This window comes from Dasypus novemcinctus, chromosome 1 (genome assembly GCF_030445035.2).
Source record: "Dasypus novemcinctus isolate mDasNov1 chromosome 1, mDasNov1.1.hap2, whole genome shotgun sequence".
Taxonomy (NCBI): Eukaryota; Metazoa; Chordata; class Mammalia; order Cingulata; family Dasypodidae; genus Dasypus; species Dasypus novemcinctus.
In genome coordinates this window covers 121,123,397-121,248,655 of record NC_080673.1, presented here as the reverse complement: position 1 = coordinate 121,248,655, position 125,259 = coordinate 121,123,397, and the positions used below count along the sequence as shown (strand labels likewise).

The following is a 125,259-nucleotide window of genomic DNA, read 5'->3' as shown; positions in this document are numbered from 1 at the left end:
GGGTTTTTCCTATATGCCCTTATATTAAGGAGTATTTCTTCTATTCCTATCTTTTGAGGTATTTTTATAAAGAAAAGATACTGGATTTTGTAGATTGCCTTTTCTATATCAACTGAGATGATTATGTGGCTTTTCCCTTTCAATTGGTTAATGTGATTTTTTTTAAAGATTATTTATTTATTTCTCTCCTCTTCCCCCACACACCCCCGCCCCAGTTGTCTGTTCTCTGTGTCTATTTGATGCGTCTTCCTCTTTGTCTGCTTCTGTTGTTGTCAGCGGCACAGGAATCTGTATTTCTTTTTGTTGCGTCATCTTGTTGAGTCAGCTCTCCGTGTGGGTGGTACCATTCTTAGAAAGGCTGCACTTTCTTTCGCGCTGGGCGGCTCTCCTTATGGGGCGTACTCCTTGCGTGTGGGGCTCCCCTATGCGGGGGACACCCCTGCGTGGCATGGCACTCCTTGCACGCATCAGCACTGTGCATGGGCCAGCTCCACATGGGTCAATATATTATGTTGACTTATTTTCTTATATTGACTCACCCTTGCACACCGGGAATAAATCCCACTTGGTCATGATGTGTAAGTCTTTTGATACGCTCTTGGATTCTATTTGCAGGTATTTTGTTTAGGATTTTTGCATCTATGTTCATTAGAGAGATTTGTCTGTAATTTTCTTTTCTAGAAGGATCTTTACCTTGCTTTGGTATTAAGATGATGTTGGATTCATAAAATGTCTTTGGTTATTTTCCCTCCTCTTTAATTTGTTGGAAGAGTTTAAACAGAATTGGTGTTAATTCTCAAAATGCTTTGTAGAATTCACCTGTGAAGCCATCTGGTCCTGGACTTTTCTTTATTGGGAGATTTTTTTTATGACTGATTCAATCTCTTTAAATATGCTTGGTATGTAAGTACTTATATTTCTTGCAGCATCAGTGTAGGTTGTTCGTGCATTTCTAGGAATTTGACATTTGACATTCTGAGTAGTATGTGTCTTCAGATAGGATTATTCACATTTATTCTGGTTAGGGTATGCTGCATTTCTTGGACATGTAACTCATGTGAGTTGGGACATTTTCAGTTATTATTTCCTCAAATACTCTTTCTGCCCCTTTTCTCTTTTCTTCTTCTGGAACTTCTATGACACCTATACTGTCGCATTTTATGTTATCTTTCAACTACCTGAGCCTCTGCTATATTTTTTCTATTGTGTTCTCTGTTTGTTCTTTTCTCTCTTCAATTTCAGCTTCTGTATCACTTACTCTTTCTTCTGTTATTTTGAGTCAGCTGTTGTATGCCTCTAATGTGTACGTGTGTTTTAAGATTATGTTTTTTGTTTTTTTATTTTGAGGTACTCAGGACCAGGGATTGAACCTGGGACCCAGACAGCACTCAACCACTGAGCCACATTGGCACCCCTGAGTTGGTTTTATCATTGTTTTACTTGTTATTTGTTTTTGTTTTTTCAGGAGGTACCTGGAACTGAACCTGGTCCCTGGTGGGCACTCAACTGCTTGATCCACATCTGTTCCTCTCTAATGTGTTTTTTTCCTTTTTTCCCCTCATTTCTAATGTGTATGTTGTGGTTTTTAAAAAATATTTATTTTATTTATTTCTCTCCCCTTCCCCTTCCTGCTGTTGTATGCTCTCTGTGTCCATTCATTGTGTGTTCTTCTGCGTCCACTTATACTGTCAGGTGGCACTGGGAAACTGTGTCTCTTTTTTGTTGTGTCATCTTGCTACATCAGCTCTCCGTGTCTGCAGTGCCACTCCTTGGCGGGCTGTGATTTTTTTGAGTGGAGCAATTCTCCTTGTGGGGCACACTCCTTGCACATGGGGCTTCCCTATGCGGGGACATCCCTGCCTGGCACGGCACTCCTTGTGCATGGCAGCACTGTGTGTGGGCTAGCTCACCACACAGGTCAGGAGGACCTGGGTATCAAACCTTGGGCCCTCCATATGGTAGGCAGATGCTCTATCAGTTGAGCCACATCCGCTTCCCTCTAGTTTTTGATCTCCCCTATTGTGTCTTTTATTCCCACGAGCTCTGTTACTTTTCTGTTCAGTCTTTCAAATTCTTCTTTGTGTTCACTCAGTGTCTTCCTAATGTCCTTTATCTCTTTAGCTAGATTGCTTTCAACTCATTAATTTGATTTTGGAAATTTGTGTCCATTTCATTGATTAGTTTTCTCAAATCCTGTGTCTCTTCTGGGGCTTTGATATATTCCTTTTATTGGGCCATTATTTCCAATTTCTTAGTGTGGCTTGTAATTTTTTTCTGATGTCTAGGCATCTCATTAGGGTGGCAAGTTTACTCATATGTTTGATATCTCTCTTTCATAGGGTTTTAGGGCAGGAGGCTGTGTGCTACTGCTGTTCTTCGATTCTTGGTTCAACCTGTCTAAGTCTTTATGACTGCCACTATTAGTTGCTCAAACTGGGTTCTGGACCCAGTATTGGATTGCAGACCCTCTTCCTAGGGCCTTGGGGACAAAGGCTGTAAAGGCTGGGGGAAAAAAACCCTCTTATTTGCTTTAATTTCCTCATGTGCACTTCTTTGGTCTGCCAGCAGATGGTGCTCTTTGCCAGCCCTCTCAGTTGAATGCCTAGTAGGTGTGTGTTGACTGCCCCACAGACCGGATCATCAGTGTGTCAGCCTGGAAGCATAGAGCCTTGTAATTCAAACTTTCTCAGAGGCAGTTCTCCAACCTTTCCTGGCAGCCCCTTCCCTCTTCCCCAGTATGAAGTAACTGAGAGGGTAGGGTCTCTTTAGTACCTTGCTGGCTCCCCAGGTAAACAAGAGTGCAGAGCCCCCTGGCCTGGAAGGACTCATGGGACATGACTGACCGAATTTGTGGGTCAAAAGCTGAGTCAGCCTTAGGCTGTGTCCTTCTTTCTCCCCTTTTCTGGGGAGGTGGATCCCTGGGGTCCTCTTTGTTGCTGCCAGCCCTGAGGCCCGAGAATTCAAAAGTGTCTATAGTTTGGGGGAGGATGTTGGTATTTGCAACTGAGGCTTTTCTAAATTTTTTAATTTTTTTAAATTTATTTCTCTCCCCTTCCCTGCCCTCCCCCACTTGTCTGCTCTCTGTGTCCATTTGCTGCGTGTTCTTCTGTGTCTGCTTGTATTCTTGTCAGTGGCACCTAGAATCTGTGTCTCTTTTTGTTGCGTCATCTTGTTGTGTCAGCTCTCCATGTGTGCAGCACCATTTCTCGGCAGGCTGCACTTTCTTTCACGCTGGGCGGCCCTCCTTATGGGGCACACTCCTTGCTCGTGGGGCTCCCCTACATGGGGGACACCCCTGCATGGCACGGCCCACCTTGCACGCATCAGCACTATGCACATGGGCCAGCTGCACAAGGGTCAAGCAGGCCCGGGGTTTGAACCGCAGACCTCCCATGTGGTAGACGGATGCCCTAACCACTGGGCCAAGTCTGCTTCCCAGCAACTGCAGCTTTTAACTCACAGCTCTGCCATTGCAATTCTTTTCCTTTGCTCCTCTTTTCTCTGGGCCATGGCCAGCCTTCTTCTGGTGTCCTAAACCCTAGAAGATTTTTTTCCCCAGGCTGTTTATGCCTGACCTCTAGCCTGTTTTCTCCTCTAATGTATTTTTTAATAATTTTATTGATACATATTAATAAGGCATACAATCCTCTAAGGTGTATGATCAATGGTATTTGCTATAATCTCATAGTGGTGCATTCATCACTTCAATCATTATTAGAGCATTTTCATGATTTCAATATTAATAATAATAAACAAAAAAACAAAGAAACAAACCAGAAACTTCCTCACCTCTCAATCTCTCTATGCTTCTCCCACTGTATATAGCTGCTGTCTGGTTATTCTATGTAAAGTATATCAACAGTGGTTTTTAGAATAATCACAATGTTGTATAGTCATTATCCTAAAAATTCTGGAACAATTTCATTACTCCAAAAAGGAAGACTCCAAACCCCTCAGCATTCCTTCTTCAGACCTACATGACAACTAATCTTTCACCATTACGAATTGATTTATATTTACATTTTATATAAATAAAATCATACAATATGTAGTACTCTGTATCTGGTCTCCTTCACTTAGTATAATGTGTTGTTGTTTTTTCTGTCTGACATTAACATTCTGTAGTATTAACTTACTTTTGTTCACCTTCAAGGAAAAATGATCTATACATACAATTCTACCCATATTCATATTTCACATAATATATTTATATTTCACATAATATATTTAGTTCACAATAGGGCAATCATTCAGTATTTTTCCTTTTGTGTCTGGCTTCTTTCACGCAACATAATGTCCTCCAGGTTCATCCATGTTGTCATATTCCATGTGTGTGTACTCCACAATTTATTTATCCATTCATCAGTTGATGGATACCTGGGTTGTTTCCAAATTTTTGCTATCATGAATAATGCTGCTATGAACATCGGCATGCAGATATCTATTTGTGTCACTGCTCTCAGTCTAATATATTTTTTATCTCATTCAGTGTGTCTTTCATTCCCATAAACTGTTACTTTTATTTGCAAACTTTCAAGTTCTTTATGTTCACCCAGGGTCTTCTTAATATCCTTTATCTCTTTAGCCATAGTTTCTTGAACTCCTTGAATTGATTTAGGAGATTTGTGTGAACAGCATTGATTTGTTGTTGTTGTTGTTTTTAAAATTTCTATTTATTTATTCCCTCCTTGTGGCTTGTTCCTTTTTTTTTTTTTTCTCTTTTGCTCTCTCTTCACTGTGTCCATTCACTGCATGTTTTTCTGTGTCTGCTTGTCTCTCTTTCGTTGCGTCAACTTGCTGCATTAGCTCTCCACAGCGCACGGGCCATGAGCCCTCTGTGACACACGGGCCAGCTTTTGCCTTCACAAGGAGGCCCTGGGACGTGAACCCAGGGCCTCCCATATGGTAGACGAAGCCCAACTGATTGAGCCACAGCTGCTTCCCAATTAGTTGTTTTAAATCCCATATCTCTTTGGGTTTTTAAATTTGTTCCTTTGGCTGGGCCATGTCTTCATGTTTCTTAATATTTCTTGCCATTTTTTACTTTTACTGATATCTATGCATCTAATTATGTTGGTGAGTTTACTCTGATGGTCAGTTTCTGTCTCTTGCCTAGGATTTACTGTTGTGTGATTTTATTCTTTTTTGATTTTTATTTCATATATTCTAAATCTTAAAATTGCCCTATTTAAGCTATTAAAACAAAACCATGGAACCAATAATGGGGCACAGACATGATCCAAGGTAGCCTGGGGATAGGGACAGGAGATACTCTAAATAGCCTTTTCTTCTTTCCCATTCCTGACTTGCCAACAAATGGTACTCTGGCAAATTTTTCCACAGAGGTTTCTTTTCCAAACTCCTCCAGCTGGTCTTTCTGGGTTAGAGCTTGAATTCAAAGCCCAGCCTTGGTCTTTAAACTCACCAAAGTGAAACAAGACTCAGTCCTCTGACTCACCCTCCTTCTTCCCAGGGAGGAAAACATATGCTCCCCCTTATTCAGTCACAATCACTTATGAATTTTTCCTAGGCTGTTTGCCTTGAGGGTGGGGAATGGGCACTCTTTTCTGTCATGGGAGTGAATAACTCTTCCATGGGAGTGAATAACTCTCTATTCCACTTCCTGCTGGATGATATGTGTGGTTTTCACTAGTCTGCAGACCCCAAAGCAGCTGCTTCGGACAGCTTCTGTCCTTCCATGGTTTTTTTAAGAGAGGTGAACCCTGTTGACCTTTTCTGATACAATCTTCCTGGAACTCCTGGAATGGATGCTGTATACGCTCTAAATCAGCATCCACTCTATGGCGCTGTCTCCCATGAGAAAGCTCACTAGAGGGTAACTTCAGCAAAGGAAGATTTTAATAATCAAGTAGATAGGATGACCTGTTCTGTGGATGGCAGTTAGCCTCTTTCCCCAGCCACTACTGTTATTGTTTAGTGGGCTCATGAACAAAGTGGCCATTGTAATAGGAATGGAGTTTTGCATGTGCTCAGCAACAAGGACTTTCACTCACCAAGGCAAACCTGGCTATAACCACTGCTGAGTGCCCAATCTGCCAGCAGCAGAGACCCACAATCAGCCCATATGGCACCATTCCCAGAGGTGATCAGTGTGCTACCTGGTGGCAGTTGATTACATTGGAACACTTCTATCATGGAAGGAGCAATGATATGTTCTAAATGGAATAGATGCATACTCCAGATATGGGTTTACCTTCCCTGTACTTGATGTTTTTTTCAAAAACTACCATCTGTGGACTTACTGAATATTGTATCCACTGCCATGGTATTCTACATGGCATTGGTTCTGATCAAGAAACCCACTTCACAGCAAATGATACGTGGGAATGGGCACATGCCTATGGAATTCACTGGTCTTACCATATTCCCCATCATCCTGAAGCTGCTGGACTGATGCAATGGTGGAATGGCCTTTTGAAGACTCAGCTATGGCATCAACTAGGTGGCAATACCTTTCAGGGCTGGGACAGTGTTCTTCAGGAGGGTGTGTGTGCTGTATATTAACATCCACTCTATGGTACTGTTTGTATCATAGCCAGGATTCACATCCAGGAATCAAGGGGTGTAATTGGGAGTGGCACCAATCAGTATTACCTCTAGTGATACACTAGGAAAATTTTCACTTCCTGTACCTGCAGCCTTAAGCTCTACTGGTCTACAGGTCTTAGTTCCAAAAGGAGGAATACTCCCACCAGGAAACACAACAACGGTTCCTTTGAACTGGAAATTAAGACTGCCTCCTGGCCACTTTGGACTCCTCATGCCTCTGAATCAACAGGCAAAGAAGGAAATTACTGTACTGGCTGGGGTGATTGATCCTGCCTGACTCTCATGGGGAAATAGGACTGCATCTATACAACGGAGATAAAAGAGTTTACCTGGACTATAGAAGACTTGCTTAGGGCATCTCTTAGTACTATCACACCCTGTGATGGTTAAAGTCAATAGAAAACTTCAACAGTCCAACTTAATCCAGGCATGACTAACAATGACCCAGAACTTCAGGAATGAAAGTTTAGGTCACCCTACCAGGCAAGGTACATGGCCAGTTGAGATGCTTGCTGAGGGTAAAGGGAATATGGAATGGGTAGTGGAAGAAGGTAGTTACAAATATGAACTTCAACCACATGACCAGTTACAGAAATAAGGATTTTAATAGTTATGCTTATTTCTTCCTTGTTTTGAGTATGTTTATATATATACATAATCAAATATATTTGTTTTCTTCACCATCTTTTCCTCTTATTATATGATATCATAAGGTATAAGTTGTGCTTGTCATAGTATTTAAGTTATAGGATATTGAGTTCAAGAGTTAATATTACCTATGGATTTGTACCTTATTGTGGGGACCCAGGTGCCCCCCTCCCAAGTCCTCAGCTTATAGCCACCTGTGTGACCTAGACATAAGCTAAAATTTAACAACCCTCCCCAGAGGTAATAGGAATGGAGTTTTGCAGTAAACATCCTTGGTAAATGTCTTTCCTATGAGCATAGTGAAAGCATCACCACACTCCATGTGTATGCTTCATGTGACTCTAGCAAGAACTGTTTTCATACCTTATGGAATGTCCTTGTTCTGGAACTCCTTACATATCATCCCTCATTTTCTCATCTCTTTGTGGAGCACTAACTTCATTAATTCTTTGACCAGCCATCATCAAAGAATCTCTCTTGTTCGTAGGTCCCTATAAAGCTTATGCTGGACTATGTGCCAGGTGTGTTCTTTGGTCTCATGTCTTCATCAACTCGTGCCCTTCAGGAGTTGGGTTGTAACAACTGGCAAGCCGCGACCCAAGAGATCGAAGGGCCACTGTCAGTAGCACCCATGAGCTTAGGGAAAGGAGAATCCGTGGGGGAAATTCCAGGTTGGCCTATAACATCCATTTGGGGAGGGGTGGCTGCCCTCCAGGATCAGTGGGGACTACCAAGAGCATAGGAGGACACCCCAAAATCTCCAGGAAGTATGTTGGCTGTGCTACAGCAGATAGAAGAGCAGCTACACTTAAATAAAGAAAAGGGAGACTGCCAGCTAGTGGCAGCTATAATATGGTCCCTGTTAGGAGACTTGTGGGTGGCTACTGAGGCAGAAGAAGCTATAGCTAAAGTTAAAGTTAGAAAGGGATAAGTCCTAGCACAGGCAGAGATGAAAGATTCCTTATCTGATCTCCTTTGACGAGTTGGTGATCAGGTACAAGGCAAAATTGTGTAAACCAGAAGAGTTTAATGGGATGTTTTTTTGACAATGTTTTAAGTTTTATTCACATATTTTTTTATCAGAATTTTTATCAAGGTGTTAAAAAGAACTTTCAGTTTTGAATCAGTAGCTTACTCCTGACAGAACACAAGTCTGTCTAAGTGTGCTTCTAAAGAGTAATCCAGAATATATAAGTGTTAAAAGTCTGTCTGTCTAAACTGCTAAATTAGTACTTAACTGAATTTATACTGCTTAAGTATTCCTAACTGGTTGCTAGGCACTAATAAAAGTGTTTTCAAGAATGAACTGCATATTATAGGCAACACTAATTCCAGAGAAGATCTTAAAAGCAATAAAAATCAAAGATATGAAATGATGGAGAGCTTGGACATAGCCATATCATAGGAGTGAGAATTATGAGTCAAATTAGTGAGTTTTATGTTTCTGCTGCTGTTTCTTAACCATTTGTGTTTGTCTGTTAGTTCATTGTTTATTTTCATATCTCCAGATGGTAATATTAAATTAACAAATGAAAATTCTTAAAAGAGCTCTATTCAAATGGCCAAAAATTATGTAAGGGCTTATAAAGTTAAATGAGTATTCCTGAGGCCCAAATTAGAGAAACCAAACAGGATGAAAAGTCACATAAAATCTGAATAAAGGAGAAGATATGGCTCAAGCAGTTGGGTGCCTGCCTCCCACATGGGAGGTCCCAGATTCAGTTCCTGGTGCCTCCTAAAGAAAACGAGCAAGAAGCGAGCTGATGAGACAGGCTGTCATGGCAAGCTGATGCAACAAGATGACACAATGAGGAGATACAACGAGAGACACAACAAACCCAGAGCAGATGTGGCTCAAGCAATTGGGCACCTCCCTCCCACATGAGAGGTCCTGGGTTCAGTTCCTGGTGCTTCCTAAAAGATGAACAGACACAGACAGCACACAACGAACAGACACAAAGAGCAGATAGCAAGCGCAAAACAATAAGTGGGGAGAAAAATAAATAAATCTTAAAAAGAAAAGAAACAATTTAAAGGAAAGAAACAAAAAAGTTTATTCTGAATTATCCTATAATCTTTCGATAGCCCATTGTGTCTCCAGGGTCTTCTCCTAAACTTCACTGAATTCCAGTGACTCATTAAAACCAGTTGAGGGAAGCAGATTTGGCTCAACTGATAGAGTGTCTGTCTACCATATGGGAGGACAAGGGTTCAAACTCAGGGCCTCCTGATCCATGTGGTGAGCTGGCCCATGCGCAGAGCTGATTCGTGCAAGGAGTGCCATGCCACACAGGGGTGCCCCATGTAGGGGAACCCCACGCACAAGAAGTGTGCCCTGCAAGGACAGCCGCCCTGCACAAAAAAGTGCAGCTTGCCCAGGAGTGTCACCACACACACACAGAGCTGGTGCAGCAAGGTGATACAACAAAAAAAAGAGACATGGATTCCCAGTGCTGCTGACAAGAATCCAAGCAGACACAGAAGAACACACAATGAATGGACACTGAGAGCAGACAATGGGGGGTGGAAGGTGGGGAGGGGAAAGGGAAAGAAATTTTTAAAAAAATCTTTAAACAAAATAACAGTTGAGGAAACTAAGAGGATGATCTAGGTGTGGAAAGATAGAATTCTGTCTACTGGGCCTGGAAATTAAAATGATAGGGACAGAGGAGATATTTCAGAATAAACCTTTCTTTGTATAGTCTGTCCTGTAATTCCACAATTAAATTTTAAGAGCTTTTGAGATGACAGCAATTAATCCAATGGTCAAATTTCAGTAAGTAAAGAAAAAGTCCTTGAACACTATGGAAAGATTTTTCTAAATTATGATTAAACAAATTAAACAAATATATTCCAGAACTTACTAGTCAGTATGCTGTTAAGGTTATTCACAAAAGAGATTTTAGCCTTCTGTGGAGGAAGAAAAAAAAAGAATATCTCTTGCATAAACTATAATGGTTCCAATTTTATTTAGCTTGGGTGTAATCTCCCTAGGTTTATATGGATACTAATAAAGTAAGGTAGAATTAAGTCTTTTAAATATTTAAGATCATGAAAAATGTAAGTTTTTGGCTAATGAAATTATTATAAACCTCGTCTTAAAAAATTGTTTTTGCCTAAATTGAATTGAATATTTTTTTCTTCACAGAACAGAATAAGGGATATGAAACTTAAATGGATATAGAAAGAAGTACAAGTTTTGTGGAAGTGAATTCATAGTCAATGCTGACTAAAATTTGATGTTTGTTTAAGGGAATGTGTTTTGTCCTAAGATAAGGTAGCTGGTTTTCATAAAATCAGAGTAGAAATATATAAGACAAGGCTCGAATGAATATAGACTGTTGTAGAACATATTGTAGAAGGTAGCATTAAGGAATGTGTTTTGCAAAGGTTAAATTTGTTTTGAGATGAAGTAAGTATAGTCTTTGTAGTTATGGGAAGTTTGTAAAAGCATTTTTCTAAACTAAAAGTTCATACTGTAGGTGGCTGATTCTGGAAAATCATTATTAAGTAGAAATCTAGGAGTTAATATTAACAACAAAATGTAACTTTATAGCAGAAAAAAAAGTCTGTTGGACAACTTCAATTTATTATGACCTATGCTAAGATTTGTTTATTGAAGCAAAACTAAAACTTGACTTTCTCTCTCTGTTAAAGTAAAAAAATTAGTTTCCTTCCAGGACTGCTGAAGTTTCTTTGTGGTAAATAGGATCTTTCTAAAGGAGAAAACAGGGAAGTAGATATGGCTCAAGCAGTTGAAATCCCATCTATCACATGGGAGGTCCTGGGTTCAGTTCCCATGCCTCCTAAAAAAAGATGAGTACACAACAAACAGACACAGCAAGTGCAAACAGCAAGGAGGTGGGGTGAAATAAATAAATAAAATAAATCTTAAACAAAATAAAAGAGAAACATAAGAAAGAAATTAAATGTATAATTTACTTATATATTTGGGGATTGTATAAAAAATTCTTAAAGACTTTTAAAGTCTTCACTGTCTATTTTATCTTAATACTGGTCTGTATAGTGATATTGTTGGTTATAGTTTTAGCTATTCTTAGAAAAATGTGATGCTATGAAAACAATCAAAATCTCTTAGTTATATTGTTTGCTCTGATGATTCTCTAAAAGAGTATGCAGTCATCGCATTGTAAACAAAAAGGACTTTGAAGGAAAAGCAAAGCAAATGTTTGTTTTTGACCATTGATTAACATAATCTTTGTAAAGGTGCAAAAGTAAAAAGTAGAGTACTAAAAATAGTTAAGTCCACTTAATATGTTATAAATGGCATTGAAAGTATTTAGAAAGTGTATGGAAATTAAGAGATAGACTTCAGGATTGTCAGACTCTCTTGTGCATTCAAACCAAATCTCCAGTATCCTGCATGGTGCCTCTTCATTTGAGTTATTGGTTAGGTAAATCAGAACAAATCCCTAAAGCAATAAAAGTATCTACCACATCTCTGGATATGGCTCATGGAGTAGATGGAAGGTACATTGCGGCTTCAGACTTCTGCAGCAGTCAGAGATGGTGTGATATGACCAGATTTACAATGGACATTGTCCCCAGATGGGCTCAGTTTCATAGTGGTAAAGTGAAACACTGGAGCTTCCCTCCAAGGGCCAATGGTGCTGCAGCATGCTGGTTGTGTGAAGGATATACCAAGTGGAGCAACAATTACCAGAGTAATGTGTGTAGAACCTAAACAACCACAATTGGCATTCTGGCCTGCTCCCATGGAGAGACAACATGTATGGTATTGTGAACCTGGGACTTAGATCTATTAACTGAAGCTCATAGAGGAACTTGTGCATTGATTAGTATTAAGGGCTGTACCTATATACCTAATGAATATGATAATATCTCTCCTATTCTAGATTATATCCAGAAGGATATTAAAAAGTTGAAAGTCTTGGTAAGCTTAATTTATTTTCAAAGTAATTAATGAAAGTGCCTATAAGATAAAAGAATGGCTCTCTTAAGTTGCCTATATTGTCTTTGTGAGTTTATGTCTAGAGTAGTGCCTCTCATATTTCTAGCTGTCCTAGACATAACCACTGCTGTTTTCCATATGGCATTTGAAACTTACAAGATCAAGCCCATCAGCTTTGGGAGGATGCAGCATCTGGAGCACCTGGCCTTTTTCATTCCCATGGTCCAGTATGTTATGACTGGCTCCTTTTTTGGGATCCTTACCATCATTTTCTTTATCCATTTAGTAGGACCATGTATCTTCAAAATTCTAACGAAGTTTTTTTCTTCCAGAATCATTAACTTCCAGAATAAGGCATTAGTCATGCAGGGATTTCACCCAGTTAATCACATGTTGAACTTGCCTTCCCTCAACCTCAATATAATAGCCAGAGTTTCACACCTCATCAGGCAGGGTCTTCTTTCCCTAACCAGCAGGAAGCAGCTACAGAAGAATGATCATCACTCTTCACGTTACCTTAAGAATAAAGGTATAAACTCTCTGAGGGGGTCGTTGAGGCAGTTTAGTATAGAAAACAAGGAATGTGGCTGTTCAGAATAAAGCCTGCCAAAGACCCTCGTCACAAGGTCCAGTTTGAAAGTCCAGGACTCAAAAGAAGTCCTGGATAACTCCAAACAGAAAGGCTTCCCCATTGGTTCCCTGAAAGCTGACAGGCGAAAGTAGAAATGCAACTGATCAGGGCAGCAAATAGCGGGGGCGCTATGTGTATCTATGTGGACTCTCTACTAACGGAAATGTTGCTTGTATAATGTTAGACCAGCACGATCTGCCCCTTATTGTTCCCCATAAACATCTTTCTTTTCACCCATAGTGCCCTAGTCAATACCTTTCTGCAGTGGGCTTCAGCAGGAATTTGTGCTCATAATCAAACCCAATGTTGGGTTTACACAGACTTACCACCCTCAGGTGCTACTGGCCTTCTTCCTTGGACCATAACTCCTGTAAATTGGACAGCATAGAACAACTTGCTGGCATGGCAGAATAAGACCCGTCGACAAAATTGGGAGAAGACCTTCTCATTTAAGACTGAGATTCAGGGAAACGGTCTTGGCCCAGTGGTTAGGGCGTCTGTCTACCACATGGGAGGTCTGCGGTTCAAACCCTGGACCTCCTTGATCCGTGTGGAGCTGGCCCATGCACAGTCCTGATGCATGCAAGGAGTGCCCTGCCACGTAGGGGTGTACCCCGTGTAGGGGAGCCCCACGCGCAAGGAGTGGCCTGTAAGGAGAGCCGCCCAGCGCGAAAGAAAGTGCAGCCTGCCCAGGAATGGCGCCGCCCACACTTCCCATGCCACTGACGACAACAGAAGCAGACAAAGAAACAAGATGCAGCAAATAGACACAGAGAACAGACAATGGGGGGGAGGGGGGTGGGGGCGAATTAAATAAATAAATAAATCTTAAAAAAAAAAAAAGACTGAGATTCAGCTGCTGTCTTTCAATGAGACTTGCAACTATATTTGTTCCCTTATAAGGGAACAGGTGAATAAGTCCAGGCTTTTATTAGGATATGCTTTATATAGTGGTGATGTGGGGTGGTTACTCCCTGGGTCGTGTACTTTTACTATCAAGGTTAGATGTAAAGTAAAGCGTGTTCCCTGGTGGCTCTACCCATTGGCCATTTTTGTGCCAGATGAAACTGCAGTTGTCACTGAAAAACACATAACTGCTTTAGCTATTGTCTTTTATATTGTTGCTGTGGAATGTGGGTGCAATTCTTGTCCTATGGTCACCATAGGCCACTATTGAGGGTGGATTGTGGGAACACAGCCCCCCGAAGTTGCTTGTGTGACCTAGACATAGGTTAAAGGTTAACAAACCTGCCCAGAGGGGAGAGAATGCATGGATGGCATCGTAAACTATAATCTTCCCAAAGCAGTAAACATCCTTGGTAAACGTCCTTCCTAAGAGAGTAGTGAAAACATCACTACACCCATGTGTGTGCTTCACGTGATCCTAGCAGGAACTCTGTTCTCATACCCTATGGAATGTCCTTGTTCTGAAATTTTCTCACCTTTCGAGGAGCACTAACTTCATTCCTTCTTTGACTGTCCGCCATCAAAAAGTCTCTCTTGTTTTTAAGTCCCAATGAAGCTTATTCCTGACTAAATGCCAGGTATGTTCTTTGGTCTCATGGCCTCACCAACTTGTGCCTTTCAGGAGTTGGGTTGTAACACCTATTCTGGGGAGAGTTAGCATGCTTCCAGTTGTGTGCAGGACAGTTGAGTATTGTTAGGCAAAAATGACTCTTGTTTTTTTTTATTTAGAGATTAAGTATGGTTTAAGGACATGTGTATGCCTGCCAAGTTGACAAGGAGTGGATAGTGATGGTTAAATTCACGTGTCAATTTGGCCATGTTATGGTGTTCAGTTGTTTCATTAAGCAAGCACTGGCCTCTTTGTTACTGGGAGGATATTTTGTAGACTTAAATCATCAGTAAGTTGAATGGCTGTATGGCTGATTACATCTACAATCAACAGAGGAGATTGCCTTCAACAATGAGAGAAGTCTCATCCAATCAATTGAAGACTTTAAATTGAAAAGTGATGATTTCAGCAGTCTGAAGGGAGAATTTCCACCTTTACTTCAGCTAGCCAGCTTCTCCTGGGGAATTCATGGAAAACCTTCAATTGGAGTTCCAGCTAGCAGCCTGCCCAATGGAATTTTGACTTGCCTATCCCATAGTCGTGTGAGCCAATTCCTATGAAAAAAAAAAATCATAATATTTACATAACACAAACATATTTTTTGTCAGTTTTTTTCTTTAGAGAACCCAGACTAATACACTACCCATGAGATTGCTGCTACTTAAGGTACTCATGCAGCCATATCTGAACTCTAACAAATAGACAAAGGAAATGAAAATGCATTTTATAAAATCCAGCAGCCACAGAAAAGAATATCTAGAACATGAGAACAAGTACCTCTTAGTAATAAAAAGCTGCAAGAATAGACAGAAGACATTTATACAATAAATAAATATAAGTACATAAATTAACTTAATAAGACTGATGTGTAACTTCCTTTCAGTGAAATGCACAGATCTTAAGTGTGTATTTTAATACATGTAACCCACACCCCTATCAATATGTAGACTATTCCCATCATCTCCTGCCCCTTCCCAGTAAATTACTGTCTTCCTATTGCCCACTCCCCAGGCAACTTGTGATCTGATTTGTATCACCATAGATTAGTTTTGTTTACTGTAGATTTTACGTAGATGGAATCATATATGTTTGTTTCTGGTTTCTTTCACTCAGGATACTGTTTTTGAGTTTATGTTCTTGCATGTATCGGTAGTTTTTTTTTTTTTTTCCATTTTAATGCTGAGTAGTATTCTATTGAATGAATATGCCATACTTTATTTATACATTTTCCTTTTTTTTTTTTAAAGATTTTATTTATTACTCTCCCCTTCCCCCCCATTGTCTACTCTGTGTCCATTCACCGTGTGTTCTTCTGTGTCTGCTTGCACTCTTGTCATGCGGCACTGGGAAACTGTCACATTTTTTGTTGCATCATCTTGCTGTGTCAGCTCTCCATGTGTGCAGTGCCACTCCTAGTTGGGTGCACTTTTTTTGTGCGGGGCACACTCCTTGTGCGTGGGGTACCCCTACATGGGGGACACTCCTGCATGTCATGGCACTCCTTGCATGCAGCAGCACTGAGCATGGGCCAGCTCACCACACAGGTCTGGAGGCCCTGGGTATCAAGTCCTGGGCCCTCCATATGGTAGGTGGATGCTCTTACCAGTTGAGCCACAAGCGCTTCCTGCTACATTTTCCTTATGATGGCCATTTTGGTTGTTTCGATTTGGGGTTTCATAAATCAAGCAGGTATAATATTTTTATGTGAGTATACATATAAAATAATTTAAAAAACCCACATAGCAGATATAGTGAAGAATTATTAAATCTTGCTAAATGGTTTGAAAAGAAAAGCAGAAAAGATATTGCAAAATACAGAGATAGAAATTATGATAAACAAGACAAGAAGATAAAACTAAAAGACCTAATGTATGAGTATTTGGAGTACCAAAAGGAGAAAGGAGAACAGAAAAAAAGGTAAGAAACAAAAGAGATAACAACAGAAAAGTTCCCTGACCAAAACACAGAGTTGAATCTGAAGAGAAAGGCATCACTGAGTTCCAGATAGGATCAATGAGAAATGATACAACTAGGCATATCTTTAAGAAAATTTCTATGAAGAGATGATCTTAAAAATTCCCAGGTGGAAAGAAGAAGCAATGAAAGAAGGAGGGAGAGGAGAAGGAGGGTGAGGAGAAGGTGGGGAAACAGAAGGAGGAAGAGAAGAAGAAAAGAAAATTCAAAACAAACAGCATAGGTTGTTGACATCTTAGAAATGGTTTGTTGGTGATAGCATATGGAGCCTGGGACTCTGAAATGTGGACCAGTTTGCTTTCTGGTTCATCTGAACCCGTGACTCTTGTGTTTTGTTTTTATGATTCTGAAATGCTTTGAGGGAAAGATTTTTATTTTCTTTTCTTTTTTTTTTTTTCCCCCTCTCTTTTTAAGATCTTTTTTTCTTTTTTCTTTTTGGGAAAGATATTTTAATATTTTATTTTCATTCTGATTTCTATTTTTGTTGAAGACTACATTGCAAAATGAAACCATTTAATCTAAAATAAATCTTCAATAAAAAATATAGATAAGGGAAGAGAAGAAAAAGAAAGAAGTGAGGGCAGGAGGGAAGGAGAGAGCAAGAGGAAGAAATCACTGACATTGGACTTCTCATCTGAAATCCTGGAAGCTAGAAAACTGTGGCGTACAGCATTCACTGAGGGAAAAGAATACAAGCTCAATTCAAATCCTATTAAGGAAAACGGACTTTGGCCCAGTGGTTAGGGCGTTCGTCTACCACATGGGAGGTCCGTGGTTCAAGCCCCGGGCCTCCTTGACCCGTGTGGAGCTGGCCCATGCGCAGTGCTGATGCCCGCAAGGAGTGCCTGTGCCACACAGGGGTGTCACCCACGCGCAAGGAGTGCACACATAAGGAGAGCAGCCCAGCTCGAAGGAGGGAGGAATGGCGCCGCCCACACTTCCCGCACCGCTGACGACAACAGAAGCGGACAAAGAAACAAGACGCAGCAAAAAGACACAGAAAACAGACAACTGGGGGAGGGGAATTAAATAAATAAAAAGAAATCTTAAAAAAAGAAATCCTATTAAAATGTCAGGGTGATAGAAATATATTTGTTGATATGTGTAGATTAAAAAGATATCTTACCCATGTATAGCATCTGGGAGATCACTTAAGAGGGAATGCTACTAAACAATAAACCAATCATAACAGAGGCTGCATATCAGGACAAGATGAAGAGAAATTTGTGGTAAGGAACCTTGAATTTATATAGTAATGAGATTAAAAATAATGTAACTGTGAATGTCTAACACAAGTGGTAAATTAAGGATTCTTAAAATAAAAGAGACATACTGCAAAGGAATACCAAATGCTGGAATGGAACAAAAAGTATCAACCTTTCTCAGTGAAACCTAGGAATTAGGGTGAGGTAAGCAAGTAAATATGTTCTAAAAGTCTCAACTGGGAGTGGAGGGTGTGGAATATTCTAAGTTTTCTTTGTTGAGGTGGAATAAAGAAGCAGTGAGGGACTAGAGCATTCTCATATGATATTAGAAAGAGGGTGTTTGATAATGAAATGTAGGGAAAGAGAAAGGTAATCACTAGTTAAACAATACAGGACATGAAGAGCAACATGATAAGAATTAGAAAAATTCAGAACTTAGGAAAGGCTTAGAAGTAAAAATATCATTTTAGAAATGAAGACTAAACTAGAAGGAAACAGGAGTGAATAAATACAACAGATGGTGCCTGAAGAGAAATAGAAAGTGAAGAGGAGGAATTTTTTTTTTAATTAAAAAGAAGGTAAAAAAGCAAAAAGGTTTGATGAGAGGTGATAATATTAAACATAGGCAAAGGACTTTTAACATGTAGATAATAGTAGTTTATGAAAGGAAACCAAAAGAATAGAACAAATATGAAATAATTTAAGAAAATTTTTAAAAAATTGAAACTTCATATTGAAAGAGCACACTGCATATCTGAGAATATTGACCCAGAATGACTAACATAAATACATTTTCTAGTAAAATTACCTACCTTAGAGAAAAAAAAGAAAAAAATCTTTTGGGCCTCTAGGCAAACTAGGTAAAAAGTGATTTAGAACGAAAAAAAAAAAAACAGACAATCATCAGATACTTTTTAGCAATGCTTTATGCTACAAGAAAATGGATTAACATACTTTGAATTCTCAAGAGAAGTCAGTCAAGGATTATTATATCTAACTGAACTGATTTTCAAACATAAAAGGCAAAAGCTGTTACCAACCTGTAGGAACACAGACAACAAAAATAGGGAGGTAACAATATAAGAACAAATGGTGAACATTAAGTAGGTATTATTTGCAGAACTAAGGTTACATGAGAATTAAAAAGGAGAAAGTACAGTTTGTAATGGCTCTATGTGTTCACAATGTAGATGTGGTAAAATTATTTAAAAGTGAGGGGAAGTAGGTAGAAGAAATGCAGAAAAACTTTCAATCGTTTTCAGTAATAATATTGGGAGTGGTAGTATTATAACTGTTGTTCTCAGGCTGTTGTGTGCATAATGTGGGATAATTGACGTAATTGTGGGATATTGTGATTCTATCATCCACTATATACTTGTGAACCAGAAATCCGCGTGAAGGAATAAGGAGATACAGACGTATCTCGATTTCTATTTGAATTTACTCTTACAGGTGACTATGTAATTTTTCTTCCAAATATAGAAAGTTTCTAGAGTGAAAGGGGGTATTATAATTACTTCAGGACAACAGATGTAATTATCACTGCCCTAGACAAACTGGGATGTATATATACATATATGCGTGTGTGTACATATATATATATATATATAACTTATAAAAAGGTTACAGAGTGGGAGGGGGAATGGGAACAATTTTACAAAAGTACTGGCCTGTAATGAACTGGAAATAAAAACAACTCGCTCTTTACCACAAGCAGTTTGAGAAGCGCTGCTTTAAATAGGAGGAAACCAGACATGAAACACGGAACTTAGAAAAAAGTGGCAGTTTTGAGTACCCGGCACTTTCTAGAGTTGCACAAGTAACACAGTCCTTTGGAATAAATCGGCCAACCCCAAGTCAGAGCCGGTGAGACTGATCCTGTGAGAGAGGCCTGGGCGAACCCCTGGCGTGAGGTGTGGAAGCGCGTAACTCAACCCTAGGGGAGGAGCTAGGTCAGCCTCCTACACCCATTCATCTTTGGCGCTCTGGCCGCCACAGGCGCTACTCTGTGGCATCTCGGGTTCCATCTAGCTGCAGTCTGGAGGACCACACTCATTTTCTTTTCGGCGGCGAAAGCGCTACAGAGCTGCAGCTGAGCTGGAAGAAAGATGGCGGCAGCCGTGCGGCAGGATTTGGCCCAGCTCATGAATTCGAGCGGCTCTCATAAAGATCTGGCGGGCAAGTGAGTGTTTCCCGGGAGCACGGGAGTAGAGAGGTGAGGGAGGGAAGTCACAAGACAAGTTCTCCTTGAACTGACGGCGACTCTCGGCTATGAGACTAGACGCGGGCCTGACGACCAAGGGGGCGGGCCTAAGGTCGGTTGGAGAAGGAAAGGTTGGGAGCAGTAGAAAGCTGGAAGGGACCCTGTGCAGGGGCCCTCGGGGCCGTAGATCTGGGATGACTGTCAACTTGTTCCATCCTTGATAGTATCTTTACTGGCGTCTTGGATCCTAGAAGCGCGGTCTGCGGGATGTCTGCTCCCAAGGCCTCGGCCTCCCCTGGTGTCTTTTCCTATCTGGCCGGCCTCACGCCGAATTCTGGCTTTTCGGAGACTTTTTTTTTTTTTTTTAATTGAAAGAAATTTGCGTTCCGAGACTCTGATACAGGGTTTTCTGGGGAGATGGCTTCTCGGCCTGACAGGCTAAGGAGGTATGGCCGCTATCATGTCGTCCAGAATCACTAGAACCGTCTTCTCTGGGTCCTTGTGTTTTTGGTACTCTTCTCCAAAACCGCTTCAACTCTGAAGACGGGAGTGTGGGATATGTTTCTGGCATATAGGCGGAATGCCCTCATAACGTGCGCCAAAATGTCTAGATTGGTAATTGTCAGAATTTGGATTGTTTAGGAATTTTATTAGCATTTATGTAAAGGCTTAGGCGCACTACAAGTTAAAGTCTGTGACATGTGTCTCTCCCTCACGGGCCTACAAACAGTTGTTTAACAGTGTTAAACATAAATGTATGCATGTATGTATATATAAAACATGCATATATATAAAACATATGAGTCATGTGTCATTCCATTTTTCCCTTTGTAGATTTCTCAGCACTGCTTTTCTGTAATAAACATGCGTCTTATTAAAAATATGCCTCTCAAGTTGACCCTAATATTTAGGTCCTGACAGTGCAGATCACTGTGATCCTTGTTAATGGGATGCACCTGCTTTAACCTGGACATTGAATTTTGACTTTTTAAAAAATATAGGCTGTATTGCCTTTTCTCTGGTGGCAAATATAATCTACTTTCTTTTCATTAAAAATTTTTTATTGAAGTATATCATTCATACATGAACATACATAAACAATAAGTGTATAGTAAAAGTTGTGATCTTAGAAAACAGACATGCATATCATTATACAGGTCTCCCATACATCACCCCACCACCAACACCTTGCATTGTTGTGAAACATTTGTTACAAACTATGAAAGAGCATCAAAATATTAGTACTATCTATAGCCAATATCTTACATTTGGTGTGTTTCCCCCCAATCCACCTGATTATTAACCCTCTGTATTAATATTATATGTGTTATAGAATGAGAGAATGTTCTCATATTCTGTTAACCACAGTCCATCTTCCACCCCAGGATTCCCTGTGTTATACATCCCACACCATGTACAATAATCTGTTTCTCTTGGGAAATTTAACTGTGAATCATGGGCTTAATTATTTTGTGTGGCACTATCCCCATCAGGAAAATGGAAATAATTGTAGAACTTATTCACAGGGTTTGAGGATAAAATGAGTGTGTGTGTGCGTGTGTGCATACACTCAAATCACATTTATATCACAGAGAACAATACCTGATACATAGCAAGGGCCATCAGGTAGTTGTTGCTGTTATTATTCTTAAGCAGTAAGTAAATACATATTGACTTATTTCACAGGTGAAAATAAGTTAACTATGTTTTCCTGTTTCATGGGTTCAATCCTTTATTGCATATAATTTTTATAGATTTGGATGGAAGTAAAACTAGGTTATATTTTTTCCATGCTTGCTTAGCTTTTTACTTTCTTGAGGAAAAATAAGAAATACTGCTTTTCAAGTATTTGCAAAATTCTGAAATCTGGTAAAGCATATACTTCCTTAACTCTGAAATGGAAATAAATAATACTGATCTTATAGATGCTTCAGGTATCTGCTCCTTAACAAACCAAAAATTCAGTGGTGTAACAATTAGTATTTTTCAGGGAGTTGATAAGGCTATTTTGCTTGTCTCATTTGGGCTACTCATGCAGATGCAGTCAGCTTGCAGCTCAGCTGGAGGTATAGGGTCTAAAACGGACTCACATATCTGGCTATGTCTCTGTTTCACATGGTCTCTCATTTAGTAATTTAGTTGGAGCTTCCTTAAAAAAAAACCATGGGAATGTTCCCAGATAATGAGAATGGAAGCTGCAAGATCTCCTAAGGTTAGTGTGGCAGTTTGAAATTATTTTATGACTCCCTAAAGGAGAATGATTATTTTTTTAAACTAATCTATTCCTGTGGGTGTGATACCATTTGGTTGCGTTAAATTTCATTGAGGGTCCTTTGATTAGATTCATGTTGAGTCTCCGCCCTCTTGCTGGGTCTGATAAAAACGGAGACACAGGGAGAGACCTGATAGACAAAGAGAATACAGAAGCCGCCATATTTGATCCTGCCATGTGAGAGAGGACTAGAGGATCACTTAAGAACCCCCAAGAGGCTAGGCCAAACTGAGCAGCTCAAGAAGAGACAAGCCCTCTCTGATTGCTGACAGCCGAGCTCTTTTAGATTCTAGAGGGGAAGGCAGAGATCTTGGCAGAGATCAGTGGCCATCTTCACCATGTGGCAGCTGCCTTTGGTGAGAACACACCTCTGATGGTGCCTTGGTTTGGACTTTTCATGTTCTTGGAATTGTGAGCCTTAATTCCAGATAAATCCCCTTTAGAAAAGCCAACCCTTTCCTGGTCCTTTGGCAAACTAAAACAGCCAGCTTTGGAAGTCTCACAACATCAGTTCTCCAATACTGGTCAAAGGAAGTCACAAGAGTCTACTTCCTAGGGAATTTGCCTTGCAAAGGGCCATGGTCTGAGAGGCAGGATTTATTGAAGACCATTACTGTAACAATCTAGCACATGGAGTTACTGTGAAGAGTAAATGAAATAAGGCATGTAGAGTATTTGACTAGTGCTGGGCACAGAGTAAGTTCTTGCTTTCTGAGAAAAGTCTTGGCCTTGCCTGCAGGCTTATATTTTGCCTGTTTCCACCAGTGATGGAATGCCCTATGTGAGCAAGAATGTGTCAGGATATTTATTCCTATAACAAAACAGTTCTGCAGCTACATGCTTCAAGGGAAAAAACTGAAATATATAAGTGGTTTTAGAGTTTATGTTAGGAGCTGGGTAGCAAAAGATTCCCTATTAAGGAATGCTAGAGTAAATTGATTTTCAAAAATATTGATATTTTGTGTTCCTAGCAATTAGTACGATATCTATAACAGTAGCCATTCAATAAATAATTGGTCCAGTCAATGAATAGCTAGCTTTGTCTACTCTAAAAGCTCATACTTTAAATCCACCAGATTGTTGTACTCTACTTTCCTTGTTGAAAACTTAATTAGAAATGCTTTCATATAACCATGAGTTAACGTGACTCTCTAGAGTTGATATAAGAAATTGACCATATGAAAGCGCTTTTGCAAATTTTAGAGACTGCTTTTATACATATTGTACATTGTATTCATTATCTCATATAAAGGCACAGGGCATAGAATTTAATGCTAGGAAAATTTCTCTTCAAAGAGTTTATAATCTTCTGAGGAAACTTGATAACTCTCTGTTTTCCTTTTCTCCTTAGCTAATGACTGAATTGTGTCTTCAATGTCCTGTTTTAGGTTTGCCATCTTACTTAGTGTGTTTTAACACATTTGAAATTTTTATCTGTATGTTTTATTCCAACATATTTTCAGATTTTTCAAACATACCATAAAGTTGAAATATATTTACAGTGAATTCCTATATTTTACCATTAACAATTTATTATATTTGCCTTTTCTTTTTTTTTTTTCAAAGATTTATTTATTTATTTAATTCCCCACCCCCCACCCCCACCCCCCCGGTTGTCGGTTGTCTGTCTCTGTGTCTATTTGCTGCGTCTTGTTTCTTTGTCCGCTTCTGTTGTCATCAAGGCCGCACTGGGAAGTGTGGGCGGCGCCATTCCTGGGCAGGCTGCACTTTCTTTCACGCTGGGCGGCTCTCCTTATGGGGTGCACTCCTTGCGTGTGGGGCTCCCCTACGCGGGGGACACCCCTGCGTGGCAGGGCACTCCTTGCGCGCATCAGCACTGCGCATGGGCCAGCTCCACACGGGTCAGGGAGGCCCGGGGTTTGAACCGCAGACCTCCCATGTGGTAGACGGAAGCCCTAACCACTGGGCCAAGTCCGCTTCCCATGCCTTTTCAATATCTATCCATCTCATATGTATCTTTTATTGCAGACTGCATCAAATTATCTTTTATAAAGGCATTTGAATATTTTAAGAGGGATGTTATATTTACACTAGGCTGAACCATGAGAACGTTAGCAATTTTACATGGCTCAACATAATAGAATATTGAAAATTTATCTAAGGTAGTGTATTAGTCAGCCAAAGGGGTGCTGATGCAAAATACCAGAACTCTGTTGACTTTTTTAAAAAATTTTGTTTTGTACATTTAATAATTGAAAATATAAACAATTAAAAGCTAAAAAGAAAACAGTTGAATAAAAACATACATTTATCAATTAGATGTACTGGATACATTAAAAATTTTTTTTGAATCATACAATATGTTACACAATATATTTGGTTCATAGTAATGCAGTTATACGGTATTTGTCCTTTTATCTTTGGCTTGCTTCGTTCAACATAATGTCCTCCAGGTTCCTCCATGAAGTGATATGCTTCATGACTTCATTTCTTCTTACAACTGCATAATATTCCATCATGCGAATACACTACAGTTTGTTTATCTGTTCATCTGTTGATGGACACCTGGGTTGTTTCCAGCTTTCGGCAATCATGAATAATGTGGCTATGAACATCGGTTTGCAGATGTCTGTTTGTATCACTGCTCTCAGTTCTTCTGGGTATATACCTAGTAACTATTCTACATTCCCACCAACAGTGAATAAGCATTCCTGTCTTCCTACATCCTCTCCAACATTTACAGTTTTCCACCTTTTAATAGTGGCCATCTAATAGGTATAAAATGATATCTCTTTTTAGTTTTGATTTGTATCCTAACCACTAGTGATGTTGAACATTTTTTCACCATTTATATTTATTCTTTGGACAATTATTTTTTCAAGTGTTTTGCCCATTTTTAAATTGGGTAGTTTGTCTTTTGTTGTTGAGTTATGTGATGTCTTTGTACATCATAGATTTTAAACTCTTATTGGATATGTGATTTCCAAATATTTTCTTTCATTGAGTTAGCTCCCCTTTCACCCTTTTGACAGAGTCCTTTGAGGTGAAAAAGTATTTAATTTTGAGGTGATCCCATTTATCTATTTTTTTGTTACTCTTGGTTTGGGTGTAATATTCAAGAAACTACCGACCACCATAAGATCTTGAAGATGTTTTCCTACATTTTCTTCTAGGAGTTTTATGGTGGTTGCTTAAAAGATTTATTTCCCTTCCTTCCCCTCCTCCCACCCTGCTGTTTTTTGTTTGTTTGTTTGTTTGCTTGTTTTTTTGCTGTCTGCGTTGTCTTCTCCTTATTTTCTCTCCTCTAGGATTCACCGGGATTCCATCCTGGAGACTCTGATGGGGAGAGAGGTTACCTCTCAATTGTACCATCTCAGTTCCTGGTTTCTACTGTTTCACCTTGATTCTCCCCTTGTCTCTCTTTTGATGCGTCATCATCTTGCTGCATCACTCACATAGGTGGGGCACTGGCTAACCATTCTGGTACTCACGCGGGCACTGGCTCACCACATGGGCACTCACACGGAAAATGGCTTGCTGTGCGGGCATGCTTTCTCTTCTTTTTCACCAGGAGGCTCCAGGGATCGAAACCAGGTTCTCCCATATGGTGGGCGGAAGCTCTGTCACTTGAGCCACATCCGCTTCCTATCGTGGTTGCTTTTATATTTATATTTTATATTTAGGTCCTTGATCCATTTTGAGTTAATTTTTGTATAAGTTACTCAACAATTTTAGTAGTTCCCTTTGCTGGAGTAAAGGTGGGTAACATTCGAGGAGTGCCTAGTATCACATTATGTTTTTTAATCCTTAACAGGTGGGTGATATTATTTCCATTATTTATAGAGAAAACTGAAGAACAGAGGTGATATACTTTGCCTTGAGGTCATTTTGCTAGTGGCAAAGCCAGAATTCAGCTTATTCAGAGCTCTTAAATTCTAAATAAGTCTACCTTTTTGGCCTTATATTATTTTCACTAAACTGGTCTACATTTCCGATAGTAATTTTTTTGGTATAGAATGCCTGAGTTCCCCCATTGTTTCCCCCCCACTTGCACTAAATTGAAATATTTAGCATGTTTTAAGGCCCAACTCAATTGGAAATTATTTCTCTCCTGAAAATTTTATTAGTACTTACTTGCTTAAAAAAAAATTGTGCAATAATTTCAAACTTACAGGAAAGTACATAAATAATAGAGAAATAATTTATGGAACTCCAGCATACCCATCTACATACCCAGATTTTCAAATTTACCAACTATTAACATTTTGCCACATTTCTTGTATCATTCTGTTTGTCTCCCTCTCTTTCTTTCACTCTTTCTCTCTGTCATCTTTCTATCCTTATCAGCAGCACTTACCTGCTTTTAAGGTTTTCTCTTTAATTTTCTGTAGCTTCTTTGTGATGCCTGTGCAGATTAGTTTTTACTTATCTTTATCAGTTAGCTTTTGCTGGGAAACAAACCACCCTAAAATTTAGGGGTATAAAACAAGACTCATTTATTTAACTCACAGTTGTGTTTGTTAGTTTGAGTTGGGCCCAGATGAATGATTCTTCTGTACTCTGCATGTTCTTGGCTCCATGTGGGCTCCTACATGCATCAGGTAGGGTCAGCTGCAGGTCAAGTAGATAGCTCTGCTCTGCTCTGTGGGTTGGCTGACTGTTGGCTGGGAGTGTCATCTGGTACTTTAGACTGGGTTTGTTCGTGTGGCAGCAGCAGAGTTCCAAGAGAGGAGAAGCATATATAGCCTCTTGACATGTAAGCTCAAAACTGGCACCTCACTTCTGCCATATTCTATTGGCCAAATAAGCTCAGAATCAAGGGTTGGGGAAATTTTACTACCTTTTTAAAAAAAAATTTTTTTTTTTAATGTACCAGGGCCACAGATTGAACTTAGAATCTCTTAGGTGGGAAGCTGACATTCAACCACTGAGCCACATTGGCTCCCCTGAGTTAGTTTTTTCATTTTATTTTTATTTTTTTTAGGAGGCACTGGGATGGATCCCAGGACCTCCCATGTGGGAAGCAGGTGCTCAGTCGCTTGAGCCACATCTGCTACCAAACTTTACCTCTTGATTTGAAGAGCAACAAATCACATTTCAAAGTGATGGGGATATAGGGAGTGTATATATACTCTACCATATTATATCCATTTCATTGCTTTATTCTGGTTAGGTTCTTTTGACTTCTCTTCTAGTTGATCAACTCTTCTTCTTATCTGTTTGTTAAGAATGCCATTGAGTTTTTAAGTTTGGTTATAGTATTTTTAATTCTGTAATTCCTGGTGGTCCTTTTTTCAAATGACACTTTTTATGGTTCCCAGTTCATTGCTGAAACTTTAAAGCTTGTCTGTCTCCATGAATATGGTAAGCATAATTTTATCACAGTCTATTTCTGATAGCACCAATATGTGGAATTTCTCTGCATTTCTTTTGACTTGTTGCATTTATTGATTCTCTCTCATATTGTAATGTCTTGCAGTCTTCATTGAACAAATACTTTGAAAATGTATTTTCAGAAACGGATCTAAAATGTTACCTTTCAGAGAGAATTTCATTTTCTTCTGCATGATACCTGAGAGTGCTATCAATCTAGGTAGGGCAAGGCTTCAGAATTTTTTGATTGACCTAGATGATCTTTAGAATAGAATTTGTACATTACTTCTAAAGTACTAGTGTTTTCTTCTTTCATAGGCTAGGAACTCAGATCCTCATTCTTCCAGGGCTATTAGTCTGCCAGAATTGCAATTTGCCTTTCAGTGTTTTCAGCAGATTGGCAGAATGCCCCAGAGCAGAGTCCACGCCCTCCTTTCCACAGGAAGTGCCACTCTACCTTTCAGCTGTCACTCTCCCTTTCAGCTGTCTTTTCACACTCTGGCAGAAATTCTCGCTCACCTTTTTGTGCTCTTATTCTCTCCTTGTTTTCTTTTATGCTATTAGGTTTTTTTAATTTCCATTTCTTTCAGCTTTTTATGTAGTTTTTTGAGGAATGATTCGTTTGTTCATCTAGTTCACCACTATTGTAAGTAGAAGATCTCTTAATACATGGCACTCATTTTGATCCTGAATCACGACTGTGGTACATTTTCTTGTGGATATGTTTTATTTACCTTCAAATTCCATTCAAGTGCTGAGAGGTCAGGAACTGACATGCTGAATTTTGGTTCTTACATGTTGTAGATGCTTAAAAATTTGTTGATGATACAAGGATGGGACAGATGCAAAGTACTTAATTTTAATATTTATTTTCCTCTGAAATAAGCAAAAATATATTTGATACTTTTCATATTCTCTGTTTAAATATAAATAATTTTTCCATTGAATACATACTGAGTGCATAATAAAAAGCTATTATTATCCATGAATTCTTCTCAAACTGATTGAACCCATTTTTGTTTTACTCTGCTCTGAATTTTTAATACATTGTCTCCTCATATGTGATATTTCTTATATTGAGTTTTTAAAAAATATTTATTTATTTTTTTCTACCCGCCCCCATTGTTTTGTGCTCGCTGTCTGCTTTCTGTGTACATTCGCTGTGTGTTCTTCTATGTTTTCTTGTCTTTTCTATAGGCGGCACTGGGAACTGATCCTGGGACCTTCCGGAGTGGGAGAGAGGCGCTCAATCTCTTGCGCCACTTCGGCTCCCTAGTTTGCTGTGTCTCTTATTGTCTCTCCTCTGTGTCTCTTTTTGTTGCGTCATCTTGCTGTGCCAGCTCTCCATGTAGGCCAGCACTCTGCGTGGGCCAGCACTCCTGCATAGGCCAGCATGCCACATGATTCAGCACTCCACAAGGGCCAGCACTCTGCATGGGTCAGCGCTCTGTGTGGGCCAGCTCTCCACTTGAACTAGCTTGCTGCACGGGCCAGGTTGCCTTCGACAGGAGTCCCAGGAATCAAAACCTGGACCTCCTACATGGTGACGACAGCCCAATTGCTTGAGCCACATCCGCTTCCCTGTATTGAGTTTTATTGCAATTTTTGTTTTTTTAAAGTGTAATTTAATAATTGTTATGTTAATTAAAAATATTTTTTCTTTCCATTTATGTTATAATACCTTCAAAGGTTAGGAACATTTAAACATTTTTCAGTGTCATACACAGAACCTTGTATAGTATCTTATAAAGCCCAAGCGCTCAGTTAACATTTTTGGATGTTTTTACTTGGCATTTTTAAATTTATTAGTCATTCCAAATTATTATTGTGATAAAATAAGTACTTATTCTCAGATACTAGAATTTATGTATTAGAGACAGCTCAAGGCAGCATCCAGCCCCAGTGCTGCACCTCACTTTCTTCATCTATAAAACTTGGAGTTTGAGTAGGCAATTTCAAAGGCCCCTGCAAGTTATATAATTTGGTTAGTATAAAAATTTTTATTGCTTTTTAGATTTTTTGCAAGTGTTCCCAGAATAGATTAGTTGATGGGTAGGTTTTGAAAAAACAAGCTAATCAGCAAACTTACATACATGAGAAACTGTCATCTTTGAATATAATATTGTTTGTATAAAATAATCTATTGGAACAAAAGAGGGTTTAGCCATAAGCTTTGATTTACTTGAATATGAAAAATAAGGCAATAAACAAGAAGTAATAAACCAGTGGTTTTATTATTAATAACTTATCCAGAAGCCCCTAGGGCAATAAAGTAAATATTCCCTCCTCCCACATACATACATAATATGTATGTGGGGAGGGGGAGAGAGAGGGGGAATGAGCCAGTCCATGTAAATAAATTTTCAAATAATTGAATTTTACTCCTTAAGGTCCTGCAAAATAACATTATCTTTAAAAATAAGAATTTTATTTAAAAACTGTTGAAAGTATTTTCTTGCTTTCTTAGAATAGTTAATTTCATCTCTTCTTTTGGAGTCTACTGTCTTTTCTACCAATGTACCTGTCTTCTTAAAATCAGTTTGATTCACTAAGGTTTTGAGAAATCATATAATGAAGGTCATAAGAATTTTGTGAGTTAAAATTAAGTACTAAGGTGGTAGTTTGAAGATGTGCCCTACAAAATATAAGTCACAAATTTGAATGATTTTGAAACATATTTTTATATATCTATTTCTTTACTATATTCTGTATGACTTTTTGAATAATTGCAGTGCTGTTAGATTTGTAAACTGCATTTAAATAATGCATTTAAAAATATTATGAATAAGACAAACAGGGATAGAAAGTAGTATAACATACACTCATGTACCCGCCACTCAATTTAAGGAATAAAATTGTAGCTATGCTATTGAATATTTGAGTGCTTGTGATTCCAGGCATTGTGTATGTAGGAGTGGACAAAAATCTCTGTCCTCATGGAGCTTATATTTTAGAAGAGACTGTCATTGTCTAACAATTGTCCTCATTCCTCTTTTTAGATTACTGATTTGAATATGATGTGGTCATGGATTTTAGGTAGTATAGTTTTATTAGAATTGAATGTAAATAAAGAATATTAGGTTCTGACTCACAGCATGAAGGATATTCTATCAGTGTATTTGGTTTGGTAGTCTTTATTTTGTACAACCTGAGACATTCAATCTCTAATGTTTGACTTCATTTTCTAGTCAGTATTATTCTGTTGTTGGTGATCCTAGATACATCAGGTCCATGAGAAGAACAGGTCCTGGCTCATTTAAAATGATGTTCTTTTGTGTCTGTGTAATACAGACATGAAGGAAATATAGCTTATCTTTTATTTTATTTTAATTTTTTTCTTTATTTTTAAAGGAGCTTTAGATTACATAAATGCTACATGGAAAATATAGGGGATTCTCATATATCCTACCCCCCCGCCCCACCACCACTTTCCCCATTAACAGCATTTTTCAATAGTGTGGTGCATTTGTTACATTTGATGAACACATGTTGAAGCATTGCTAAATATGGGCTATAATTTATGGTTTTCACTTCGTATCACACAATTTTATAGGTTTTGTCAAAATGTATAATGGCCCGTATCCGTTTTTGCAGTATCATGCAGAACAATTCCAATATTTCAAAAATGCCCCATGTTACACCTGTTCTTCCCTTTCCCCCTCTCAGAACCTCTGGTGACCACTATCTTTATATCAGTGTTAGAAGTTCTTTCATTACTAGAATACTCTTAAGTCTACTTTAGTCCATTTTTGCATTCCTCCATTATTTTTGTTTGTTCCTCTATCTTGAGGATTTTGGGATGGTGATTCCCACTCTGCTTCATATTGAGAGGGGACTTATATCCCATGGGGCAGATGGATGGAACTGTCTTGCTTGCAGTTATAGGTACTCTCTGCTTATTGGGATGGGTGTTATCTATCATCATCCTTTTGTTAACTGGTTTGGGTGAGTTCAGTGAACTGGAGAGTAGGTGTTGGTGGTTTATCTTTTCAAGCATTTGAAAAGAAATTGACTTTTTAAATTTAAATTCAAAACTAAAACTTTTAAGAAAAAATAAAAACAAAACAAAACAAAAAAGAAAATAGCATGTTAGATTTGGTAACTGAAGAGTTATAGACTTAGTGTTTCTTGTGATGGTCTAAAAGCCTTAAAAAATTGTGGTACACTGTAAAGAAAACTATAAATTAGAAGGAAAACTGGTACCTTAGATTCAGTAACTTAGAATTACAGATTTAGTGTTTCTTATGATAGACTGGAAACTGAAAAAACAAACTGAGGACTATAAAGGAAAACCACAAAGTGGAGTACTGTGAAAGAAATGATGGTAAATAGAAATGAGTAAATAAATAGGAATTAAAAAAATGTAATAGCCCTGTAAACATTATTTTTATTTGGTATTGTTTTAGGTATCGTCAGATCCTGGAAAAAGCCATTCAGTTATCGGGGGCAGAACAACTTGAAGCTTTGAAAGCCTTCGTGGAAGCAAGTAAATGGAATGGAAATCCTGTGTTTGTTTTATATCACTGAGCTCAGACTTTAACGCTTACTCAAGTCTCGTTTTTATATCAGATTATCAATGTTTAATATGCATTGAGATTTATTTATTAATTTTAGAATAAAACAAACTTTGTTTTAAACTATTTACAACTTGATTATTTTTTAATGAATTGTCTTCAAAGTGACATTTCCAGTAAAGATCTTATATAGTTATTAATACAATAGCCGATGAGTGGCCAATATTGCATAATGGTGAAGAGAATAGTCTCTCTGGATTCACATCCTGGTCTGCTGTTTTATTAGTTGTGTGATGTTGGATAAGTTATTTAACATCTCTGTGCCTCCTTTTCCTCATCTATAAAGTGAAAGTAATGGTACCTACCTACCTGTGGAATTTTTGGAAAATTAAATGATTAATATATATATTAATAAAGTGCTTAGACTAGTACTTGTCCTACAGTAAGCACTTTATGAATATTAGCTACTACTAATGTTAAGAACATTCTTTTTTGAATTGGGAACTTAGATATTTGCATTCTTCAAGACATCTTCTCTTTCTTCTTATCCCAACTTCAAACTTACCCAGTTATATTGAAAATTACTAAAGTTTCAGGCTGGAATTAATACTGCGTTAACAATATTAATGATATTTGATGGTGCTTTACAATTTATATAGTGCCCCCACACACATACATCACATTGGCTCTTTTTAATAATCCTCTGACTTGACAATACAGGTATAGGTATCCCTGTAATATATTATGAAATGAGTCTCAGAGTATTAAGTGCCTTTGAGGACACTGAGCTAGTCAATGGCAAGCCCAGACTAGAAACTAGATTTTCTAATTTACAGTTCCTATGTACTTGTGTTTCCCTGAAAACTACTAGTTCGTAGTAGTTTCTTTCCAACATTTGCAAGTATCTAATGGTACCTGTAATGAAATGGTTTTCTTAGTTGCATCTGGTATTATATAGTAATGAATTCTAATTAATAAATTTTATAAAGCTAGTTAGTTACAAGAACTGTGTGTTATTTCCTAAAAAATTGAGGCCTGCAGTATACAAGGAACTGGCAATGGTTTCAGAAAAACTATTAGGAATGACTGTATTAAGAACATTGCAACCTCATAGTAAAAGAATAGTGCCTTTTTATAATCTTTGAGCTAAATTTATATAAACTTGAATCTAGGGAACCATCAAGAAAGCAGTCTGCTCTGAAGATCACTTACATCCACTGAACAGTTTTAGAACTGTTGTTTATTTTGACTGTAACTGCTGATTTAAAGACTGACATAATTTATTTAAGTAGTGGTTCACAAGCATGATGTATTTTTAAAAATGCAATAATAGTAATAATAATAGCTAACATTTGATGAGTGCTATGTGCCAGGTACCATTTACAGTGCTTTATATATACTATTGCTACAACTATCTTAGGAGATGGATGATGATATCCACATTTTATACATGAGGGAACAGAAGCACAGAGAAATCAAGCTTCTTTTTCTAGATCATATAATTGGAAGTGGTGGGAGCAGTGTGGCTCCAGAGCCTGCATCAGCTGCTATACACTAATACCTTGTATATACATACACGTAATGTCAATACATATAATGTAAACTTGAATTATTATTTGTTGTTTTCATTAGGAAAGTGAAAGTGGTAGTAACTACTTAATTTATTTAAATTCCATGAAAATTATTTTAATGTTTTGTTATTTAACCCACTTTTGGAGCTAGCTAGGAGATAGGTACATAAATAAAAACAGAAGTGCCCCCAATTAGTAGAAAAATAATGATAAGAAAGGAAGAATATAAAATTTTAAACTCTTTAAACCTAACCTTTTTTTCAGCTGTTTCTGTTTCATAGAAAAATTATGATATTTTTACGTTTTGGCATATTCATCAGTTCAGCATAAGGAAAAATTGATTCTGTAATGTATAAGATAAGGGTGTGAAAATTCAAGGTTCCATTAAAATAGATTGTTTTTAGTATTAATTTTAGATAAAGATGGACTGCTTAATGAAAATATATAAATTACTCATGTTTTCTTATCTCTTACTTTTTTTAATCAAGTGGTAAATGAGAATGTCAGCCTCGTGATCTCTAGACAGTTGCTGACGGATTTCTGCACACATCTCCCTAACCTCCCTGACAGCACAGCCAAAGAAATATATCATTTCACCTTGGAAAAGATTCAACCTAGAGTCATTTCATTTGAGGAGCAGGTAAAAAGAAGGGAGTAAGCTCAGTGTTATAAAATCTAGAGAACTGATTTTAAACTTTATACAGCAGCAGTTATTTTGAGCGATCTTACTAATTTTGAAAGAAATAATCATTCATTTTCTACAAAATGGTGTGCCAAACAGCATTTACAATATAAAAATCATGTAAATATTAGGATGTTGCAACTCTGATTGACAGTTGTTCATATATTACAGTTTTATTTTATACACCAAATAGTAATCTTGAGACAATTTTAAAAAAATCAGTGGGAAGTGGACGTGGCTCTACTGATGAGTGTCTGCCTAGCATAAGGAGGGTCAAGGGTTCGATACCCAGGGCCTCCTGACGCGTGTAGTAAGCTGGCCCATGTGCAGTGCTGCCACACGCATGGAGTGTTGTGCCACATAGGGGCGCCCCGGTGTAGTGATGGCCCATGCGCAAGGAGTCCACCCCGCAAGGAGAGCCGCCCTGTGTGAAAAAGTGCAGTGTGCCCAGGAGTGCCGCTGCACATGTGGAGAGCTGACCAGTAAGATGACGCAACAGAAAGAGACGCAGTTTCCCAGTGCTGCCTGATAATGCAAGCAGACACGGAAGAACACACAGTAATTGGACACAGAGAGCAGACAACAAGGGGGGAAAGGGAGAGGAAAAAAAAAATCAGTAAAATTGTTAATCAGACTGAAATATAGGAAAACTTATGTATGCAGTAACATAAAAGCAAAATTTAATATTTAAAATATTGCCATAATGTGGTCATCATTTTGGTGTTCTGTAAATATAAAACTCATAGAAAAATTTAGGTAGTCACAATAAAATTTTTCTGTTTAATTGCCAGCCTAATTTGTTGAATGAGACATTGTCATAATAGATTAACTTACCTGTTTATTTTAATTATTTACTAATATCAGTTGAAGTAATTTAACATGTATACCTACTATTCCAGGTTGCTTCAATAAGGCAGCATCTTGCATCCATATATGAGAAAGAAGAAGATTGGAGAAATGCAGCCCAAGTGTTGGTGGGAATTCCTTTGGAAACAGGACAAAAGTATAGTAAATAATGGATATTGGATGCATGTATATAATTGTTATATATTTTTTTCTATTCTGGTAGGGAAAAACATAATAAATAATTTAATTTTGTAGTATGTTAGAAGGTGATAAGCGCTATGGAGAAGAGAAAAGTAATGGGGCAGGTTGTATTATTATACAGGGTGGTTGGGGTGGTCCTCATTGCTCTAATGTTACCTTCTCAAGGATTTGAAGGAGGTAACGGAGTGGTTATGCAACTATATGAGGAAAGAATATAGAGTTAAGGCAACAGCTAGTTCAAAGGCCCTAAGATGGGAACATGCCTAGTATGGTTTAAGAAGAGCAAGATAGCCACTATAGGTAGAGTGGTGTGACCAAAGAGGATGGAGCTAAGGGATAAGATCAGAGATTATGGGGACCAGAGCCTGTAGGCCTTGTAAGCCATTGTAAGGATTTTGAACAGTAGTGTGATATGATCTGATTTATATTTTAAAGAATCACTCTGACCACCGGGTTGAGAATAAACTGTAGGTAAGCAATGATAGAAATAGGGACATTAGTTAAAAAGAGGTTAATGCACTACTGTCAATGAGAATGTTAACAGTGGAGATTGTGAGAACTCTCCACTAGATAATGTAAAGGTGGAGCTAAGGATTTGTTGGTGGTTTGGATGTGAAGTGTGTGAAAAGAGCATAGATAAGACTTGAATATTTGAATCTGAACAACTGGAAAGATGGAATTGTCATCTGCTGAGTGGGGAAGATTAGGTTTTTAGAGAAAGATTGAGTTCCATGTTGGACATGTGATAACCACGAGGTGATAGCCAGTAGGGAGTTAAATATATTAGTTTGGAGTTTAAGAGAGAGTTCTGGGCTACTATATACATTTAGGAGTCACTTACGTGTAGTTGGAATTTCAAGCATTAGAGTAGATGAGATCACCAAGGGAGGAAATGTATATAGAAAAGGCAACTGAGGAATGAGGCCTTAGAGCATGCCAGCATTAAGATGTCAGGGGCAAGAGACAGATCTAACAGGAGAGTGAGAAGGATTGTTCATTGAGGCAAATAGGAAAAGTAGAAGTGTGATGTCCAGAAGCCATATGAGTAAAGTGTAACAAGGAGTGAATGGTAGCTATTAGGTTATTATGTCAAGTGATCTGAGGAATGAAAATTAACCATCAGAATTAGTAATGTGGAGGTCAGTAGTGACCTTGACAATACTACTTTGGTAAATCGAAGTGAAAGCCTGATTAAAGCGGAGGAGTTTTTAAAAATGGGAGCAAAGAAATAGGGTGGAAGATGACAGGAGAGGTTAGGTTAACAGATTATTTTTTCTTTTATAATCCAGTAGAAAGCAAAAAACTGATATAAAGGAGTAGTGGAGAGGATTCTTACAGGAGTGAACAATAGGAATCTAGTGAAAAGATAGGCTTTGGAAAGGGCAGCAGAGCTCATCTACAGCAGAGTTTCTCAACTTTGGCACTATTGACACTTTCAACTGTATAATTATTTGTTGTGGGGCCTCTCCTGTGCATTATAGGATGTTTAGCAGCATTTCTGATCCATTAAATTCTATAACACTTGGTCCCCCCCAGTCATGACAATCAAAAATGTCTCTAGATATTGCCAAATATCCTCTGAGGGGAAAAACTAACCCCAAGTGATCCATGGTAACAGCCAAGAACACAGAGTATGTGGGTACAGATGTTCGTGAGTGAGTTGTTGTAGTGTGGAGTCTGTGCAAATACTCTCTGATTGCTTCAGTATTCTTAGTGAAGTCAAAAGCAGAGTCATCAGCAGGAAGTATGGATGGTGTTGGGAAGATGAGGAGAAACAAGAATGTGAAAAGTAATTCTCTAGGAGAATGGAACAATGAATGGACTAGGTATGTGATAGTATGATTGCTTGGCAACATTAAGGTCCCATTTGAAGGTTGTGGTTTAAATGAGACCAGTTAGATTAGGGGTTCTTAACCTTTTTTGTTCCACAGACCCCTTTGCCAGTCAGGTGAAAACCATGGACCCCTTCTCAGAATGTAGCAGCAGATAGTCTTATGACAGTCAACATTGGCATGTCTTTAAATGGAATTTTAGGATTATTCAAAATTAATTCAAGCTCATAGGCTTGAGTTAGATTGGATGTTTTTCTCCAGGAGAGTTCAACTACATGTATACAGTAAAGGAGTGGGTTAACAGTTAGGTTGAACCAGAGATATGATTTTGCCTAAGTATGCTTGCAAAGGAGAGACAAAGGAGTTGAGTATGTATTCAAGGCAATGATGATATGATTGATCATGGGAGTTAAGCTAGATAAGACGAGAGAGGAGATCTTTAAGGGGGAAAATACATTGACAATGGGATATAATCTATGGTTTGGAGGTCACAAAGGGTTGAAAGGATTTTTGGTTTGGGATCCTAGGTAAAGTGAGGTGGAGACACAGACTAAGGTGAAGTTTTGTAACTCTTATTCAGTAATCTTTCCTTTTGAGATGTATTTTTAAAAACATTTATAGTTCTTTGTGAAATATTCCTTAAATATATTGTACAAGAGGGATAGAAGGGTGTAAGACTCAATTATTTTAGGCACACTTCCCTTTCAGTTGGCAAGTACAAAAATACCAACTGCGAATGACTTAAATATATATCCAACTGTTTCTCTACTTGCTTACCAGGTGAATAGGAGTTCTTTTTTTTTTTTTAAATCTTCATTAATACTGTGTTTTGAGGCAGACACCACTTCAAACATCTTGACTTTCAGCCATATGTAACTATGGAATTTTGCTTTCCAAGGCTCCTTGATAGTTTGTTTTTTTCCCTTTGGGAATTTGAAAAGCTAGTCTTTCTTAATTCTGATGGTTAACTTTCATTCCTCAGATCACTTGACATAACAACCAAAACTGTGTGTGGAGCAGTTTTTCACTAGCAGAGAGGAATTGATTTATTTTCACTGATAATCGAAGTAAATATAAAATTAGATATTGCTTATTTAGTGATGGTAATTCTTGTTTTGATAATACTCTAGCATTATCCTTACTTGTGAGGAAACTCAAGAATTGAAAATGTTAGTGTTTTTCTAAGTTAAGTTAAAGAAAAAGTGATTAAAAGTAGGGTTTAGATAAAAAGACAGCTTTTTTTAAAATAAAATGATTTATTCTGATTATGCACTTGGCAGAAAATTGGAGAATACAAAAAAAATAGTGCTACTGCAATTCAAAAACATTTAAATTGTGAATGGAAATAATATTGTGCAAAATATGAATGATATATAACATACAAAAAATTTGAATTAAATTCCTCCTCACTTCTCCCCCACCAAAAAAAAAATTTTTTTTTTTTTAGAGTAAAGAAATAATATCAAAGCTGGGCCAAGTAAGGTATAAGCTGTTAATGCTCTTGTTACATGATGGCACTTATTTTACTAGGAAGTAGAAAGGAATCATTTTTCTCTTAGTATTGAACTTGAATGATATGAATTTTGAATTATATGAGGTCTTCAGTTATGTATTACATAAAATGACCATTGAGATAAAAAATAAAAATCACCTATCATCTCACCACCCAGAGATAATTGCCATTATTGCCTTGATTTATGGGTGTAGAAATATACTTTAATGGTGTTTTAACCAGTTTTTCACTTAGCAAAAATATGACTGTTATAGTCATAGTTATAAATAACTATATAGTATCCTACTATCTTTATGTACTGTAACTTAATTGATAAGCTAAATATCCATAATAGAGGTATTAACTGTAGATATTTATAAATAACTTTACAAATGAATATCCTTATACATGCATATGAGTGCACGTACCTGATTAATTTCTTAGGATTAATTTCTAGAAGTAAAGTGTAATGGTTTAAGGACATATACATTTTAAAGGACTCAAAGGATGGTTGGAGAACTTACTGTCAAACTACTTTCCAGGAAACTTTTACCAGTTTATAGTCCCACCAATAATATATGATATGTACCTTAACTGAGTGTTTTTTCATTTTAGATCTTTGATTTGTGAGATTATATGAGGATTAGAAGATGTTAAGATATAATATAAACAATGATAAAAAATAAAAATTATTACAGCTTGTTTTGGAAATAATTTTTCATTTTTCTATAATATAATACAGTATAAAGTTTAAATCCTTTATATTATTATAACAAAATATACAAGAAAAAATAGCTTATTTTCTACCATTCCTAGAAATTTTCTTGATAAAATATTTAGACATTCTGTGTTTTTCTGTTTCATCCTAGACAGTACAATGTAGATTATAAACTGGAGACTTACCTGAAGATTGCTAGGCTATATCTGGAGGATGATGATCCAGTCCAGGCAGAGGCTTACATAAATCGAGCATCATTGCTTCAGAATGAGTCAACCAATGAACAGTTACAGATACATTATAAGGTAACAGATGAGCTGATTTGGAATTAATTTTGTATTGGTGAATTGAACTATACTAAAGTGATCCAGAACATATGATGAATGCTGTTACATATTAGAGATTCTCTTTTTTTTTCCTTTGCCTTTTTATTTTTCCCCTAATTGAAACGCATTATCTCTGTAGGTGTGCTATGCTCGTGTTCTTGATTATAGAAGAAAATTCATTGAAGCTGCACAAAGATACAATGAGCTCTCTTACAAGACAATAGTCCATGAAAGTGAAAGACTAGAGGCCTTAAAACATGCTTTGCACTGTACCATCTTAGCATCAGCAGGTAAACATGTAGTTTAAGTTTTAATGAACAGTTATCTTTGTTTAATAATCAGATTGGTTACTGTTGGAAAATTTAGCAAGGAACTGTTCTTCAAGTGGATATCTTAGTAATACTAAGTTTAAACATTTGTACAGTTAAAAACAAAATTTGGATTGTTAACTTAAAAAAATTTAAATTTGCATTTATCAGTCTATTAACCTCATTAGGTTTAGGGATAGTTAAGAGAGAATAGAAATTTAATTCTCCTAAAATTAAGTGAGAATTACCAAAGGGAAGCTAAAATTAAAATCTAGAGATTGATGATAATATACCTAATAATATACTCCTTTTGGAATTTTTTTAATCTTCACCCTTAGTTTTAGACCTGGAATTCTTTCTTTTCTTCAATAAATGTTAAAAAATTTTTCACCAGTTCTTCTTAATAAATTATAGCATACAAATCACCTAACATATAAAGCAGAAAGGGCATTGAGAGGAGGTGCATACAATTCTAAATTTTGTTACTCAAAAAGCATATGTAAACATGGTACTGCCTTCTGTTTTAGAGGACTACTGGTTTCTCATATTTCCTTCAATGTAAAGTATATGTATATATCCCCCCTTTTCTATGCACAAGTGGCAATATTATATACATACTTCTGCACCTTGCTTTTTTCATGTAACTATAGGTCAGTTACCCTTTCATATCTGTACGTATAGCTCATCCTTTTTCATTTTCTGTTACCTGGCTTCATCATACTTTATTCAGTCAATTATAAATAATCCTGTAGTGATTTTGCACATGTATGAGTGTGTGTATAGTTTAAATTCCTGGGTCCAAAAGTACATGCATTTAGAATTTTGATAGGAATTGTAATTTGTCCTTAGTGTCAAACTCTCAACAAGAATGTCCATATGAGTATCTGATTCCTCACATAGGTATTAATCAAAATTTTTTGATCTTTGCTAATCTCATAAATGAAAAATGGTATCTCTCTAGTTTTATTTTTCATTTCATTTATTGTGAATGCCCTTGAGCATTCATGTATTTAAAGTCATTGTTGAAAAGCCTGTATTTCTTTCTCGAGTAAAGTATCTGTTTTTGTTCACTGAATTTTTTTTTTTATTTTTAAAGATTTATTTTATTTCTCTCCCCTTCCCACGCCCCCGCCTGCTCTCTGTGTCCATTTGCTGCACGTTGTTTTTGTCCACTTCTGTTGTTGTCAGCAGGACGGGAATCTGTGTTTCCTTTTGTTGCATCATCTTGCCGCGTCAGCTCTCCATGTGTGTGCAGCACCATTCTTGGGCAGGCTGCACTTCCTTTCACACTGGGCGACTCTCCTTATGGGGCGCAATCCTTACGCGGGGGACACTCCTGCGTGGCACAGCACTCCTCGCGGGCATCAGCACTGCACATGGGCCAGCTCCAGCTCCACACGGGTCAAGGAGGCCCGGGGTTTGAACCGCGGACCTCCCACGTGGTAGATGGACGCCCTATTCACTGGGCCAAGTCCGCTTACCACTGACCATTTTTAAATTGTTTATTCCTTCCTTAGTGACTTGTAAAAGCTCTTTTTATATGAGAAAATTAAAACAAAAATTTCCCCTGTAATTTATTTCTTTTTTTGTCTTACTTATTACATTTGTGCCATATAGAATCTTTAAAAATTTATATAGTTAAATTTATAAATCTTTTCTTTTGTGATTTCTAGATTTTATTGACTTGCTTAGAAAGGTCTGTCCTACTGTGGAGTTATATATATATTTTAAACATTCCTGCGTGTTTTCTTCCAGTAAAGTTAAGATTTTCAAGCTCTTTGGTCTCAGGGCCACTTTACACTCTGAAGAAGTATTAAGAGCCCCAGAGAGCTTTTGTTTATGTGAGTTACAGCTATAGATATTTACTGTATTAGAAATTTAAATGAAAAATTTAAAAAATATTCATTAAAGAGTAATAATTGGCTCATTATTATTAACATAAAGAGATTAAAAAAAAAAACCCTATAATTTCCAAATTGAAAAAAGTTGTGAGGAAAGTAGAATTGTTTAACATTTTTTCAAATCTCTTCAATACCTAGCTTAATATAACCATACCTGGCTCGGCTAGAAGTCCAATGCGCTATCTGTTGCGCCACAGAGCCAGCCCTAGCTTAATATGAAAACAGCTGAATTATTGTAGCTCTTTCTGCATACAGATTGTTGTGATATGTTGTTTTAGTTGGGGTCTATGAGGAAAGTCCAGCCTCACACAGATGAGTAGTTGGAGAAGTAGGGAGAATTTTAATGGCCTTTTCATATAATTGTGGGTATTATTTGATAATACACTTAACAAATGGTAAAGATTCATATAGGTTAGTTGTGATATGGAATCTAAAGCCATATCAATAAGCTTTTTGCACTCTGTTAAGATCCTTTGGTCTTCTGGCACTTTGACTGGATCTTTCACCCATGCAGGATTTTGTACCATTGCTTACTGATTGTTTGGAAAACAGTGGTTCGCTGAGTTATGCAGTGTTCCCAATTATTTACATTTTTTATTATTCAGTATTTAAAAATTATATTTGGGGTGAGAGGGTGGGGGGTATATGTGGACTTCATATTTTTTGAATGTAACATTAAAAAAATAAAGACAAAAGCTAACAAAAAATTATATTTGAATGTAATTACCACAGATTCTGTCAGAGAAGCCTTTATTTATTTATTTTTTATTTTCTCCCCCCCCATTGTCTGCCCTCTGTGTCCATTCGCCCATTCGCTGTGTGTTCTTCTGTGTCCAGTTGTATTCTTGTTAGCGGCCCTGGGAATCTGTGTCTCTTTTTGTTGTGTCATCTCTCTGTGTATGCGGTGCCATTCTTGGGCAGGCTCCACTTTCTTTTGCGCAGGGTGGCTCTCCTTACAGGGAGTACTCCTTGGCGCGTGGGGCTCCCCTACCTGGGGGACACCCCTGCATGGCAGGGCACTCCTTGTGTGCATCAGCACCGCGCATGGGCCAGCTCCACAAGGGTCAAGGAGGCCTGGGGTTTGAACCACAGACCTCCCATGTGGTAGGCGGATGCCCTATCCACTGGGCCAAGTCAGCTTCCTAGGGAAGCCTTTAAATATTAGGAAGCTGTCTAGTTCATGGTGGCAGATTAAAGTTTTCCAAAATTCTAACTTTTGCTTGAAAACTTGAACTTTATTAGGGGTAACAAATAGTGCTAGTTGTTTTTCTTGTAGTGACAGGCTTACTTTGTTCATTTTTGAGAAAATGTCTACCAAATACCCAATTCTAAATAATCATAGTTTGTCATTCTTTCAAGTAAATGGTGTTTCAGGAAAAGGTTCAGCTTGCAGTATTTACTCAGGGCAGCCATAGTACTTTTGTTCGCTTGTGGCACAAGTTCTTTATGTGCTCTTCCTTTGCCACACAAAATATTAAAAAGATGTCTTCTTAAAGTGTCTATTAAAAATAATTTTTTACTGCCTCTTCAAGGACATTCATAAGTGAAACTAACTTTTTACTTGTTTGTTTTTTGCTTGTGAGTGTGTTGCTGAGTACAGTTTGGTGACACTGCCTTGGTTTGTGTTATGGTACCAGTAGTTTTACCCACTATTGCTTTTGCACCATCAGTACAAATATCAATGCAGTGAATTGACAAATAATGTCTTTATTATAAAAATAATGTTGACCTTTGATCTCTTCTAAAGGTTTTGGGGGATGCCCTTTGAGAATTTTTGTTTTAGGTTTTCATTTTTACCTGTAAATCTTTTCCATTTGGATTTATTTTAATTTGAGGAAAGAGATAGGGATTTAATTTCATTTTCTTTGTGGCTACTCAGTTGACCCAACATCCTGTATCAAATAATCTTATTATAATGATTTCTGGACACAGTATTCTGTCTATCAATTAGTCTGCCTCTTTATGAATATACTAGTACTAAACTCTTTGAATTATTATAGTTTATAATATATTTTAATATGTAGTAGGGCTGCCTCCCTCCTCATTTTTCTTTTTCTTAAATTTCCTGACATTTTGTTACGTTTTCTTTCTCCCTGCTGCCTCTGCCTCTCTTTCTCTCTCTCTCTCTCATGTATATTTTCTTATACATTATTTGAAAGTAAGTTATATTTTATTTACTTTATTATATTAATATATCATCTTAATACTTTATTATATTAATATATCATCATGCATTTCCCAAGAATACAGATATTTTCCTATGTAACTGTGACACCATTATCACCCATAAGAAAATCAACAGTGATTCCCTTGTAGAATCTCGTCTCTAGTCCGGGAGTTCTTAACCAGGGTTTAGGGGATCTGTGGAAAGATTTCAGGGTGTCCGTGAGCTTGAATTAATTTTGAATAATCCTGAAATTTAAAGCCATGCCAGTGTTTGGTATCATAAAACTATAGTATATGCCACTACATTCTGAGAAGGGGTTTGTGGTTTTCACCTGACTGGCAAAGGGATCTGTGGAACAAAAAAGGTTAACCCCTGCTCTAGTCCATATTTTCTTTGCGCCAGTTGTCTCAAGAATGTCTTTTACAGCTGCTTTTTACCCCCTTAACCAGGAACAAGGCATTTGATGATTGTGTCTCATTAGATTCTTTTAGTCTAGAATAGTCTCCCCACCCATTTAAAAAAAATACTTTTTGAAGAGTTCAAGAAAGCTATGTATTATTTACTTACTTTATTCTATGTATTTCCTGTAAACTGAAAGTTATCCAAAGGCTAGATTTGTTTTATGATAACATTTTTCTACCAAGAGTACCTCGTAATGATGCTGTGTATTTGCTCTTGCATCAAACCAGAGAACAAACGATGTTAGGTTGTCTATTGTGAAGCTGAATTTGGTCATTTGCTTAAGGTAGAGGCTCCCATTGTAAAGGTACATTTTCCTCTTTGTGTTTAGTAATTTGTGGGATGCTCTGTAGGCACTGAACAAAAGTCCCTTTCTCCAACATCCTTTCACATAGTAATTTGATACCCATTAATGATCTTTGGATCATTCATTACTTTGTTGCAACCTAGTAATTTACTAATTCTGTTCTGCATTTATTAGTTGCTATTCTTCTCTAAGAGCTTTTTATTTTACTTTTCTCTGTTTTGAAGTATTTTTTATACACACAGAAAAGTGCATATATCAAAGTGTACAGCTTGATGAATTTTCACAAACTGAACACCGCCATGTAATCAACATCCAGAACAAAAAACTAAATGTTACCAGGACCCCTAAAGCCTTTAGACTTTTAGACTTCTTCAGAACACAGAGCTAGAAATAAAATGTTTTAAAAAATCTTGTTTATTTTATTTCTTTTACTTGATTCTTTAATGTCATCAATTGTCATGGATTTTGTCACCATCTAAAGGTCCTTTAAAGTATATGTTGAAACCATGAATAATGTTTCCCATCTGAGAAATATTTATCTTTTATTACTTTTTTTTATTATTAACAAAGTAATATATATTCGTAGTAGAGAATACAAATAAGCAACAAGGAAAAAAAATCTATAGTTCCAACCACTCATAACATTTTTGTGTTTATGCTAATCATCACATATGAATACATTAGTAGGCAAAAGTAAGGTCATAAGATAGTTTTTCATTTAAGAAATAGGTTGTGATGAGTATTTGATGCTTATTTGTTTTCCTTAGGACAGCAACGTTCTCGAATGTTAGCTACTCTTTTTAAGGATGAAAGGTGTCAGCAACTTGCTGCTTATGGGATCCTAGAGAAAATGTACCTAGATAGAATCATCAGAGGAAATCAACTTCAGGAATTTGCTGCCATGCTGATGCCCCACCAAAAAGCAACTACAGCTGATGGTAATGATCATGTCTTATAAGTAGGTAGTACAGACTAGGGGAAAGTATGTTACATTTGAAGCATATTGCTGTCCTTCTATGATATTTCTATGTAACAATTGCTGATATCTATTTTAAAAACAAGAGGAATACCATATTGATGTGTATTGCTGCATATCATATATACATGGGTTTTGAGGGTGAAGTATAAAAGTATAAAAAATATATATAAATAGCCCTGTTGGAGAGCTTTTTGTGGGATAATGCATTTGTTTGAAACTGTTTGTAAGGGCAGAAAAAGTATAGGCTTAAAATACTTTTATATTACCAGTTGATAAGTACCTTACTTAATCTTAAACATTGGTTTGTAACTGAGCATGATTATCTAGTCCTATTTTAGATAGAACAAAATTTGGCGTAGTAGCTTGCCCAGGGTTACTCAGGGTGACAGTGTTGTCAATAAGAATAGAACTTAGTGTTGTGTTTCCTAGTTAAGGGACACATTTGCTTTTGTCAGACTGCTTTTGCCAAGAAAGTTTTTAATAGTTGCTTGTGCATGTCATCAGAAATTGTGCTTTTTGTGTGTTAGTAGTCTAAGAAGGTTTTAAAGTGGTTTATAACAATAACATGATAAAAATATAAACATAGACAATCAGAAACATGGAAAATATTAAGATAAACTTGTAGATATATATTAGACTTGCTGCCTTGGAGTTACTGCCATTATATGAGAATTTGGCCGTGAAGAGTCATTTTATGTAGGGGTAGTTCCTACTGCCTACTGCCCTGAATTAAACCAGATCAGTGAGGGAATTATATTTACCCCTTAATGAGTTTCTTTTATTTAATTGCACTTTAAGAAGCAAACCAGTTCTCATCTTTCTGTCTAGAGGTGTTCCCCTCCATAGGATATTCTTGATGCAGATCCTCTGAAAAAATTCTTTTATTTGTTAGTGTTAGGATTATTTGTGGTTCTTCTGGACAATTGGTTTTAATCTTATTTAAGCACACTGAGTTGATAAATTGTTTGGTTTTTTCATTTGGATTGACTGCTAGAAAGCTTTGTACTAAATTTGTAGTCTACCTGTAAAAAGTGTGTAAGACTTTGGAATGTATTTTGGTTGTTGCTATCCTTGTTTATCTTCTTACTTTTAAATTTTCATCTTTTGTTCTGTGTATTCTCTTTTTAGCAACAGATAGTCTGACAAGTTCTAAGAAAATGATTCTAGAGTTGATATAGTTGAAATTCAGATTTGATTCAACCTTCCTGGTCATGAAAGGTAAATGAAAAGATGTAGTCAGTTAGGTAATTCTTTTCTGAAAAGCAGGACGCTCACTATAGTTTCAGAGGAAGCTAAGGATTTTCTCACTTGGGATTGTAAAAGATAGATGTTTTGTTTTCTTCCTCTTTCATTTTAGATTTTATTAATAGCTTTCCTTATTGTATCTTTCTTGGATATTTTTGTCTATTGGTATTATGACCCCAGGCTTGCAATCTTGATATTTTAGGTTTTGTTTTGTTTCTCACAATTCTTTGGTTTTTAGTATATTCCTAGAGATCAGCAGCCATCATCACTGATCTACTTTCTGTCTCTATAGATTTGCCTATTCTGGACATTTCATATCAGTGGAATCATACAACATGTGGCCTTTTGTAACTGGCATCTTTCACTTACCTTAATGTTTTCAAGGCTCATCCATGTTATAACATGCATTAGTACTTAAATTTTTTTTATTGCTGTATACAGTATTCCATTGTAAGTATATACCACATTTGTTTATCCATTAATCAGTTGTTTGCACTGTTTGACTATTATGAATAATGCTGTTATGAACATTCATGCAAAAGTTTTTGTGTAGAAATGTTTTCATTTCTCTTGGATATATTTCTAGGAATGGAATTGCTGGATCAAATGGAAACTCCCATTTCAGGAACTACCAGACTGTTTTCCAAAGCAACTGCACCATTTTGCATTCCCAGCAGCATTGTATGAATGCAATTTCTCTACATCTATATCTTCACTTACATTTGTTATTATCTAATTTTTGATTATAGCCTTCCTAGTGGGTATGAAGTGGTATCTTGTTATGGTTTTGATTCATATTTCTGAGATGGCTAATGATGAAGAGCATCTTTTCATATGCTTATTGGCCGTTTTGTTTATCTTCTTTGGAGAAATGTCTATTCATATCTGTATTAGTTAGCCAAAGGGATGCTGATGCATAGTACCAGAAATCTGTTGGATTTTATAAAGGTACTTTGTATGGGGTAAAATGTTACAGTTACATGGTCCTAAAGAGTCCAATTCAAAGTTGATTTCTCATCCAAAGTCATTTGCCACATTAACGTTGAAGCAAGACGGTAGACAGTGTTTATGAAGGTTCAGCCTTCCTCTTTTCTCTTAAGCCTCTGTGGGCCCAGCTTCTTTTGTTCTCAGCTGTAGGCTGGAGGGCTCATTTCTTTCCAGACCCTCTCATCTGCTCGGGGTTCTCGTCTCTTCAGCTGCAAACTGTCAGGCAAATGGCTCAGCTCTCCCCGGGACTCCAGCATCAAAACTTAAGTTCTGTCCTCTGCCACATCTTCTTTGTTCTCCTGTGTCAGTGTCTCCTTATATAGCTCACAAGGGGACAGGGACTCAACCCTGAGTCACTCTAATGATGTGGTTGAATCAAAACCCTAATCTTGATTTAATCAAGTAAATGGGAAATCTTTGAATTTAAATCAGTCAAACTGTATCATATCCAGAGGAATAGACCAGTTTACAAACATAATCTCTTTTTTTTTAAAAAGACATTTATTTACTTACTTGCCGCCTACCCCTCGTTGTTTGTGCTCGCTGTCTGCTCTCTGTGTCTGCTTGTCTTCTTTTTAGAAGGTACTGGGAACTGAACCTGGGACCTCCCGTGTGGGAGGGAGGCACCCAATCACTTGAGCAACCTCCACTCCCCACTTGTGTTATTTCCTCGTTGTGTCTCCCCATTGTGTCAGCTTGCCATGCCAGCTTGTTGCATCAGCTCGCTGTCATGCTTATCTTCTTTAGGAGGCCCTGGGAACTGAACCCAGGACCTCCCATGTGGTAGGTGGGTGCCCAACTGCTTGCACCACATCCACTTCTCTATATCTCTTTTTGGAGTTCATAAATAATATCAAGTTTCCACAATATCCTTTGCCAGTTTGTAAATAGGATTATTTGTCTTGTTATTGAGTTACAAGATTTTTTATAGAGGCGTACCTCCTTTTATTGTGCTTTCCTTTATGGTGCTTTGCAGATACTGCATTTCAGACTTTTTCATTATTATTATATCTGGTAATCTGTGATCAGTTATCTTTGATGTTACTATTCTAATTGTTTTAGAGTGCTATGAACCATGCCCAATTACGACAGGGTGCTTAATTGATAAAGGCTGTGTGTGTCTGACTGCTCCATTCACCTGCTGTTTCTGGTCTCTCTTCTTCTCAGGTATCCCTCTTCCCTGAGGCACAACAATATTGAAATTAGGCCCCTTAGCAACCCTGCAATGGCCACATCTGCTCCCAAGTTTGATATATTGTGTTCTCATTTTTATCCTTCTCACATACAATACTGTCTATCTAAAGTGTGTAATCACAGTGTTGTGCGTTCATCTCAGCAAGTTATTTCATTGCTACAAAGAGAAAAACTCCACAACCCTTATATAACCTTCTAGCCCTATATAACCGTTAATCAGATTTCATCTTTATAAATTGATTTATATTTGCATTTTATATAAATGGAATCATACGATATGTTACACAGTCTATCAGTTCATAGTAATGCAGTCATACAGTGTTTGTCCTTTTGTGTCTGGCTTGCTTTGCTCAACATAGTGTTCTCCAGGTTCATCCATGTTGTCATATGCTTCATGACTTCATTTCTTTTTACAGCTGCATAATATTCCATTATGTGAATACACTACAGTTTGTTTATCCATTCATCTATTGATGGACACCTGGGTTGTTTCCAACTTTTGGCAATCTGGAATAATGCCTTGCATACCAGGAATAAATTCCTCTTGTCATCTTTTGATATGCTCTTGGATTCTATTTGCAAGTATTTTGTTGAGAATTTTTGCATCTATGTTCATTAGAGAGATTGGTCTGTGATTTTCTTTGTGTCTTTATCTGGCTTTGGTGTTAGGGTAATGTTGGCTTTGTAAAATGTGTTGGGTAACTTTCCCTCCTTTCAGTTTTTTGGAAGTGTTTAAACAGGATTGGTGTTAACACTTCTTTAAATGGTTGGTAGAATTCACCTGTGAAGCCATCTGGTCCTGGACTTTCTTTGTTGGGAGATTTTTTTTTTTCAAGATTTATTTTTATTTATTTATTTCTCTTCCCTTCTCCACCCCCCCCCCCCAGTTGTCTGCTCTCTGTGTCCATTTGCTGTGTGTTCTTCTGTAACCGCTTCTATCCTTATCAGTGGCATCAGGAATCCGTGTTTCTTTTTGTTGCATCATCTTGTTGTGTCAGCTCTCCATGTGTGCAGTGCCATTCCTGGATAGGTTGCACTTTCTTTCATGCTGGGCGGCTCTCCTTACGGGGCGCACTCCTTGCGTGTGGGGCTCCCCTATGCAGGGTCACCCCTGCGTGGCAGGGCACTCCTTGAGCGCATCAGCACTGCGCATGGGCCAGCTCCACACGGGTCAAGGCGGCCCAGGGTTTGAACCACAGACCTCCCATGTGGTAGGCAGATGCTCTATCCATTGGGCCAAGTCCGCTTCCCTGTTGGGAGATTTTTGATGTCAGATTCAATCTCCTTAAATGTGATTGTTGTGTTAAATTCTTGTATTTCTTGTAGCATTAAGTGTAGGTTGTGCATTTCTAGGAATTTGTCCATTTCATCAAGGTTGTCTAGTTTGTTGGCATACAGTTTCTCATAATATACTCTTATGATCCTTTTTCTATCTGTGAGATCAGTCCTAACAACCCCCCTTTCATTTCTTATTGTATTTATTTGCAGGTTCTCTCTTTTTTTCTGTTAGTTTAGCTAGTGGTTTGCCATCTCGAAGAACCAGGTTTTGGTTTTGTTGATTTTCTGTTTGTTTTTTTTGGTTGTTGTCGTTACTGTTCCCAATTTCATTTATTTCTGCTCTAATCTTTAGTATTTCTTTCCTTCTGCTTGCTTTGGGATTGGTTTGCTGTTTTTCTAGTTTCTCTAGTTGTTCAGTTAAATCTTTGAGTTAACTCTTTCTTCTTTTTTAATATAGGTGTTTAGGGCTATAAATTTCCCCGTCAAGACTTCCTTTGCTGTACCCCTAAATTTTGATAAGTTGTGGTGTTTGTATTTGTCTCAGTATATTTACTGATTTCACTTGCAATTTCTTCTTTGACCCACTGATTATTTAGGAATGTGTTGTTTAGCATCCACCCCTTGCAGATTTACCTTTTTCCTATCTGTTATTGATTTTCAGTTATGTTGCATTATGATCTGAGAAGGTGCTTTGTATAATTTTAATCTTTTGATATTTATTGAGAGATGCATTGTACCCTAAAATGTGTCTGTCCTGGAGAAAGATCTGGGAGCATTTGAGAAGAATGTATAACCCCCTGAGTTTGGATGCAATGTTCTGTATATGTTTGTTAGGTCTAACTTGTTCATCATATTGTTCTGTCTGTTAGGTCTAACTTGTTTATCATATTGTTCAAGTTCTCTGACTCCTTGTTGATCATCTATCTAGGTTTTCTATGTAGTGATGTGAGTGGTGTGTTGAAGTCTCCAGTGATTATTGTAGAGATGCCTGTTTCTCCCTTCAGTTTTTCAGAGTTTGCCTCATGTATTTTGGGGCACCCTGGTTAGGTGCATAGATATTTATGACTGTTATATTTTCCTGGGGGCTTATCCCTTTTGTTGATTTATAATGGCCTTCTATATCTCTTATAACTTTTGCATTTAATGTCTTTTTGTCTGATATTAGTATAGCTACCCCTGCTCTTTTTTGTTCACTATTCGCGTGGAGTATCTTTTTCCAACTTTTCACTTTCAGCCAGTTTGTATCCCATGGTCTAAGGTGAGTCTCTTGTAAGCAGCATATGGATGGCTTATATTTTTTAATCCATTCTGTCAGCCTATATCTTTTGATTGGGGAGTTTAATCCATTCAGATTCAATGATATTACTGTAAATGTATTATTTACTTCTACCATTTTATTCTTTGGTTTTCATATGTCATATCTTTTTTTTTTTTGGCAAAAAAGAATAACCATTTATTAAAGTAGATACAGAATACTTGTTTGCTCAGATTTTAATACTGTTTTACATGTTTTCTGTTTGTGAAACAATTCCTATTATACTATTTTTATAACCAAAATTTCAACTGATTACAGAATTATTTACCTATTCACTTGTCAAACATAGTTGATAATCTTGAGGGAAAAATACATCAAAGGCATATATATATGCACACAAAATTAATGGAAGTTCTTATACTTGTAGTATGGAAAATGTATTTTGTTTATTACTTTTTACATATTCTAAAAGACATTCAAATGAAGATAAATATATTCAAACTGAGTGATAAGTGGATCTGGTGGTTGAGGTCCTTCATTTTAATTTTTGTGGTAAAATTTAAAATTATTAATGTTGAATTTCTCATTTTTTTCTTTTTAAAACTTCATTATTCATATATATTTATTTTTAAAATTTTATTTTCATTGTCTTTTTTTTTTAAGATACATAGATCACACAAAATATTCATATCAGTTTCTGTCTTTTTACTCTTTTGGATTATCCTTTCTGCTTTTCTTTCTTCTGTGCTTTCCTCTAGGCCTCTCTTTCCTGTCTCTTTCTTTGAGGCTGTAAGGTTTATTTTAATATTTCCTGCAAAGGTGGATTCTTTTTTACAAACTCTCTTAGTTTCTGCTTGTGAATATTTTATACTAAACTTCATATTTGAAGGACAATTTTGCTGGATTAAGAATTCTTGAGTGGCAGCTTTTCTCTTGCAGTATCCTAATATATTATACCGCTGTCTTTTTACCTCCATGGTATCTGATGAGAAATCCTCACTAAGTCTTACTTGGTGACCCTTGTGTAGGATGGTTTGCTTCTCCCTTGCTGCTCTCAGAATTTTTTCTTTATTTTTGACATTTGACATTCTGAGTGGTATGTATCTAGGAGTAGGTCTATTAAAATTTATTCTGATTGGGGTATGGTGCACTTCTTCAACATTTAAGTTCATTTCTTTCATGAAAGTTGGGAAATTTGCTGCTGTTATTTCCTCAAATACTCTTTCTGCCCCTTTTCCTTTCTCTTCTGGAACTCCCATGACTCATATGTTGTGGCATTTCATGTTGTCATTCAATTCTCTGAGCCCCTGCTCAATTTTTCCCATTCTTTCCTCGCTTCAATTTCAGCTGTTGCGTCTTCGGTATCACTTATTATTTCTTCTATCGTTTTGAGTGCTGCTGTATGTCTCTAATTTTTTTTTTTTTTTTCTTTTACAAAGGGTATTTATTTGGGGTAGAAGCTTACATTACCAGGCCATATAGCATAAATTACTTCCCTCACCAAAGTCTTTTGCTACATGTTGGAGCAAGATAGCTGCTGATGTCTGTCAGGGTTCAGGCTTCCTGGATTCCTCTCTTCCTGGGGATTGCTTCTCTCTGGGCTGAGTGTTTCTCTCTGGGCTCAGCTGCTGTGCTCACTCTACAAGGCCGGCTGTAGACTTAACAGGTAAAGGGCTCTGTCTCTCTCCCTGGGGTTTTTGCCATGTGTAAGGAGCCTTCTTTATTCCTCTGTGGTCATCTCCTGTGTATTCACTTCCTTGGCAACAGCTCCTCTAATGTGTTTTTGATATCACCTATTGTGTCTTTCATTCCCATGATCTCTGTTACTTTTCTGTTCAGGATTTCAAATTCTTTGCGCTCATTCAATGTCTTCTAGAAGTCATTTATCTCTTTAGGCATATTGTATTTCAACTCATTAATTTGATGTTGGAAATTTTTGTACATCTCGTTCTCAAATTCTCATCTCATTTGGGGCTTTTGTATATTCCTTTTCTTGGGCATGTCTTCCACTTTCTTAATATGACTTAATTTTTTACTCATGTGTAGGCATCTGATTAAGATGTAGTTTACTGAGATGCTCAATTTCTTTCTCTTTCATACAGATTTAGTGGTGGAAGGCTGTGTGTTACTGCTGTTCATTGATTATTGGTTCGACCTGGATTGTTAGGATTACTCCTGCTAGTCACTCAAAACTGTGCTCTGGGGAAGCAGATGTGGCTCAACTGATAGAGCATCCGCCTACCATATGGAGGGTCCAGGGTTCGAGACTCAGGGCCTCCTGACCTGTGTGGTGAGCTGGCCCAAGCACAGTGCTGCTACGCACAAGAAGTGCCGTGCTGTACAGGGTGTCCCCTGCATAGGGGTGCCCCATGTGCAAGAAGTGAGCCTGCAAGGAGAGCTGCCCCACGTGAAAAAAAGCACAGCTCACCCAGGAGTTGTGCCACACACACAGAGAGGTGATGCAGCAAGATGACGCAACAGCAACAACCAAAAAAGTGACAGTTTCCCGGTGCCAAATGACAAGAATGCAAATGGACACAGAAGAACACACAGCGAATGGACACAGAGCAGATAATGGGTGGGGGGAAGGGGAGAGAAATAAATAAAATAAATCTTAAAAAAAAACAACAAAAACCACTGTGCTCTGGACCCAGTAATTGGTTGCAGACTGGTTTCCTAAGGCCTTGGGGAGGAAGGCTATAAAGGCCAGTAAAAGCCTCGTTTATTTTTTAATTTTCTCATGCACTTCCTTGATCTGCCAGCAGATGGCTTTCTTTGAAAGCCCTCTCAGTTCAATGCCTGGTTGTAGTGAGTTTGTTGTAACACAGACCGGATCACTGTGGTAGAGGTTCCTACCTGGAAGGTAAGAGCCTTATAATTCAGACTTTCTGAGAGACAGTTCTCTAGCCTTCTCTGGCAGCCCCAACCCTTTTCCCAGGTAGGAAATATTTCCAGTTCCCTCTGTGTCCTCAACGATCAGTCCAGGTTAGTAGAGAAGGAGATTGGGAGGGTCGTATTTCTTTAGCCCCTTGTGGGATCCCAAGGCAAACAGTGGTGTGGTCCCACCAGGCCTGAAAAGGCTCCTGGGACAGAGCCAAACAAATTTGTGGGTCAGAAGCTGAGGCAGCCTTAGGCTGTGTCCCTCTCTCTTCCCTTTCCTGGGGTAGTGGATCCCTGGGGCCCTTCGTTTCTAGCCACAGGCCCAGAGGCCTGAGTATTCTAAAGTGTCTTTACTGTGGGGGAGGGTGTTGGCAGCAGCAGCTGCTGGTTTCATCTCACAGTTCTGCTGTCGTGATACCCCTCCTTTGTCTCTCTCTCCTCTGGGTGGTTTCCAACCTTCTCCTGGTGTCCTAAACCATAGATCTTTTTTTAGGCTGTGTCAGCCTGTCTGCTCACTATTTTTCTGGAGGAAAAGAGAGTTGTGTCTTTCTAGTCTGCCATCTTCCTGAAAGTCCTTCAACTTTATTCTTTTCCATGTGGCTATCCAGTTGTCCAAGCACTGTTGTTTTCCCATTGGTTTATCTTGATGCCCTTGTCAAAAGTCAATTCACCATAGATGTATGGCTTTATATGAAATCTCAGTTTTATTCTATTACCTATAATTCTATCCTTGTGTCAGTACCACATTCTTTTGATTACTGTAGTTTTGAAATCAGGAAGTGTGAATTCTTTAAATTTGTTTTTTTCCCAAGATTGATTTGGCTATTCCATGTCCCTTGAATTTCCACATGAATTTAGAATTAGCTTGTCATTTTTTGCAGGGAAGCCAGCTGGGATTTTGATAGACATTGGGGAGTATTGCCATCTTAACACTGAGCTTTTCAGTGTTTTTTTTCACTTTATGTTCTTTAATTTCTTTCATCAGTATTTTGTAGTTTTCAGAATAAAAGTTTTCACATCTTTTATTAAATTTATTCCTAAATATTTTATTTCTTTTTTTTAAGATTTATTTTTATTTATCGCCCCACCCCCCCTTGTGGCTTGTTTGCTGTCTGCTCTTTGTGTCCATTCACTGCGCATTCTTCTGTGTCTCCTTGTCTCCCTTTGTTGTGTCATCTTGCTCATCTTGCTGCACGAGCTCTCTGCAGGCATGGGCCGTCAGCTCTCTGCGGGCGCAGGCCAGCTTACCTTCACGAGGAGGCCCTGGGACGTGAACCCAGGGCCTCCCATGTGATAGATGGGAGCCCAATCGATTGAGCCACAGCTGCTTCCCTATATATTATTTCTTTTGTGCTGTTATAAATGGAATTGTTAATCATTTTTGGCTTGTTCAGTGATAATATATAGATTAAAACTGATTTTTGTAGAATCATGTGTTTTTATAACTTCCATATTAGGGAATTTCAGCTTTCCTCTGCTGAGCATTGTTCCTATTTCTGGACTGTTAAATTATCTTCCACTGTGCCCACTGTCCCACACATCCTCATCTAAAGGCTTTAGCCTGGGTCTGTTGCTCTACTCCTTGTTGAGATGAAGTAGACTGGGAGAAGAACAGGTTTGAGGAGGGAACTCAAGAATTCCTTTCCTAAACATGCTAAATTTGAGATGTTCATGAAACTTCCAAGTGATGTTATTTAGATAGTTGAATGTATGAGTCTTGCTCAAAAGAGAGATTTGGATTAGAGTTCTACGTAAGACATACATATGGCTATGTTCAACATGACCAAAACATTGATTGTGTTGAGATAATCTCAGGAGAAAGAACAGAGGAAGGTACATAATTTTGCCCTTTAACATTTAGAGATAAGGGAGAGGAGGAAGCAGTAAAGAAGACCAAGTATAAGAGGTCCGAGTAAAACTAGAAGAGTATGAGTGGAAGTCAAGAAAAGGGGAAGGGATTTGTTATAAGAGAGGTTCTCAGCTTTGTTGACTAGACAGTGCTGCCCTTGAAGGCTCTAAGTCAAAATAATCTCCAGCACCTATCTTAATAATTATCCTATAGTAAGTGCTCAACAGAAATATCAAATGAGCATTGAGTGAGCCCAAAGTCTTAACACTTTGAGGGTGGAGATTTAGGTCCAGAACTCAGTTCCTTTATTTCCCCACTTACAGGAGGGAGGATTCTATGCCTGATTTTTTCAGGAAAGTTAACTGATCCTGCCTTCAGATCATCTCTCACATTTACCTCAGCGTAAGGTGCTTGTGGAGTGCCCAAAAGAACAAAGATCAAGGTTATATAAAACGGATTGCATGATTGTATTACTGCTGGCTTGTTAATAAAATTTATGCTTATAGCAGGAAAATAAAGGTTAATGAATCTGATAGCTTGCCTAAGAAAACAAAACCCAAACCCAGAGAGTTTACTCCATTCACATAATAACTAATTTTCTAAATCTGTTATTTTTATTTAATATAAACTGTATCAAATAATTCATTTTGGTTACTTTTAGCAGTTTGGTAAGAGGAATAAAGATCATGATTATGAGTATTACTTGCTTATTTTCAGAAAACAAAGATGCATCTTTTTAGAGTGTAAAACTAATTTCAAACTTACAACTGTCTTATTTGTGTTTATTTAAGGTTCCAGCATCTTGGACAGAGCTGTTATTGAACACAATTTGTTGTCTGCAAGCAAATTATATAATAATATTACTTTTGAAGAACTTGGAGCTCTTTTAGAGATACCCGCAGCTAAGGTATTTTCTTGTTTATAATATGTAAAAATGAAGTTAAAGAGACAAAACTTTCAAAGTAATAAGAAAATATGATAGGTATATGTTGACAACTACAGTAAAAGATATACATATGCCTCAGATAAATGGGAATAGATTATTTAAATGTTAAAATATCACAGTGATAGAATTTCCTTAGTTTTTGGGGGTTTCAGAATTGTGTTTTATGATAAAGTGACCTAGAAGGGAATTCTACAGGAGTTCCGGGTTATGATGTGCATTTTGTGAGGATATCTTTTGTTTAGTGTCCGTGTAAATCCACTTCATAGTCATTGTTGATTACTGCCTAATTTAAGATTTTTTTAAGGTGCTGGGGACTGAACCCAGGATTGAGCCACATCAGCTTCCCTGGGTTGGTTTTTTTTGGTTTTTGTTTTTTTGCTTGTTGTTTGTTTTATTTCTTCAGGAGGCCCTGGGAACTGAACCCGGGACCTCCCATGTGGGAGGCAGGTGCCTAACCACTTGAGCCACATCCACTCCCCAACTGAAGATTTTGACACAAAATAAGATTTACCTTACTTATTTTTTCTGCTCTGACTCAAAGGTTAAACATTTCATCTCTTTGAGAAAATGACTATGGTAATACATTAGGCTATTTCTCTTGTAACTTTTGAGCTTGATTTAATTTAATATATTGACTGACTTATTAGAAAATTTTATTCTTAGTTGTGATAAGGGTTTGGCTATCCATGTAGAAATTCTAACAAAGTAACCATTTATTTGGAGAGCATCTCAGATAGTATTTATAAAATATTCTCTTAATTTTAAATAATATTAAAAGTAAGCAGTAAATCTTATTTGTGCATATTTTATACAGACATTAAACATTAAAGTGATATAGTTATTGTAAACATTAATATAATAAGGGTCATATCCCCTTTTAGTGAACTTTTAATTTAGGATTTCTTAACAGAATTCCTTTAATTGTATACTTTCAGTACACAGTAAAGTGAGTAGAGCACTTTGGGAGCAAAGGCTTAAGTTATCATTAAAAGATGCTTTTTTCTTAGGCTTTGAGATATGGTTCTCTTGCTGAGACTAAGGAAAGTGAATGTACTTTTAACAGTAAATGCTAGTTACAGTCTGTTCAGTAGTATTTATTATTGACTGTAAAGATACTCAGAATTAATAAAATGATCAAGACACAACTCAGTTTGTTTACACATAATAAACATGAATGGTGATTAGGAGATAGGTAGAGGAGCTTTTGTTCCCTTATAAGTATCTCTTCCCATCCTCCCAGGGAGTTGGCTCCCTTGTCTGTTTGCTTTGCTCATTGTCTGCTTGTTGTTTTTTGCTTGTCTGCTCATTGTTTTTGTTTGTTGTCTGTCTGTTTTAGGAGCATTGGAAACCAAACCTGGGACCTCCCATGTGGGAGGTATGCATGCAGCTGGTTGAACCACATCTGCTCCCTGCTTGTTTGTTTTTGTTGATGTCTGCTTATTGTTTACTCATTGTCTGCTCGCTGTTTGTTTGTTCTTTCTTTAGGAGGCACTGGGAACCAAACCCAGGACCTCCCTTGTGGGAGGCGGGCACTCAACTGCTTGAGCCACATCAGCTCCCTATAAGTATCTCTTAAACCCTTTGACTTCCTTTCTTAAATGTGAACATCAATGCCTTCTTTTACAATTTTCTGCAAAAATATTATTTCCGTAAAGAGTTTTTGGGGTAATGAACACTGTGAAAATTGAAATGCAATAAAGTTTGTTTGTTTTTTTTGCAGATAGAGATGTAGATCCCCATGAGAGAAAGAATTGTTAAGTTGATTTTTAGCAGAGAGGAGAAAATTGGTATAAGGTCTAGATTCTTATCCAGAATCTCACAATATGAAAAGCAGATCCCAAATAACTTAAAATGGTGGGTTGTACCCAGAAAGTATTGGGGAAACACAATAGGCAGATTTACAAGATTTACTCTTAAAAAACTGGCAGATGAGCACAAATGTAATGCTCAGTGATCGGTAGCTAAACTAAGAGCTTTCAGTTTTCTTTTATGTGAATAACTGTTAGATACGATAATTTAATGTTAAAGTTTCTGAGAGTTCTTTGGCTTTTTTTTTTTTTTTAACAGGCAGAAAAGATAGCATCTCAAATGATAACAGAAGGACGTATGAATGGATTTATTGATCAGATTGATGGAATAGTTCATTTTGAAAGTAAGAGGTTTTGTTTATTTCTGTCATAAAGAAATGGCAGTGAACTGTTGTATATTTATCATGAAAACATGCTGAACATTCCTTTGAACCAGAACCTTGGTGCTAGAATGAGCCTATTTCTGAAAGAAGTAATTTAAAATAATTTTTGTTAAAAATATATAGACATAACCTTAAAAAGGGGGAGGGGGACAGATGTAGCTCAGTGGGTGAGTGCCTGCTTTTACCATGTATGAGGTCTGGGTTCAATCCCTGGTACCTTCTTAAAAAAAAATATATATATATATATATATATATACACATATATATATATGTATATGTATATGTATCAGTCTACTTATTGCAGCATTTTCTGTGTTGAGGAAAAATTTGAAACTGTAACTGTTATATAAATTCATTGATTTACTCATCAAATATTTACTGACCACATACTGTGTATTGGGTGTATAGAAATAACAGTTGCAGTTCTCGTTCTTCAGCAGCTCATTAAGCTAATGGAAGCAACAGGTAAATAGATACCTGACTTCCTTATTGACTCACATTTCCTGAGCCCCGTATGCTATCTCAGTTACATCCTGGACCTTGCTGTACCCAGAACTATTTCACTTGTAAAATTTTAATTTGAAATATCCCACTCTGACCACAGCTTTCTTCCTGTCCTTTCTAGTGTTCTATCCTACTTCAATATTTTAACCACAGTGGAACCTCTGGTCCATTGACTCTTCTATTTCCTTTCCATCATTCCATCCCTTTTTTGTCTTCTCTTCCTGTCTAGCTTGGATTTATGATTCATTATTTCAGTTACTCTTTTACAGGAATCCTATAACACTTGACTTTTGACTTTTTGTTCTGGCTGTCCAATGAAACTCCCACTTTGAATAAACCCAGGCTCCATCTTTTCCATGCCTGTACTACTTGGTAACTAGCTATTGTTGCTGGAGAATAGTCAGAGCACTAGATGGATTCAGGTCATGGTTCCTCAGCACTTCCTGGGATTCTTGATATATTTTCTAGTGCATTCTTTTTCATACTTTGTAATGACTGTTTCATTTTTTTCTCCCTTAAATATTTGGTATTCCTCTGCCTTCATTCTCAGTAGAAAGCTGTATTTCCTATTTCACAGAGAAAAAAAAGAGCCATCAGTCTGAAACAATCTTAATTTCTTACCAGATTTCTAAACTTCTAAATTCTTCCTTCTGGTTATAATACAGATGGTGTTCATCTCCCTATCCAGTCCTTTCACATGTTTTTGGATCCCTTCTCTGACCCAGTCTATCTTTCCCCCATCCCCCAAAAAGACACAAAAAACAACTAGTTTATGAACCTTAGCTTAGTAGTTATTTTCTTTGTTTTTATTCTTTCTTTCTCTATTGACTTCTTTCCTTTAAAACATACTCAGGTCTCTCCCATTTTAACAAAAAATTTTCCTGGTTCTTACATCCCTTTTAGATAACTACTACATTTCTACTAGAAATCTATTGCTCAACTAAGATAGTTTTTGCTAAGGTTCCCAGTGACTTATTTGCTGCCAAATTGAGTAGACTTCTTTTAGTCCTCCTCTTGACTTTTCAACATGTTGAATAGGGTTAATCATTCTCTCCCTTTTGAATGTCCCACCCACCTTAACTTCTATGATCTTCTCCATCATTCTTCTCCTCATTCTCCTGTTTTCTCTCCTGCTTTCCTTCCTACTTCTCCACTTATTCTTCCCAGTTGTTTTTGTAGGTTCTTCCTTTTCTGTAGTGCCTTTAATCTTTAATAGTGGAGTTAGTTGGGACTTAATGCTAGACCTTTTTTTTCTCACTGTACTGAGTTTTCCTAGGTAATCTTATCTACTCCTATTGTTTCAGTTATCACCTCTGTGTAGACAGTGCCCAGATTTACCTTTCCAGGGCACATTTCTCTTCTGTATCTCAGACCAATGGCTCTAATTGACTACTTTAAATGTTTACCTGATTGTGATTGCTTTGTACCTATTTCAGAATGAATATATCCAAAACTGAATTCATTATCTCCATTCTCTTAACTTCTCCCCACAACCAACCAACCAACCAAAGTGCATTGTTTACTTTCTCCAGCATTTCTTATCATTAAAATTCTCACGGTCCAGAATTCTGTAAATTTTACCTCCTAAGTGTATCTGGAATCCACCTACTTTTCTTCATTTCTTACTGTCACCAGTCTGTTCTAAGCTCCCATAACCTCTTCTGGGCTTTAGAAACAGTTTCTTAACTTTTTTTCTCATATCTATAATCGCCTTTTTCTAGTCTAATTTCCCTAGTACAGTCAGAGTAATTGCAATCTTCTAAAACTGCAAACATAAAAAAAGAAATATAAAGCCAAATGATTAAATCATGTTACTCTTATTATTTGATACTCTTTAATGAATGGCTTTCACATTGTTTGTAGAAGAAAGTTCAAAATCTTAAAGGTGGTCTCCAAAGCACCCTGCATAAGCCTTTGTAGGTTTCTCTTGCCACCACAATCATGTCTTCTTTTTCTTTTTCCAATATTGTAAATTCCTTTCCATATCAAACATTCTGAAATACCTACCCTTCCCCAGCTATCTTCTATTTGTCCCCCAGTCTCAATTGAATAATGCTTAATTGGTAATGATTTTCATGACTCCAGATTCAATTATATGTTTTCTGGTCACCCTCAATTTCTTCCTAGAATTAATCATAATTATTTCCAACTGTGTAGATGCTTGTCTAAAAGTTTTCTGTTGCTAAGCTAAGCTTCCTGACAGCATGTACTACATATGTGTTGTACTCTACTGTATGTCCAGCGTTGTTAAGTGCACAATAAATAAGTACTGAGTGAGCCAACACAATGTATGATGAATAGTACGGCAGAGGTATCACCGAAGGAAAGTTCAACTTGTATAACAACTTGATAGAATATGAAATACTTTTCTTTCTAATTTTCTTAGATTTAAAAAATTACAGAGGTAAATATGCTTATAATAACAAGTAAAGTATTACAGAGATAATCAAGAATAAGTTTCTAATGTCTTTCCTCTTCCACCTCCATTGCTCTAATCCAGGGGTTCTTAACTTTTTTTGTTCCTTGGACCCCTTTGCCAGTCAGGTGAAAACCACGGGCCTTTTCTCAGAATAGTAGTGGCAGGTAGTTTTATAACACTCAACATCGGCAGGTCTTTAAATTAAATTTTAGGATTATTCAAAATTAATTCAGGCTCATGGACCCCCTGAAATCTTTGTCCATCGACCCTGGTTAAGAACCCCTGCTCTAATCTCAGCCATCTGATGTAACTAATATTAGCCTGGCAGACTGGTCTTTCTCCATACTCATGAAGATATGTGAAAACAGAGAAAGAGTTTTGGAAAAAATGGGACTTACTTTTAAAGTACTTGGTATTCTGCAAATTGCTTTTAAAATTTAATGTACCATGGACATATTTTCGAATCAGTAGATATAAATCTTGTGTCTTTTTTTAAAAATTTTATTTATTTATTTATTTTTAATTGACTTTGTAATAATATTACATTAAAAATATATATATATGAGGTCCCATTCAACCCCACCACCCCCACCCCACCTCTCCCCCCTAAATCTTGTATCTTATATCAACTTTACACCTACTGTAGGAGTAGTTGGTTTGCTTGTATTTATCTTTTAGGTGGTTTTCTTATATTTATCTTTATATACTGGTACACTTATTTCTATAGAGCCCAGTCTTAAAAATGATAGATATGGTTGCATCAAAGTGAGTATATATTTTGATTCTTAATAGATACTACCATTTTGCTTTCCAGAGTATAGATATTTATACTTCCACCAATACCAGAAAAGGCATCTTCAACAGCTGGATATTATTGCTCTTTTTATCTTTTTCAGTTGAGTAAAAAATATTGCATTGTGTTTAACATTTTAAAAAATGTGCTTTTGACACTAGTGAAGTTTAACATCTTTCCATATATGGGCTATTAGTATTTCCTCAAAAGTTCCTTTGTTAACTTTTTAAAAAATTAAAAAGTATTTTTAATCTACTTTTCTTGTCTTCTCCGTGGTATCAGTTTTCAGTAGCTTTTGGTATGGTGATAATTTTAATGCTTGTAACTACTACATGTATTATAAATATTTTTCCCTTTCTATCAGTTGTACTTATGTAAGGCAACACAAACCATAAATGCATTTTTTATTTTTATGCAGCCAAATGTGTCAGTTTTAAATTTTTTGACTTTTGAGTTTGCTGTATAATAACAGTCTCCTCTTAGGGTAAAATTAGTATTTTCCTAAAATTTCATCTAATATTTTATTTAGTTTCATATTTAGAAATTTTAATCCATCTACAGTTTATTCATTTTTGTGTATAGTTTTAGAGTAAGTCCTAGTTAAAGCAGGAAAAGTAGACTTGTCTTAGAAATTTCTTTAAATTTAATAAGTAGGGAAAGATTTTTTTTTCATTAATTTTTAAATTAATGTATTTTTATTACAGAAATTGTGAGCTTATAAAACAATCATGCACATGTATGGAATTCCCATACAATACCCCTTCACCAACACATCACACCGTGGTGGAACATTTGCTACAGATTATGAGATAATATCATCAGACTATTACCATCAACCATGGTCAATAGCGTACATTTGGCACACTTTTCCCACCCCCTTCCCATTATCAACACAGTACATCTTTGGCATCGATGCAAGAATATTACAGTATTGCTGTTAGCCACAGTCCATAGGTTGCACCAATTGTATTCTTCCCTGTGTTTCTCTGCATTCCCACCACCCTGCAATAATAATGAATATCCCTTCTAGCTCACAGAAGGACACACTTGCATCTGGACCATCAACCACAATTCTCATTGACCTCTGGGTTCACTGTGTTATACAGTCCCTAGATTATTCTCTAGCTTTCTTTCAGTTGACATTTACATCTTTACACTACCTTTTTTTGGCCTTAATCCCATTTATAAACCAGCTGTTACTCACTTTAATGTGTTGCCATCAACTCTATCCATTTCCACACTTTTACAGTCAAATTAATTAAAATTTCTCTTACATACATTAAGTGGGAAAGATAATTTTTTATGTTATAAATTTCCAGCTGAGAATATGAGTTGTATCTACTCAAGTTATTTTATGCCCTGTATTAAGATTTTACAGTTTTTTTCCATTGGTTCTATACCTTTTTGTGTGAATTTTGGTACTGGGATCCCACCGTGTCCTCCCACTCTCCCCCCATTTTTTGGTTTGTTTTTTAATTTCTAACTAGATATTGTATATTGCTAAGATAGAGAAAAATCTGATGAATTCAAAGGGGTGTGTGTATGTGTGTGTTTTCTGGTTAAGTTTTAGAATACCTATCCTAAGGAGTTAGTAGAGATAGCATTGACTATATAATTTGAATTACTTTTCCCAGTAGGTGGCAGCATCTTGTAAATCAATAAGCATTAGCAACACAACTGCCAGCTGTTGGGAGCCTATCTTTTTTACTGTTGTGGTTGTAGTTGAAGTTGATTGATTGGTTTTATTTTGTTTTCACAAATAATAATGTGTTTTTATGTAAAGGTTTGTTGTGTTTTATACTTTGTGCCAGTGATTTGTGTACTTTTCTTAAACATTGCTTAATTAGCTAAATTTTGTTAGCCAAGATTTTTGGAGTAAACTTAAAAATCAGTACTGTATTTATGTTTTAACTCAAATTTGCTATGAATACAAAGGAATAATTCCAATTTTGTACATTATTCCTTTTTTCTTTAGCACGAGAAGCCCTGCCAACTTGGGATAAACAGATCCAATCTCTTTGTTTCCAAGTGAATAACCTTTTGGAGAAAATCAGTCAGACAGCACCAGAATGGACAGCACAAGCCATGGAAGCTCAGATGGCTCAGTGAATCCTCACAAAACTTCTGTGCACATTACATCTTTTTTTTTCGTATTGTACAGATTAATTTCACTATGTCTCCAAAGCATTTGCATCATGACCATAACTTTTCAATCCCTTTTATGCTGGATTCCATTGAAAGAAAACATTAGGGCAGGAAATACAAACATTAAAAAATATGTAGTTCCCATATATTCAGGGTCTCTGTGTATCAAGCTAGCTCAGATGTTTTGAAGGCTTTTTCTTTAAATGGAGTAAGTGAAATATCTGTGGCTAAAAAGTTTGGGATTTGTGAAAACTTTGTAGTCATGTAAAACTTAAGTGCTTTGTTCCTCTTCAAATGTGGGTTATTCTAATAAATGGAGAAATGAGCCAAGTAAAAGTAGTATTTGTTTTTAATTAGTGGACAGTGTTTTGTTTTTTTGGACTTTCATTTCAGCAGCCTCTGATTTATACCATATGCTAGAAATACAAAAGTAAGCCATAATCCATGTTCTCTGGGAATTCACAGAGTCACAGAAACAATAGAAAATAAGTGTAAAACTTGGAGTTGCACAACATGTGAGTGATTTCTGGTTTTAGCTTTGACTTGTAAAGAGCTTGGAAGTCATCACTCCTATCCTCATGATAAGAAAACAGCTGAACAAACTGAAAACCAGAAACTTTGCTTATGTCTTACAGGACTTCAGTATTCTAATGGTAGATTATAACTGAGAGCACTACGAGATACACTCTTATTTAAGGAGTTTTTAGGAAAACCCAAAGACAACAGGGAAGAAGACAAACAAGGAAACCAGAGGAACTGAACCCTCTGGCACTTACAACTACAGCAAACATTAAATAGCCCAGCTTCTAGCCAGATTAACATAAAACCTCATACTAAAAGTATAATTAGGAAACGGACTTGGCCCAGTGGTTAGGGCGTCCGTCTACCACATGGGAGGTCCGCGGTTCAAACCCCGCTCCTCCTTGACCCGTTTGGAGCTGGCCCATGCGCAGTGCTGATGCATGCAAGGAGTGCCCTGCCACGCAGGGGTGTCCCTGCGTAGGGGAACCCCACACGCAAGGAGTGCACCCGTAAGGAGAGCCGCCCAGCACGAAAGAAAGTGCAGCCTGCCCAGGAATGACGCCGCCCACACTTCCCGTGCCACTGATGACAACAGAAGCGGACAAAGAAACAAGACGCAGCAAGTGGACACAGAGAACAGACAACCGGGGGGTGGAGGGGGAATTAAATAAATAAATCTTAAAAAAAAAAATTATAATTATCTCAGTTCTTATTACTGGATGCCTCATGTATGGCTTTCAGGAAAAAATTACAAAGCATGCTAAAAGGATAAGAAAAAGACAGTCTGAAAAGACAAAGCAAGCACCAGCACCAGACCAAGATATATCACAGATTTTGGAATTATCAGGAAATATAAAATAGCTATGATTAATGTTTTAAGGGCTCTAATGGATGAAGTAGGCAGCATGCAGGAACAGACTGGTAATTAAGCACAGGGATGAAAACTAAAAATCAAAGGAAATGCTAGAAATAAAAAACACTGTAGCAGAAATGAATGCCTTTGATGGGTTCATCAATAGACTGGACATGTCTGAGGAAAGAATGAGTGAGCTTGATAAGTCATTAGGAATTTCCCAAACTGAAATGCAAGGAAAAAGAACAATAGAATGTTGAAGAACTCTTGGACAACTATGAAAGGTTTGATATGTTATGAGAATACCAGGAGGAAAGATGAGGTAGAAGCAGAAGAAATATTTTGAAGTATAGTAAGGGCTGAGAATTTTCCAAAAGTAATGACAAATACCAAACCACCGTTTCAGGAAGCTCAGAGAACACCAAGCAGGATAAATACCCAAAAATATGTTTTGAGCCACATTATATTCAAACTGCAGAAAACTAAAGACAAAATCTTGAAAGCAAGAGGTAAAAAATCCCTTACCTGTAGTGGAATAATTACATTGGACATATGTTCAGTAACATGCGAGCAAGACGAGAATGGAGTGAAAAAAAGTGTTGAAAGAAAAAAACTAACCAACCTAGAATTTTGTATCCCATGAAAATATCCTTCAAAAGTGAAAATGAAATAGACTTTCTTAGGGAAACAAAACCGGAGGAAATTTGTTGCCAGTAGACCTGCCTTGCAAGAAATGTTAAGTTCTTCAGACAGAAGGGAAATAATATAGGTTAGAAACTTAGATCTACATAAAGAAAGGAGAAGCATCAGAGAAAGAATAGATGAAGGTAAAATAAAATATTTTGTTTTTCTTATTCTTAATCTGATAACTTTGGTCAAAGTAATAATAGCAACAGTGTGTTGGGTGATAGTTTATGAAAAATTGAAATGAATGACAGCATGTTAAAAGGAAATGGAGGGAAGAATTGGGAATACTCTTAAAATTATCTGTACTATCCATGAAGTGGTGTAGTGCAATTTGAAAATAGATTTGTTGTAACTATATTGCAAACTCTAGGGCAGCCACTGAAAAAATTTTAAAAGGAGTATAGGAATCGAAATGCTCAATTAAAACCAGAGAAGGTAGAAAAAGAGAAGATTAAAAAAGAAAGAACAAGGACAGTGTATAGAAAAATAGATATAAACATGGTAGATATCCAACTGTATCAATAAATCACTTTAAATGTAAATCATCTCCATACCAATTAAAAGATATCAGAGTGGATTAAAAAAAAACACATAAATATATATTGTCCTTAATCTGTATGAATCTAGATTACAGCAGCATCAAATTACATGAGGCAAAAACTGATGGAACCGCAGGGAGAAATTATTCGTTATATATGGAGACTTCAATACTCCTCTAAAAGTTATTGATAGGTCCTGAAGGCAGAAAATCAGTAAGGATACAGTTGAGCTGAGCAGCACCTTAAATCAATCTTTTTTTTTAACAAATTAATTTTATTGACATATAATAAAGAATACAGTCCACCCAAAGTGTACAATTAATGGTATTTGGTATAATCACATAGTTGTACAGTCATCCTTTCAATCATTAGAACATTTTCATTATTCCAATAATAATAAAACCAGACCAAAAAAAACCTCATCTCTTAATCTCTATGCTTCCCCTCCCATATTCTGTTTCTGTCTCTCTAGTTTATTTGTATTAATATTTTGTATAGATGGAGTCGAGCAATATGTAGTACCTTGTGTCTAGCTTTTCCTTAGTATATTTCCTTTTTTTTCCCACACTTAATGGAAGATTATTAATATATTACTATATACTATTGTCCATAGTTTGCTTTGGTTGTATTTTTGCCTGCTGTTAGTATCTTGTAACATTAACATACATTTGTTCAGTTTCAAAGAAAAACATTGTTATATATGCAATATTGCCCATATTCATATTTCACGAGTTTTCACTGTACTATGTTACATTTTTTAGCTTTCCTTCTAGTAATATACATGTCCTTAGACTTTCCCTTTCGACCATGCACTGCTAGTTACAAACACTATGATACTCTTTTACCTTTTCTATTTATTCCAAAGATTAGCAAAACTTTTTTTACCAATTCTGCACAGATTAACACTCAGCTTTCCATTCTCTAATCTCATTCTATTTTCTGGTGACCCATATTCAGGTTATTAACTCCATTAGATTACCCAGTGTATTTAGTCCATACTAGTGCAATCATACCGTATTTGTCCTTTTGTGCCTGGTTTGCTTCACTCAACATAATGTCCTCCAGGGTCATCCATGTTATCATATGCTTCACAACGTCATTTCTTCTTACTGCTATTCCATTATGAGTTACAACACAGTTTTGTTTTGTTTTTTCATCAGTTGATGGACATCTGGGTTGTTTCCATCTTTGGGCAACCGTGAATAATGCTACTTTGAACATTGGTATGCAGATGTCTGTTCATGTTACTCTTCTCAGTTCTGGGTTTGTATCTAGTAGCAATATTGCTGGGTCACGTCGCAAATCTATATTCAACTTAGCAACTGCCAAACCTCCACTGGGGCTGTACCATTCTACGTTCCCACCAACAGTGAATAAGTGTTTGTTGCTGTCTCTCCACATCCTTTCTAACACTTGTAGTTCTCTGTGGCCATTCTAGAAGGCATGAAATCATATATCATTGTAACTTTGATTTGCATTTCCCTGTTAATGATGTTGAACATTTTTCCCTGTGTTTGTTTTTTTTCCCATTTGTATTTCTTCTTTGGACAAATGTCTATTCAACTCTTTCGCCCATTTTTTAATCAGGTCATTTGTCTTTTTATTGCTGAGTAGTAGCATCACTTTATATATCATGGATATTAAACACTTCTCAGATACATGATTCCAGAATATTTTCTCTCATTGTGTCAGCTGCCTTTCACCCTTTTTAAAAAACATTTTAAAAAATTATTTTCCCCTCCCCTTCCCTCTGCCCTGCTGTTTTTGCTGTGTGATCTGTATCTATTTCTCTTTTTGTCTTCTCATTTTTTCTCCACTAGGATTCACCAGGATTCTATCCTGGGGACCTCTGATGTGGAGAGGGGTTCCCTGTCACCTGTGCCACCTCAGTTCCTGGTTCCTGCTGTGCTTCACCTTGACTCTCCCCTTCATTTCTTTGTTGCATTGTCATCTTGCTGTGTGACTCACTTGAGCAGGCACTGGCTCACCATGTGGGCACACTTTCTCTTTTTCTGTTTTACTAGGATGCCCCAGGGATCAAACCCAGGTCCTCCCATATGGTAGGCAGAAACCCTGTCACTTGAGCCATATCCACTTCCCACTTTTCACCTTTTTGACCAAGTCTTCTGAGGTGCAGATGTGTTTAATTTTCACGAGGTTCCATTTATCTATTTTTTCTTCTGTTGCTTATGGTTTGGGTGTAAGGTTCAAGAAACCACCACCTACCACAAGATCTTTAAGATGCTTCCCTACATTTTCTTCTAGTAGTTTTATGATCCTGGCTTCCCCCTTCCCCTGCCCCAGCTTTTATATTAGGTCTTCAGTCCATTTTGAGTTGAATTTTGTAAAAGGAGTAAGATAGTAGTCTTTCACTCTTTTGGTTATAGATATCCAGTTCTCCCAGCACTGTTTATTGAAGAGATTGTTCTGTCCCATTAACATGGGCTTGGTAGGTTTGTTGAAAACCAGTTGGCTGTAGAGGTGAAGGTTTATTTCTGAAGCCTTAATTCTATCCCACTGATTTATGTGTCTATTTTTATGCCACTACCATGATGTTTTGACCACCGTAGCTTTGTAATATGTTTCATGGTCAGGTGGTGAAATTCCTCCCATATCACTCTTCTTCTTTAGAATGCTTTTCGCTATTTGGGTGCACTTTCCCTTCCAAATAAATTTGGTAATTGTCTTTCTATTTCTGTAAAGTAGGCTGTTGGAATTTTGATTGGTAGTGTGTTGAATCTATAAATCAGTTTGGGTAGGATTGACATCTTCACAATATTTTAGTCTTCCAATCCATGAACATGGAATGTCTACCATTTGTTTAGGTTTTCATTGATTTATTTTAGCATCATTTTGTAGTTTTCTGCATATAGGTCCTGTACTTCTTTGGTTAAGTTGATTCCTAAGAGTCTTTTTGTTGGTACTGTAAATGGAATTTTCCCCCTGGTTTCCTCCTCAGATTTTTCAGTACTAGTGTACAGAAACATTATTGATTTTTGCTGGTTGATCTTGTATCCTTCCACTTTCCTGAACTCTCTTATTAGCTCAAGTAGCTTGGTTGTAGACATATCAGGATTTTCTACACACTTGATCATGTCATCTGTGAATTGTGAGCTTTTTATTTCCTCTTTTCCTAATTGGTTACCTTTAAATTTTTTTCTTGCCTAATTGCTCTAGCTAGAACTTCTCACACAATTTTAAATAACAATGGTGACAGTGGGCATCCTTTCTTATTCCTAATCTTAGAGGGAACACTTTCAACCTTTCCCCATTGAGTACGATGTTGGCTATCGGTTTTTCATATATTTCCGTTATCGTATTGAGGAATTCTCCTTCCATTCCTATCTTTGTTTTTATCAAGAAAGGATGGCTAGATTTTGTCAAATGCCTTTTCTGCATTGATCAAGATGACCATATTTTTTTCCCCTCCAATTTGTTAATGTGGTATATTATGTTAGTTGATTTTCTTACGTTGAATCACCCTTCCATTCCAGGAATAAATCCTACTTGGTTGTGAAGTATAAGTCTTTTGGTATGCTATTGGATTCTATTTGCAGGTTTTTTGTTTAGAATTTTTGCATCTATATTCATTAGAGAGATTAGTCTGTAATATTTTTTCTTGAAGTGTCTTTATCCGGCTTTGGTCTTAGGATGATGTTGGCTTCATAAAATGTGTTGGGTAATTTTCCCTCTTCTCAATTTCTTTGAAGAGTTTCAACAGGATTGGTGTTAATTCTTTTTGAAATGCTTGGTAGAATTCACCTGTGAAGACATTCGGTCCTGGGCTTTTTTTGTTGGGAGATTTTTGATGACTTTGCATCTCTTCAAATGTGATTGGTTTGTTAAGTTCTTGTATTACTTGTAGAGTCAATGTAGGTTGTTTGTGCATTTCTAGGAATTTGTCCGTTTTAGCTCTAATTTATTGGCATACAGTTTTTCAAAATACCTTCTTACGATCCTTTTTATTTCTGTGGGGTAAGTCATAATGTTCCCTCTTTCATTCCTGATTTTATGTATTTACATCTCTCTCTCTTTTTCTTTCTTAGTCTACCTAAGGGTTTGTCAATTGTACTGATCTTCTCAAACAACCAGCCTTTGGTTTTGTTGATTTTCTCTATTGTTTTTTTATTGTTGTTTTCTCAATTTCATTTATTTCTGTTCTAATCTTTATTATTTCTTTCCTTCTGCTTGCTTTGGGATTGTTTCGCTGTTCTTTTTTTTAGTTCCTCCAGATCATCAGTTACGTCTTTGAATTTAGCTCTTCTTTTTTAATATATGTGTTTAAGGCTATAAATTTCCCTCTTAGCACTGTCTTTGATGTATCCCATAAGTTTTGTTAAGTTGTGTTCTCATTTTCATTCAGAATTTACAAGATTCTCTTGCAATTTCTTCTTTGACACACTGATTGTTTAGGGTTGTGTTGTTTAGCTTGACACATTTTTGGATTTTCTCCTTTCTCATCTGTTATTAATTTCCAGCTTCATTCCATCATGATATCAGAAGGTTCTTTGTATAACTTCAATCTCTTTATATTTATTGAGACCTGCTTTGTGACCCAATATTTAGTCCATCCTGGAGAAAGGTCCATGACCACTTGAGAAGAATGTATAACCTGATGATTTGGGATGCAATGGTCTGTATATGTCTGTGAGGTTCAGCTCATTTATCATATTGTTAAAGTTCTCTGTTTCTGTATTGATCTTCTTTCTAGTTGGTCTATCTTTTGATGTGAGTGGCATGTCTAACTTTCCAATAATTATTAGAGGTATCTATTTCTCCTTTCAATTGTGCCAGCATTTGCCTCTTGTATTTGCCTATGCACAGACATTTATGATTGTTATTCCTTCTGGTGTATTGTCCCTTTTATTAATATATAATGGCCTTCTGTATCTCATCACTATTCTCCATTTAAAATCTGTTTTATCTTACAGAGGTTTAGATACTCCTGCTTTCTTCTGGTTACTGTTTGTGTGAAATATATTTTTTCTTGCCTTTCACTTTTAGTCTATTTGCATCCTTAGGTCTAAGAGAGTCTCCTGCAGACAGCATATAGATGGCTCATGTTTTCTTATCTACTCCGTAGCCTGTGTCTTTTGATTGGGGAGTTTAATCCATTCTATGTTATTACATATTATGTATTATATTAGCATTCTATGTTATTACTGTAAAGGCATTACTTCAGTCATTTTTATTCTCTGGTTTCATATGTCATATCTTTTAAAAAATTTTATTTTATTTATTCATTTCTACCTTCCCCACCCCCGCTGTTTGTGCTCACTGTCTGCTTTATGCATGTTCACCTTCTTTTTAGGAGGCACTGTGAACTGAACCTGGACCCTCCCATGTGAGAGGGAGATGCCTGATGGCTTGAGCAATCTCCTCTCCCTGCTTATTATGTCTCTCATTTTGTTTCCTCATTGTGTCTCTTCATTGCATCATCTCGTGTCATCTTGCCATGCCACCCTGTTGCATCAGTTCACTGTCTTGCACGTCTTCTTTAGGAGGCTCTGGGAACTGAACTGGAACCTTCATGTGGTAGGTGGGTGCCTAATGCTTGAGCCACTTCTGCTTCCCCATCATATCTTATTTTTATCAATCTTTTTACCTTTTTCAGTACCCTTTCTGATAGTCTTCACTCTTTCACTCTCTTCCAAGCCTCTTTCTCTTGTCTTGTCTTTTTTATCTGCAGAACTCCCTTTAGTGTTTCCTACTGAGCTGGATTCTTGTTTATGAATCTCTTAGGTTCTGTTTATTCTGAATGTTTTAAGCTTACCACCATATCTGAAGGACCATTTTGCAAGGAAAAGAATTCTTGGCTGACAGTTTTTCTCTTTCAGTACCATAATTATACCATACCACTGCCTTCTTGCCTCCATGGTTTCTGAAATGAAATTCATACCAAGTCTTATGGAACATCCCTTATGTGTGACATCTCACTTTTCCCTTGCTGCTTTCAGAATTTTTTCTTTATCTTTGTCATTTGGCATTCTGTATATTATGTCTGTATATTATATACATTCTGTATATTATGGGGTAGGCTTATTTGGATTTATTCTAATTGGAGTACACTCTGCTTCCTGGACACATATATTCATGTCTTTCATGAGAATTGGGAAATTTTTGGCCATTATGTCCTCAAATACTCTTTCTGCCCTTTTTCCCTTCTCATCTTCTCAAACTCCCATAGATGTATGTTGGTGCTCTTCATGTTATTATTTAACTCCCTGAGCCCCTGCTCAATTTTTTCCATTCTTTTCTCTCTGTTCTTCTTTCTCTTCAATTTCATTTGTTCTTTCCTCTATGTTCCCAATTATTCCATGATTTCAGATCCATTGTGTGCCTGTATATTTTTTAAATCTTACTTATTGTATCTCATTCTCATAAGCTCTGTTATTTTTCTATCCAAGATTTCAAATTTTTCATTGTGCTCACTTTATGTCTTTTTAATGTCTTTTATTTCTTTAGCCATGCTGTCCTTCATCTCCATGATTTAATTTAGTAGATTTGTATGAACCTCTTTGATTAATTTTTTCTCTTCCTGTGTCTCATCTGGAGCTTTGAATTGTTCCTTTGCCTGAGACATATCTTCCTTTTTCTTTGTATGGCTTGTCATTTTTTGCTGATATCTAGGTATCTGATTCTGATGCTGAGTTTATTCTAATGTTCTATTTCTGTCTCTTACCTAGGGATTTACTGTTGAGTAGCTATGTGCTACCACTCTTCTTTGATTTTTGGTTCAACTTGTTGTAATACTTAGGATTGATCTATTTAACTGCTCAAACCAGGGTTTAGGACCCAGTAATGGGGTACAGGCCAGTTTCCAAGGGCCTTTTAAAGGGTGGCAGTAAAGGCTCCTGCTTACCTCTGTTATTTATTTTTTCTTTTTTGTGCACTTTTCTGGTCTGGCCAGCAGATGGCTTTCTTTGGCAGATATCTCAGCTAGTCCCCATGTGCGGGGGCGGGGGGTGGGGGATGTATTCATTGTAACATGGTGGGTGGTGCAGAAGCAATGTCTTCAGGGCTGGCCAAGTCTCACAAACTTTCTCAGATCCTGTTCTCTACCCTTGGCAGCCACACTGTCTCTCTTCTTCTTCCTCAGTAACAAGTCTGGGGCAGTAGGGAGGGTGTTTGAGAAGGCAAATTATCTTTAGTTCCCTGCTGGCTCTCAGTATAAACAATGTTGCTGCTCCACCAGCCTGGCAGTGTGTAACCCCTCCATGTTTCCTGGCCAAAATCTGAATTTGCTGTAGGCTGTGCCCCTCTGTTACCAGATGGCTCTTATTTCTGGGCTTCTAGGTTCTTGGCTTATGTCACATAAAAGAATTTAAGGACAAGCCATAGAGTTGGCAAGGGAGTAAAGAGTTAATTTTTTTTTCAAATTCTACTCAATTTATTCATTTTTTAAAAAAATATTACATGCAAAAAATATGAGGTCCCCATTCACTCCCACCGCGCCCACCCCCCCCCCTCCCCCCACAGTAACCCTGTCCCCCATCATCATGACACATCCATTGCATCTGGTGAGTATATCTTTGGGCAAAGAGTTAATTAAGAAACAAGAAAATGAGAAAAGTATGCAGTCTGAGACATGGATTTTGGGTGTACTACAGGGTGACTTGCACATGTGGGGCCCTAGGTCAGAGCTTTTTTTTTTTTTAAAGATTTATTTATTTCTTTATTTCTCTTCCCTCCCCCCGCCCCGTTGTCTGTTTTCTGTGTCTATTTGCTGCGTCTTCTTTGTCCGCTTCTGTTGTTCTCAGCAGCACGGGAATCTGTGTTTTTTTTTTTTTTTTTTTTTGCTCTGTCATCTTGTGTCATTTCTCCGTGTGGGCAGCACCATTCTTAGGCAGGCTGCACTTTCTTTGGCGCTGGGCGGCTCTCCTTATGGGGCGCACTCCTTGCGCATGGGGCTCCCCTGTGCGGGGGACACCCCTGCATGGCAGGGCACTCCTTGCACGCATCAGCACTGTGCATGGGCCAGCTCCTCATGAGTCAAGGAGGCCCAGGGTTTGAACCACGGACCTCCCATGTGGTAGATGGATGCCCTAACCACTGGGCCAAGTCCGCTGCCCAGTCAGAGCTTTTTAAAACCTTTCCTCCTGGGAAGCGGACTTTGGCCCAGTGGTTAGGGCGTCCGTCTACCACATGGGAGGTCCGCGGATCAAGCCCCGTGTGGAGCTGGCTCATGCGCAGTGCTGATGCACGCAAGGAGTGCCGCGCCACGCAGGGTGTCCCCCGCGTAGGGGAGCCCCACGCGCAAGGAGTGCACCCATAAGGAGAGCCGCCCAGCACGAAGGAGGGAGCAGCCTGCCGAGGAATGGCGCCGCCCACACTTCCCGTGCCGCTGATGACAACAGAAGCGGACAAAGAAACAAGACGCAGCAAAGAGACACAGAAAACAGACAACGCAGGGGAGGGGAGGGGAATTAAATAAATAAAAATAAATCTTTAAAAAATAATAATAATAAAAAATAAAACCTTTCCTCCTCTCCCTTTAAAATGTTGGGGTGGGGTCCCAGCTGTTTGCTGTTGTGATTTGTTGTCTCACCTGTCAGTTTCTCAGGGGTCAATGGTGAAACCTTTTGAGGCTATCCAGGGCTTTCCTTGCCGGCAAAAGGGTTTTTCATTCTAAATGAGATTCTCCTTCCAGGGTCTCTCATTCCTGGGCTCACTGGATCCCTCAAGAGGTTTCTGGGTGGGGTCTCATGGCCATGTTGTCTGTCAGGTCTTCAGCTGTGACCCCAAGTCTTCCCTTTCCCTTTGCCTTAACTCACCCTTCAAAGAGTTTATACCTGTATTCTTAAGGGGGCACTGAGGGGTGATTGTCATTCTTCTGTAGCTACTTCCTGCTGGTTAGAGGGAGTAGTCCCTACCTGACAAGGTGTAAATCCCTTGGGCTACTCTGTTGCAGTTGAGGGAAGATGGGTCTGACATGCTGTTAGACTGGATGAAATCCCCACATAACTACTAAGGTATTGATTCTGTAAGAAATAACCTTAATTAGAATTTTGAAGATACATGGACCTACTTAAAAGGATAAGGAAGATGGTGGTAAGTGGACCCCAAAGGGGGCCAGCCATGACATACTGGACCATGAGAATGAGAAAGGCCAGGTGGCTTCAGAGGCTACATCCTCCCAATGTTGATGAGAAACAGAATTCTTCTCTGAGTTCTGTATTAGTCAGCCAAAGGGGTGCTGATGCAAAATACCAGAAATTGGTTGGTTTTTATAAAGGGTATTTATTTGGGGGTAGGAGCTTATAGATATCAGTCCATAAAGCATAAGTTACTTCCCTCACCAAAGTCTATTTTAATGTGTTGGAGCAAGATGGCTGCCAACGTCTGTGAGAGTTCAGGCTTCCTGGGCTCCTCTGGGCTCAGCTCCTGTGTTTTCATCACAAGGTCACCTGTAGACTATGAAGCTCTCTAGGCTTTGCCTCGCTCCACAAGAGCAGCTGTAGACTATCAAGCAAATGGCTCTGTCTTTTTCCCTGGGGCTCCAGCTTAAGACTTCAGCATCAAACTCCAACATCAAAACTCCAACATTAAGAACCCTCAACTCTGTCCTTTGCCATGCCTTTTATCGCCCTGATGATGTGGCCCAATCAAAGCCCTAATCATAACTCATTCACGCCAAGGTACAGTCCAGATTACAAACATAATCCAATATCTATTTTTGGAATTCATAACCATATCAAACTGCTACAAGTCCTTTTATGCTTTTGGTTAACGCTAGGGGAAGATTTGTTAGACCTTATGGGTTTGGTGTAAATTGCCAACCCCAGTTCCCGCAGTGGTGGTTATGTTTAGGGACAGCTAGGAGAGGTATGATGAGAGGTACTGCACAAAGACAGTATAAGCAACAACAAGACAGGCATATGGCAAGCAAAATAAAGACAGTACTTAAAAGATCCACTCTTATATCTTAAAGGCATGTTCATTAACTACTTAGAAAATGAATTAAATTTACCAGAACTTTTAACATGCTCAATATCCTTCTGCACATGATCGAGAACAGAAAAGATATCATAATCATCAGGCATATAGGTACAGTACTTAACACTAATCAATGCACAATTTCCTCTTTGAACTGCAATCAATAGGTCTAAGCTCCAGGTTTGCAATACAATACATGTTATCTCTTCATGGGAGCCGGCCATAATGCCAATTGTATTGGTTTAAGTTCTACTCACAGTACTCTGGTCATCATTGCTTCACTTGGTATGTCCTTCACACGGCCAGCATGCTGCAGTACTGTTAATCCTAGAGAGTAGCTAGGAGGGTAGGCTCCAATATTTCACTGGCCTGGTGCATAGCACCCTTCAGCACTATGAAACATCCAATCTGGAGCCAATGTCCATTGTATATTTGGCCATATCAAACCATTGCTGGCTGCTGCGAAAGTTTGATACTGCAATGTACTCTCCATCCATTTCAGGTGCATGTTCAGAGATGTAGTAGATACTTTTATTATTTTAGGGGTCAGTGACCAACCTAGCCAATGACTCAAACAGAGAGGCACCATGCAGTGAACTGAAGGCCTGGTAATACTTCAAATGCTGTTTATACTATATCAAATGAACTTAAATATTTTAGAACTTCTATACCTTTACCATAATTATGTTAGCAGATATTTTACTTTAGCAGTACAGAAAAAACTACTTTCACCATTATTTTATGAAAACCTAAGATTCCAATGGAATCAAGATTATCTTTTCTTACCACCATCTTAATATGCAGATTAAGGTGGCTTCTGACAGGTTTCCCCACTATGAAGTTACTCTCTGTTATTAATATCAATTTAGGTTTCTAATTAATAATGGTTTCCTGGAATTAGCCATTTGAACTCTTCAGTTTAGAAGATGCTTTCACAAAACTCCTTGTAATTAACCATAATGGTTATTGAAACCATTAGCTTTAAATAAACTTACTAAATTACTATTAGCAACCAATGAAATTCATTTCATCCATTTAAGAGAGGACAGATCTACATTTCCTTCTTTAGCTTAATTTCATTAGCATGAATTTACAACTTTCATCTCCTTAAAGATTAAATGCATATAATGCTAATTTAGTCAATTGGTATTCAATAAACCTAGGGAGATAATACCTAAGCTAAATAACATTGAAGCAATTATAGCTTATTCAAGAATGTTCTTTTTCCTTCCTTTACAGGAGGTTAAAACTTCTTTTCTTGAATAAAACTCTAAAACTGTGAATAATCTTAAAAGCATACTGATTTCTAGGTTCTGGAATATAATTGTTTAATCTGTTTTAATTATAATTTTAAAAAGATCTTTCCATGGCTTTCAAGGACTTTGCCTTTACTTACCAAAATTTGGTAAGAGGATTATTAACCACCCTTATTTTAAGGCTGTTAAAAAGGTTTAAGTTGGGGAATTACAGGACAAACTGATTCTTTTTTTAAAATAGTTAAAATTTTTTTTTAAAGATACATAGACCATACAAAATATTACACTAAAAAAGTGAGGATCCCATATATCCCCACTTGCCACCCCCCCACACACTCCTCCCACATCTTTTATCAGTGTGGCACAAACGAATTCTTAATTCACTAGCCTAGAAGATAGAGGTTTCTATTTTTTTAAAAATTTTACTCCCCCTCCCCTGCCCTGAGATGCCTTCTTCATGTGCTTGCCCAGTGTCTGCTCATCATCTTTAAGAGGGACCAGGAACTGAACCCAGGACCTCCCATGTGGGAGGCAAGTACTCAACCTCTTGAGACATTTTCTGCTCCCTGCTGGTTGTAGTGTCTGCTGATTGCAGCGTCTGCCATGTGCAGTGTATGTGGTGTCTGCTGGTTGCAGTGTCTGCTGGTGGCAGTGGTTGCAGTGTCTGCTGGTTGCAGCATCAGCTGGTTGTGGTATCTGTGATGTCTGCTGGTTGCGGTATCTGCTTCTTGTCGGGCATCTTGCTCGTTGCAACATCTGCTTGTTGTGGCATCTGCTTGTTTTCTTTAGGAGGCACTGGGAACTGAACCTGTGACCTCCCATGTGGGAGGTGGGTGACCAGTTGCTTGAGCCACATCTACTCCCTAGAAGACAAGAGTTTTAATCTGCCACACCTAGCCCCTCCCTCATAGCTCTTGCGAAGAGAAAGCACTGGGAGTTGGGCAGGTCAAAGAGATTAGGAAAATCTCTTCTCTTTCCCAATAGTTTCTATATTTAGATTTCTATATGACCTTTCCATCCTACTTAGCCTAATTTGGGCTCCAGGAATATTCATTCACATATATAAGCACATATTTAATTTTTAACAATCTGTATAGAGCTCTTTTAAGATTTTCATTTGTTAATTTAATATTACTATCCTGATGTATGAAGATATACACTAAACAAATAGGGAGACACAAATAGAGAGTTAGACACAAACACACAACTCACTAATGTTACTTATAATTTTCATTCTTTTACAAAATAAGCTTAACCTAAAAGGTCTTTTTGAAGGCTGATTTTTACTGTGACCATGCAGTTTTACACAAGAATTTTGTTCCTTTTAATTATTGACTTATAACTAAATTGTTCCCAATGCTTTGAAATACAATTTACAACATTTTCCTTTACTTCAGAGCTTTGCTTATTTCCCATTTTGACTTTGACAGACCTTGGATGAGCAAGGTCATGTACTCACAGAGGTCATTGAAGTCTAAGGAAAACTTTTTTTTTTCATTAACTTGTTGCTTTTAGGAACATCAACACTTGAGGTGGAAGTCATTGCAAGGTACAAGATTAATATACAAAAATCAATTGCCTTCCTATATATTAGCAATGAACAATTGGAGTTTGAAAAAATTTTAACTGTATTTTATTTTTTTATTTTTTTATTTTTTATTTTTTATTTTTTTGCTGCCTTAACTTTGGTTTTATTATTCACACATTGCTTAGTCTTTTTGGATGCTCAAGCAAATATCATGCAATGGATTGGCCTACACAACAAGAATTAATTAGCCCACAGTTATGAGGCTAAAAGAAAGTCCAAATCAAGGCATTATTAAAGCAATGCTTTCTTCCCAGTTTTATTTATTTATTTTTTTTAAAATTTTATTCATTTTGTAAAAATATTACATTCAAAATATATGAGGTCCCATTCAACCCCACCACCCCCACCCCACCACTCCTCCCCCAGCAACACTCACTCCCTTCATCATGACATATCCATTGTATTTGGTAAGTACATCTCTGGGCATCTCTGCACCTCATGGTCAATGGTCCACATCATAGCCCATACTCTCCCATGTTCCATCCAGTGGGCCCTGGGAGGATTTACAATGACCGGTGATTGTCCCTGAAGCACCATCCAGGGCAACTCCAAGTCCCAAAAACACCTCCGCATCTCATCTCTTCCTCCCATTCCCCGCACCCAGCAGCCACCATGGCCACTTTTCCCACACCAATGCCACCTTTTCTCTGTGGACCTTGGATTGGTTGTATCCGTTGCACCTCTATGTCAAGAGGAGGCTCAGATTCCACATGGATACTGGATGCAATCCTCCTGCTTTCAATTGTAGGCACTCTAGGCTCCATGGTGTGGTGGTTGTTCTTCTTCAACTCCATCTTAGCTGAGTGGGGTAAGTCCAATAAATCAGAGTGAGGTACTGGGGATTCAACCCATGACTTCATACATGAGAAACAGGCATTCAGCCACTTAAGCTACATCCACTCCCCTAACATTATTTTTAAAGAAATTTCAGATTATAGAAAAGTTACATTGAAAATATAGGGGATTCCCATATACCCCACCACCACATTTTTTCCTTTTAATAACATCTTACACGAGTGTGACACATTTATTATGATTGATGGACAAATATCGAAGCCTTGCTACTAACCATGGGTCTATAGTTTACATTATGGTTTACACTTTGCACTGTATACTTTTATAGGTTTTGACAAAATGTATAGTAGCCTGTATTGTCATTGCAAAATCATGCAGAACAATTACAGTGCCCTAAAAATGCCCTGTGTTCTGCCTGGAATTTGAAAGAATTTTAAAGTATGTGTTTTGAAGGCAGGGGAATGGGAATTTTGAGACAGAAGTTAACAGGAGATGAAGCTAAAGGGGTAACTGAAGAACCAGGAAAAATACTGGGGTCTGTTTTTTATAAAGTTCCCAGTCTCATTTTAATTTAGCTCATGGCAGGCACTGTAGAGGGTGAACTGGAGAGAAGGCAAGGGGAGCTTGGCTTATGTGAGGCAGGGAGACTACTTCAGGGGCTATGGATATAAAACCCAAAAGAGATAATAAGGGTTTGGACCACATCCATGGCAATAGAGATGGGGATGGGATAGATCAATTTATTTAATAAATAAATGTCTTGAGCAGCTGCCTACTAGGTCTCAGACACTTTCAGGCAAAGGGGATACAGAAGCAAACAGGTTTTTTCCTTTGGCTTGAAACCCACTGAGGGTTTCATGTGGAGTTTAGGTGAAGTTGGTGTTTGATTGGATATAGGAGAATGAGAAAATGATGTGAGGAGACAATTCAGGACAATTAATATTTGGAATTCTCACCTTGAGTAAATGAGTAGGTGGTGTTGTCATTTGACTTATTAGGTAGAGAGGCCTATTGGACACACACATGGACTTGTTTAATGGTCATAGACATGTTCTAGATGTCAGTAGCAAGGCGGAAGCTTGGCATATAGGGGACAATTGAAGCCATGGGAGTAGATGGCATTGTCTTAGCACATGAGGTATGAAAGGAGTGAATCCAGAATAGAACCCTGGAAAGCATCCACATCTATAGGACAAGTAAAGGAAGGGGCAGGGTAGTCAAGTGTGTTGAATAACTACACGTTTTCTGGTGATTTTACATTTTATCTCTCTGAAATGTCATAATAAATGTGTAATGTAGATAGTTTAACCTTCCTCACTCCCACAAAAAATGAAATCAACTCAGAAGTGTAGGAGAGGGAAGTGGACTTGGCCCAGTGGTTAGGGCATCTCTCTACCACATGGGAGGTCTGCAGTTCAAATCCCGGGCCTCCTTGACCCGTGTGGAGCTGGCCCATGCGCAGCGCTGATGTGCGCAAGGAGTGCCGTGCCACGTAGGGGTGTCCCCCGCATACGGGAGCCCCATGCGCAAGGAGCGCGCCCCGTAAGGAGAGCTGCCCAGCGTGAAAGGAAATGCAGCCTGCCCAGGAATGGTGCGGCACACGGAGAGCTGACACAACAAGATGACGCAACCAAAAAAACCCACAGATTCCCGTGCTGCTGACAACAACAGGAGTAGACAAAGAAGATGCAGCAAATAGACACAGAGAACAGACAACTGGGGTGGGGGCAGGGGAATGGGAGAGAAATAAATAAATAAATAAATCTTTAAAAAAAAATGGTATGAAATGTATTAATAATAGATAACATGAAAAGGAACAAGTGCTGACTAAATGTACCATACCTGTCCTGGAATAGTTATTTGTAGTCTCTCTTCTTTTTTTTACTTCTTTCTTACAGGTTTTTGATAAAAGAGAACTGAACAGCGCGCCTGGCGGTCCCGCGGATCTGTCTCTTGCTTCAACAGTGTTTGAATGGAACAGACCTGGGGACTCTTCCCCACACCCTCCGCGTTGAACACCTTGCAACTGCTTCTCCAGTTGCAACCTCCGGAACCAACTTCTCGGCCATCCCCCGCTGCCGGGACCAGCTAACACCGCTTTTTTGTGGTTAGCTCCTCATTGTCGACCAATCATGAACTCCCAGATCTGTCAGCATTATTCTGCCTACGCGGAGGCCTCTGTGAGGCACCTGGTCAACCTGCAGCTGTAGGCCTCCTACACCTACCTCTCTCTGGGCTACTATTTCGACCGGGACGATGTGGCCCTGAAGGGCGTGGACCACTTCTTCCGCGAATTGGCGAAGGAGAAGCGGGAGGGCGCCGAGCATCTCTTGAAGATGCAAAACCAGTGCAGCGGCCGCGCCCTCTTCCAAGACGTGCAGAAGCCTTCCAAAGATGAGTGGGGTAATACTCTGGATGCCATGGAAGCTGCCCTGGTCCTGGAGAAGTCCCTGAACCAGGCCCTTTTGGATCTGCATGCCCTGGGATCTGCCAACACAGACCCCCATCTGTGTGACTTCCTGGAGACCCATTTCCTAGATGAGGAGGTGAAACTAATCAAAAGGACAGGTGACCATCCGACCAACCTCCGCAGGCTTGCTGGCCTGCAGGCCGGGCTGGGCGAGTATCTCTTTGAAAGGCTCACCCTCAAGCACGACTAAGAGCCTCCGGAGCCCAGAGGCCGTGGGGGAGGGTTCTATTCCCCCAGCATCCAGGCTTCTGCCTGAGCCTCTCCAGCCAGGAGGCATCTTTCTAACTGCCATCTTGTAGCCCTCTAACAAGCCCTGAACCAAGTGTAAACAATAAAGCTTTTTGCAGCAGTGAAAAAAAAAAAAAGAGAACTGAGTTGCTGGTGGTCAAAAAGCTGCTGCTAAGAAAAAACTACAGGAATAAAATTATGGGATTAATTTTTTTAAAGATTTATTTGATTTATTTATTTCTCCCCACTCCCTCATTGTTTGTACTGGCTGTTATCTGTTAGTCTTCCTAGTTCTTTAGGAGACACCAAGAGCTGAATCCAGGACATCCGATGTGGGAGGGAGGCGCCTAATTGCTTGAGCCACCTCTGTTCCCTGCTTTGTTGTGTCTCTCATTATGTTTTTCTTCCCTGTGTCTCTTCTTGCATCATCTTGTTGTGTCAGCTCACTGCACCTGCCTGTTGTGTCAGCTCATTGTCTTCTTTAGGAGGCTCTGGGAACCTCTGCTCCCTGCTTTGCTGTGTGTCTCATTATGCATTTTCTCCTTGTGCTTCTTGTTGCATCATCTTGTTGCAGCAGCTTGCCATCATGCCACTCACTGTCTTCTTTAGGAGGTACTGGGAACCAAACCAGGGACCTCCTGTGTGGTAGGCAGGAACTTAGTCACTTGAGCCACATCTGCTTCCTGGGGTTAATCTTTAAAAATTTTATTAGAGAAGTTGTGGGTTTATAGAACAGTCATACATAAAATACAGGATTCTCCTACACTACCCCACCAACAACTTGCATTGGTGTGTAACATTTGTTACAATTGGTGATAGCACTATTAATTAAATAGCATTATTATTAATAGTACTCTAAAGTCCATGATTTAACTTAGGGCTCCCTGTTTGTGTAGTGTAGTTCTATGGAGTTAAAAAAAATTTTTTTGTTCTCTTACCATATATACAATCTAACATTTCCTCTTTTAATCATATTCAGATATATATATTTTAGTGCTGTTAATTGTGTTCACAATTTTGTGCTACTATTACCATCATCCATTACCATCATTCCATCATTCCAAATAGGAATCCTGTATATTTGAAGTCTTAACTTCCATTCTCTATTTCTACCGCATCTCTTGGTAACCCATATTCTGGATTCTGGTTCTAAGATTTTGCTTATTCTAACAGTTTCAAATCAGTGAGATCATACAATAGCTGTATTTTTGTGTCTGTTTTTTTTCACTCAACATGATGTCATCAATATTCATCCATGTTAGCACATGTATCAGTACTTTTTTCCTTTATATGTCTGAATAATATTCCATTTTATATATATACCACATTTTACTTACCCATTCACTGGTTGGTGGACATTTGGGTTGCTTCCATCTTTTGGCAATGGTAAATAATGTTGTTATGGACATTGGTTACAGATATTGTGTGAGTCCCTGCTTTCAATTCTTTTGGGTCTATACATAGAGGGATTGCTGGGTCATATGGTTGTTCTATACTTAGCTTTCTGATGAACTGCCAAATTGTCTTCCACAGGGACTGCACCGTTTTACATTGCCACCAGCAGTGAATGAATGTTTCTATTTTTCCACATTTAGTCTTCCGGTTCATGAACATGGAATATCCTTCCATTTATTTAAGTTCTTCTTTGATTTTCAGAGTTTCCTATGTATAAGTTCTTTACATCCTTGGTTAGATTTATTACTAGATATTTGATTCATTTGGGAATGGGAATGGATTTCTTTTCTTGATTTCTTGATCCAATTATTCATTGCTAGTATATATAAACAACACTGACTTTTGCCTGTTGATCTTGTGCCTGCCACTTTGCCAAATTCATTTATTAGTTCTAGCAGTCTTGTTTTGGATTTTTCAGGGTTTTCTGTATATAGGATTATATCATCTGCAAATAGGGAATGTTTTACTTCTTCCTTAACAATATGGATGCTTTTTATTTCTTTTTCTTGCTTAATTGCTCTGGCAAGAACTTCCAGTACACTGTTGAATAACAGTGGTGACAGCGGGAATACTTGTTTTGTTCCTGATCTTAGAAGGGAAGCTTACTGTCTTTCACCATTAAGTAGGATATTAGTTATGGGCTTTTCATATATGCCCTTTATCATGTTGAGGAAGTTTCCTTATATTCCTAGTGTTCTAAGTGTTTTTATCAAGGAGAGGTGCTGGCTTTTGTAAAATATTCCTTCTGCATCAACTGAGATTATCATGTTTTTTTTCCTCCCTCTTCATTCTGTTAATGTGGTATATTACATTAATTGATTTTCTTATGTTGAACCAACCTTACATACCAGGGATAAATCCCACCTGATCATGGTGTATAATTCTTTTAATATGTTGTTGGATTCAGTTTGCTAGCACTTTGTTGAGGATTTTTGCAGCTATATTCATTAGAGATACTGGTCTGTAGTTTTATTTTCTTGAGGTATCTTTATCTGGCTTTGTCTTGTGGGTGATGTTGGTCTCATAGAATTAATTAGGGAGTGTTCCCGCCTCTTCAATTTTTAAAAAAAGTTTATTTATTTCTCCCTCCTCCCTTCATTGTCTGCTCTCTATGTTCATTCACTGTGTGTTCTTCTGCGTCTGCTTGTATTCTCATTAGGCAGCTCTGGGAACTGATCCTGGGACCTTCCAGAATGACAGAGAGGCTATCATTCTCTTGCACCACCCCAGGTCCCTGGCCTGCTGTGTGTCTTATATCTGCTCTGCATCTCTTTTTGTTGTGTCATCTTGCTGCACCAGCTCTCTGTGTGGGCCAGCACTCCTGTGGGGGCCAGCGCTCCTGCGCAGGACAGTACTCCACATGGGCCTGCACTCTGTGTGGGCCAGCTCGCCACATGAACCAGCTTGCCTTCACTAGGAAACCCTGGGCATCAAACCCTGGACCCCTTATATAATAGATGGGAGCCCAATTGCTTGAGTCATATACACTTTCCTCTTCAATTTTTTTGGAAGAGTTTGAACAAAATTGGAGTTAAGTCTCTTTGGAATATTTGGTAGAATTCCTCTGTGAAGTCATCTGGTCCTGGACTTAGTTTTGTTGGAAGGCTTTTGATTACTGATTCAATCTCTTTGAGATTTTCTATTTCTTCTTGAGTCAGTGTAGATAGTTTCTAAGAATTTGTCCATTTCACCTAGGGTATCTAACTTATTGGCATGCAGTTGTTCATAGTATCTTCTTATAATCCTTTTTTATTTTGGTAGTAACAGCCCCCTTTTCATTTCTGATTTTTAAAAATTTGAATCCAAGTTCTTTTTTCTTTGGCAGTGTAGCTAAAGGTTTGTTGATTTTATTGATATTTTCAAATAACCAGATTTTGGTTTCATTGATTCTCTCCATTGATTTTAATTTTAAAAATTTCATTTATCTCTGCTCTTATCTTTGTTATTTCCTTTCTTCTACTTGCTTTGGGTTTAGTTTTCTCTTCTTTTTCTAGTTCTTCACTGCATCCCATAAGTTTTGGTATATTGTATTTTCATTTTCATACTCCTCATGTTATTTCCTAATTTTGCTTCTGATTTCCTCTGTAACCCTTTGGTTAAGAGTATGTTGTGTATTTTTCCTTTCTCCCCTCTGTTATTGATTTATAGCTTCAGTCTGTTGTGGTTTGAGAATATGCATTGTATGATTTTAATATTTTTAATTTGTTGAGTCTTATTTTGTGACCCGATATACAGTCTATCCTGGAAAATAATTCATGTGCACTTGAGAAGAATGTGTTTTCTCTTTTTGTTGGGTGAAGTGTTCTATATATGTCTTTTAGTCTTGTACTTCCTTATTGATCATCTGGCTATCCATACCTGGAAATGGTATACTAAAGTCTCCTACTATTAATGTAGAACCACCAATTTTGTTCTTCAATTCTCTCAGTATTTGCTTCATATATTTTGGGGCTCCACTGTTAGGTGCATATATATTTATAATAGATACATCTTCCTGTTGAATTGTCCCCTTTATCAGTATGTAATGAACATCTTTGTTACTTGTAAATGTTTTGTTAACGTAAATTCTATTTTTTCCAACATTAGTATAGTTAACCCAACTCTTTTGGTTACTACTTGCATGATATATTTTTTCCATCCTTTCATCTTCAACCTACTTGTATCTTTGAAGTTAAGGTGAGTCTCTTGCTGAAAGCACGTAGTTGGACCATGGTTTTTTTTTTTTTTTTTAATCCTTTTTACCAATCTCTGCCTTTTGATCAGAGTTTAATCCATCAACATTTAAAGTGTCTACTGATAATAAAGGACTTTTTTCTGCATTTTGTTGTTTAGTCTTTGTAAGTTTTATGCCTTTCTTGTCTCTTTCAGTATCTTAAATATACCACTGCCTTCTTGCTTCCATGGTTTCTGATGAACATTTAATCTTATTGGGTATCTCTTGTATGTGATGCATCACTTTTCTCTTGCTGCTTTCAGAATTCTCTGTCTTTTGGTATTTGAAATTCTGATTAGTATGTGTCTTGGAGTTGGTCCATTCAGATTTATTCAGATGGGAATACATTGTGCTTCTTGGACACAGGTATCTATGTCCTTTGGTAGCACTGGGAAATTTTCCACCATTATTTCTTCAAATAGTCCTTCTGCCCCTTTTCCCTTCTCTTCTCTTTCTGGGACATCCATGACACATATGTTCACATGTCTTTTGTTGTTTAGTTCCCTGAGATCCTTTTCAATTTTTTCCATTCTTTTCTTCATTTGTTCTTTTGTATGTTCACTTTTGGAGGCCATGTCTTCAAGTTCATTGATCCTTTCTTCTGCCTCCTTAAATCTGCTGTTATATGCCTCCAGCGTCCTTGTTTCCATGACTTCCCCTCTTATCTTCTGGGGGCCTCTGTCCATGCCTCTGCACTCTGCCAATTCCACCCTCTGGCCTCTGGTACCCTCTCTTTTAGCCTCTGGGGTTTTTTCCTCTGTCTCTGCAGCCCCCTCTCTTTATTTTACTCCTGTTTATAAAGGACTCCAGTAAGAGGATTAAGACCCACCCTGAGTCATGTCCTACTGAAATTATCTAATCAAAAGGAAGATCTGACTCTCTGTGGGCCTGGCTTGTGGGTTGCCATTCCCCAGAGTGTCCCAGGAGGGCACACCCCCGGGCTCACTCCCTGGGAGGGGGTTGGCCCCGTTGGGTTCCTTTCCGGAGGGAGCTCTGCGAGTGGTGGTGTGTGAGGGGATCCGAGCCCCTCCTGCCTAGCAAGTTCCTGACCCGGCGGAGGGGGCATCGCGCCCCCACACCCCCCATCCTCAGGCCGCCTGCGTCCTGGCTCTGGCGCCACCTTTGAAGGCAGGGGCACTGTGGCAGCGGGTGCTCAGGGGCAGAGGTGAAGCCAGAAGGAGGTACAGTGTTTATTATTTTTTATTTATTTCTCCCCCCCCCTTAGTTGTCTGCTCTCTGTGTCTGTTCACTGTGTGTTCTTCTGTGATGGCTTCTATCCTTATCAGCAGCACTGGGAATCTGTGTTTCTTTCTGTTGAATCATCTTGTTATGTCATTCTCTGTGTGTGCGGCACCATTCCTGGGCAGGCTGAGCTTTCCTTCTCGCTGGGCGGCTCTCCTTACAGGGTGCACTCCTTGCACATGGGGCTCCCTACATGGGGGACACCCCTGCATAGCAGGGCACTCCTTGCGCGCATCAGCACTGCACATGGGCCAACTCCACATGGGTTAGGGAGGCCCAGGGTTTGAACTGCGGACCTCCCATGTGGTAGGTGGACGCCATGTCCATTGGGCCAAGTTTCCTGGCACAGTGTTTAGATATGACCTCTGCATCAGATCAGGATGCGTCTGGAGACAGGCAGACCATGCAGAACCTGGAGGCTGTTGGAATAGAAGAGTGAGAGATGTGGCCCGGTGGTCATCAAAATGAAGAGGAGGGGGCGACTTCAAGACCGATTTGGAAGGGAAAACAATTTGGTGGGATAAGTGAGGCCAAGGAGTCAGAGATGACTTGAAGTTAGTGCTTTGGGTGACATGATGGAGCTTATGGAAAGAAGACCTTTTGTCTCATAAACTTAACAGTTTAGAGAGATGGGTTAATTCCACAAATGAGTATAAAATTGTGGCTGTGGTGAGTGCTTCGAAGAAAGCATACATTGTGCTGTGAGAATGCATGTAAGGGAATGGATTTCTTCTGGGGAGATGATGTGCGAGCTGAGGACTAAACAATGACCTGGAGTTAACTAGTTGGAGCCTTCTAGAAAAGGCATAGGACAAGGGGCTGAAGTCTCTAATGGAAAAATGCACAAGGGCCTAAGCTACCGTGTCAGCTGACCACATGTATAATAAACCCCTTCTGTTCATTTGTTTTGTCTCTATTTCTAGAGAAAAACTGCCAGAGGCTGGCAGACCCCACATGCTCAACCTATAGAGAGATGGTGTGAAGTGCCCAGGGCCAATCCCAGCTGGTATTAGGGTATCCCTGAGCCACTGGATGGCTGTAATCGGGGTACATTGAGCCTCCCTGACCTCCGAGAACTGGAAGGTCTCTTGATAACAGTCTAATTAGGGGCAGGAAATTTAGCCTGCTCTGACATATTTTTGTCAGTGTCTTAGAATCTTCTGGCAGGAGGAGGTAGCTGAGCCAAGGAGGCTGTTAGCCATCTTTGGGAACTGCGCCGTCTGTGATGACAGCCCACAATGTGCACTAAGGAGCAGGTCCTGGAGCTGCCTGTGCCGGATCTGGGACCTGGAGCACTCCTGACCACTATCTGAGAGATCCAGACTGGGCTCAGGACCAGCCTCCAGAGATAAAGAGAGGTGGGAACCTCTGTGAAGGATTGGCAGGGAGAGAGCCAGGAAACTAGGGTGTTGGATAGGAAGGGACCCAGAGAGTAAATAGGAGATGGGTGATTAGCTCACCTCCTTGGTAAAATTAGGGGGGAATACCCTGAGCAAGAGTTAGTTCTCAGCTGGGACCTTGTCTCTAGGTCCTTCAACAAGAATCCAGCTACTAAGCTCTGAGCTCACCTTTATTTTGGTCCAAGGCAGAACCAAACCTTCAAGGTATTGATGGGCAGCTCAGGATAGAACTGAAAAGAAATTAAGAGCATGTTGTCTAACCCCCTTATTTTACTGGTAAGTAAATGGGTGTAGGCCTCCTAATAGCTCCATAACTGGTTAAGTTACAGTATTAACTGCTCTTTCCACTGTCCCAAGTTGATTCCTGGTGAAGTACTGCAAGCAGAATGCTAGCTGTATGACCAGAACAGCACCTAACTTCTTGTGAAGAAGTAACATTTGTCTCTCTCAAAAAGAGGTGAGGCTTTCCAGCGCAGGGGTAGGGAATGGGGAGTTACTGCTTAATGGGTACAGAGTTTCTATTTGGGTGTTGGAAAAGTTTTGATAATAGATGGTGGTGATGGAAGCATGACACTGTGAATGTAATTAATGCCACTGAATTGTATAGTTGAATGTGGCTAAAGTGGGAAACATTATGTTGTACTTGTTGCTATTTTATATATATATATATATATATATATGTAGATGTGTCTGGTTGCACAACTTTGTCAACATACTGAAAAGTACACTGAGGCGTACATTTTAAAAGGATGAATTTTATGGTATCTGAACTATATCTCCAATAAAAACAAATAGCTTTTGAAATAAAAACTAAGTTGAAATATATATATAAAACTGTAATAAAACTATTAAATATGCAATATGCAAGAAATAAACATATCAGAGACATGGAAAAAAAAAAAAAGGAAGGTCTGACTTTAACTGAATCTAATCAACAGGTCCCAGCTACAGCAGGTTAATACTTACAGCAATGGATTAGCTATAAGTACATTATCTTCTTTGGTACATAGTCTCAAACTGTCATACATTCCTTTTGTTATTTCAAGCTGCTTTTGCCTGGAGGAAAAATTCTGGAAGGAAGGCGCATTCAAGAGGACATTGCCAAGTTAGTCCTTTCCAACTAAAGCAGGGCCAGTGACCCACAATTGGGGCAAGACTGTCTCCTAAGTGCCCTGGGGAAGGGAATCAGGAAGGACACCAAGAGCTTCTCTGATGACTCCCCAAAGGTGAGCTTTCCTGGCCTGCTCAGCAAGTGCAGCCCTTCAATGCAATGTCTTTAAGTCTCTACCACTATGGCTCCTGTCTAGGAGAATTGAAACAATGGCTGCTGCCATGTTTGCCAAAGGTGGGTTGAAACAATGGCTACCCTCTGAAAAAGGCCCTCAGTGATCCAAATTTGCTAATCAGGAATCATTGTCAGTGATCAGCCACGCCTACCCCTGTTCTTGAAGAAGAGGATTTTCGTGTCCCTTTCTGTCACCAGCAGCTACCTAGGACCTGGACTTCATGGTGGCCTGCCACTAGAGTAGGGGAGATGGCCGCTGGCTGCTACTCAGTGGAAAGAGGAATTTACTGTTTTTCGTGTTTCTTTTTTACCACAATTTGTCAGCCTCTTCTTCTCAAGCCTTCCTGAATGCCTTACAGTCTTCTGGCCTCTGGAATTTCAAAATAGTTGTTTCAGACAGTTCTTGCTTGTTTAACAGTGTTTTGGTGAAAGGACTTAGTTTTGGTGCTCCCTACTCTGCCATCTTCCCACAATCCCCTCGGAAATTTATTCTTGATATTAACCAAGGGCATGAAGACATTTCAGTGAGAGTAAAGAAGCATAAACACTTGTTAGTAAAATCTTTTATTTGATTTATATTTTAAATGAAAAAAAAATTATAATCCAGAAAAGTTAGTTGTATGAAAAGCAGGAGAAGCTAAGCTGGGCCATTTAGCAAAACTAAGGGGCAAGATTCATTTAAAACAATTAAAAAAAACCTCCCTCCCCCCATCAATTGTGATTAAACTTATCACATTTCAGTTGCAAAAGATGAGAAGTACTCAAGCTGAAGATGTGTCTGCTGATTTTGTTTGCTTCAATAAGATCTTTTCACCTATAAGGGATACATAAATTGTATTTTTGAATTATCTCCATTTTTAATAAACTTTATACTTTTAGAATAGTTTTAGATTTACAGAGAAGTTGTAAAGATAGTACAGAGAATTCCTATATACTCCACATCCAGTTTCTCCTATTGTTAACATCTTATATTACTCTGGTAGGTTTGCCATAACAAGGGAACCAATGTTGATAAATTATTATTAACTAAAGTTCATACTTCATTTAGATTTCCTTATTGTTTTTAAAAAAGATTTTATTTTGAAATAATTTCAAACTTACAGGGCAGTTTCAAAAATAATACAAAATCCACACAGAGCACTCCAACATATCTCCTACTCAGATACCCAGATCCATCAAATTTGAACATTTTGCTACATTTGCCATATCATTCTATCTATCTATCTATCTATCTATCTATCTATCTATCTATCTATCTATCTATCTATATGTCTATATATCTTCTAAACCTTTGAGAGTAGGTTGTTTGTATCATTCTCCTTCAAAACTTAATACTTCCATGTACATTTCCTGAGAACAAAGATATTCACTTATGTATCCACCTTAAGTAGTTATCAAGCTCAAGCAATTTAGCATTGATATAAAGCTTACTGACTATATTCCAGTTTTTGAAAATATGTCCCAGTAATGTCCTTTTGGGCCTTTTCTCCTCCTTGATTAGTTCAAGTCCAGGATCATGGATTATATTTAATTGTTAATGTCTCTTTAGTCACTCTTTTTCTAAATTGTGGAAATATACATACAGTATAAAGTTTCCCATTTCAACCATTCCCAGGCATACCATTCAGTGGGATTAATCACATTCACAATGTTGCAATACCCTCACCACCATCCATTAACAGAACTTTCCCATCACACTAAACATAAACCCTATACCTATCATACGTTAAGTCCTCATTCTCCCTACCCCCATTATGGGTAACCTGTACTTTACTTTCTGTCTCTGAATTTGCATGTTCTAGCTATTTCATATAAATGGAACCATTCAATATCTGTCCCTTAGTGTCTGACTTATTTCATTCAACATGATGTATTCAAGTTTCATCCATGTAGTGACATGTATCAGAACTTTGATTCCTTTTTAGAGCTCAGTAATATTCCAACACATGTATATACATTTTGTTTTATCCATTCATCTGCTGATGGACATTGGGTTGCTCCCACTTTTTAACTATTGTAAATAATACTGTGATGAACATTGGTATGTTCCTGCTTTCAAGTCTTTTGGGTGTATACCTATGTGATAATTTCATATGTCAACTTGGCTAGGTTATGGTGTCTAGTTGTTTGGTCAAGCAAGCACTGGCCTGATTATTACTCTAAGAGTATTTCATGTATTCAAATCATTAGTCAGTAAATTGCATCTATGGCTGATTATATCTACAATCAACAAAGGACACTAACTTCAGTAATGAGAGGAATCTCTCACCCTATCAGTTGGAGTCCTTAAAGGGAGAACACATCCTTGTCGACACTAGTTATTTCCGTTTTTAAAACAATAGCTCTTCCTATAGGTGTGAAATGATAGATTTCCTTAGTTTTTACTGAATGTCCTTTATCTGTTCCATGATCCCATCAAGGATACCGGATTACATTTATTTGTAATAAACTGTTTCTCAGACTTCCCTTGTTTTGATGACCTTGACAGTTTTGAGGAGTAATGATCAGGTATTTAGGAGAATATGCCTCAATTTGGTTTTGTCTAATGTTTTTCTCATGATTTACAGGTTTGGTGGAGGAGGAACAAAGAGGTAAAGTACCATTCTCACCACATATCAGAGGTACGTGCTATCAATGAGACTTAAGGATGGTGTTAACCTTGCTCACCTGGCTGAGGTAGCGCTGTCAGGCTTCTTCACTATACTCTTTGAAGGGAAGTCATTATGCACAGTTTACCCGTAAGGGGTGGTAGTTTTACCCCATCACCTTGAGTGAGCATTATCTACATAAATTATTTGGAATTCTTCTCTTTGGGAGGTTCTATATGGGGGTTTGTTTAATCCTTCCTTTGTGAGTGGAAATTTTATAAGGACAAGGAGATCAGCTTACTGATCTTTGTCTCCCACAGCACCTCCCAGTGTCTTACATAGTACTAGGTAGTTGATACATTATTTGCTAAATAAACAATAATTATTATATATCTCCCAAGAGTTATTCTTGTTAACCTATACAGCATCCTCGTTTACTTGAGAAAAGAAGTAAGATATTGAAAAGATTGGAAAATTTAATTTTTTCTTCCCATACTTAAGATGTATTCTATAGAGGACTGCCTAAATCACATTGATTTCTACCTCATTACATTCCTAATAGCTAATTCTGAGAATCTTGGAACAATTCATTGAAAGTGACTTGATTGAGTTTCAGATGGTGAAATTCTAGATAACATCTCCAAATATTCCAAATTCTGTACCACCTCTTTCAAAGTTTACTTTTCAAAGTAGGACTTCACCACTTATCGTCACCCTACTATGATAGATACTTTATGCCACAATCAATTCAAATATTACATAATACATAATTTTCATTTGCTCTACTATTTTGTAATTACTTACCAGTGTTCTGTGTGAATTTGCTTGTTTAGTACGGGGGTGTTTTCTATATCTCACCATATTACCTACTCTAGTATTTTACAAGGGCTTCATTAATAGACCAATAGTATTCTGGGAAGTCTAGAAATTCACCATTCCTTTAATTACTAAAATATAATTTAAATGTATAAAACTACTTTCTTTTTAAGAAGAAATTAAAATTAGTCTTTATATTAAGATCGCATTTTCGGAGACTTAAGAAATTGTTGTTACTGAATTATTATTCAAAATAATGAATAATTTACAAAGCCCTTAGTTATATTTCTAAAGGTCTACAGGTTCTGGGAGGAATATTTGCATTGACTCACCATTAGCTTTTCAGAAAATATGCATGGCTTGCCTTCTGTTGATGTCTCTTTTGATTTGGCAAAGAGAACATTGAGGACAGAAAATGGTTGCCATATAGTCATTACAAATGGACCCCTGTTTAAAAATATGAAAGAAAAGAAATGTTAAATTCACCTATTTGGAAATTAAGGCTTTTGGGTTTTCAAACACTTGAGGAGGAGCAAAAGACACTGATCCTTTTGATGCAGAGTTTGGGTGGATACATTTAGGAAAATAGTAATATATTTTTCCATTTAACTCGTTTGTCTCTTTTTATGACTCAAGTGTTTCCCTATGAATTATAGTATAGAAAAGATATGAAGATATTCAAACAAACTACCAAGAGTTTCTGGAAATAAAATCTCAAAACTCTTTTGCCCATGTACTTTCCTGTCTCAGAAGCTAGTAGAGAATGCACTGACAAATGAGGGCCTAAAGCAAGAAAGAGGAAGATATGGGATGAAGAAGCAGGAGTCAAACACAGGAGAGCAGCTAATGGAATCCCCAGGGCGATGGTGAAAGGAGATCCAGGGTGAGAACTGAACACCAGGAGTAAAAGGCAGCAGGTTTGGAAGCTCAGGGAGTGGTCTCATCAAACAGTTGAAAGTGATAGAAGGTCTGATGTGTTGATTGTGTTGGAAAGAGATTTAGAAAACTGGCTAAGAATTTGGTTTTGAATTACACGTAAGTAAATGGAAAACTACCAATGAAATAGCCAACAATTATTCATTAATTCCAGGTAAAACAATGTTTAGTAGGGAAAGGAATCATGGTTTACTACATGATTCAACTCTGAAGAGCACACAGGTATTACAAGGTAAGCATTGATTATAGTTTTACCCAAAAATAATTTTGTTTAAATCTCAAAATTTAATATAACTAATTCGGAAGGACAGGGATGTATATGGGTTGTAGGGGAAGGGAGAGAAGACAGAGCTTAATTCTCATCTTCCATGGTGAGAGGTCAATAGATAATCCCCCAAACAGAAAAGCCAAGAAGCAGCAATACAAATCTGTGATCTGGAAAGTATCAGCTCTTGTGGAAGGGGAAATAGAAGGCAGAAGTTTAGGTGCTACTGCTTTTTTTCCACAAACCTTGTAAAATTAGATAGTTTAAGAAACTACTTACAGTGCTTTGATAAAAATAAGTTTTAAATTTTTTAATATAGAAGACTTTTAATTTGATACGATGCATTCATCTCCTCTCCTGCCAATGAGATTAAAAAATATGAAAATAAGAAAAACTTTAAAACTGTACTAGAAAGCAAGAGTTATGCTATTTAGTAGGTGAGAAATTTTGAGGAATTTTGGGAAAATATGAAGCAAATAGTGTTACATTGATGGAGAAGGCAAACCAGAGCCAAGGTTTGACTGTATTGACTGCAGTCTAACACAGTCAATGTGGGTAGACTAGGAAAACCCGAGCTCAAACACCCGAGCTCTGAAAGAAGGAATAGGCTAGGAAAACAGGAAGGTTAACTGACGGACAACCTAAGCAGCTGGTCAGTCCAGAGGTGGCTGTGGCTTAAGGCCCCAGAAGAGAAGGGTGAGATAACTGGGGCAGTTCTTCGCTTATCTCATTGGAACGGAATACTCCATAAGACTCACCACAAACATATGAAAAGAAAGAATAAAAGGTAAAGGCATTTTAGCACAGAAAGGGGGAAAAAAAGTCTAAATCACTCCCACCCACGGGACAGCCAAATTGTTTTATGTTTGGTATTTATTCAGTGTTTTTTTTCTTATTATTATAGCTGAATTGATTTTTCCTTGTTCCTTTTGTTCACTCCAATAGTTTTAGAGGTTCTACAACCTATTTTTATCCTATTAATGACTACCCTTAAATTTTCATGCACTACTTAAATGTATATTTGCCTATCAATATCCGACTAAATAAGATCTTTAGAATGCTTTTATTTCTTTCTCCTCCTTCCAACCTTCCCAATTTTGTTAAAAACCAACTGATGTTTTAGTTTAAGGCCGTTATTAATTTTCCGAACACTTAAGGAGAATTTTTAAAAGTGATTTAGGCCTCAAAAAAACTTGATAACTCTCATATTAAACAATAACATTACAGTAAATAAAAAGCTCCCACAAGTCAATAAGAAAAAACAAATGACTCAATGAAAAAAGGATACATACAGATAATTGACAGAAGAAATATAAAAGGACAACAAATTTTCGAGAAGTTTTTTAATCTAACAAACATTAAATTAAAACAACATTTTTGCCTCTCCAATTAACAAAATGGAATAAAATGATATTATCCATCATTGGATGCTTATGTAGTGCTAACGATTATAAATTGATATCTTTTTGGAGAGCACTTTGGCAGAATCTGTCAAAAATTTGAATGTGCATATCCTGTGATCTATCAATCTAATATCTAGGAAACTATACTACAGAAATACTGGTACACATGCATAATCATATTTGTACAAGTATTTAAACTACAATATTATTTAACCTTCATCAATCAGGAAATGATGGCGGCGGACTTGGCCCAGTGGTTAGGGCGTCTGCTTACCACATGGGAAGTCCACGGTTCAAACCCCGGGCCTCCTTGACCTGTTGGAGCTGGCCCACGCGCAGTGCTGATGTGCACAACAAGTGTCGTGCCATGCAGGGGTGTCCCCCGCATAGGAGAACCCCATGCGCAAGGAGTGTGCCCCGTAAGGAGAGCCACCCAGCGCGAAAGAAAGTGCAGCCTGTCCAGGAATGGTGCCGCACACATGGAGAGCTGACACAACAAGATGATGCAACGAAAAGAAAAAGAAACACAGATTCCTGTCCCATTGACGAACAGAAGCGGACAAAGATGCAGCAAATAGACACACGGAACAGACAACCGGGGTGAGGGGGGGAGGGGAGAGAAATAAATAAATAAATCTTAAAAAAAAAAGGAAATGATTAAAGTAAATTATCTATATGATGGAATGCTATTCGGATAATAAAATGAATCAGAATCACTGACATGAAAAGGGGTCTACCAAATATTAAGTGGAAAAAAAAAAGAAACCCAAGTTGCGGTATAGTATGACCTCATTTTAAAAATAAAATACAAATGAAAGAAACAGCCCACCAAACCTAAAACTTTATGTATATCTATAGCTATATTTAGTCTATATTTATATGTTTTATAGACATAGAAAACCCCGAGTATGCATACAAAATTATTAATAGTGTTTACCATTGGGTAATGGAATTGAGTATAGACAGTTTACAGTTTCACGTTTTACTTTATATAATTCTGTATGTTTGAATTTGTTGTAAAATTATGTATGATTTATATTATTTCTTATAATCAAAAACTAATAAAGGGAAGCAGATTTGGCTCAACTGATAGAGCATCTACCATATGGGAGGTCCAGGATTCAAACCCAGGGCCTCCTGACCTGTGTGGTGAGCTAGCCCATACAGTGTTGATGTGTGCAAGGAGTGTCCCCCGCATAGGGGACCCCCACGCGCAAGGAGTGCACCCTGTAAGGAGAGCCGCCCAGCGCGAGAGAAAGTGCAGCCTGCCCAGGAGTGGTGCCACACGCATGTAGAGCCGACACAGCAAGATGATGCAGCAAAAACAGAGACAGATTCCTAGTGCGGCTGACAAGACACTGGGGGGATGGGGGGGGGTGGCAGAAGGGGAGAGAAATAAATAAAAATTTAAAAAAAACTAATAAAGATTGTAAATGAAAAAAAAAAACTAAATTCAATTGAATAAAATAAATTTGTCCTAAAAAATTCTGCATATTCCTTTGTTTTCCTCCTATGTGAAGTATAGCATGGTAAGGGAATGCATGGAAAGCTAGAGTTGAATATTGACTTCTATCAAGTGCAACAAATGTACCACACTAATACAAGGTGTTAATAATAGGGTGGTATATGGGAACCCTGTATTTTGTGCATGATTTTTCTGTAAACCCACAACTTGTCTTTTAATAATAATAATAAAAAGTCCTTAAGGTCCTCTTGTGCAAAAATATAGTGGACATACCCACTTTACAGGTATGGCATGAGAGTTAAGTGAGACACTGTGTGTATTGCACCTAGGGCATAATCTGAATAATCCTCTTCCATTGTCTAATATACACTGCAAATATGGAAACTGCTTATTTTCTAGGATTTTCAACAGAAGCCTAAAAGAAGGTTAGATAATCAGAGGATCTGTTGCTACATTTGAGTATAAGATTGCACATGCTAGGAAACCCCTACCAATCATATTCAGATGATGATCACCATCAAATGACCTCCATATTTATAACAATTATTTTGACTGTGCTCCGGTAGTTCAAATGATACAGTATTGCAAGTGACTCACAGGGATACCATATCGGGTCCGGTAGAGGGTCCTCATTGCGACACTATCTCCACACAGACAGCATTCGTTCATGTCATTTGCAATTTGACTTGCAAGGCACGTGAAACAAAATGTGCCACAGAGACCTGGGCATATGAAACCAAGGGTTCAAGTTATTCCACTCTTCCGCATCACAGCTGAAAGTTTACTTTCATGACAGGCCGTTCAAATCATAGAACCTTTGCCACATACCCCCCTGCTAAGTTCATCTTCAAAGTTTTGTTTAGCTTTGCATCACCTTCTTCTTCTTCCCATCTAATTATTTAGGAATGACCTCACCTTAGGTAGGTATTCTGCTTTTTAAAAATTCATACAAAATGCAAATCAAAAATGCAGAGTTTGATCTTGGTTATTAAAAGATGGAATCATGGAAGTGACTATCTACAGCTTTTTAATTTTTTGAGTGTTTTTTAAGTTATTGTAAAATACACATTTCATAAAAATAATTTTAATGATTTTATAAGTATACAATTCAATAACACTAAGTACATTGACGATGTTGTGTCACTTTCCTCATCTCACTATTTTGCAGATGTTGAATTAATGTCCTGAGAAGTGTAAACCATCACTTTAACGTCATCTAGGAAAGAGAACAAATAAACTAACCCAACTCTTCCCCTCTATGTTTCTCAATTTAATTATCAGCTTGATTTTAATTTTAATTTCATCAGTAAGTTAAAGATTAAATGTGTCTTCTTTTCCTTGCTTAAGTAAAGTACATAGATTTGAGACAAGCAAATAAACCTCAGAACAAATGTTTTGTAGGCAAATTTGTTTGTTTCTTGGTTAGTGTTGAGAATTAAGCATGTAGACCCACTCTGTCACTTCCCATTTCACCTCCACACTTCATTTCTCCCAAGTTCACTCAGATATCTGAGATCATTTAGAGAAAGCTCATAAAAAGAAAACAAAGCAGTCAGTTATTTTTCCCAATGACAAGTGAATCGCCTTTAGAATTCTTTATTTTCAGGTGTGTAAAAAACTTATATACAAATTCAAATAGTTTTTCTCTGAGCTCATGTCAAAACAATGGGTGAAAACCATCTCCTGTGTACTGGGCACATTGTAACTATAATGGCTTTAATTTATATGTAACAAGAACAGGCTTTTTTAAAAAAAAATCAAGTTAAACTTCAAATGTCTCTTTTAATTTAATTTAAGTTCTAATTATAAGCTTTAGGTTTGTTCATTGTTAGAGTTAATCAGCTCTTTCACTGTTATTGTAACTCTAGAACGCATTTTAGGAGTAAGACTATTCTTTGAATGACTGGAGAAGAATTAGCTTATAATCAATAAGTGCCTTTTTTGTTAAAGATACCATGGCCTGACACTGCTCGGTGCCTACACAATAAGGGGTACGGGGCGGAGGAGATTTAATTGTTGAAAATTCATCTCAACCTCAATTACAGGGGAACTTTTCTCACGCACTTACAGACTCCGAAGTCGCTGAAACAATCACACAGGCCGGTCTGCCAGTTGGAGACTTGGGGCACCGCAGTATACCCAGGTTGAGTCACAATGACCACAGGCGACGCAGCTTGCATTTTCTATGCAGGGTCTTAAATGGTCACGGTCTGAAAAGGAAAAGGGTGGTTAGTTTTGGCATCGTTCTTTGTCCGCCCAGTTTTGAGGCATTATGCTTCACTGGCGGGTGAGGCAATTTAGAGCAAGTTGCCCTAGTGATGGCTGAAGAGCATAACTTCTATCTTGAACACTCTCCCTCCCCCCTAGAGAACAGAAGCCTCTGGAGTGAAGAAATTCACTGAACTTTTAAGATGAATAAGTGCTTTTCACTGTGAAAGTAGGGTGGGACAGGGTTGTCTATTTTTAGACATGTACCTGATATCCACACAAGGTAGGGAAACTAAAGACCACCTGGTGATAGACGTAGAAGTAGGGGCTTAGGGTAAACAGGCTTCTCTAAGACTATACCACCTAAGGTTTTGTCCTGCACCTACACCTTTCCCCCTTTCCTTCCTTGGTAAGTTCCCTTTTGTTCTGGACTTGTATGTAGTTAGCGGTACTCAACTGCATCTACTCACCTGCATCTAATCTCGTTCTTTACTTCAAACATACCTGCAGCCTGTATCCCTTTGTCAGTTCTGGCTTGACAGTCCCTTGACATGATGTGTAGGCGCAAGCCTAGACAGAGCATTCTGGAAAGTTTGGTATGAAGTACATTAGGGTTGCCCTAATTTCTCCCCCTCTCTGAGGCAGTGAGGGGTCACGGACCACTGATTTGATTTGGAACGAGAAAATCTATGCTCAGATCCTGGTTTCCTAAACTGAGTGACCTTGACCTGGTCATTGAAAATGTTAGTCATTTCAATTTCCATTTACTAATCTGTAAAATCGAAAGGGTTTCTCATTTACTCACTCACATGCTCATTGAGAGTACCAAATGAGGTAAAATTCACGAAAGGTTTTAGTGAACAACAAAGAATTAAACAAACATAAGGCTAGCTGTAAAGTACAAACAATATAGCACGGAAATTTCTTTTGATAATTTCTGTAAACACTTATTGACAATAACAATAGGGTATATTTATTAAGTTTCTACTCAACATCAGGCACTTTGGCAGACCTATATTGTCCACTTTATCTTCACAACAACCCTGCAAAGTAGGAATTTTCTTTATTGAGTTGGCAAGGAAATGGAGGCTCAGATAGTTTTAAGTAAATTGGAAGATTCAGATCCCTTTTTGGCTCACTCCAGTCCCTATTCTTGCCTTTGCCTCTCTGACAGCTTAATTGTTTCCTTGCACAACACTGTCATAGGTTTGCTTTGATCTCCTCAAGAACAGGGACCCACTTTTCATGTTTACTCATTTAACACCAAATTCGATGTTTGGCCAGTAGTTGATACTTTTAATTGTCGTGTTCAACTAAGTATTATAATGTGCTTGATTCTGTTACAATATGCTAGACTCTGGGATGTAATAAATTTTCACTTGAAAATTCAGCACATTTTAAAAACACGCACACACAGAAACAATAAAATTGAAAAATACTCCCCAAATATTTCATAATATGATATTATTTGTTTTCTTACATTCCTTCTCTCATAGAAAGCTATTTCAAAACTTAAGCAAATTGCCTCAATTGTTTCATATTATTTTACATTTTTCTATTTCTTGAATTAGCTGGTTTCTTCCTAGATCTCATTGCTTAGTAATACCTGAATAATTTGGTAGTTCTCTCAAGGAAAAGGGGGAAGGATACTCGAAACTAAAAATAGTCTTAAAAACAGAACATTTTAGTTATTTCTCTATAAAACTGAAAGTGCATCATGCAGGAATGGTTCAAATATGTTTAAATCTGTCCAGGTTTTGTCACAGCTAATTATAAATCAACCAGGTCTACTCTTTATAGATGGTCCTCTGAGTCCAAGCAAAGACATTTATAATTTTTTTCATTGAATGAAGAAGGAAGAAGCTTAAGATGTTATTTTAAGTGTTTGTATCTCTTTTTCATCATCACCATAATCAGGAAATAGCTCTAAGTCTTCCCTTTCCCACTAGTGAATGTAATATGTGAACACCATGCATTTAAAAATTTTTAGGGAGGTGGATGTGGCTCGAGTGGTTGAGTCCCAGCCTCCCACATGAGAGGTCTGGGTTTGGTTCCCAGTGCCATCTGAAAAAACAAACAATAAGCAAAACAAATGAAAAAAACAACTCAGGGAAGCACTGGCTTCCCACAGAAGAGGTCCCAGGTTCAATCCCTCCATACCATGCAAAAAAAAAAAAAAAAAAAAGTAAAATTTTAAAAGACTACAAAATTTGACATTGTTTTCTAAAAACCTTGAACAAGAGAGAGATAAAAAGCTTTGAAGGTTAGGAAAATGAGAAAAAGCCTTGAACTATTCACAGAAGAAGAAATGAAAATGACCCCTAACCATATAAAAGATATTAAAACTCAAAATTACAGAAATGCAAATCAAACACTTGTCAGATTGGTCAAAAATTTAAAAATATGGAATGCATCTTGTTGGCATGGCTGTGGAGAGAGAAGCATTCTCATATATTGCTGGTGGGAATGCAAGCTGGGACAACCCTTCTGGAAGGGAATTTGTCAATACCTAAATCCTAGCAATGTACTACTTCTAAAACTTTATCCTGAAGATACAGCTCCAACAATACAAAAATACATGTCCACTAGGTTATTTATAGAAGCATTGTGTGTATTTGCAAAATACTGTAAACAACCTAATTATTCGTATTTGTGGTTGAATAAACCGTGAGACATCCATACAATGGAGTATTATGTGGCTATAGAAAAGAATGAGAATACTCTCTATAAACTGTTATATAATGGTTTCTAGGATATACTGTTCAATGAAAAAAGTAAGATACAAAAGAGTATGCCACTCTTCATGTAAGAAATCAGGGGATATAAGAAAATACATGTGGTTTCTACCTTCGCCGCTGTCACCACTACAACACCGGCTCCCACTTCTGCTGCTGCCACTCCTGCAGCCACTGCCTATTGTATTCCTAAAATGGCACCACTAGACTTGGACAAGTATGTGGAGACAGCAGCTATGCAAGTACCTGCCGGAGAACGACCTAAAGCAGTTAGTGACTGTGTTTGTGACCTCCTCTTGGAAGAGTCAAATGTTCAGCCGGTATCAACACCAGTAACAGTGTGTGGAGACATATATGGACACTTTTATGACCTTTGTGAACTATTCAGAACTGGAGGTCAGGTTCCTGGCACAGACTACATATTTATGGGTGACTTTGTAGACAGAGGTTATTATAGTTTGGAGTCATTCACTTACCTTCTTGCGCTAAAGGCTAATTGGCCTGATTGTATTACACTCTTGCAAGGAAATCCCGAGAGTAGACAGGTAACACAATTATATGGATTTTATGATGAGTGCCAGACCAAATATGGAAATGCTAATGCATGGAGATATTGTGCCAAAGTTTTTGACATGCTCCTAGTAGCAGCTTTAATAGATGAGCAGATTTTGTGTGTTCACGGTGGTTTATCTCCCGATATCAAAACACTGGATGAAATTCCATCTATTGAGCGGATTCAGGAAATTCCTCATAAAGGAGCGTTTTGTCACCTGGTCTGGTCAGATCCTGAAGATGTAGACACTTGTGCAATCAGTCCCTGAGAAGCACGTTGGCATTTTGGAGCAAAGGTCACAAATGAGTTTGTTCATACCAACACCTTAAAACTCATCTGCAGAGCACACAAACTAGTGCACAAAGGCCACAAATTTATGTTTGAATAGAAGCTGGTAACAGGATGGTCTGCTCCTAACTACTGCTATCACTGTGGCACTATTGCCTCCATCATGGTCTTCAAAGATGTAAATACAAGAGAACCAAAGTTATTCTGGGTAGTTTCAGGTTCAGAACGTGTTATTCCTCCCAGAACGACAAGGCTGTATTTCCTCTGAGGCCCTCACCCATCCTGCTGACCTATTTTCCTGCCCTCTCCTTACCCCAATTTTCATGCATTACCCTCTACAATACACTTTTTATCGAGCACTTTGCTTCTGAAATGTTGTCTCTTGCCTTTTTTATTTTAAATTTTCTAGATTTTATTGTTATGGTGTCTATAGCAATGTTTTTCTATCAGTTTTCTCCCTCATCCCTTCCTCACCTTGGACTTATTTGAGAGACTTGAGAAATGTCCTACTACTCACACTGCTGCATGTAGCTCTAGCTTATTTACTGGTCTGGGGGAAACAGGATGCATTTGGTTTTTTAAAAAAGGCCAATTAGAACAGACCACACTGAAATACTCCTCCTTTTTGTATCATTCAGCTTTTTGTTTTAGTTTGTTAAGTTTTAAGAAATTTCAGCAGCAAAGTTGTTATTCAGTGGCCATGATGGACTGCAACTGCTTTGAGTTATGTATACCTGTCGCAGCTGTAAACTTCATTGTCCTTTGTTGGATATTTAAATGGATATAAAATAAATCGGTCTAAAGGGCTAAAGGGCAAAAAAAAAAAAAAAGGAAGGAAAAAAGAAAATATACATGTATCTGTTTACTTGTGCAATAAGAAATACAGAAAGAATAAACCAAAAACAAATGAAATTTGCTATGTTCAAGGGAAGTGGGGTGGCAAGAATAGGATAATGGAGTAGTAGGAATGGGAGGTGACACTTCTCTGAGTGCACATTTTCTTACAGCCCTTACTTTTAGAACCCTGGAATGTTTCATATACCCAATCAACACACAAATAATGAAAATCAACCGAGATGTGGAAGGAACCCAAGATGCAACACAAACAGTAACAGATGACCCCAACTGTATTACAATGAATAATATGACCCTACTGAAGAGGTAGGGAATAAAAAGGTAACTTACATAACTTTAGAAAACAGTAGTTAGACTATATAATGTAAGGCAAAATACAAAAAGACCCGTACACAAAAACTAAGTAAATTTGTTTTTCTTAGGGATAAGAGTTAGCAATTGTAAAACTATATATACATTAGGATTAAGCACATAAGTATTTATAAATAATGAGATAGAAGCTTCTCATTGTTGGAGAAAGAAGTTACAAATAAGGAAAGAAGGAAGGCTAGAATAAACCCTGTGCTGTTGGATTGGAATCAAAGGTATGAACTCATGGTTATTTATGTACACACACAGATAGATATAGGTGATCTATGTATGTATATTTCCTGACACAGTCCACTGCAAAAGTCTAGAAGCAACAACAACCCAGTAGCAGTGTGCAAACCTCATGCCTAAATCTTGTTTCTAAATACTATTTTCTAATTAAAAAGAACCAGGATTCATTGGAGAAATGGCTGATTCCAAGCCTGGGGCAGGGAAAGTACGATATACGTATGTCTTGTAGTACTAGAAATAAAGAAATTACTCAAAAACTGTTAGAGACAAGTTTAAAGATCATAGGAACCAACCTGAGTGCTTCCAGTGACTATATCTGGGGCTATTTGAACAACAATAACAAATACTGTTAGTAATGGATTATAACCTATAGAATAAAATAACTACCCACAAGTCCATACTGATATAAATAAATAAATAAATAAAACTTTTTAAATGGGGGAGAACAGAGAGCTCTTTCTTATAGTAATACTCCAACTAATAAACATAGAAGGAATGACAGAAATAGAAGACCACCATTTGGCAAACAAACAGCACAGTAAAAATTGTTGTGTGTAAGACTTGTGGATGGATACTAAAATAGTAGACTTTATGAATGATGAGAAAATATTCATGGGGTATGAATATAATAATGTGGTATGATATATCACATTTTGTTTATGCATTCAACAGTTGATGGATATTAGGTTGTTTCTACTTTTCTTGCTGTTATGAAAAATACCCTCATTAACATTCAACTATAGGCTTTTTATGTATGTTTTCACTTCTCTTGGGTATTTACCTAGGAGTAGAATTGTTAGGTCACATGTTAACTCTATGTTTAGCATTTTAATTAACTACCAGATTTTTCCAGAGCAGCTGCATTTTGTTTTAGGGTTTCAATTTTTCCACATTATCACCAACACATGCTAACATTTGTTATTGTCCTTTTGTGTGCTACTTTTTGCAACATTTTTCCTAAGTCTAAAATTATTTCAAAATAAAAAGTAACAAACCAAACCAAAAATAAAAAAAGACTATGGGACAAGGGGAGTCCCATAGTATTTAGAGTGACAATTGCAAAAATATTTGCTACCAATACTGCAAAATTACATTCCCACATCCAAGTGGCATATATTGTAAGTATTGCAATTTTAAGATTTTTTTGTACTATGGAGGCATTTACCCTATAGTTCTTAAGAATCATTTTAAACAATTTCACTTTATTGTATAAAATACAATGAACTGCATTCATAATACCCTATGCTTATTTTAAATTTATTGGGTTTACCCTTTACTATACAGTAAAGTGGTTTTGGTTTGTGATTTTTGTGTGATTTTAAAAAATGTACCACAATGACCTTTTACTGCTCTTCTACAATAAAAGGAGGCTAACCATTTGTGGATTCCACAGAAACAGTGTGGAAGAAGGTTCTAGTAAGTGAACAACCACAACAAAACACTAGGGGAGTAGTCTGAACCGACCATTCCGGGGGTGCATTACCTGCCGGTAGGTACGTGGAGGATGAAGGTGTCTGTCAAGGGAACGTGTGTCTGGTTTTGCTCTGGTATATCCCCCCCCCCCCCCCCCCACTGTCCGAGGAGGAAGGCTGGGAGGAGGGTCAAGAGTAGGGCAGAGTGTGGAGGGAGGGGCAGGCCCGTTTCAGGCTGAGCCCCGCGGGCAAATGCTCCTGGCTCATCTACAGCCTCCGGCTTTCTTTGGAGGCCAGAGCTCCCCACTCCCCCACTGCACTGTCGTGGGGAAGACTGGACCTCCCCAGGGGCAGAGCCCGCTTTTCTAGAGGAGCGCCGGAGGCAGGTGATCCCGCCTAGACTGAACACTCTGGACTCAGGATGGTGACTGGAAAGGGCCACTGGACACAGGGGGAATTTGTCTCCAGGCACCTAAATTCTACTCCCCAATAATTACTTACTCTTCTCCTCTGCAGGGATCAAACCTTATGTGCCTCTGAATTCTCCAGCGCAGCCAGGCCTGCGTCCACCTGAGGGAGACCGTCAGCCAGTGCTGGTCAGGGAACAGCCTGACCGCGGGGCCGCGGGGACGGAGGCTCGGGGGGCTCGGGGGGCTCGGGGCCCGCCGCTCTCCCCTGGCACCCACGGGCCCAGCGCGGCACGCGGAGCCCGGGGCCGCCCCTGCCCGGGCACCCGACCCCGCTCTGTGCCACCCCGGCTGCCCGGTCTTACAGGCATCTGTACATTTGAACGGTGCCCTTTGGATGGCGTGGGCTGGTGGTTAGAGCAGGAGAGAGAATTGTGACAGCTTTGTTCACTGATGCAGCTCGAAAGCTTAGCTGGGGCCCTTCTCGCGAAGGCGCCTCTTACCTGCCCCCTCCCCGCCGCGCCTCACTCGCGCCCCTTCTCCTCTCCCATCTTGCCCAGCCAATGCTGGATGCCCGGGTGCCCGGGGCGCGCACCCAGCACTGCACAAGGTGCGCAACGCGGGGAAACCGCTCGAGCAGCGGCAGGTGCTCAGGCTCACCTCTTCACCTACCAGACAGAACAGAACCCAGTTCTTCCCCACTTCCCAGTACGTCCCAGCTTGGTTCACATCTTCCCCAGTACTCAAATGATAGGAAATGTATTTTGGGGTAATGGCTTTCCATATTTGGGATCTAGGAGGAAGAGGCATTATGGGAAATGCTGAAACTCATATATACATATATTCTAATCATCTTCAGTTCTATTTAATTTAATAAATTAAATTGATAATATAGTAAGCAAATTTATAATCAAATACCAGAAAAAAATGTGAAAGAATATGCAACAAACTCTTGGGTAGTAACTTCTGTCCAATGGCTACTGTTTACTTTTTCAGTTTTCTACATTGTCTGAAAAAAATTTTTTTACAAGCAGCATTTATTTATTTCTTTTATAACCAAAAGTAGAAATTTCCATTTCAGAAACAAAAAGCAAATCTGATGATTAAAAGACATATTTAAGGAAAGTGGATTTGGTGCAACTGATAGGGCGTCCGTCTACCACATAGGAGGTCCAGGGTTCAAACCCGGGTCCCCTTGACCCATGTGGTGAGCTGGCCCATGCAGGGCTGATGCACGCAAGGAGTGCTGTGCCTTGCAGGGGTGTCCCCCGCATAAGGGAGCCCCATGCACAAAGCTGCCCCGCACGAGAAAAATGCAGTCTGCCCAGGAGTGGCACCGCACACACATAGAGCTGACATAGCAAGATGATACAACAAAAAGAGACACAGATTCCCAGGGCCACTGACAAGAATACAAGCAGACACAGAAGAACACACAGTGAATGGATACAGAGAGCAGACAATGGGGGGGGGGGGGTGAGAAATAAATAAAAAATAAATCTTAAAAAAACGGCATTTAAGGGGGTTAAGGTGATTATCCTATAACTGTTTGTATTGTTTTGTTCCTTAGCCCTTAGCCAATGCTTGGCACACAGTTGGCATTCAATAAATACCAGCTGAATGAATGACCTTTCCACAATCTCTTTCGAAGGGAAAACACTTTCATTTGAATTGTTTATTTCAAGAATCTATGCTGTGACTTCTAATATAACAGCAATCTGAAGATTTCAGAATAAAAACTTGCCTGTAATCAAATTTTTTTTTCCTTCACCGGACTTTTCTCTCTCAGAATATGCATTTATGTATTTAAATTGGCTAATTTTAGCCCCTTTTAACAATTGAGATCCGAATAATCTGTGAGTGCTTTTGAACCCTATCCACTGTAATCTGAATATCCTTTAGCAGGCAGCTTTCTCCAAAATACCCATGTGCTGACTGCCAGTTAGTTTGTAGGAAATTTAACCACCTTAGTGGAGTTGCCTAACTGGTTTTCAGTCCAGGGCTTTCATAAAGAAGAGAAACATCTAACAGTCAAAAGTATAAGTTTCTGTTTCTTTGTTTTATACTTCCTTTGTTGAAGGGAAACTGTGGGCACCCAGGTGCCTCACTGAGTTCGTTTAGTTTTCACACCTACAACAGAGCGTGAGGGTGAGGCCCCAGGGGGCTTTTGGCACTGTTAGAAGTTCCCAGCTAGTTGGTTCCCCTGGGGGAGAAGCTGCCCCGCCCAGCCCAGCCGGGCCCAGACGCGGGGTCCTCGTCAGAACTAGTGCCCGGGACTTCTATTTAATTGAAAGGGTCTTGTATATCCCCACATGGGAATTTTTATTCTGGGAAATACTTCCTTGCCCGTTAGGAGACTGGGAGGAGAAAGCAGATACACTCATTGTTATATAGCTCTGTGGTTTAAATAGCATTTCAGAATTCTAGGAATCCTTTAAGTTACGATAAAATATAGAACAGGAGCAAATGAAAATGTCCCAACTAACTTCACTTCTCTTCACTTCAGCCATTAAATATCTGAGAGTCTTTAACCTGATTCATCCAGGCTCAGCAGCAAGTGGGGGGAACACACCTTCCCTAAAATCTCTTTAGTGGGAAGTAATGCCCCTAAGCTTTTCTAAGACTTATTTACAGGCCTGGCAATCTGTTCACTGGTCTTTAAAAAATGCTGCTGTACATAAAAACCACTTGGAAAGCTTGTTTAAGATGCAGATTTCTAGGCACTGTCCTCAGATACTGTGATTTGGAAGGGATGGGCTAGGGTCCAGGAATCTAAAACAAGCATCTGCAGGGCTTCTGCCCTGTGGCACAGGGTGCTGTCATGTAAAGGAGAAAAAGGCGGGTAGACATTTTCTGTGTAGACACAGCTTGGTGAATATGTGGCAACTCTATCGAGAATTAGAAAATGTGGTGTCCCTTTCCCCAGGCAGACGTAACCTACACCAGGGCCTCTGGTTTGCTCAAGGAGCATGGGCTGAACTGCAGCCTCACTAACCGCTTACCTGCCTGCCCATAAAAACCTCTAATTTTTTTTCTCTCTGATTACTGCAGTGGAAATACTTATACCTCTTGTTGTGAGACTAGGAGGAGATTCCAATGCCAGTGGCCTTGCAGAGCATACTTTGAAACCCAAAACCCTACCTAGACTTTTTCATTTCACTTCTGTTACTAATAACTACAGATACAGTTCAATTCAGCAAATATTCATTGTGCATCCATCGTGTGAAAGACCCTCGTGCTGGGCTTGCTAGGGGTGGAGAAGGCATCTCGAGTTCTCAGTGGATGGCTAGCTGCCCTGCCTCACACTTCACGCGGCCATACAGTTGTTTTGCTTCGTGCCATCTTTGCTCCTCCAGGAGCGGAGCGTAGTGATGGCATGGGCCGTTCAGAAAAAAGGGAATTGCGATGGGGATCGCGGTGGAAGAGCTTTGAAGAACGAACTGATAACTTTCTTTAGAAACCTCTTTCCATGGATTGATTCCGCGTCAGGAGACCTTGCAATCTTTGGTTTATATTTTAAACATCTTTATTTCATCCATTAATTTTAGTAACAACTAACCTTGTCCTTGTCTCCCCTGCCTAGGAACACTTCAGGCTTGAACAGGACAGTCCACTATTTTATTAACATTTTAATCTTGGTATTTAAAAAAAAAAGTTATTTAAATATGAGAAGAAAAGAGTGAAATCTCTCTATAGACATATAAATGAAGCACTGGAATATAATTTTTAAGCAATCTAGTCTGTTTTTCTTACTTTCAGACTGAAAATTAGAGGATTCTCACAATTTATGACTAAGATGTACAAATTCCATCTCCTCTTCCTAAATATTTTAAATGGATAAAATAAAGTTAGATGTCTCCAAAACACAAATCAATTAGACCAAAACTTTTAAATCTACATATTAATTGAGATAAAGAGTAAAATTAATGATCAAGTTAGCAAATATAACATATAATATGTATTTCCTGCTGAAAGCAGTATTTAATGAGGATTCAAGGCTGAGATCTTACACTGCTTTAAAAAATATAGCATTTGGTTGTCTTAGCATGTAGCACAGTACTTGGCACATAATAATCATTGAATTTGACTAAGTTGACTAAATTTCCTTTAAAGCACCTAGATAAGAAAACACTGCTCTTTCATCTGAATGTCGAAATATAGCATGTTAGAAAAAAACAAGAAAATAAAATACTTTCAAAGAAAATATTTTTTCACTTCTGGATAAATTTTCAAAGAAGAATTCATTTTCAAAATACTTACAGTTAAGAAATAGATTTCAACCAGGAACTGTTGTGTGGTCTGGGAGAGAATCTCTAGAAGTGAAAGTTATAGAAAGGGGAGAGGAGAAGAGGTACAATTGCTTCCACTGCAGTATTCAGAGAAAAAAATCAGAGGTTTTTATTGGCCAGTGTAATTCAGGCAGCAGTGCTGTTTTCTTAAAAAGCAGTTTTATTGAGATATGTTCATGTCCCATACAATCCACCAAAGTGTAAAATCAGTGACTTTTAGTGTAATCAGAACTGTACATTTATCACCACAATCAATTTTAGAACATTTTCATTACTCCAAAAAGAAAATCCCAGGACCCTTTAGTATCACCTCTCAGTCCTTCTGTCTTTCCCCAGCCCCTACTATAACCACTAATCTTCTGTCTCCACAGATTTATTTATACTTACATTTTATATAAACAGAACCATGCAATATATAGTAGTTTGTGTCTGTTTTTTTTTTTCAATTAGTGTAATGGCTTTAAAAATAAATATTTTTAATTAAAGAAGTTGTAGGTTTACAGAAAATTCATGTAATAAACGCATTATTCCCATATACCCCCTATGCTGACATTTTGCTTTAGTGCAATACCTTTATTACAACTGATAAAAGAATATTGAAATAGTACTGTTAACTATAGTCCATAGTTTACTTAGGTGTATTTTCCCCATATACCACCCTATTATTAACACCTTGTATTAGTGTTGTACATTTGTTATAATTCATGTAAGAATATTCCTATACTTGTACTAATAACCCCAGTACATCATCCATAAGAGGATTCACTGTGTTATACAGTCCCATGTTTAATTTTCTTTCATTCCAGTAACAGACACAACCCTAAACTTCCTGTTTCAACCACATTCACATCTATACTTCAGCACTATTACTTGCACTCACAATAATGTTCTACCACCACCATCCATTTCTCAGCTTTGCAATTAACTTAAATAGAAATTTGGCACAAATTAAGCATCAACTCCCCATTCCCTAACCCCATTCTAACCCCTGGTAACCTATATTCCACATTCTAGCTCTATGAGTATCCTTATAATAATTAGTTCATATCAGTGAGATTGTACAGTATTTGTCCCTTTGTGTCTGGCTTATTTCACTCAGCATAATGTCCTCAAGGTTCACGCATGTTGTTGTACGCACCAGTACTGCGTTCCTCTTTATGGCTAAATTATCTTCCTTACTCTAGGAATACCACATATGCTACTTTGAACATTAGTGTGCAAATATCTGCTCAAGTCCCTTCTTTCAAGTCTTCTGGATATACACCTAAGTAGTGATTTTGCCAGGTCATATGGTAATTATTTACTTAGCTTTCTGAGGAACAGCCAAACTGTCTTCCATAGCAGCTGCACCTTTTTACGTTTACACCATCAATGAATGTTTCTATTTCTGTACATGCTCTCCAACACTTGTAATCTTTCTTTAAAATGAGAAAAATAACTCCTACCATGTGAAGTCATTAAGGAGTCTTTTGATAAAGCTTGGCCAAATTTTTTTTTTTTCAGAGTCCAGCGAGTATTTTTTAATTGAAATTTTTGCTCATGTAATTGTTGATACACATGCAGTTTCAAGAATCCCATGTGCACTTTGCCCCGTTTCTCCCAAAGGCAACATTTTGCAAAACTATAGCATACTATCACAACCAGAGTATTGACCTTGATGTAATCTATCCATTTTATTCAAATTTCTCCAGTTTACTTGTGTATGTATTTAGTTCTATATAATTTTATGAGTGACTTTTTTTTTTTGGATTCTAAAAAGATAACTTTTTGATCTTCAGTGTCTGTGATGGCCAGACTCCACTGTTATTATATTTCTTTTAAAATTGTAGAATATTAGTGCTGGGCTAGAGCTTTAGCAGATTACTCTGTGCTATAGCAGCTCCCAAATTTTAGAATTTAGGAGACTATAAATAAGTTTTTTAATTGGGATGTGAGGTGAGATGGGGCTGACATAGGATTGCTAACTTTTCTTTTGTCTTTATTTATTGCTTGGCCAATTTTAAGCTCAATATGTGTATGCTGATATCATTAAAGAAGCTTGAGATACCAATTATGGCCTGACAGAAAAATGATTTTTCCACAAAACGATGTCCAGCTTTGACAAGGTTTTGCAAAACGAAACTATTCAGTGATTATTGGTAGCATTATACATTGATATTATCTTTTTGGAAGGTGATATTCACTATATAGTATATAACAGAGTAAAAAATACACTTATCGTTTAATCCAACAATTTCACTAAGAGCAAGTGCCTCTTTAAATTTGGAACCCTTGGGCATCTCGTTTGCCTCCTAGTTCCAACCCTGAACGAATATGTGAAGGAAAGCGGTCAAATCCGTTTTTAGCACCATGCTATGCAGAGTGGGAAATGAAAGAGCTACACAGTCAAGGTATGTGGGGAGCAATTGGAGAACAACACAAGGCATATTGCAAACAGTCAGAAAAGGTGGGCAGAATAAAATCTAATAGAAATTAATATTGGTTAAAGTTCACTGTGGGTTGGGAAAGTCAATGAATTCTTTCTGTATGAAGTAAATGTTGAAAGATATGATTTGAACTGGTGATGATGCAGAGGTGGAATAGAAAGAGCCAAAATAAAGAGATAGGTGACTACTTTGCTGACCCCAAAATTTAACTTGTATGCACAATGGGATAAATTTGAAATGGGGGTCATGGTAGAAAAACTGTCCACTTTTTACGTATTCTTTGTATGTCAAGAGGCATCTCAAAATTAATGTGTCTGCATTGAAATCTTTGATTCCCATTCCCTATCACACATACATACCTCCTAACCTTCTCCAACGCAGTGATTGTCACCACGATCCACTTATTGTTTAAGCCAAAAGCCTATGTTAGGATTCATCCCTCACAACTCCACGCATTCTATGAGCAAGAGCTATTGGTTTAACCTCTTAAGCATCTGCCTAAGCCATCTATTTTCTCTGTCTTCATGTCATATTCTCCAGCTCGCATCTGGATTACTGCAAAAGCCTCCTTATTTGCCTCTATGCTTTCACTCCTGACCTCCCCAGCTGCTGTCCATGAATTGCTCTTAACCAATGACTGAGTGCAGTGGGGAGAGTAAGGCAGACCCGTTTCTAGGAAACGTGTGGCTGGTAAATTGACTTTGGCCCTAGGGTTTTGACAAACAATGAATCCTTAGCCTTCGTGGCAGGTCAGGATGTTTTCACCTAGCCTTCTCTTCCTCTTCCCTTGGAAGTCATATTTGCGTTACAGTCTGATAGCTTTCCCAGGTTGTCCTGTGCCCTCCATATTCCTTGGCAAAAAGGCATTTCCCCAAATAAAATCCTTGCATATGTCATTCAGTTTTGGCATCTGTGTCTCAGTGGACAAAATCTAACACACATTTCTTCTTCATTTATTAGCTGGACATTTCTATAATAAGACAACTCTCCAGATGAACTATTTGGTTATTTTAAGGCATAGTTCCTATAAAAAAGCAAAATAAATATTTTATTCTTTCTCTTTCTTTACCAGTTTTCAAAATAATGAGTTGGGAAGCAGATGTGGCTCAAGTAGGCTATGCCTACCACATGGAAGGTCCGTGGTTTGGTTCCAGTGCATCCTAAAGAAGACAGCTAGCTGGTGCAACAGGCAGGTGTGGCAAGCTGACACAATGAGATGATGCAATAAGAGACATAAGAGGAAAAACATAATGAGAGACACAACAAAGCAGGGAATGGAGTCACTTAAGTGATTAGGTGCCTCCCTCCCACATCAGAGGTCCCGGGATTGGTTCCCTGTGCCTCCCAAAGAAACAAAGAAGATGAACAGACATAACAAGTGCAAACAATGAACAGGTGGGGAAAGAAAAAATAGAAATAAAATCTTAAAAAACACACACAGAGTTGCTTCCTCCAATTTTTCAGAAGTATGCAATGAGTTAATTTTTTTTAGTATCATTATGAACTCATGTGTTAATCATATTTGGTGTGTTTCAATCCATTGCATCACCACTATCCATTACTAGAATTTTCCCTTCACCCCAAACTGAAACTTTACATTCATTTTGTATTCTTTCCATTGGTCCTGTCTTCCACAACTGGTAATCTGTATTCCATTTTTTGTCTCTATGAATTTGTATATTCTCTGATATTTTATTTATGGTTATGGTTTATGCTTTGGAGCTCACTTAACTTCAATAACATCCATAAACTGTGTTCCTATACCCCTCTGTCCTCCCGCCTTTATATAGTTCTTGTCACATATTACCTATTTATACCTTAATTTACCATTACATTTTATGTAGGTTCCTTTAGAACTTGTAGGAAGTAAAAACTGGAGCTATGAACAAAAAATGCAATAGTGCTGGTATTTATATTTACCTATATCATTATTGTTATCAGAGATCTTTATTTCATGTGATTCTGATCAATTGTCTAGTGTCCTTTCCTTTCAACCTGCAGAATTCCCCTTAGCATTTCTTGTAGGATGGGATCTAGTGGTGATGAAGTCCCTTAGCTTATCTGGAAATGTCTTAATTGCCCCTCCATTTTTGAAAGATAGTTTTGCTGGATACAAAATTGGTTGGCAACTGTTTTTTGCTTTCAGCACTTTAAATATGCCTTCGCACTACCTTCTTGCCTCCATGGTTTCTAATGAAAAATCAGCACTTAATTCTACTGAAGTTGCCTTGTATAAGAAAATTACTTCTCTCTTGTGGCTTTCAGAATTCTCTCTTTGTCTTTGGGATGTGACAGTTTGATTATAGCCTGATATGGTGTGGGTCTATTTGGGTTTATCCTGTTTGGAGTTCATTGAGAATCTTAGATGTGTATATTCATGTCTTTTGTTAAATTTGGGAAGTTTTCAGCCATTATTTCTTTGAATATTCTCTCTACCCTTTCTCTCTTTCTTCTCCTTCTGGGACTCCCACAATGTGTATATTGGTGTGCTTGATGGTGTCCCACAGGTTCCTCAGGATCTGTTCATTTTTCTTCATTCTTTCTTCTTTCTGGTTCTCAGACAGGATAATTTCAATGGTCTCATCTTCAAGGTCACTGATTCTTTTGCCAGCTCCAATCTGCTACTGAAATTCTCTTGGGAATTTTTTATTTATTACTGTGGTCTTCAGCTTTGTTTTGTTCCTTTTTCATAATTTCCACCTCTCTATTGATAATCTCATTGTGTTCATCTATCATTTTCCTGATTTCCTTTAGTTCTTTGTCCAAGTTTCCCATTAACTCTTTGAGAATATTTAAGACATTTTTCAAAGGTCTTTGTCTGGGAAGACCCAAATCCCAAGTCTGATCTTCCTCACTGATGTGTTCTAACGCTTTAATTTTCTTTGCTGTACCATCACTTCCTGTTTCTTTGTAGGTTTTATAATGTTTGGTTGAAACTTGGACATTTTGATATTTTAGTGTGTTTCACTGGAATTTAAACTCTGAGGTGTCTGTTCCTTAAGCTTGTATTCAAATTGTTTTATGACAGAGCTTTCCTTGAATGCCAGGAACTCATGAAAGAAAGAAAGAAAGAAGGAAGGAAGGAAGGAAGGAAGGAAGGAAGGAAGGAAGGAAGGAAGGAAGGAAGGGAGGGAGGGAGGGAGGGAGGGAGGGAAGGAAGGAAGGAAGAAAAGAAGGAAACACCTTTCCCAGTCTTTGAAGGTTGACCTGTGCCAGAGCTCTCCTTCAGGGCTAATCCATATGGTGAATTATATAAGAATAGCTCCAGGCCAAAGCATAGGGGTATCCCTGAGCTTTTCTGTGCTTGTCTCTTATTTGGGGCATGCACTCATGGTCCTAGGAACTTCCCTATTTATATGGATATAAGTGCCCTTTCTTCCCTAGGAAACAGTTTCCTCAAGGTCCTGGGCACTGTACTGTATGTTCTATAGCCAGTAATCCCTTGATCCAAGATGCACGACTTGACTGCTCGCTGGCAGCATTCTTTAGGAGTTTGGTGTGCCATAGTCTACATGTAGAACAAGTTCTATTACTGCAAGTTCCTCAGGACATCACCAGACAGATTGGGCCAGACATACATGATTCCAGTGTGTGCATGATGGTTACTCTGCTTCCTCTGAAGCAAGGACAGAGCACCATGAGATCCTACTGCTTCTAAGTGACCTTCTTGATTTGGCACTTTTTTGATATTGTAGTCATTTAACTGTTTTCTGGAGTTATTAGTAGGTTTTCCTGCAGTTTTTGCTGGTGGTTCAAAGCTTCTGTAGGGGAACAGAGTCATGATGCCTTTCTTTCTTGCATCTTTATCAGGTAACACCCATGACCCAACTTTTGAGAACCTTTTTTTTTTCTAGTTTATCCACACATCTAATGACCTGAAACCCCTTTATAACATGCATTCCAAGTGACAATCCAGCCTTTATATAAACACCTCCGGCCACAGAGAACTCTCTGGAGCCAAAATTAACCCTATTCATCTTGAACATGGCATTCTATATGACATTTACTTTGGAATGGGAGAGGCAGGAGTGACATTTGGGAGCCACATGGTTTGATAAAAGTTAGTGTCAAACTGATTATGAGTGTGTCATGACCAAGAATTTTGATTAGTCCTAATGTGTGTGTGTGTAAATCCTAGAAGAGAATTCACAAAAATGATGGTTGTGTTAGGGTGATAGGATTATGTGCATGCATGCTTCTTTTCAGTATTTTTCAAATATTATCTTATTCTATATTATATTATTGATTTTATATTTTATTATTATGTTATACTATTATTTCTGTGATTTAAAAAATAAAAAAGAAATTAAAGAAAACTTCTAAGAAATTCTAGGAAATTCTAAATCTATAGTTAGCCACACTGGCATCTATTTGTATACTAGCACACAAATGCAAAACTAGCAGGAAGAAAAAAGATAAATTTCCCCCCCAAATCTTTGCTATTATGACATGTGCTTAGTCATGCATATGATTTATTAAATGATTCATAATCAGAAAGGCAATTCTCAATGATTGCATTCATTACTTCTATGGAAAAATAAACATAATTTAAAAGGATTTATCTTTTGAGTTTCTCCTATTTTCTAGCACCAGAGTTTCAGAGTTATAATAAGACAGTATACATAGCCACAGTCCTCATAATCCTTACAGTATTTTAGAGAAGGGAGCCATTTGGATAAGAAGCTACATGTGAGGGATTTATAAATTGTTAATCTTTGTCCTGTTGAGACTATGCGACCTATAAAATTGTGCCTAAGTATAGCAGGTTGGGGGCCAAATGTGAATAGTAGTAATTTAGTAAATTTCATTCATTAATCACAGCATTTGCCTTGCCTACCAAGGCGTAGCAGGCGGTGGTTGTAGGGAGCTTGAATGGATTAAGGCAATGGCTAGTGGCCCAAGAGAAGAGGTGAAACAATCAATTGTTAGCATAAAGGAAGTGAAGAAGGCTTCCAAGTAGTGGGATGCAGCGAGATGATGGTTTTGCCTTGGTATGCCGATAATAGGATTGTTGGGAAAGTTGAATGAGGCTGAGGGAAGAGAATCACAGTGTCCAAGAAAGAAAGATTCTTTTAGAGATCTTTCTGTGATTGAGAACATGGCGTGGAAGACTCAGGGAGAAAAGCCCAGTTCTGTCCTTCTCCATCTTTCTGAGGATGAGAATCCCTTTTAAGAATAATCAGCTTTGTAAGGCCTTCTTTTTATAGCTGGAATGTATGAAGTTATGACTGAGAAAACATGCAGTGTTCATGAAATTACTGACTGTGAAAGCTCACAGCTACTCTGACCTAATTGCATTTGAACTTAAAACCAATACCACTAATACTTGGAGTTAATTGGTATCAGTCATAAAAGCATCTCCTTTCATTTGTAAAACAACAGTACATATACCTACATGATGTAATCTGCATATCATTTACCTGCTTAAATGTTCCTAAGTATTCAAATGGTTCTCCATTCTCCTCTACACCATGGAACAATAATCTGAGGTTCCAACTGCAAGATTCTCAGACTTTGATTAGGTTCCCATTCATTCTGAAAGTATTTCTGAGAATCACTGAGGGTTCTGTAAACCTGCCTAGGTGGGGGCTAGTTTCCTTTGCTGGCTCTTCAGTTCCAGACTGTCCCATGGCAATTTGACATGTTTGGCTGTCCATTTTTAAAAATGCTAGACAAACTTTTCTTTAATAGTCAAAAATTTTACATTGTTCCTTTTCCTTCCCAACTTGTATTACCTTTGTAATTCCTCCAAAGAATTTTATCCTAATGTAGATATTTTTTATTTAAATCTTTATTGGCCACCCTTTGCTATTTCTCTGCAACAAAGAGATTTATACAGATGTACAGATTTTGAACTCTACATTTTTCTCTCTTTTATGTGATGATATGGATCTAAGTATTAAAAACTTTCTTCTGGACTGGTTATAGTTCATTGGTTAAAATAACCCAACACCATTATAAAACCTTATACATAATTATTAAGTACAAACTTATCTGTTATTTGCAGAGCTGAACCCACATTCCATGCGGGTCTGGTGGTTTGGAGCTGTACTCTTCGCCAGGCCCAGCGAGGGCATGTGTCCCAGCCGGGTTCTTGGGAAGCAGATACTGAGATGGAGTTGAAGTTTGTGAAAGTTTATTGGGTAGCAACATCTGTGAAAAGAAAAAAAAAAATGGAAGTAAGATTGGGCAGGGAAGCCATCAGACCACCATGCAGAGCTGATAGAATTCATCGGCTAACCACACTCCACGCAGCTGAGCAGGGAGTCCTTTCTTGAAGAATTTAGCTGGTGCATCCAAGTGTCTGCCACACACAGCATGTGACCAAGGCTTAGCCAATCATAGGACACTATATTCTTGGAAACAATGATTGGACCAAGAAGCTGGGCTTATGGACTAAACAGGGCCAATTAGGGTTCTATCTGAAGTTTGCAGTAAGGAAGCTGGAAGGAAAAAGCTCTCTTTTCTGCTGGGATTGTTTGACTGGGGTGAGAGCATAGAATTGCAAGTGCCTATCTTCCCTGGCTACCGGGAGGAAGTCTGTGGAAGCAGGAAAGATTGATCGTAATGTGCAGGCCAAGGCGAGAGAGGAGGGGATGGGACCTAGGCGCAATGAGGTCCTGCGCCACACGACAGACCTTCACTTCTGGTAGCTCTCCCTCGGATTCTGTAAGCTGGCCCATCAAGCCTCCTGGAGCCATGAGCCAACAAATACTGCCCCCACAACATTCTTTTTTTCCATTAAGAAGTTTAAATTGAATTTAATTTTTATCACTTTAAAATTAATTTCTATCACTTTGTAGCTGAAAAATTCTTGAAAAATACTTTAAATTATACTGCCTAAGCAGTGGAAAGTGAGTGTTTGAGTCCTCAGCAAAGGGTGGTTCTTATCTGATCTGAACTTCCAGAAAAACAATAAAAACATCAAGGGGAGATGTTTTTTAGCATTCTACTTGAAAGAAATCTGTGGGTTACTAGATGCTGACTGAAGTACATATCTACAGATAGATGTTGGAGAGATGGAGAAAATTTTTTCCCTCCAAATGACTAAATATAAAAAAATTAAGTAATTTTTGGCTTAACAGAAAAGTTGCAAAACTAGAAGAGTTCCCTCAAGCTCTTTACCCAGCTTCCCTAAAAATTCACATCTTACGTAACCATAGTACAGTTATCAAAAGCAGGAAATTAACATTAGTACAATATTATTAACTAAACTACAGGCATTATTTAAATTTCAATAGTTTTCCACTATTGTTTGGAGATCATTCCAGGATTCCATGTTGCATTTAGTTATGGTGTATTCTCAGTTTCTCCACTCTAGGAAAGTTCCTTAGTCTTTCCTTATCTTTCATGATTTTACATTTTTGAAGAGTAATGATCAATAATTTTGTAGAATGTTTCTCAATGTGTGTTTCTCTGACATTTTCTCAGGGCTTTATTTCAGAGGGTAGATGATGTTGATATGTTTTATTACTGGCAGTGTTAATCTTGATCTCTTGGTTAAGATGATGCCTGACTGACTTCAACCGTAGTTACTATTTTTTTTCTTTTTTTTTTCTTTGTAATTAATAAATATCTTAGGGGAGCTACTTAAGACTGAAAATATCTTGCTTCTCCTCAAACTTCCCCCACTATTTTAATATCCATTAATGGATCTTGTTTACAGTGGTAATTTTCTTTCTTCATTAATTGGAATTCTTTTGTGAGGAAGAGCTGTCTCTTCTCCCCCATTTATTTATTCATTAAATTTATATCAATGTAGACTTACAGATATTTATTTTATCAGTGGATTATAATCTAACATTGTCATTATTTATTTTGTTGCTCCAATGATTCCACTTTGGCCATTAACAACCCCTTAAGGTTGGCTTCTTCTTTTTTTTAACCTTCTTTATTTTCTTTTAAATGTTACATTAAAAAAATATGAGGTCCCCATATACCCCCCACCCCCCTCACCACACTCCTCCCACATCAACAACCTCTTCCATAATTGTGGCACATCCACTGCACCTGGTGAATACATTTTGGAGCACTGCTGCACCACATAGTGGTCTACATTGTGGTCCACACTCTCCCCCAGTCCACCAAGTGGGCCATGGCAGGACACACAATGTCCAGCATCTGTCCCTGCAGTACCACCCAGGAAAACTGCAAATCCTGAAAATGCCCCCACAACAAATCTCTTCTTCCCTCTCCCTTCCATCAGCAGCTACCGTGGCCACTTTCTCCACATCAATACTACAATTTCTTCCATTACTAATCACAATAGTTCCACAGCAGAACACCAGTAAGTCCACTCTAATCCATACTCTATTCCTCCATCCTGTGGACCCTGGAATGGTTACGTCCAGTCGCCCTCTACACTAAGAGGGGGCATAGATTCCACATGGATGATGGATGCAATTCTCCTGCTTGCAGTTGTAGGCACTCTTGTCTCCCTGGTGTGGTGGGTGACCTTCTTCACCTCCCTATTAGCTGGCCGGGGTAAGTCCAATAAACCAGAGGGTAGGAGATGCAAGTCTGCTGAGACTCAGGGCCTGGCTGTCACATGGACAGTCCAGAGATTCAGGTCTCCTGAGTATACGCCAACCCCAATGTCACAGGTTGGCTTCTGTACCCTTTTCACATGCCTCCATCATTTTTTAGTACTTTCTTACTCTTGGGCATCACAAGATAGTCCAGGCTTATCTTGTATTGTCTTGCTTCAGTCCTGGAATTAACTTATTCTCCAAAAAGCCGTGTCTGGTTTGTTTTAGTGAAGAATGGTATTTAGAGACCAAGGTCTGGGTGCTAGGTGGGCTCATTGTTGCTGAGGTATCATTGCTTCTAGGCCCCTTCAGTAAGCTAGAAGATGCACACACGCATGAATATGTATACACACATATATGTGTATATGTGTACATGACTATGTATATGTGTGTATATCCCTGCATACATACATGTATCTTTATTTCTATTTCATGTATCTATTAAAAACCATGACTTCATAATGATTCCTCCAATACCAATCCAGAACTACAAGATTAATTCTTGTATTTCCTCTTGCCTTATCTGTAACTGCTTTCTCAAATGGTGAGAAATCTGGCTCTGATAATCTACAAAATGCTCACTTATTTGCTCAGTCCTAGTATGTACATAAGCTGGTCTCAGACTACTAACCCATAACTCTGTGAGAAACATTTACTAACAAGATTACAATGTTTATGTAGAGTTTTTTTTGTCTTTAATTTAACAGTATTCAGTCAAAATACTGTTTTCCAAAATTACTTAGGTGGGCTCTTTTCTTTCCTACTTCCTTTTTTGTGGCTGTGTTATTCATTTGTAATACAGTTGGGTTTATTTTTTACTTAAAAAAACTTTTTTGGATGTATGGAGAATTACTGTGATTTGATGAGTAAGAGCTGCTCAGAAAGATGCACTTGGAGAAATGCCACCCCTCCTCTGCTATCCTATTCCCATTTCCTTATTTCTCTCTATTCCTTTCTTACTCATACTCTATAGGTAACCATCTCTTTAGCTTCTGGTTTAACATTCCTTTATTCCTATGTACAAATGAGCAGGTACATGTATAAAGAAAAGTAAACATTATGAATGGATGTCGTATTTATCAGCAATTTATTTAGTGCCCTGGTTTCTAACTTACTACTTCTTCTTCACCTAAAAACAAATTGTACTTGATTTGGTGGTGCTTATGGATCAGGAGAAGTTT

The 125,259-nt window shown here is 38.0% G+C and overlaps 2 protein-coding genes and 2 pseudogenes across 5 annotated transcripts; 3 read left to right on the top strand and 1 right to left on the bottom strand.

Moving 5' to 3' along the window:
- The first annotated feature begins 19,407 nt into the window (after window positions 1–19,407).
- COPS4 (COP9 signalosome subunit 4) lies at window positions 19,408–65,671 on the top strand. Of its 4 annotated transcripts, none has more exons than XM_004472669.4 (10): window positions 19,408–19,719; window positions 31,753–31,832; window positions 33,920–34,071; window positions 35,013–35,116; window positions 39,354–39,507; window positions 39,668–39,818; window positions 45,438–45,608; window positions 57,129–57,244; window positions 59,351–59,435; window positions 65,166–65,671. In XM_004472669.4, the coding sequence occupies exons 1-10, from the start codon at window positions 19,646–19,648 to the stop codon at window positions 65,297–65,299; spliced, it is 1,221 nt and encodes a 406-aa protein (XP_004472726.1). In that variant the 5' UTR covers window positions 19,408–19,645; the 3' UTR covers window positions 65,300–65,671. The 4 variants fall into 4 exon arrangements, with proteins under 4 accessions (XP_004472726.1, XP_071071825.1, XP_004472727.1 ...); XM_023582854.3 differs by having other exon boundaries at window positions 19,638–19,752; XM_071215724.1 differs by lacking the exon at window positions 59,351–59,435.
- Window positions 65,672–83,521: 17,850 nt separating this feature from the next.
- Window positions 83,522–84,351, top strand: LOC101441557 (ferritin light chain pseudogene; annotated as a pseudogene).
- An 8,501-nt stretch (window positions 84,352–92,852) lies between these two features.
- Window positions 92,853–113,192, bottom strand: PLAC8 (placenta associated 8). Its single transcript, XM_071215719.1, has 5 exons — window positions 113,096–113,192; window positions 101,846–101,987; window positions 100,375–100,499; window positions 96,041–96,155; window positions 92,853–93,118 (listed from the first exon to the last, which is right to left on the bottom strand). Exons 2-4 carry the CDS (start codon window positions 101,955–101,957, stop codon window positions 96,051–96,053), a joined length of 342 nt encoding a protein of 113 aa, XP_071071820.1. The 5' UTR covers window positions 101,958–101,987; window positions 113,096–113,192; the 3' UTR covers window positions 92,853–93,118; window positions 96,041–96,050.
- Window positions 104,915–105,829, top strand: LOC101442008 (serine/threonine-protein phosphatase 6 catalytic subunit pseudogene; annotated as a pseudogene).
- Window positions 113,193–125,259: the final 12,067 nt, after the last annotated feature.

Excerpts from the sequence above, each read along its gene's own strand:
- COPS4 (XM_004472669.4), top strand. The coding sequence starts at position 19,646 with ATGGCGGCAGCCGTGCGGCAGGATTTGGCCCAGCTCATGAATTCGAGC. Across the intron at positions 39,819-45,437 it reads TACCATCTTAGCATCAGCAG|GACAGCAACGTTCTCGAATG; the intron begins GTAAACATGTAG and ends TGTTTTCCTTAG. Across the intron at positions 57,245-59,350 it reads TAGAGATACCCGCAGCTAAG|GCAGAAAAGATAGCATCTCA; the intron begins GTATTTTCTTGT and ends TTTTTTTAACAG.
- PLAC8 (XM_071215719.1), bottom strand. The coding sequence starts at position 101,957 with ATGCAAGCTGCGTCGCCTGTGGTCATTGTGACTCAACCTGGGTATACT. Across the intron at positions 100,500-101,845 it reads TTTCAGCGACTTCGGAGTCT|GTCTCTGTGGCACATTTTGT; the intron begins GTAAGTGCGTGA and ends TCATATGCCCAG. Across the intron at positions 96,156-100,374 it reads GGACCCGATATGGTATCCCT|GGGTCCATTTGTAATGACTA; the intron begins GTGAGTCACTTG and ends ATTTTTAAACAG.